Source organism: Panthera uncia (assembly GCF_023721935.1).
Source record: "Panthera uncia isolate 11264 chromosome A1 unlocalized genomic scaffold, Puncia_PCG_1.0 HiC_scaffold_17, whole genome shotgun sequence".
Classification (NCBI taxonomy): domain Eukaryota; kingdom Metazoa; phylum Chordata; class Mammalia; order Carnivora; family Felidae; genus Panthera; species Panthera uncia.
The window spans coordinates 85870360-86014538 of NW_026057577.1; the positions used below are offsets into that span (position 1 = coordinate 85870360).

General features: G+C 39.6%; 1 protein-coding gene and 2 long non-coding RNA genes across 5 annotated transcripts; 2 read left to right on the top strand and 1 right to left on the bottom strand.

The window, feature by feature from the left end:
• Positions 1–18377: 18377 nt before the first annotated feature.
• Positions 18378–58770, top strand: LOC125934369 (uncharacterized). Its single transcript, XR_007461357.1, has 5 exons — positions 18378–18476; positions 21322–21513; positions 23771–23892; positions 56647–56707; positions 58517–58770. It is a non-coding gene; the product is annotated as an uncharacterized LOC125934369 (long non-coding RNA).
• Positions 58771–60065: 1295 nt separating this feature from the next.
• Positions 60066–89103, bottom strand: NREP (neuronal regeneration related protein). Of its 3 annotated transcripts, XM_049647716.1 has the most exons (5): positions 88645–89103; positions 88183–88224; positions 86806–86869; positions 66100–66177; positions 60066–61807 (listed from the first exon to the last, which is right to left on the bottom strand). In XM_049647716.1, the coding sequence occupies exons 3-5, from the start codon at positions 86806–86808 to the stop codon at positions 61682–61684; spliced, it is 207 nt and encodes a 68-aa protein (XP_049503673.1). In that variant the 5' UTR covers positions 86809–86869; positions 88183–88224; positions 88645–89103; the 3' UTR covers positions 60066–61681. The 3 variants fall into 3 exon arrangements, with proteins under 3 accessions (XP_049503673.1, XP_049503672.1, XP_049503674.1); XM_049647715.1 differs by lacking the exon at positions 88645–89103 and having other exon boundaries at positions 88183–88603; XM_049647717.1 differs by lacking the exons at positions 88183–88224; positions 88645–89103 and adding an exon at positions 87073–88155.
• LOC125934370 (uncharacterized) lies at positions 64120–73157 on the top strand. Its single transcript, XR_007461358.1, has 3 exons — positions 64120–64874; positions 69304–69705; positions 71192–73157. It is a non-coding gene; the product is annotated as an uncharacterized LOC125934370 (long non-coding RNA).
• Positions 89104–144179: the final 55076 nt, after the last annotated feature.

A 144179-nucleotide genomic window follows, 5' to 3' on the forward strand; every position in this document is an offset into this window, starting at 1 on the left:
GGCAATTGCAGTTCTTGCATTGCACTGAGGTCTCTTCTTCAAAATTGGCTGCAAGCTAAGTGTTTCTGTCAGAATCTTCCAGCACTAGAAAAAGCTGGGAGAATGAGGAGACTACTCAGTCAATTCAATGTATTCTGGACTTATGGGTAACTAGTTTCATGCAAAGGTGTTTCTCAAAGTCTGAATCTTTGCTATGAGTCCCCAAAATTGCTGACACAGATTGCTTTACTGTAAAGGGGCTCAGAAAAATCGGAGGAAACCTATAATATATTTTGGAAGTGATCATCAACATATAGTATCTACATTTATAGAGAATGTGTTGGCAGCAAGGAAATGGGCACTGATGAGAAAATCTAGAAAAATGCAAGTTACAGACAAGCAGTTGCTAAGTTGTTTGTCTCTTATTTGTTGGTTTGGGATGTGGTAGGTCAAAGTCCTGTTCTTACACTTGTACTTCTAAATAAAAATCTTTCTGAGAGCCTTGGGAAGTGAGAGAAAGAGAGAGAGACTCTGATATGTTCTAAGATGAATCAATAAAAGAAAAGGGCAATGTCTGGAAAACAGATTGAGGTAGTTAGGATGGCTGATGCTGCTTCCCTCCATCCCAGATTTGTGGTAGCTGAAACATGAAGCAAGGTGGAATCCAAAGAACAGCACGTGAAGCCAAGACTCAGCTGGTTGAGATAAGAAGCCAGATGGGGCCTTCCATCTCCCCCTCAGCCCACCCCTCAGATTACCATTTATAAGCACTTTTGAGAAGTCTCTCTTGGGCTTCTCTGAGTAGATTTAGGGCTGGCACCCTCCTTGTAAGTTCTCTTCTTTGGTGTGCCTACATCTTCATTGCTCTGGTCCAACATCCTGGTCTCTGTGGTGTGCAGGGAGTGTTTCTGTTAAGGTTTCCTTGGAACCTGGAGTTGTTATCGATATGATCTGGAAACTCCAAGAGGTAGAGTTTGTATAGAATAGTACTGGTGTGGTGGTTTCCAGCTTACAAACTGTTTTCAAATCTGAGGTGGCAGTGGCTCTGTCTGTTTGGTCATAATTGTTTACACTCAACCACAGCCACATCCTGACACAGAATAGGTGCCAATAGTTGTTGAATCTGTGACGAACAAAGAAATCTATCATTTCACTTGACATCGTAATTATCCACTGAAGTAGCTAGGGCTGTTATCATCCATTCTCATTTCATACATGACGAAATTGAGTCTCAGCAAAACTAAATCCTTCTCCTCTGCAAGTCAGGCTGCTAGATTGCTGCACTGGAACCATAACCCAGTTATTTTTATTCCAAACCCAGTGTTTCTTCTATACCAAAGAAAGAGAAATGGAGGAGGAGACTAACGGTAATTTGAGTCAGACATCTAGGGAAGTGGATGGATTTCTAAATTTTTTTTATTGTTAGATAGGCTAGGATTTCATTTACAGCCTGAAGCCAGTACGGATCTAGAGAGGTCAGCTGGAGGATGTTAGAGACTACAAAGAGAGAGGTTTCTTAGGGCTTGACCAGAGAGCTGACTACTCGTTTAGAAGGGATGATGTTAAGAAGTAGGATAGCTGTAAAAATTGAAAACAATTTGTGAGAAAAGGACTGCCAGGGCAAGGGATGGTGGTAGAGCCTAGGGGTTATAGTATGCAAGAATAATTACTATTCTCATATAAAAAGGATAAGGAGGACTGGCCCTCCTAGGGAAGCTAGGGTGCTTTGAGAACTAGAGTTGATCTAGAACAAAGGCTGCAAATTAGAAAGTAAAATAATTGGGTCTCGCAGAGAAAAGGTAGCATTTTTTTTTCAACATTTATTTATTTTTGAGACAGAGAGAGACAGAGCATGAACAGGGGAGGGGCAGAGAGAGAGGGAGACACAGAATCTGAAACAGGTTCCAGGCTCTGAGTGGTCAGCACAGAGCCCAACGCGGGGCTCGAACTCACGGGCAGTGAGATCATGACCTGAGCCAAAGTTGGACACTTAACCGACCGAGCCACCCAGGCGCCCCGAAAAGGTAGCATTTTTAATCAATGTGTCTCTATGGTGGAGCAATGATGCATAATAACATACTCTGTATTCCACAACTCCCCCCTCCCCCCATCCTGGAAATTCTAGAGAAGATAGAACCTGCAGCTGCTTTTGGAAGAACGGTAGCAAATGCCTGTCTTAGCTCCTGAAGGTCAGCTTGAGATCCCTGAGCCAGAGCACATCACATTTTCTTATCTTGCATCTCACCTTAACGGCTCCTTGTAAATTTCCAAAGACGCCTTCTTTGTGTCCCTAAACCAATCCAGACAGACAGTGTATTGAAATGGCAAGATCATCCAAAGAAAGCTAGGAAACATAGGTTGAGTCCTGGCTTTGCCAATAACATTGTGACCTTAGACAAGTCATTCATACTTCGTGGGCTTCACTATCCCCAACTGGAAATGAAAAGATTGACATAGATTCCATGTCCTAGAAGTTTCCTGAGTCTAACAATCTATGAAGCAAGGGAGAGAATCAGATGCAACATTTGTATTTACTTTCTTCATAGATAAGATTTTTAAAGGCGTGTTAAAAGGCTGTCAGGTCAGGCTGGTTTCCAGGTTCTGGTTGATTATGCTGGTGATTTATCAGGCTTACCTAATTACTATTCTCATATAAAAACAAATGAACCTAATTTGTTAATTTAGCTTACCGAGGAAACAAAGCAAATTTTAATCACTTATAAAAATATCAGAATAAGGAGGAATAAGGGATTGACAACATCAGAGGCAAAGACTTTTTTTTTCCTTTTGAGAAATATGATTGAATACTGCCTTGAATTTTTAGTGCACAGTGTATGGGGAACACACTTGGCATGGTCATGTGGTGATACTTGGAGAGGATGAGAGCATTTTCAGAGAAAAAGCAATACTAATGTTTCTTCGAAAAAAATAATATTTCTTCAAAAGGCTGAATTTTGGTTGAAGGGGAGACTAAGAGAGATACTTTCAAATACATAACTCATATTTGCTTTCCCTAAGCAAAGTTCCTGGGTGCAATATATGGCCAAAGACGTTGTTGGTACTCCTTTTGCAAGTATCAGCTGAGGGCAGTTGTTAATCAGATACTACCACCTCTGCAGGTTGAGGAGAAACAGTCTTCATGCAAGATGAAATTGAATGTTCTCCCAATATACTTTTCTTGTTATGTTTGCTTTCCTAGAGAAACATGTGTGTTCAGTGGGTAGGATCAGGGGATCTAAAGTCAGACTACCTGTGATGTATCATTTAGTAGGTGTGATGTGTCATTAGTTGCTGGGTGGCCTTGAGCAGGCTATTTAATCTTGCCTCAGTTAACTTATCTCTAAAACAGAATTACAGTAGAATCTCAGTATAAAGAACAAATGAGCTGATGCACATACATAGCTTGAAAGAATGCCTATTGTGTGCTACTGAGTAGCACTCTGTTACCTAGGGTAATTGTTCCTGTTGCTACCTTTTATTCATATGTAATAACTTGTGTGCCCCGGTGGAGGTGAGGAGTAGGTATTTGATTAGGTGTCATGATTGGGCACTGGCTGAGTAATGACTGTTAACATTGTCTGAACTGAAAGGCCCATAGCTTGGGCAGAGAAGTCCTGCTACTCCTTAACTACAGTTAAGTCATCTCCCATAGTCGGTAGTTGACTACACCTTGGTTTTCATTCTGATTGGGAATTATCTCTGTCCCCACTTCTCCCCATAATGAGAAAGGAGAATTGACTGAGGACAACTTTATTATAATGATCAGTTAAGTAGCCTGAGATATAAAAGTGACATGTGTTCTGCCAGTTCTTCCAGAGGTATTGGAAATTGGATTAGAAATGAACGATGACGAAAGCTAACAGCTATACAGATACAGTTCACTCTAGAAGAAGGATATTCCAAGCTACTTCAACAGTTGTTTAGTTCTTCATAGATTTTTGACTCTAACAGGATAATCTTTGCCAATCATATAGCATCATCAATGCTTGAAATGAGAGAAACACTACACAGGGATAAATGGACTCAAGAGAATCAACATATTTTAATGCCTGTCAATATTGCCAAGAGGGAGTCAGACGTTCATTGCACAGTATCTTCTCTTTATACTTTTTAAATAGATCCACTGATCTATGGAATTTTTCTAATTTCAACTCTGTGTAAATAGAAAAGGATAACTGAGTTGGGCATGTTAAAGTAGCAGAGCATGCTTTATTCACCACTTTCTGAAAAGGAGAAATAGCCTCTGGTCTCTGCCTTTTCCTCTCTGACATCCTGGTAATTTTAGTATCCATAATTCAAATAATCACCACTAAGAACAAAGTTTAAGATTTGTTGTGTCTGTTTGGAAAACAATGAAGGGCTCTGATGTCATGATTAAAACAAATATTACTTTTGGCATTTTTATTTCCTGAACTGATTTCTTATTTGAACAAACACTGTTTTCTGGAACCTGGTAATTATGCACACAAACCCTAATTCATTTCTTTAGTCCTTGCTTAGGAACCAAACTTTGTTTGCAGAATTGCTCCACTCTTAACCGAGTAACAAACAATTTTATTTTGTGTTACTAAGGAGTGGGTGTGGTGGGGGGGGGTTGGAGCAAGAGGATGGAAATGCAGGATGTGGGACTACAGGCTCCATGTGGCAGTGGACATTTTTCTTGGGTAATGACTTTAATAATCCTACCCTTGACAGAAAAGACAAGAAAGGAAATAAGGTTAATGGTTCTGAAATCTCTTTTTTTCCTCCTGAATTTCAGCAATTACTTTAGCTCTTGAAATTGGAGTCATCGCACTTCCTTTTGCCATTTTATCCTTAGACGCAGAGATTGAAAACGCTTATTGTACTCAGCTGTGGATACCTGAATCAATGGTATTAAGTGGATGGTAGGTGGTTCTATGAGTTGGGATTAGGATCAGCAGCATATAACAGAAAAACCCAGAGTGGCAGTGACTTAATCAAGATAACTCTGTCTTGATTTTTGCTCACACGAAAGGAGTACAAAGGGGAACAACCCAGAGGTGGTGAGGTGGCTCCACAGAGTCATTAGGAACCCAGGAACCTTTCAGGTCTCTGTATCACCATCCCTAGGCTGTGGTCCTTGTTCTTAAAAGCCCCAAGAGGTCTTCTGATTCTATTTGTGGACCAGACAGCAAATGGAGAGACTCTTTTTTTTAAGGGCTTTCTCTTCCAGAACTGCATTTAACAGTTATATTTACATCTCCTTGATTGAAACTTAATGATAGAGCCAAAATTGGCTGCAGGAAAGGCTGAGAAATGTACCCAGGCAGGCAGTAATGTACACAGCTAAAACTTAGTTTTCCTATGGCCACAAAACAGAACATAGATAATAGGAGGCAGCTAGCATTCTGTGCAGAATACTGCAGTACATTTATTCTGGAGGCCAATGGTAGAAATTGAAAAGATTCTATGAAGAGGTGCTGGCCTGGCTCAGTTGGAAGAACATGTGACTCTTGATCTCAAGGTCATGAGTTTGAGCCCCACATTGGGTATGAAGACTACAAAAATAAAATAAACTTTAAAAAGAAATTTATTCTTGTGAAGAACACTATAACATGTGACTGAGTACATGTTATACTCTGACCGAGTACATAGGAAACACCTAATGGAAAGATATACCACCTTAGTTTTTAACTAATTAACATTGAAATTAATTTAATTTAAATTAACACTTAAGGGAGGGGAGGGTGGGGGGTGGGTATTGAGGAGGGCACCTTTTGGGATGAGCACTGGGTGTTGTATGGAAACCAATTTGACAATAAATTTCATATATTGGAAAAAAATAAATTAACACTTAAAATGAAAAAAAAGAATTTGTGAAATAATGCCTGACCTTTGAGGAATCTATGTTTCTGTTCTGTAAGTTTTCTAGTTCTATGGGTAATGTATGTCATCTATGCAGGTTATCAGGTTATATTATCAAGTTCATGTATTAATAATGAAGGACCTACAAAAAAACATTAGAGAAAGTGAACAACATAAGAGAATTAAGTCAGGATGTTATACTTCCTGCTCTTCCCAGACTGCGCATCTGCTGACGCTCAGGAAGTTACATGCCATGATGTCATGAGCATTGTGCACATATAGCCAGTTTCAGATTCCTTTGTGAACAAAAGACAAGCGTAAACGTAAAGAAAAGGTCATTTTAGGTATAGGGAAGACCCATCTGCCTATCACAACCAAATAGATGGCTCTAGAACTGAGGCTCCGTTCATGAAAAAACCTTACTTCCTAGATGGCTTCAGAGAAAGCTTGTGTTGAGAATAATGCATCTGTGAAAAGCAGTTGTGCAGACCAATATGGTAAAAGTCTGTGAGTGAAGAGGCACAGGGCAAAAACAAAGATGAAGGCTGGGCTCCAGAGGAAAGGCATGTGGCGTGCCTGGTGAGGGTCTGGTTGAATGAAAGTCCCAGCCAAAATGCCAAGTGGAAGATTCCCATTGGCTGTGGAGCTACTAGTTCCTGTCTCGTAGCAAGGTTAGTTTCAAAGCACCTTTCAGGATTTAGCAGAAAAGATGTGCAATTTATTCACCTCTTGCTCCAGAAATAGTTAAAGCAAGGATCACCTGTCAGTCCTTACAAGCCAAATAATGAAATTTTAAACAGAAGGCAGAATTTTAAACAAAGGGTAGAAACACAGACTCCCACTTTGCAGATCACAGAAAGGACACCTCTCTCAGAGTCTTTTGTTCTCTGCTTCAGCTGTAAGGAATCCCAGGTCAGGTCTACACCACATGTTGGTGAGAGTGGTCCAGTGGCCCTGGATAACCTGACTCATCTCAGGCATCCCTATGAAAAACACAGCCCTATTGACTTTACAGTTTCATTTAGTCTTACTCCAGGGGATGATGGCCCAGTATCTTTCACTGACCTGAGACAACCCCTTTGCAGCTGGAGCCTTGAGAAAATCCTCCATAAGCCCGTTGGCAAGGACAGAAGTGGAATCATGAAAGAATTAGAAAAGTTCTCTTGTTTGAGATCCCAGTTTCCTCAGGTGGTTGAGTGGAAGCCAGATGGGCAGTGCTTATCCCGAGACCTGAGACACCCTAAAGTCCAACCCAACAGCATTACTCCCCACGGTACAAAGAAAATGTTCTTGAGATTTAGACTATATATATTATTAATATTATCATGGGAGGCAGACACGTCCAAGTCTACCTCTAGATCTCAAACTTTTCCAATACAGTTTTTGGTTTCCCAGCTTGTTTTACTCTAATAACATGTCCACAATTAAAGAAGCTTGGTGTACTATGTCTCTTAAACTACCTCCATGTAGCTGGCCACAGGCAGTATCTGCCCATCCTCTTATTTCCCCTTGCAGGTTCTACCATGCTGTGTTTGGAACACTTAGAAGTAGATGAGAGCCACCAGTAAGCCCCAGCAGAGAGAGATGAATGGGGATGAATGGGGATCTTCTTAGCTGTCTGAATGTATTATTGTGGCCTTCAGTGAAAAGCCATAGAGCTCCATAAAAGGGAGAGAGGCAAGGCTCTTTAAATTATTTACGGATAATCATAATATTCATTAATTACCATCTATCTCTTGATGCTTAACCAGGTACTAAACTGACAACTAATACAGTGGTAAACAAAACAGACGGCCTTTCCTGTCACAGAGCTTACATTCTCATAGGGGAAACAAATTTTGAATAACAAAATTCACAAGTAATTATTTAATTGAAGGTATTTTAAGTTGATACAAGAAAGTACCCAGTTTTACAGAGTGTATTTTAAAGGTACTGATCTAGCCTGTGGGTCAGGAAACGCTTCCCTGAGGTTGTGTGGCTGTGTAACAAGGTTTAAGTTGATATTTGAAGGTTGACTAAGAATTAAGAAAGATGATACTCCCGGCAGAGGGAAAAACATTGGTGAGGCCAAGGTAGAGGAAGAAACATGGTGATAAGAAAGAAAATGTGGTACATATATACAATGGAATATTATTCAACCATAAGGAAATCCTGCCATTTATGACAACGTGGATGGACTTTGAGGACATGATGCTAAGTGAAATAAGTCAGAGAAAGACAAATGACCTCACTTACATGTGGAATCTTAAAAACAAAAAATGAACTCATAGATATGGAGAACAGATTGGTGGCTGTCAGAGTGGGAGGTGGGAGTGAGTGAGTAGAGTAGGTGAAGGTGGTCAAAAGGTACAAACTTACAGTTATAAATAAGTCCTGGGGATGTAATATACAGCGTGGTGACTATAGTTAATAATACTGTATTGTATATTTGCATGTTGCTAAGAAAATAGATCTTAAAAGTTCTCATCACAAGAAAAAAATCATAAATTTGTGTGGTAATACATGTTAACTAAACATTGTGGCAGCCTACACATGTCAAATCATTATGTTTTGCACCTGAAACTAGTACAATGTTCTGTATCAATTATATGTCAGTTGGAAGGAAGGAAGGGAGGGAGGGAGGGAGGGAAAAAGGAAGAACGAACAGTGATTCTGTAGGACAGTGAGACTCCCTGCGTAGACCAAGGGGCCTGTCAGGCCATCTTAAGGATTTTCATATACCATGGATAAAGAAAGAGAAACTCACAGAAGCCTCCAGACAGGGAAGATAAAACCAAGTAAATTCTCCCCCTTCTTGTTTCTTACTCCTTAGCTTCTTACTTGACATCTTTAGCCAATGAACTTCAAATCTTAGGGCAAACTAGGAGAAATCAAACCAAGTCTAAACCTTTGTGCAAAACTAAACTCTTAGGTGAGATGAATACCAAGAAAATGCACAAAAATATAAAAATTAAACTAATGTTTTCATATGACTATATCTATAATTCAGTAGATTTGGCCTTGTCACTTGAACTGATTTCTCTCTAAAAACATATGCAGATATTTTAACCTTCTGAATTATACACATTCATAGCTTTCTACAGAAAGCAGCAAGTACGTGCCAATTTTGAGTACTAAAGGGAAAACCTATTTCCCTGTATCCAGAAATAACTTTATTAGGCATATAAGAATTCATTATTGGAAAATTAAAGCATCCTTCTCTGATGTCAAATTGGATACTGTTCTTTCACCCCGATGAAGGAGATGTATGGAGACATGGGATCCACCTACAGACATGAGAGTTTGGTACAAACATGTCCCCACAGAGAAAGACTTTCAACTATTAATTTACTTTAAAGTTCCTTAATTTCTCTTTCTGAAAATGTAAGCACTTGAGACATAAAGAGTTTCTACTTCTTTCTCCAACTTCCATTTATCTGGAAGGTGTAGAAGTATTTTGCTTATTGTGATGTGGACTTCTAATCTCCAAATACCGCCCTTCCTCCTCCTGGCACACAGCTAGGCTACACTTGTAGCTGCTGTCAGGTGTGTGTTCCAGGCAATATTAGTGGAAGTTGTGTGGGCCATTTCTAGGCTTATCCATAAAAATTTCCAACAGGGCGTCCTCTGTGCTCTTGTATCCTTTATCAACTTGAGGAAAATAAGCACAGTGGCCTTGAAACTTACATAATAAAGATGGTGAAGCCATACGACGGTAGAGGCCTGGCTTCCTGCATCAAGGTTTGTACAACAGCACCTTCTCAAAGCTCTGACTTTGGATTCACTTTTTATTTCTGGAATATGACTGTTTTTCTTTTCTGAGCTCTGCTATGATTTAAATTTTTATACTATATTTTGTTCACTATGTAATTGTATTAGGAGAACATTATACATCAGTTAGTTCAATCTACCATGTCACTGGAACCAGAACTATATTAGTAACATGGACATTATTGTTTCCTGAAGTAGCAAGACTGGTAATTTAGGAGGTAGTTTTGGATCTTGCAGTGCCTCTTGTCGTAGTTATAACCTATTGTGTTTCATGTGTTTATTACAAATGAATGCTCTGGTCGATTGTTGGATGACTTGGGTTTCTTATTCTCACAAATGCTGTGGGTTGGCCTCATCATAGGAAAGAGCTGACACTTTGTGTGTCCCTACCCTGGGGGGGAGGGGCATCTAGTTCTAGTTACAACGCACCAGTGATTGTCTGACCTTCCCAAGTGGGATATAATCTCCAAAAATTGTAATGAGACTTGTTAACTTGCAAGAGAGGGAAAACTGCTCAAGAAATAGTGTAGGCACATAGGGAATAGGGCGGTCTGAAGGGTGATACAGCAAGAGGGAGGTGTATCACAGCAACTAGGAGTCAGACATCATAGATTCACCACCTACTAGCAGTGTAATCTTGGGCAAGTTACTGAACCTTCTTGAATGTTAGTATTTGTATCTGTAAATAGAGAATGATAATATTAGCTATCTCATAAGTTGTTATTTGGGTAAGTGAGATAATATAGTAAATTCTTTGGAGCAAAACAAATTCTGAATATATGTTAGATATTATTATTTGAAATTATTCTAGAGGTAAAGAGTAGGAAAAATGGCAAATGTGTGCCAGAAGCACCTAAAAAGGCACCTTGCCAGCTCTCCTTGGAGCTCCAGCCTGTTATTATCCAATTGTCCACTGCCTTTCTTAGCTGACTCTGGACTTTCACGTCCAGACCCCACTGTGGAATTAAGGGCTGTGAAAATCCACAAGATCATGGTGGCAGAACTGGGCCAACTCTTCTTCTCTTAGCCTCTCCACACCACTGTTTGGCATCAGTCACGACCAGTACTTTTTTAATGACTCAAAACCTCCATGATTCCATTTCTGGTATGAGGGACAGGGCTCACAAAGAAACTATGCTTCTGTGTTTCTTAGATACCTTCCAGAAGTCACTTTGAAAAGACCCATTCTTTTGTGTTGAAGGATAAATACCTTTTATCCTTTAATAGAGGCTGTTTTAATTGGACTTGACCATTGGTACCATTAAGTTCATAGTAGGTGCTCAATAAATGACAGCTATTACTATGACTAATATCTTTAGTCACTGTGTTATCTATTTAAAGTCTTATATGCATTTCCAAAAGATTTCAAACATCCTGACAGTAGTTTTGTCTTTTGCCCAAATTTCATGAAGTTTTAAATTTTTAATACTAATGAGATTTATGAGTAACTCTCTGGCAGAATCTACAGCTTTTAACATCGCTAGTGTTAGAAAAATGACCTAATGCAAGATATAAAACTGAAAAGAAACAAGTGATCATTTTCAGAAGAAGCTACAAAAGTAGAACTAACAAAGGGGAAAAGAATTTCTGGTTATATAAGTGAGAGTATTTAGAGAAATGAGATATTGGGAATAGCATTTCTTATGTCTAAGTAGATGCATTTTTGAATACTTATCCTATGGCCCTGCCTGGCCTCTCTGTCCTCCATTAGTACACTGAGTGGTCTTGGCTTGATGGAGACATGATCTCCCATCCAAGTTTCTTTGTTCTCTTCTCTTTTGGGCAGGCCCATTACATTAGAGAATGTAGAAAAGCCAAGTCAGAAACTGATCTCTGAACTGACGAGAGGAAACTGAACCTCCTCTTCATTTTTTCATTCCTATTAACTCAGTCACAAACACAAACATTTGCCCACATTCTTTGGAGCTCAAAGACAAGGAGCCAAGCCAGAAGGAAATGAGGCCATGGCCTTAGGAAGATATTTTTGTGTGTGTCTTTTCTCATTTCTCTTCTCGGATCTCTGAGTTTTGAGTGTGAGCTATAAAGAGAGAGATGGATTGTATTTAATACCAGAAGGAAGGGCAATGGATAGGAAGGGGCAGGTGAAGCATTGGTTGGTATTTTAAGGGACTTTTTCAATAAAGTACGCTAGATAAATTCTTGTAGAGATTAATTTTAGGGTTTGTGACCAGCCCCACCCCACCCCCCATGGTGGGTAATAAGTCAGTGAGTGAACCCCAGTTACAGTGACTTGCCCAAATTTCCACTAAAAGTGGAAGATTCCTTTCTGACTGACAGTGCTGAAGAATTATTGTTCCTAAACATGTCACACTGACATCTTGATATCCCATATTGACATCATGCTATGTCTTGACATGACTTGATAGTGTAGTATTAGCCTTATATCCGTATTGCTAGTTGTGAACAACAGAAGCTTTCAAATTTATAAGATCCTAGAGATAAAGATGTTCTTCCTACTTACTAAAGCTGAACTAGGACTGACCTTTTCAGGTTGACTTCCATTCTACTCATTGCTGCTGCAATGTAGACAGAGGATAACTGGAATAAAGCCCACTGTAGCTGAATGCAAAAGGTTTTTGATCACATCTGTGGTTCCAGTGCTTTAGACAAAGATATAAAGAAGACGCTGGAACCCCATGTGGTAGGACCAGCCCTGAACATGGTTTCAGACAAGTTCTACAAGGGCCTTCCTCCCTTATTGAAAAGGTAGTTAAGCATATTTCCACAAGAGACTTTGAAATATATTGATTCTGAAACTCCTTGGGCTTTCTTCTGCAGCATCCACCCTTGGACAATGAATGACTAATTAAGATTAATTTCTAGCTTACATAATGTCCCTCGCACAAGAATATGTTTGCACTCGAGAGTATTGACACTGGCAAATGGGGCCAGACTTTTGGCAGGTTTTTCAGATAAACGATGCCAAGCTGGCTAACTTCCTATATTTCTCTAGTCTTTTTTGGAAAATACCTAGAACACTTTCCAAGAAATTAGTTTAGATCAGTTGCAGTTTATTCTGGATAATACTGTGTTTATCGTTGCATAAGAATCTAAGTCAGGATCAGCTACCCTTTCAGACACAAGTCCCTTAATGCTGACAATAACACATGGGTTTTTTCGCCAAAGGCATGAAGTCGACCAGGGGTTCTAGGAAGAAATACAAATTCTATTTCTGGATGACTCAAACAGGCCGTAATATCAGTACTAATTGTGAGGCTTTGAGGGGACTCTGGTGTTAATAAGAGAAACAGTACTATCCAAATAATTTGGAAAGCTCAGTATTTCTCTGTGTCCATCTCTTTCCTGACTGGTGGAAGCAAGTATTCTGGGATGCACAGTTACTAACTAGTTCTATTAAATTGTTCAGTAGGATGCAAAGTGCTCAGTGTTGATATCAAATCAAAGTTAAGCATTGATATCAAATTTCAATAAAGCCAGGGTCAATCTAAATTTCCATAGAATGAATTTCACAGAATGAATTTCCAGTCCAACAACAATTTAATTATTATGATAATTTTGTTATTCAAGTTTCTAGTTGACAAGTTTTAAGAAGTTGACATTATGTTACAGGAATGATAATTGCTCAGTACTGTCAGCTACTAGATTGCTTCTACTGCTACTACACTGTAAATTTGCAATACCAAATAGTCACAAACTTCCCATTTAGGTTCATTGAGGAACAACATACATTTTTTTGGACAGTCCTTCCAGTTTCAGATACTAACAGTATCTAATAGCGGCTAATAGTAATGCTGTCACCCAGATGTTAAATGTTCTTTGCGCGCTAGTAGTAATTCACTAAGGTAAGGACTTATCTTCCCTTATCACCTACCAGAAGATATAATTTTATTGAAACAGTGCCAAACTGAAGCTTTGTGCACTGCTTAAGAAAATGTTGTCTGTTTTTAGAAATCAACTTAAAATTGTACATAAAAATAACAGCTTTCAGAGCCATCGTTGAGTAACTGCAGAATTTTCTACCTGCTAGAATTTCGACATGTGAAGTATGTAAGTAAATTTTCATTTTTTAAATATTTATTTATTTTTAATTTATATCCAAGTTAGTAGCATATAGTGCAATAGTGATTTCAAGAGTAGATTCTAGTAATCCATCCCCTATGTATGTAACACCCAGTGCTCATCCCAGAAAGTGTCTTCTTTAATGCTCCTTACTCATTTAGCCCACCCCCCCACCCACAACCCCTCCAGCAAAGTAAATTTTCACTTTATGTCTAGAATGCTCCCCTATATTTGAAAGTGAATATTCAGCTTTAGTAACAAACTCAAGTCGTGTGTCCTGTTTGTTTTACTGTCATTACACTGATTATTTATACCCTGGTGGTTCCTATTATCATGGATCATATTGTCCAAAATGCTAAAAACCATGGAGGCCTTCCAAAGGCTAAGGTTGAAGTCCAAATCAAAGAGCAGGTTTTGGTCAAATCTTTAGGTTGACATTAAACTATATAAGGTTGGGTTGTTTTCTTAATTTTTTGAAGCTTTATCTTCTTCATCTGAGAAGGAGGACACCACCTCTTCTTTCCACCTCTTATTAGATTGTTGTAAAGATAAGACCTAGACCGTAAAGTCCTTGATAAATGATAAAGGTCTATATATACATACAATGTGCTGTATATACACACCATTCTTAGTTATTACAGAAATGTTAGCACATCTTCTATCGTACCAGCAAAAGGACAAAGGCAGTGTGTTTGTATAATTGGTGTTTGTAGATGGTTTATTCCTCAAAATCTTCATGCCAGGAATCCCATCATTAAGCCATACTCAGTGTGTCCCTTTATTCCCCTGACATAACCCACTTCCAGCCCTGACTGCCTCATGCTTGGTCTAGATAATTAACCTCAGTAATGCTCTCCCTGTCACCAGGCCCCTGTTCGCCATTCTGTCCAGAATGCCAGGACCATATTCATCTTCCAACACATTTTTATATGCCATCTTAAACTCAAGTGGTGCTCCCCATGGCTTACTAGATACAGTCTGAACCATCTGTAAAGTCCTTCACAATCTCAGTACAACTTAGACTCTTCCTACTCTCCCCCCCACCCCACCCCTCCCATTCCCTATGAGCCAGTCGAGTCAGGCCTCTTGTTTTCCCTCCCTGTGACTTTACACATTTCAGAGTCAGCATCTCTCTCTCTATGTGTCTTTTACATAAAATGCCCTCTTCCTCCTCTCTTGCCTGTAGAAATCTTGGCTATCATTTCAGACCCATTTCACAGTCATCACTTACAACAGACTCTATAGGCACATATGTATACAAAACATACACATGTATAAACATATTTCTAACTATGTTTCATTCTAATTACTTAAATAATACAGGCTTTTTAAAAATGAGTCAATATATAAAACTACAAGAAGGAAAATAGAAATTACTTGGACTGTCAGTCTTGAGACACAACCACCATGAACATTTTGGTGACTCTTTCTTGTTCTTCTTTGTATATGAACGTATACACATTTATCTTGTTATCTTATATGATTCAGATAAAATTTTACCTGGTTTTTAAAATCATATTCAGTTTTATGTATAAATAAAAGTTTGGTATTTGTTTTGTGTTTTACATAGCTCCCTTCTCAACCTCTCCTTCTATTTCCCCTTATAAACTCACCTTAGGTAATCCATGTTAAAAACTTGTTGCATATTTTCCCGTACCTTTTTCTTGCATGCTATTGATTTTCAAAGTAGACTCATAAATGCATGATAACATTTCTCCAAGTCACTTAATACAGAGTTAACCTATTAAAAATTAATCTATTCTCTTTGTTCACATAGCCACAAATAAATATAATTTTATATAAATTCATGCTTGTTCTCACAGTTAAACTTTTTGGTGCCACCTTTATTTGCCATTCTCCCTCTTTCTTCCTTTTCTTGGTGGGGGTGGCATGCATTCTCTTCCTCTAATTTATTCTCTTTGGTTACATAATATTATACATACACATACCACACTTTATTTTACTATTTCCCTACTGATGACTTTCCATTTTGTTTCCACTTTTTTTTTTTTAATTTTTTTTTTAACGTTTATTTATTTTTGAGACAGAGAGAGACAGAGCATGAACAGGGGAGGGGCAGAGAGAGAAGGAGACACAGAATCTGAAACAGGTTCCAGGCTCTGAGCGGTCAGCACAGAGCCCGACGCAGGGCTCAAACTCACGGACCGTGAGATCATGACCTGAGCTGAAGTCGGACGTTTAACCGACCAAGCCACCCAGGGGCCCCTGTTTCCACTTTTTTTTGCAGAGACAGTACTACCGTAAGAATGTGTGTGTGTGTGTGTGGGGGGGGGGTGAATTCTTGCTTTTAATTTGACAGGTTAGATTCTAAGTTAAAGGAAAGGTGCATTTCTAATTTTAGAAATTAGATTTCTAATTTCTAAATCTAGAAATTTAGAATTCATATTTTCATTAACAATGAATGTTTGAGAGTGCTGTCTCCTCATCTTTACAAATTAATCTGAGTCTTATCTGAGATTCAGTATGATCCTCTCTTTGCCACTTGGATTTGCACTTCCATGACTACTGTAAAGGAGGAGGAGATCTTCAAATGCAAAGTGATCATTTGTATTGCGCTTATGTGAATTGCCCATCCCTGTTTTTTGCTCACATTTGTATCAGGTTTATATTTTTCTAACCAAATTGTAAAAGCAACATGTATCTTATTGTGGTAGGTAGCCTTCTAAAGTGATTCCCAGTAAACTCCCATCCTGTTATTCATGCCCTGGTATAATCCCGTCCTATGAGTGTGGACTTTCTTCCAAAGATTAGTGTACAGCAAAAGTGATGTGATATCGCTTCTGTGATAGGTTACAAAATAACACGATTTCCATTTTGCTGGTATTCTCTCTATGGCTGTTCTCATCTGTTTGCTCTGATGGAGAAAGCTACCTGGCACAGAGCTAAAGGGCAATAGCCCTTAAGAAACAGAGGCCCTGGGGCGCCTGGGTGGCTCAGTCGGTTAAGCATCCGACTTCGGCTCAGGTCATGATCTTGCGGTCCGTGAGTTCGAGCCCTGCGTCAGGTTCTGTGCTGACAGCTCGGAGCCTGGAGCCTGTTTCAGATTCTGTGTCTCCCTCTCTCTCTGACCCTCCCCCATTCATGCTGTCTCTCCCTGTCTCAAAAATAAATAAACGTTAAAAAAAAATTAAAAAAAAAAAAAAAAAGGAAACAGAGACCCTTATTCCAAAGTCCTTAAGAAGTGAATCCTGCAAACATCCATGTAAGGTTGGAAGAAGATCCTTTCCCATTCAAGCCTTCAGATGAACCTGTAGCCTGGCTAACATCTCACCTGCAGCCTATAGAAGACCCTGAAACAGAGGACCCAGTTAATTTGTGCCTGGGTTCCTAACCCACAGAAATGGAGAGTAAGAAGTATTGCTCCAAGATGCTAAGTTTTGAGGTTATTTCTTTTGCAGAACTAGATAATGAATACAATTACATATACTACATTTTCTTCTGGATTATATATTGCAAATATTTTTTTCCTGATCATTAATTTTTTAACATTTATTCGTTTTTGAGAGACAGAGACAGAGTGCGAGCAAGGGAGGGGCAGAGAGAGAGACACACAGAATCTGAAGCAGGCTCCAGACTCCAAGCTGTCAGCACAGAGTCCAATGCGGGGCTCAAACTCACGAACCACGAGATCATGACCCTGAGCTACCCAAGCACCCCTAAAATTTTTATATACCATGTTTTCTTTGATGGCTTTTAGATTTGATGAACTATGTAAGTATCTCTCCAATACCTATGCAGTATCTAGAGTCTGTTAAACATTTTCTAATACTTTTAATATTTTATTTTTAATTTAATTTAAAATTTTTAATTCCAGCATAGTTAACATACAGTGTTATATTAGTTTCAGGCGTGTAATTTAGTGGTTCAACAATTTAATATACTACTCAGTGCTTATCATGATGACTGTACTTTTAATCCCCATCACCTATTTCACCCATCCTCCTACCCACTTCCCCTCTTTATGTAACCATCAATTTGCTCTCTGTAGTTAAGGGTCTGTTTCTTGGTTGTCTCTTTTTTTTGTTCATTTGCTTTGTTTCTTAAGTTCCACATATGAGTGAAATCATATGGTATTTGTCTTTTTCTGATTATTTCACTTAGCATTATACTCTAGCTCCATCCATGTTGTTCAAATGGCAAGATTCCCTTCTTTTTTATGGCTGAGTAGTATTCCAGTGTGTGTGTGTGTGTGTGTGTGTGTGTGTGTGTGTGTGTCCCCGTGTATCACATCTTCTTTATTCATCTATCAGTAGACACTTTCACTTGCTTTTGCATCTTGTCTATTGTAAATAATACTACAGTAAACTTAGAGGTGTATATATCATATTCTTTGGGTAAATACCCAGTACAGTGATTACTGGATGATATGGTAGTTCTATTTTTAATTTTTTGAGGACTCTTTATACTGTTGATATTTACTTTGGAGTTAAAATTTTAAAACATCATTTAGGGACAATATGTAAGAAGGTCAACTTCAAGGTCTTCTCTTCCTACATCTCCATTTTTTAAATTAGAAGTAACACTGATTTTGTTATTGAATGACTACTGAATATGTTCTCCATTCATGGCAGAGTCTGAGTCTATTAAATAGATTACACATTCTAGGACTGCAAAACATTTTTCTTCTAGAAAGATAAAGCCAACTGAAGTAAACCTGAAAGAAAGGAGTGACTGAGAATTTGAAATGTTTTATCTGTAAGATTCCAAAATAGAACCCTTATGTTATTAGATCATAATATTATTTCCTTATTTCACAAATATTTATCATGTCCATTCTACCTTCCAGGCACTGTACTCAGTCCTGGAGTTAAAGGGGTCGAGAAGACAGGCAGATATGTCTCCACCTTCATGGAATTTAGGTACATGCATTAAAGCAGTTATTACAAATGTGGTGAATGTTATAAGAGGGATGTATAGTGACAGCATGTGGCAAGGAACCCCAACAAAGACCTTGATGAAAAAGAGACATTTAGGCTGAGCGATAAAGGGTGAGTGAGTTAGTTACTTTTGAGGAGAGACCAAGCATGGCACAACTGAGGAACTGAACAGGAGAGATTGATGGGCTAGAGCCACTGGTGTAAGTGAGCAGCAAGGGCTGAGAGTGGTAAGGAGGGTGGTGAGCCCCATGTGGTAGAGAACTTTACACACAAATTAAGATGTTATCCTAGAGAAACAGAGAGCAATAGAAGGAGTTCAAGATTGAGAGTGTCATGGTACGCCTGGGTGGCTCAGTAGGTTAAGTGTCCAACTTCAGCTTAGGTCATGACCTTACAGTTCGTGGGTTTGAGCCCTGCGTTGGGCTCTGTGCTGACCGCTCAGAGCCTGGAGCCTGTTTCAGATTCTGTGTCTCCCTCTCTCTTTGCTCCTCCCCCATTCATGCTCTGTCTCTCAAGAATAAATTAAAAAGTTAAGAAAAAAAAAAGATTGAGAGTGTCATGATAAGATCTGTATTTTAGGAAAGTTATTCATGGTTTGGAGAATGGATTGGATCAGGAATTAATTAAATCAAGGAGACCACTTAGAAGGCTGAGTAGGTCAAGTTTCAAATTTACAAATAGCTTTAGCTAAGTTTGGGTGGAAAGTGATATGATGTAACACTGGGCAGAGAGAATATGGGGTCAAAGGAGATTTTTATTTGTTTTTTGATTTATTTGATTTTACCACAGGAAAGGCTTGAGTTTGATGGAAACAGATAATTCAGAATAAATGCCAGAAGATACATAAAAAAGGAGGCAAACCAAAATTGACAGAGGCTAATAATCTGAATTTTCAATAAGATGATATTATTTAAATAAGTGGCTACAATTTATTTAATGAGGACAGGGAAAAAACTGACCTTTCATGTGAAGGAAATGGCATACCTTTGAAGGAAATGGCCTACCTTATTTCCTATAAAATTCCAATTCAAAACAAGGGCTTTATTTGAGGCACTAAACATACAGCATTTAACTTACTTAGAACCGTCTTACATTTCAGTGTTTTTACTCAAAACTGGTCATTTGGTAATTCTAAGAATGGAAGTTAAGCATGTTAGCTTTAGGCTTTGTTCAAAATATGTTTTCAAGTTCTTTTTCCTGGATTTCCTGTTGGCAAAAAGGTTCCCAGTTGTTCTCTAGTTCTTGGTTTCTATCGTGATTTTTTAAATCAGATAACATGTTTAGTAGCATTTATTAGGTTTCCTAAAAGGTAGCATTACTCTGTAGTTTTAGTTGGTTGTGGCTAATGTAGACATTGGGTTGCAAAGTCCCAAGAGCAAAGTGATAATCATATTTTCTCAAGGTAATCCTTGAGAATCCTATACATCAAATGTAGAATAGTGTATGTGGTATGGTATATATGCTTCTCTATGCCAGTATGTAAATATACGTGTGTAAAATATATAGTGATATAGAGGACATATTAAAGTATACACATTAAAAACATAACTCTACCATATTTTAAATTATATGATAGCAAGATAAGGAGAACAGAAGCATTAAAAAAAAAAAAAAGGAAAACAATGATACTAAATACTCACCATGCATCCTTCATATTTTTGCCTGGCTCTGGTCGTAATAATGGTGACTCACCATGAGGACGGATACTGACGATAACAATGAGTTCAGTGTCTGTGTGATGAAGAATGAGATAATAAAGATGGGTATTGGTAATATGGTAATCCCACTAACTCTAGGGATTTGTTTTCCTCCTATCTGACAACACTGTTGTAGGTCCACATGAGCCGTGAGGAGACCAGCTGGCAGAATTGTTCATACTATTTAAATTCTTATTTGCTCAGCTCTCATTTTTGTTCTTGCTCTCCCGTTGGTGGCTCATCTTCATTGATTTCACATAAGTCAAATACGCATTTATGCTTCTCCACTTTATTGGGTTTGAGGATTTCAGCTGACTCCAAAAAAATTGTCTACTGGTCAGTTTCAGTGTGGTGGCAACACTAGGGTTGTATCCTGCGATGGGATCATAAAAACTCACTTGTAGTAGATCAGAGTTGGAGGGGAATTTTCTTGTTTGCTGTTTTGTCTGGTTTTAACTTCCATTCGGTAGGAGGGGGACCAATTTATATTTTATGGTTATATATGAAAACCTGTATTAACTGGTACTGTAATTCTATAATGATTTATCCCAGGGATTTTTTTTTTAACCTCTCACGAATTGGCATGCTAGGCTGCTGCTCAGGTGACTTAACTGGGCTTTTTAAAATTTTTTTAAATATTTATTAATTTTTGAGAGAGAGAGAGAGGCGGTGGGGGGGGGAGGGGTAGAGAGCAAGGGAGACAGAGTCTGAAGCAGGCTCCAGGCTCTGAGCTGTCAGCACAGGGCCCAAGTTAGGGCTCGAACCCACGAACCATGAGATCATGACCTGAGCCGAAGTTGGATGCTCGACCAACTGAGCCACCCAGATGCCCCTCGTGTGACTTGACTTTTAATCCAGACCTGAAGATGGGGAAATGGTCCATGGAAGTTCCCTGAGACATTGAGATATGATGTGATGGAAAACATCTGACCTCTCATAGGAGAAGGGGCTTCTTATCAAATGTAAGGAGCAAGGCAGGACAGGGACATGAAACAGATTGGTGTGGATATTTGAAGCATTCCAATTTGATGAGGTGGGTCAGAGAGCAGGAGCATGGTAAGAAGTCAAGGTGGAGATGGGAATATAAACTGACTAGGGAAATAGAAGATTACTAGGTTGTTCCATTTCAGGCACCCAGCGGAAGATAATATTTACATGGAGACAACAACCTGCCCAGTTGTGGGACTTTCTGTAGTAGAAGAGCAGCCTGGTTTAAGCGCTGAGAAAGCCTTCGTTTCAGGAAAAAAATATTTAGGAAGGACAGTATCAGAAACCCAAGGAGAGAACCAAATTACAAAACACTGAGAAGTTACAACACGAAGGTAAGTTTGACAAAAAGTGAGAAGTATACATTTCTAAGGCAGCAGGGCCAGGCCAGGTGTTGAGGGTTTGGGAGTCCCGATCATGTGGATCCCAATGACCCTGAAGCTTCAGGTATTATTGTAATCAATAGACACTTAATTTTCTGGTGAATCAGTAATTCTTACAGCATATTTCCCCAGGTTGTTCCTATTGGAAATGTTAGCTATGAATTTTATCACCCCAAATAGTGGTTTCTGTTGTACTTTTTGAACACAGGAAAGGCTAAGCCATAACAGATTTCTTGAGGAGGAGGAGTCCCATTTCCTCATGGAAGCAGAGGGACCTGTAACGGGTGTCCATTTCCACTCTGTGCAGACTTTTCAGGAGTTAGTCAAACCCCAAGGAAGTTTCCAGGAAACAGCCATAGCTGTGTGACTCACCTAGCAAAAAACTGACGCCTGAACAGGAAGTCCTACCCCACAGCCGATGGTCACTTTATTTTTAGTCAAGATTCAGGAAAGACAGGCAAAGAAGGCCCTATTCTTTCCTTGGTCACACAGCATAGAGGTCAATAAAAATCTTGACTTTTACTGAATTTTAAGGGAGACCAGGAAAGCAGGCACTACCTCAGTTCTGACACTTACCTTCTGCGGGTCTTACAGAAAATTCTTTAGCTTAGAGGCTGAATGAAGCAATGGTTCTGTTTTCAATTTTTGCAGTCCTACTCCCTGAGCCAAGCACCATCAGCTCCATTTATTATAATAGCTATGTGGCCATGAGTGAGTTATTTAAGCTCTTTGTCCTGATTTACTCATCTATAAAAAACCACAAGAAATAGTATTGGTTGTGGGCACTCAAGGAGATAATATTTGCTGAGGCACAGTGCTTGGCACATAATAAGCATTTAGTGAAAGTTGTTTCCTGTGTGGGCCTGTTTTATCTTCTGTCAAGTGACGTTCTTAGACTAAAATTCTTTCCAGCTCTGAAACTCTAAGATTCGGTGACAGAAAGGATTTTTGGTTAGTGTTATTATCCCACAGCTAGGATCAGCAAATGTCCTCTGTGAAGATCTGGGTAGTGGTGTTTTAGGCTTTGCACATCATACAGTCTTTATCGTGACTACGTGGCACTGACACCACGGTGTGAAAGAAGCCAGAGATAACACTTAAAAGAATGGGCACAACAGCTGTGTTCCAACAAAACATTATTTACAAAATGAAGTGTAGCCTAGATTTGGCCCACGGGAAGTAGTGTGCCGACCTCTGTTCTGTAGGATAAAAATATGTGGAGAAGAGAAGTGAAATGCAATTTGTGATGGAAAAAGAACACAGAAAATCGTGACCTGCAAACTCGTATAACCTTCTGCATATTTGTTTAGCTCAAAAACTTTTTTTTTTGTATTGAGCATATGAAACAAAGCAGATGTTCTACAACAAAGGTAGATAATGGAAATATACTAAACAGCTTTCACAAGCTAAAATATTTATAAATATTGAACAGATATAAGTATGTAAAATGAGTGAAATGGAAAACAGTGAGTGGCCCAGAAATTCATATTTGCTACAATTTGAAAGAAAGCAAGAAGAAGGCAATCATGCAAAAAAGCATGAGAAGCCCAGGTTGCAGCAAAAAGCTAATGTTGCTTCATGAAGGAGACAGTTATGGATTAAACTGGCTTAAACGCTTGCAGGGTGATTGCTCAACCTTCAAATCACATTCGATCTTATCTGGGTATCTGAATGTTACCAAGGCTGGGTTGTGGGCTATTTTCTTTATTAAGCTGACCCAGTGACTAGCCACTCAGCATTAGGCCTTGGTGGTATTGGGGTACTTTGACAAAGTGTAGGCAACTCTGTACCAGTCATGTAGTACCTGGGAACACAACTTGAAATTATGCTGAGGAAAGACAAAGAAGAATGCAATGAATAAGAAAGAGGACATGAAAGGAGCAAATGAAGAACTGCTCATGGAGCAATATAGATTTAGAGGCCACATCCCCACCCCTAGTTCCCCATCCCGCCCCGCCCCAGCATTCTCTGAGGGACAACACAGGAGATCACTACAGGGGCAGCGACTACCTGCCTGGGCACCTCTGAAGATGCCGCTGTGTCACAGCGACCTTTCTTCTTCCTTCCAGATCTCCCCCGATGGTTCTCTTAACTAGCGTTTACTAGTTGAAAAAAGAGCAAACAGGATGGTAATATTTGAGCAAAAACTTTACTGTCTGTATTTTTCCATCCTCTCATTTCAAGCATCCTAATACTTTGCTTGCATCAGGGATTTTGCACAACAGAAGACTTGATGTCAGTGGCCTTTCCTGTCTTTTGTGAAAGCTTAAACCCTCTGAAGAAATTATGCCAGGTGTTCCGGAGAGGGAAGAGAGAGAAGTGACTTGCAAGGTGGGTGAGATCTCCTGAGACAGTGGAAGAAGGTGAAGGTCAGAGGGTCCCTCTAACATTAGGGATCACACACTGCTCCTTGACAGAAGTCTGAGGGAGGGATGAGACCCCTGGGACAGCTGTCGAGGACATGTAGGAAAGCTGGCTCTAGATTCAGGGGGCCCTGGCCTCGCCTAAGCTTTCAGCACCCTGAGGGTGGCTGCTGGGGCTGGTGGCCCCCTTGGGACTGTGACAACAAGCATCTCAGCAGTAAGCAGCAAGGACAGTGGCCTGGGATCAGAGGGGCCACCCTGTTAATCGGGCAATGTATAAGTTCCTGCACAGGCCTTGAAGGTGGGGAGTCCCAGTAATGACTGGAATTTACGTTTCCCTACATCCTTGAGGGAGGGAGACCCAGAACAGATTTAAACCGATTTAAAGATATGAAGAAACATAACGATTCTTGCAAAATAGCTTCTGTGGGCTGATATTCATCTACTAACAAATGTTTGGGAGTACGGGGTGGGAAGGAAGAGGGACTCTCATATTCTACTTGGCACCGTCCCTGGCTCAGAACTAGCAAGCTCCCCAAGGAGCAGATTAGGTGTGTGGAGGCAGCGTGACCGCAGAGGCTGAGAAAGAGCAGAGGGCTGCCTTATAAATCCTTCAGCGGGTAAATGAGTGCCCAGAAAAACAGAGAGAGTGGGTGGAGTAACATAATTGAAAACAGCTGATCTGCAAAGCAGGCCTAATTTTTTCTGAACTAAGAATGAGTAAAATGTCTTTTCAAGAACTGGGTGTAAAAATGGAACCAGGAGATAAAGAAAACCCACTATATTTAGTTGTTCACACACACGCACACACAGCTAATATAGTAGCCATGGATGCATTAAGAGAATCTTCTCTTGTACTTTTCATAACTTGTCTGTTTGACGACCCAGTATTTGAAAACTGGGGAACATAAGGTTTCCTGACCCATGGATAAGCTTTAAAAGCCAATGGGCCCAATCTCATTGGGAAGCATAACCACTCAGGAGGCTCAGCGTGGACTTCTAGCTGCAAAGGCTGTGCTTTCCTGAGAAAAGTACAAGAGAATGGAGAGGAGAGTGGGGACGCCACCCAACAGGCCAGGTTAGCTGGGTCAGCCCTGGCCATCTAGGTAGCTAGTGCCCTATGCTAACCTAACCTCACATCCACTTTCTCCCCAGCTCTTGTTTCAATGAGATCAAAGGGATCCAGGTAGCAAGTCACTGGCTTAATCGATAGATGTGGTGTAACCTTCATTGTTACTGTAAAATATTCCAGTCATATTCTGAGTACTAAATAATTCCCTCAGAGCGAGTTGCACGGCAGTAATTCAAACCTTATTCTCTGCCCTGGAACTCATTCATTTACCTCCTCTTTGTCATGCTGCCTCCAGGAGCCCAGCAATTCCTTTTACCTGCATTCCATAGATGCAGCACCAGCTGTGGGCACCCATCCACTGAAGTCTGTTAATAACCACACAAGGTCAATAGTTTATTTTGAAATGTCACATAAAGGAGAGCAGAAATCACACAAAAGAAAAAGATTCCTTTTAGAAACAAACAATGAAGAGGCTCTAATAGTTAGCACCTGGGAAATATGATTTTACTTTTTTGTTTTGTTAGTATACTCATTATTAAGGTCCAGTCTGGGGTGGGGAGCCCAATAAGCTGGACAGACTTTGAGAAAAAGGATCCGGACAAAACCACTCATTTATTTTTATAAAATTGCATTCATTAAATGATAATGAGAGAAAACATCCATAAAGGTGAGAAGACAATAAAACACATCCTTTCTCTTTGAAGAATTATGCATCCCCAGTGCACAGGAATTAACCACTATCTGCAAATGTTTTATTGAATTTGCCTTTCTTTTTTTCCCCTGTACAAAAATTGATCACCACAGATGTGGTCTTGAAATCCCTGTGGTTTCTGAAATCCTATTCAAAAGGAGCATATATTTTCCTATTCCTGCAGTTTGAGCCACTCAACAACAGAGGAACTAAGTCAAATTATTTTATTTCTTTTTTTACAAAATTAGCATACTGGTAGATTAGCAAAATGCCATTGACATGGTCTGTCTTTGTCCATTGGCTTAGTCATCAATCATTAAGCATTTAATGACCGACCATCTAATGTGTCTGAAGCACTGGGAAAACAGACTTCAAGCAAACATTGGTCCCTGCCCACATGGAGCTGAATTTAGTAGAGTAGGGGGACAGATTAACAAAGCATCAGGGTAATATTTTGAAATATTATGAGAACTCTTTTCCTTTCTCAGAAAATCTTGTTTTACCTTGTGGCCCTTTCGCCATTTGACCAGACCAAGAGACTAAAGCTGATTGCCCCAAAGAAGAAAAGACACACAAGAATCCAGCCAGAACAGAGTCCAATATCTGGCTGAGAATATAAAAAGAAAGCCTTTTAAAAGCTTTCACTTCTAAGAGCCTGGTGATTGGGGGAGGGATGAAGCTGGGGGTTCACTCTTGTTGTATTTATTCATTTATTCATTTATTTTTGAATTCTAAAACCTTGCCTCTGACTCAGTAAAGCAAATCCTGAAAAAGGAGCCAGTTTCTCCCTGGGAGGGGGGCAGACTGCACGTTGACCCAAGCAGCAGCTTCCCAGCCTTGGAGGGGAATGAGACCTTTTCTGAGTTGAGGAAGGAGTTTTGAGAGGACAGAGAAAGGAGAGCTAGAGTGTTGAGATGCAAATGTGGGATTTGCCCAAACTGAGGGATGGAGGTGGAGGGTGCAGGAGTGTGCCTCCTAGAAACATTAGGGTCTAAGAATAGAAGGTACCCTGTTCCCATTTGGAGTAGCCATGCTGGTCTTCTCTTTGGCCATTGCCCATGCTCAACAATGTGTTAGATATTTTTATCATTCTTACTCTGGAGGGCTTCAGTGAGTTTTATTCAGGAGTGTCCCGTGATATGACCTGTAGTTCTGAAAGAACTTTAGTGAGGATGAAGTGCATACACTGAAGGAGAAAGTTCCAGAGACATGAAGAGCAGCTTAGAGGCAGTTGCCCTGGCATAAGGGGCGAGTGGAGGAGACAGTCCAGTTCAGTAGTGGCAACACTTCACTGCTTTATACCAGTCTAATCTTCATACCAGTTTGCTTCTGAGGAAAGTGTGGGAGAGAGAGGGTCTGGGATTGCCCCAGTTTTCCAGCATAGCGGGCTAGATGGTGGTGCCATCAACCAATTGGCTCCTGAGCAGTAGGAGTGGCTGAGGAAGGCAGATGGTGAGTTTAGTTTTCATCCAGGCATGTTATGAGGTCTTAGGAAATCCTTGAGAAATTGGAGAAATGCCAACTGGTTGATACTGTGGTAAGTAGTATCTGAAGCTAGTGGAACAGGGGAGCCTGGGCAGCTCAGTGGGTTAAGTGTCCCACTCTTAATCTTGGCTCAGGTCATGATTTCACAGTTTGTGAGACTGAGTCCCACGTAGAGCTCCATGCTGGGTGTGGAGCCTGCTTAAGATTCTCCCTCTCTCTCTCCTTCTGCTCTTTCCTCTCTCTCTGTCTCTCTGTCTCTGTCTCTCTCTCTCTCAAAAAAAAAAAAAAAGAAAAGAAAAGAAAAATGAAACTGGGTGTAACAAATGAACCCACTGTGCTTATTAATGGATCGTGATGATGTCTCTCAGGAGAGGTCTCTGGTGTTCTACCGGGGGGCTCTGCCCCTGGCATATTGTTTTTAAGAACTTGCATTTGGACACACAAGACCTACTCATCAAATTGGTATAGGATGCAAATTCTGAAGAAGCAGCTATTACAATACATGACAGAATAAAAACTTCAGAGGGCTGAAGCAAGTGTCTGAAAATAACAGGATGACACTTAACAGAGTAAATATAAAGTCCTGCATTTAGGCTTAAAGCAAAGTGAACAGCACAATTAGAGGATGTTAAGGCCTGGCTTGGCAGCAGTTTCTCTAAACAATTGTGTGAGGGTTTTCGTTGGCTTAAAGTTATCGTGAATCAACAGTGTGATGTGGCCACTTAAAGGCAACCTTCTCTCGAGATGGGATGAAATAGAGCTATGAAGCCCTGCTTCCTAGCAAGTTGCCTCAATTTTCCCAAGCTGAAACAATTTTTTGACAAGAAAAAGAAATAGTTTAAAGAAGCCACAGATTAAAAAAACCAAGGCTTTTTGGTCACCCACTCCAAACATGCTCAGACAGGGAACAGCTCCTAACTTGGTGACTTTATGTCCCTGATTGCGTCGTCACTTCATCCAGAGGCAGCGAGGCACTCGCCGAAGATCCACGTGCTCTCCTCCACTTCCCAGGGTCCTTTCGGTTCAGTTAGATCCACGTGACGGAGTTCTGGCAGGTAGGAATGCAAGGAGAAGTGATATGGTACCTTTGGTTCTTAACTGTTGGTGTGCCTTCTCTGTCCGTGTCTATCACCCCTTGAAGGATGAACTTGGAATCTTGTGTTGAGATGCTGGCAGTACAACATGGAGAGAGCCCAGACCCCTGAGTCACTGAATGTCAGCTCTGCTGACCCATGTGACTTCATATGAGTGAGAAATAAACTTTGATGGCTACCGAGCCCCTGAGATTTAGGGTTGTGTCTGTTGCTGCCTCTGCCATAACCTAACCCTAATAGTATTTATCCTTGAGCATCCCTGGTGTCCGCTGAGGTGTGTCAATGGTCTGTAGCCATTATATTCCTCTGCAGAGAGCTTTAGGGAAACTCAGCCTGTGGCTGGTTCAGAGCCCTTTGATGGATTAATGCTGTAGTCACACACGGAAGGGATAGGTAATATGAATTTTAGGCATAGCTGGAAGAAACCACTGTTTTGATTTAGATAATATCAAGGTAATTACCAATTTATACTAAAGCATAAAGGCATCCATTCATAAAATCCAATACATTTCTTGGGCTGTCTCATAGAATATTCTTATATACAATGGGGATTTTAACTGATGCTAGCCAAGGCCCCTTTCGGTTCTAAGAAGTAAAGCAGAAATCATAAGTACTGGAAATCTTAGAGACCATCTATTGCTACCAAATGCCAGACTTTATGGATGAGGAAACCGAGCCCAAAAGAGGTTTTCATATTTGTTCCCAATTACAGGTCTCCTGAATTCTCTTTTCAATGCTTTTTTCCAGTATATTGCTTTAAAAATATTTTAAAACAAACAAACAAACCAACAACAATAACAAAAAACCCTCCTGATTTTGCTTTTACCTTGTAGGTGAGCTAATTCCTTTCTCTTGGACCCATTCAATCTTTATGACTTCATGGAAGAGGAAGGGAAATGTTTCATCAGTAGCAAAGAGGGGGAACAAAGAATGTAGCAGAGGGGAAGAAGGGAGATTTGTGCAAGCATAATGCCTGCCTTATTCTCACAACTACCCGTGCCTTTCTTGGCCCCAGACCCCTGGCTCATTTTCCTTCAGGCCCTCCTCCTAACCACACACAGACACACACTACAGAATCTGCCCAGAACAGGTTTCTTATCTTTATTTCATTCTAGTTTAAACTTAGTTTACTTAAAAATAAGTAAACTTACTTTTTTTTTTTACTCCCAAATACTTAGAAAAATTCTAGTTTATAATTTCAACCCCAGAATACTCTTATCTCCAGGATCTTTCCCTAGTCTTCACCCCCTAGTTTTAACCCTTTGCTGCAAATCTGGGGGAAAAAAGGAATCTGCCAGCTGATTCAAATGATGATCTTCTTAGAACCAGGGCAGCCAGCATGTCACGTCAACACTTGTTAGGCTGTGTATCTATGATAGCCACTGACCAGCGCCATTGTGGGCCCAGCTTGTCCTTTGTTGAGAATTCCACTCATCACTGCCATTTTCTCTCTCTCACCCTCCTACCTATTTGTTAACTTCAGTTGGAAATCCCACAGAGTAACCAGCAGGTCCCCCTGGCCCCCTTCTTCTGTAGTCGACCCAGGTTTATGAGAAACCTAAGAATTTCTTGATTCACCTTTTACTTGATTCCGTAGGAAACCAAGGGAATGAGGAGTGACCATTGCCCTTTTGCCATTCACTACCCTTCTGTGCACCTCACCTAAGACCCATTCCAGTACTCCAGGAACACCACCTGCCACCATCCCGAAGCAGGGAGACACCAGCCTCCACTTTATGTCATCTGCCCACATTTCACTAGGGAAGTCTTGGAAGAGCTCTGCCTTTGGGAAAGCAGATGTGCATTGAATTGGACCTCCTTCCGCACAGGGAGGTGAGGTAGAGAGGGGTACTTACTGCGTCAATAATAACATCATCTACGTGTCCCCTATCACATGCCAACTGTTTTTCAAACACTCTGCATACTCCCTCATTAATGCCTCATAAGGAATCCAAAGAAATGGGAAGTTTACAGAAGGTGACTTTTGGTGGCTGTTGTTTTACGGACACTAAGGTGGGAATATGGTGACGGCTGCTTCATGGGTTCTGCTGAAATGCCTGGTCTTCACATCCCTGGCAGAGGGTGTCCAGCTCCTTTTGTTTTCAGTTTAGAGCTGTCTCCAAAATTATCCATTTCTGCCAGTCAAGAATCTTGAAGGAGCAAGAAAGGGGGTGCTAGGGTGGCTCAGTGGGTTGAGCATCGGGCTCTTGATTGCAGCTCAGGTCACGATCTTGTGGTTCGGGAGACTGAGCGCCACATTGGACTCTGTGCTGACAGTGTGGAACCTGCTTGGTCTTCTCTCTCCCTCCCTCCCTCTGCCCTTCCCTGGCTGTCCCTCTCTCAAAAAAATAAAAACATTGAAGGAGCAAGAAAGGATCTTGCTGTGTACACCATACTCTTCTGCTACAATTACCTTGGTGTTTACCATAGGAGGGTAACATGAATGCATGTGTGCATCTGTTTACATCTGTTGATCATGCTTTTTAACTATAAAAATAGTAGATAATATAGCAGCAAATTCAAACAACACAGGAATAGAACAAATAAAAACCAATCTTCTGCTGGTTAATTGCCTCACCCCTGCTTACATTTAATGACTCTTATCAGTTTAGAATGTGTGTATGTGTTCTCTGTATATGGTGGGTTTTTTTTTAGTGTGTGTACACACATAGAGCTGTATTTGCTTTCATTTTTATAGAAATGAGATTATACAATACATGTCTCTATATATATGCACACATATGCTATATATGTGTGTGTATTTTTCTGAGTCTTTATTTCTCATTTAATGTATTTTACTATGTCAGGACATTTAGATCTGCCACATCATTTTGGTGGCTCCATAATATTCCTGGGTATGAGTGTTCTATGATTCGTCTCTTTTCTCATCGATGGTATTTGGGTTGCTTGTAATTTGTTGCTGTTACAATAACATCACAATGTGCATGGGTGCGCGCATACACACACACACACACACACACACACACACACACACACACACACATCTTTCCCTCTAGACTCAAAACGTTTCTGAAATAGAATCTTGTAAGTGGGACTGCTTGGTTGGAAAATGTTTGTTTTAAATTTGCTAAATTCTGCCAAATTGTCTTTCAAAAATGTCATACCAATTAACACACCCATTAATAGAATATAAAGGGGCTTATCTTCTTATCCTCTTAGAAACACTATATGTCATCAAAATATTTTTAAATTTTGCCAACTTAACCAAAAAAAAAAAAAGAGAGAACTCCTTTGTTTCAATTTAAATTACTGTAACTGTTAGTTTGAGTATTTTTCAAAGGTTATTGGCCGTTTGTAATTTTCTGCCCTAAAATGCCTCTTTTTATCGTTTGCCCATTTCCCCCTCCCCTTTGGTTTTTTTATACTGCTTTGTAGGAGCATTTTAGCCATGATGGACGTTAACTCTCTGCCTTTTATATGTGTTGCAAATATTTTCCCACAGTCCTCATTTGACTTTTAAATGCGTTCATGTGAACTGATTTTGCCAAGTAGAGGTTTTGGCTTCTTAATCATTCCAATCTGTCAGCCTTTTCCTTTATGGTTTCTGGGCCTCCTGTTAGCCATAGACGGTTCTCCCACTCCAGGTTTGTGAAGATAGGGAGAGTGTGCTTACTTAGAGCCTGAGATGATTAAATTCAAAGAGGCAACAGTAACATAATTGATGGGATGCCAAGGAAAATCGCCCTGAGCCCAGGGAGGAATTCGCCTGGCCCACATTTCCCCTCCACTGTACTTTTCCAGCCTGTGGTTATTTGTTATGCCTCCAGGCAGCCCTGACTTTCCACTAAGTTCGCCTCCTTCCTCTCTCATTCCTGTGCAGAGAGCTGTTGGTTTTCTGTTTTTGCTTTTGGTTTCCTAGTCTGTTCTTGGCAATAGGGGGGCTCCATTTACCTGTAGGTCTCCCATCCTGAGACTGCATGCAACATGACTGGTTACATTTTCATCTTCCTGCACCCCTTTCTACCCACCCCCCCACTACTTCCTGGAGTGAGCGAGCAAGGCAGACAAAAGCAGCTATTTGACACATCTGCCCTGGGTTGGCTCCATTCCAATGGGAAAGTTTGATGTTGCAAGCTTTTAAAAGTCACTCGCATTTCCCTGATTTACAATCATACAGGCTTCCTTGACTTCCTTCTAATTCAATAAGGACAAAGAAAGCAAGCTGAGTTTGCTGCTGCTTAGGTCCTGGGGGAACCAGCCCCAGGCAGGGAGATGACATAAGAGTCATTGTCTTGGGCCCCTTTCCTTCCTCCAGGGCTGCCCTTTTTCTCTTGGCTCAGGGCTCTCTTTCTGGGCATAGTCGGCTGTAAAGTTTCTCTCCCTAGTGAGGTCAACCACAAGCCAATGAAAAGCACTATCTTAGGATTTTTGCCCCACCATAGTCTTTGTCGATGTCCTGACATCAGTTATGTACATTCCTAAAACATACTGAGTAAAAGCAGCGTGTCTGCTATGCAAATGTGGCTCCACCACAGCCACATTTCATCTGCCATGTTGAAATCCTCCTGTGCAGACATCTTGGACCCACCCCCTCTCTCCACAGTTTTCCAGGTATTTCTGGGGACAGGAGGAATGCAGGAGATGGGGGACGAAGCCCAAGGGCTAGGATTTCAGTGAGCAAGCCTGAGAGGCATCTGGCCAGGACCTCTGGACTCCCAGCCGGGGGGAGGGCCTGCCTCCTCACTCCTGCCTTGGGGGAACACTACTTCTCATCTAGCCTTTGCTGGCACAGAGCAAGAGATTGTGGACACTGCCAGCGTCTCCTTTTGCCTCGGTTACCCATGCTTTTGGATTGTTTTCTCCTGTAATCCTAAGCATTGCTTTTAAGAATAAAGCAAGGTTTTAGTCTACACATTTGAAAACATTATCCTCCTGGAAACTCTCAAAACTCCCAGAAAGAATGAAAAGGAAGCTATGTGGATATTTAAGTGAATTAATAAGTTCCCAGCACTTAGGAAGCCCTGGCTATATGTCAGCTTTTCTCATTCTCATTATCAGGACTGCTTTCACTATGCAGAAGGAGGCCATCTGCAGGTAGAGTCAGCGATGAGTGAGGGGCAGACAGCTGATTCTGCAGTCCACGTCTCACGGACTATGGAGTCTTCTCCTATCAGCCACATTTATGTTTAGGAAGCATATGAGGTTTTCAACTAGTGAGGTTCCCAGCAGCTTGAAGGATGCTAATATCTTGATGTTTCCCCCTGGGGCCTGGATGATGGTCAAATAATTCAGGGGGGAGAAAACTTTTATCAACATGAAATACTGAAGAGAGATTAGAAAAATTGAGAGAGTCGAAGGGAAAGATGGGAGGGACTGACTTCTTAGCTGATCCTGGAGCGAAGAAAGGTCATTGGTCTAGAAACTCCTGAGAGGCGTGTTTATCATTCGCACAGAGGCTTTTCTGAGATTGTCCTGATTTGGGATATTCTGTCCCTTCAACAAATACAGACAAGGGTTCTGATATTTAAATTAGAAAGCACGACCACCATATGTCTCCTTAGGCACAGAAAAAAAAATGTCTAAATGATGCATGATTCCCTCTGTTCAACATGCATTGTAAATCTCATATGCTCAAAATATTTTGAAGTTTCCCTTCACCAAAAGAAGTAGAAAAGCAGCAGCTCGGTGGTGCACAAGTTGTTGAGAACGTATTTCAACCAGAGGGTGCTGTCGCCTCTGTGGCTTCGTGCCTCGTGCTCACACACAGGGCTTCCTCTGTTTGGGGCGCCAGGAACCCTGCTAGGGATCCAAGTTTTCAAGGCTAATGAAGATGATTTAGATGTGACGTCTGAAAGGGCTGCGTGGCATAAGGCCTTCCCTGTATGAAATCCTGGCACAGCTGCGTGGAGAAATGCGAGTGGGCGGGGCCGACGGGGATGTGAGAAGGCTCTGGTGCCATCCTCAGCCAGGCTGGCCCTGAAGAAGAGTTAGAGAACATAACTACTTTTTTGTCTTAACTCTATCAATTTAATCTTTTCTTTTCTTTTTTTTTTTTTAAACGCTCCATTTTAAATAGTTGGCAAGTCAGCCAATAAAACGTGTCTCTCTGCCTAAGTAGTGAGATTTACTTTTTAAGATGCAGAATTTATGATCACAGGGTTAGCAAGAGATGGCACAATTACTGGAACAAATGGCCGCTGATCCCGTAGTGAATCAAATAAACTTGAGCCTTAGGACAGTAGGTGGACTGTGATCTAATCACTCTTCATGAACCATCAGGAACACCTGAATCATTCCAGGTGGAACACTCTAGAACATATATTCATTGGCCATGCCTTTAGTATAAATACTCACCAGCCACTGAGGAACCTTCCAACACAGTAAGAGCAACACAATAGGCTGTTCTTATCCAATGGAGGCAAAAATAAAAAGATGTGTGGCCTTTCATCTTGTGTCTTTGCTCTCAAGCCTGACCTTTAACCCTCTTCAGAGATGGACGAGCCCAGTACAGTCCCTCATGCCCCCTGAGCTCAGCTTAGAGGTCTGAGATCCTGACCTAACAGTTGAACTTCTCATTCTTAATGATTTCCTTAGGTTTCTTTCTGTAGAAGAAGCACACGAAAGGCTCTGCAGTAATGAGGAGCAATGACTGCATAGCTACTATTATAGCCTCACCAAGCTGATTCCTAAGATCAAGGTGGCAATTTTAAACCTTGCTGTATTTTTCCTGATGATGATGTTAATGCTCTTTACAGAGTTAAGAATGATCTGAACTGATTTAAACCTTTTGAGGCTTGCTGCGTTTGCACGAAAGCCTGTAATGACATGTTCAGAGTACATAAAGAGTCACCATTCTTGGTATTTTAGAGGAATCCCAGCAGGAAGAGCCTCACTCATGTGTCTGCTCATTCCTTCAACACCATGGCCTAAGGACCTGATGGCACAGGAGGAAAACGTTCTCTATTTTAACAGATGCTCAGAGGAGTGTACCCTTGGAGTTAAGCCCTTAATTTCCTACTATGTTACATTAGTGATTTTCTAGAAAGGCACCCTTTCTAGATTTTGAATAAATTAGGACAGTTAAGAAGTGCTTTATTATACACTAAGCACCATGTATTCATGTTCTCTTTTACTTCTCACAGAAATCTTATGAGGTTGCTTTTATTTTTCTCCCCATATCATGGTTGAGAAAATGAGGTATAGAGAGGTTAAGTAGCTTTTCCAAAGCACAGAGCAATAAGTCGCAACATTGGGACTCTGTCAGAGATATGTCCAACAATAAAGTTCATGCTCCACTGAATCTCTTTTTAGGGGATTTATTTACAAAGAACTTTCTCACATGTACTTCAAAACAGCCCCATCCACAAGATATTATTACCTTCATCTTACAGACAAAACTAAGGTCAAGACATCCACTTAAGTCCATTAGTTTTTTAAGTAAATCATTTTTAAATGCCAAACAATCATATGAACCATTAGAAACTCTTAAATATGATATTTTTCACATGGCATATAATTTAAATATTCATCCCCTAAGAAAATGTTAGTGTTTAATTTTAACATAAAAGTTTGCCAGCTGCCTTTCTGGATAGAGATGCCAGGTTTAACAAATAAAAATACAGAACGCCTAGTTAAATTTGAATTTCAGATAAACAGTAAATGATTTTCATGGGGCACTTATGCTAAAAAAGTATTCATTGTTTATCTGAAATTCAAATTTAACTGGGCACCCTGAATTTTATCTGGCAGCCCTATTTCTGGAGATCTGTTGAATGTGCAATAAATAAGGGTACTTAAAGCCAGTTGGAAAAGATTAGAAAACGATTCCTTTATCATCAGCTGTGTTTGTACCAGGCACATAACTGTGGAAGGTGGCTACCTAGCAGCTATGCAGCTTTGTGGTCTGGTTTCTGCCCTCCAGGAGTTTATGGTGCCAGTCATTGTCAGTGTAAAAAGAGTAATAAGTTGGGGCACCTGGGTGGCTCTGTTGGTTGAGCATCTGACTCTTGATTTTGGCTCAGGTCTCACAGTTTGTGGGTTCGAGCCCCACATCAGGCTCTGCGCTGACATTTTCGAACCTGCTTGGGATTCTCATTCTCATTCTCTCTCTCTCTCTCTCTCTCTCTTTCTCTCTTTCTCTCTTTCTCTCTTTCTCTCTTTCTCTCTTTCTCTCTCTCTCTCTCTCTCTCTCTCTCTCTCTGTCCCTCCCCCACTTTTGCGTGTACTTTCTTCTCTCTCTCTCTCAAATAAACAAACGTTAAAAAAATTTTTTTAAATATTTAAAAAAGGGTGATATGTTGATGATTCTGTTATATGTTTTTAGTTCTTACTACTAAAATTTAATCATAGGAATTGCCACTTGTGTAGCATTTGATGATTTGTGCTAATTTAAGATTCACAAAATCTTATGATGAGTATTCCCAATTCACAGATGGAGAAAAAGACTAAAATGTCATGTTTCTCAACAGCAGGTTGGTCGCAGAGGTGGACCACAGGGAGGGTGCTGCCAGATAGAAATAAATGTGCTGCCTTTTGGGCCACTTTTATGATGACACCAGATACTGGAGCCCCAGATGACATAGAAGGTGATGACACTTCAAGGAAGTGTCTTCAGGTTGGCCTTGGGCCCCTCAGATTCTGTTAATGTAGCAGTCAGGATTGTCTCAGGTGAACAACCTGGAAGACAAGTTTGTTGTAAGCAAAAAGTAATCCAGGAAAAGCTCAGACCCTATAGGGGTGGTCTGGCCCCCACCTAGGTCACATTTCTCTAAGTGGATATGATTGTTAATTTCATGAGTCATCTTGACCAGGCTGCAGGTTCTCAGATATTTGGTCAAACATTATTCTGGGTGTTTCTGTGAGGGTGTCTCTGGGTGAGTTTAATATTTAAGTCAATAGACTGATAAAACAGATTGCCTTCCCTAAGGCTGGTGGACCGCATCCAATCAGATGAAGGCTTGAATAGAATCTACAACCAAACTGCTGACATTTCCCCAAATGAGAGAAAATTCCTCCTGCCTGATGGTCTTTGAGCTAGAGAATCATTTCCACTGCCTCCCACCTTTGGACCTGAAGTGAAACATCTACTCTTCTTGGATCTCAAGTCTGTTGGCCTTTGAACTGGAGCTATACCGTGAGCTCTCCTCAGTCTCCAGCTTTGTCTACCACAGACCGTGGGACTTGTCAGCCCCCATAATCACATGAGCCAGTTCCTCATAATAAATCTCTCTTTCTGTCTGTCTCTGTCTCTCCCTCTCCCTCCCTCCCTCCTTCCCTGCCCCCCCCTCCCTATATATATATATATATATATATATACATATATATATATACACACACACATATACACATATATATATACACACACACATATACACATATATACATCTTACTCTGTTTCTCTGGAGAATTTTTAGAATTCCAGTGGAGACCCATATCACTACCTCTAGATCTGACAGGGAAAGCAGATGGGTGTTCCTTCTTAAAAAACCCAACGTTGGCTTATTCCACAGTAGCTCGCCTTGTCCTGCCCTTATTACTGCAGTCAAGAAAAGTGACATTTCAGGATAGTTCAGGGAGCCATCTATCCACGTCAAAGGTTTTCAGACATTATTTTTATCAAGTCTTTTTTCTAAGCTTACCGAGAATCTCAATATATAAAGTAGATTAAAAGGGGGATCAACTTTGATGAAATTAACAGCCCTGGGGCAAGGTAGTATGGCATTGAGCTCCACTCCTGTACTGGTAACTCCTTGCTCAAAACCTCTTCACCTTTTGTTTTCATGGAATAGAACTTCATTCTGTTTATCTTTCAACATCTTTTTCTTCTTGAAAAAAAAATTTATTATACAAGTTACAAATACTTACTGTAGAAACTATAGTTGTGCTCGAATAAAAGCAAGAATTACCTATTATCTAAAATGCTACCAACAAGCAAAAACTACTGTTTTCATATTTCTGAATTGTTAACACACATGCACAAATAAATACCTGCATATTCACATTTATATTTGCACAGTATACATAGACCAAAGCCCTTCTGAAACAATTCCTTTCAGAACAATTAGCCATAGAGAATTAGAATGCATCCTTTCATCAGGAAGTGCTAGAGTAAAATTTATATGGACTAATGACACTTTGACCTCTTTAAGCTGACTTTTGATTACACACACCAGAGCCTTTATATACAGATGAGTGCTATCCTTTTCCTAACAGTTACCTAGTGAGACTCAAAATTCCCGTAAAGATGAAAAAAAAAATATTTTAGAATGTCTAGAGTCCTCAGTACATTTTTCTGGGTATTTGTAGTTGCAGCAAATCTGTATTCTTTAGGAGTGAATAGAATGTCTGAAATACGATGGGCAGATCATCTTCAAGGGACGTTTTGGAAGAGTACTGAGGGCCGTCCCTTCGCTGTCCAGAGAACCTCTCCAGTTTTTGCTCCTGCTTCTTGCCTCCACATGCCATCCCTCTTGTCTGGTTCCCTAACAGCTATCTGAGGTTTCCTCAGTCTGTGCTCTTAACATACTTTTCTTCCTCATCTGTGGAAAACATACTCCTGTTTTGAGCCAGTGGTTCTCAAACATCAGTATGCGTCAGAATCACCCAGATTCTGATTCATTAAACCGTAGGTGGGCAGGGCTGCACTCCTGGAGTTTCTGATGCAGTAGGTCTTCAGGAGGGATGAAAAATTTGCATTTCTAACACATTCCCAGGAGATGCTGATCCAGGGATCACGCCTGGAAGCACTGCTCTGCAGGGCTTCTCCAGTGTTGTGTCTGTAATCATCAAGTGTCTTGTTAAGTTCAGGGCCTAGTTCAGGAGGCCTGGGGTGAATCCTGAGGTTCTGCTTTTATAACAAGCTCCCAGGGTCCCCACTTTGAGCATCATGATTGTGAGGCTCAGCTCAGATTAGCCCTAGTTGTTTTGGGAGACAGAGGGCCCACTTTCCTTCTCCATGTCGGTGGTTCCCAAACTTGTCTGCACACTGAACTCAGACAACTTGGGAGAACTCCGGTGCTTCCTGGTGCCTGTATCCCATTGCAGAGATTGCGGTTGATCTGATGTATGGCCTGGGCTTTGGGATTTTTAAAGATCCCCAAGTGGCTCTCATATGTAAACAAGCTGAGGAGCCACTGCTCTAAACACTCAAGGTACCTCCCATGCCTCCATGATATTTTCATTATAGGTCCTCTCTGTTTGCTTATTTTTGTCTTTGCTTTTGTCTAATCTGCCCTGCCAGCTCATTAACCCCCCGAAGGGAGGGATGGAGTCTTTGTTTCCCTCACAGTGTTTTACATGCACTAGTGATCAGTGTTTGTTGAATAAACAAACAAATGACAAAAATCAAAATCAAAATGAATATGTCTAAGACATTACCCAGGCCACCGACCCTCAGTAGAGTAGGATCTCTCAAAAAGCCCTTTATCTAAAGTAATTTGTCTGATTTTTCTCAGAATAGGCTTATAGGAACTGCTTCTCTTTACATGTTCAACTTTCTGACCTTTTGCCTTATGAATTCCATCAAGAAACTTCTCTGATACAGGTTTTATTTTACAGTTGATTTTTTTCACTTGCTACCATGGGCAAGGAATCTTGCCCAATGACTTTGTTCACTTGCACAATGCCGGATCCAGGGACATATGCCTGCCAGCTCTTGGGGCTCTAAAAGCGGGTGCAGGGACCACCCCTAACGTGTGCTGAACCTTTCCCACAGGGGAGCTCCTTTCTTCATATGCACGGGACCTGGAGCATTAGGGTGTGGCCTTCCCCCCCTTGCTGAGGGAGCTCCTCCAGGGGCTAGAAAAGATGGGCTCAGTTTTCTTTGCTATTGCATTCTTCCCTTCCAGACCTCTCAGCAGCTGCAAATGTAGCTGAGTCAGCCAAGTGTAGGCAGCTGAAACCCACGTCTCAAGGTCCTGTGTCTTGTGATAGAGTGACCACTTCTGTGGGTTTGTGACAACAAGCATGGTTTCTTACAATCCAGTGGCTCTATAGTCCCATCTGGAAAGGGCAGAGTTTCTTCACACTGCATTTATTCTCAGAGAGCTAGTAAGTCTTATACTCACCCTCTGTGCTCATGGCGACTGCAGTGAGTTCCAGGTCCTCAGGCTGCTTCCTAATGTTCCGAACAGATTTGTTGGAAGTCCCATCGCTGTACCTAACCCAAGAACGGTGCTGAGGCCCTGCGGCAATGCATGAGTTAGGAGAGAAGTTAGCTGCTCATAACAGAAAACCAAATTCCCCCTTAAACAAGTAGGATTTATCTTGTTTTTCCTCATCTAACAAGACTTTGCTAATGCTGCAACTCAAAATACCATTAGGAGCAAGTCCCCTTCTATTTTCTGCTCTACTCTCCTTAATAAGAAGACATTATGGTTTCCTGGGTCCAGAATGAATGCTACAGCTGTGTGGTTCATGTCCTTAATTCTAGACAGAAAGAATAAGGAAGAGGGAGGCATCATTCCTTTCCATAATTTGCAAGAAACTGAGCTGATGTTACAAGGCTCCCCAGGGCTGCAAGAGAGTCACATAAAGAGTATTTTTAGTTGGGCATGGGGCCAATATACCCCTTTGGCATGGTACCTTGAGCCCACCATATTTTTAGGAGCCTAAAAAATCTTAGTTTCACTTCCTTTTAGAATCAGAAGTAAAAAAGAATGTAATAAATATGAATAATAATAAATCCAGTCTGGATTGTATTTGTCTCCATACCACTGCAGTTGTAAGAGAGTTTTAGTTTTAGTTTTTAAGTGGAGAAGGGGGCCACAAAGGCAAAAGCCCCTAAGGACTGTGACAGTTGTATATGGCTCAGATTGGGATAATCACGTTGTATTCCAGACTGGAATGATGCCGCCCCAGCACTGGAATGTCTTTGTTCCCTCACCTTGAAACCAGGCCTCTTAAGATTATGAGCATTAAAAAACCAATACACATAAATGATAAAAATAATTACGCTGTGTCTACCAGATAGATATCAGCCACTAGAAATATCCTTTAGTGTTGGTGAGTTTTTCTGAATGGCCTATGAGAACATTTTTTTCTTTGAAATAGGATGCTGTTGTGCAACATGAAATTTCTTGACATCATTTTCCGACCCAAGAATCTTAGTAGCTTCAACCTTTGGTTGCCTGTTGTTTATCATTGCCCGATCTGCAAATTCCTTTTCTTAATGTTTTGCCAGTCAGCTGGGTATTGCTTAGACCAGCGACTGCCACAGGGTATATGCTTCCCAATTACCTGTGTACCTGCACAGTCTGCCACCCTGGCCCTTCCCCGAAAGAACATTTAAGGAGGAGTCAGGCTAGTGATTCCTGTATTTTCATTTGTGGTTACAAAAGAATGGGTTTTTCTTCTCCGCAAACATTTGGCTGCCAGCTGCCAGAAGTACCACTTATGAGCCGTTTGGAAGAGCTGCCGGTCCTTAATGGTTTCCAAACGATATTTAAAATGGATCGTGTGGTTGAATGTCATTTCTGTTCTCTTAGCACCTCAAAGTTCCGTGCCCGAAACATTGTACAGAGAGCACCTACCATGTAACCTGTCCCCAAAGAGGAGGCTTTAGTTAACAATACTAACGCAGAACCCTGGAAGCAGAGACAGTATCTTATTCTACTTGGTATCTCCACAGCACAATGTACAGAGTGGCCTCTCTAGTCTCTCACCGAATCCCGGTCCAAATGAATTAAATTACCGACCTAAGAGAAGTTGACCCTAAAACCATTTTACATTTCCAAAACCGATGGAGGATATTAGGTTTTCCTGGGAAAAACAAACTGTCAGTACTTACGATCTTGGCTAAGAGCAATGCCAATAACCAACTAAATATCATTAGCATCATGGTCTCCTAGACAAAAGGGTATCCGTAGAATCAGCTTAAAGTGAAAAAAGTAAAAAGAGTAAATGTTCAGAAGAAAAAAAAAAGCTTTCTGAGAAGCGAGATTAACGGGCAAAACGCTTCACTGTCTAAACCTAGTTTCTTCATCTAGAAAATGGGGTAATATTACCTACTTCAGAGTAGGTTGTGATGAAGATACTCAAGATAATGTTTGTTGGGGCGCCTGGGTGGCTCGGTCGGTTAAGCGTCCGACTATGGCTCAGGTCATGATCTCATGGTTTGTGAGTTGGAGCCCTGCATCGGGCTCTGTGCTGACCGCTCAGAGCCTGGAGGCTGTTTCGGATTCTGTGTCTCCCTCTCTCTCTGACCCTCCCCCGTTCATGCTCTGTCTCTCTCTGTCTCAAAAATAAATAAACGTTAAAAAAAAATGTTTGTAAAGCAGTAATGCCATGTCTGTCACATCGTGAGACCCAGATAGGTGGCGCCTCTATTGTTACTGTTGCTGTTGTTCTTACGGTGCAGCGCAGTTACCAGTCTGGGTCCGGAAATTTATCTATGGTTGTCACCACTGTGGTAGGGGTATTGGGAGATGATAGTTGGGAAAGAAGAATATTAGAAAAGCACGTACTCTTGAGTGAAGCCTCTCCTTACCCTAAATGTTCTTCTTTCATGCAGAAAGATTTTTTCTTATTAGTTCACAACTACCAACCACCGTGAAGAAAGTGTTTGAGAAAGCAATAACCAGAGGCATGATTCTCTAGCTCTCTACCAAATCAAGGAATGGAGTCTCTTGCATACCAAAGACGTTTTGTGATCTTTTAAAAGCTAATTTTAAATGAATTAATTTAACGAACCATCTCCTGTGTAACTGCTCCTTTTAGTTACACAACTGTTTACCAGATTTTGAAAAATGAAACACAAGGACTGTGAGGTTGTCTTATTGTGGGTGAGCCCACACTCTGTCCGTGGCAACGGGTGTGTACTCTGGAGGGTGGAGATTTCCCCCTGCCAGCCATCCAGGGCATATTAAAAGTCATTCCTTTATCCTGTCTCCAAGGCGATTCCCTTTTCTTAGGAATGAGATGACGTTGGAGGCCTCAGTGCTGGCTGAAGGAGAGCAAGGTCAGTCTTCTTGTGCATAGAGGTACGGTGGTCCCTTCATGGCAGCTCAGGGCCAAGATAACCTATGGAAGAGCCCAGTTGGAAGTCCCTAGGATGGGAGTCTAATAGATATTCTGTCTAGAAGCTAGTTTTGAATCTTTGTGCTTTTTGCATGATTATTGCCTAACAGCTTATACTTTGATAATCCTTTGTTAAACATTGCTACACAGTCTTAGCTGGTACTTGGAGGAATAGCCAGTATCCATGTGGGAGGATCCAATGTTCCTACTTAGGGAGGAAGCAAGTTAGGAGATGGTAAAAGATGAATGGCTAATAAACAAGGAATGTCATTCAGAGCAAGAAAACTGGCTGAGGGGTACAGGGATCACCAAATTGTTTAATGAAACATGAAAACATTCCTAAGTGAATTCTCAAAAATTTAGTAGGGGCGGTAGGGTGGATAAGAATCTGGTAATACCAGACTTCCACATAACACAGAATGGGATTCTAGACTATCGATGTGTTTGTTTATGGTCATTATTTTTTTTAAATGAAAGAATTGCCCAAAAAGCTAGAGAATTTGCCAACATTGGAGTTACATTAGTTTGCTAGGGCTGCCATAACAAAACACTACAGACTGGGTGGCCTAAAGGACAGTTAATTTGCTCACAATTTTGGATGCTAGAAGTCTGAGATCAAGGTGTGGGCAGGACTCGTTTCTCCTGAGGCCTCTCTCCTTGGCTTGCAGATGTCTGCCTTCTCCCTGTGTTCTCACATGGCCTTTTTTCTGCACACCAACATATGTGGCGTCTCCTGCTTTTCTTGTAAATACGTCAGTCCTGTTGAATTAGGGCCCAGCCTAACGGCCTCATAATCACTCTCTAAGACCTTGTCTCCAAACGCAGTCCTATTCTGCTGGTGTGCTGGGGGCTAAGGCCTCAATATAGGAATTTGGGAGGGACACAATTCAGGGGTTAATACGTATGTCAAAATGCAATAACATCTAGGTCCTACAGTCTAGAAAAATAAAACAAGGAGATGCAGTTGACATCAGTGTCAGGGTAATAGCCTTCCTCCTCTACTCTGATCCCCTCTCTTGTCTGCAAAGCATGGCATCATTTTTAACTGGTGGTTTTTCTGAGAACCCTAGGCTGTGTCCTAAATGCTAACTTTCTAGAAGGTTTTAACAGACAGCTCTCCATCAGGGATCAGTGAAATGGTGTGGTGGAAAGGACCACAGGGCTAAACTCATGAAATGAACAAAGCCTCCAGTCTCCAGGCCCAGCAGTAAGACCTTGGCTAACAGACAAGCTGTGGTGTGCAAATCTGCTTTCTGCATTTGACTTCCCAGCCACCTCTGGGGTGTCCAGTACTTGATTCAAACACACTCAAGACGAAGCACTCAAATGCTTGCTGAGCATTTCTCTGGCAGGTTTCCAGAGCTTCATTCTTCTTGTTAATGGTGACAGAAAATTACACAAGGTATCCATGATGTTTGATTTGCTACTTACCTCACAGTTTACTTCAAGGTTCCCTCAGAGTTTTCTGAATTTTACTTTCTAGAACAAATATTACTGGCATAGACATCAAGCATGCCCATGCAATTATTCTTAATGGTTGTGGTAAGCAAGTTCTGGATTTTCAGGTCAGGAGCAATCTGTGTTTTAGCAGTTAGCAACTAATGGCCATGTAGTAATAAGTTTAGTTGGCACAGGCTTATTTCTCCAATTCCCTGAGTCAACAATGACAATAGCAACAATGAAGTGCAAATATGAGCATGTTCCTGTTGAGTTCCCTCCCTTAGCTCTCATCCTTACCTGGTAATATGACGTGGCATTGCCCCAGGTTCTCCTTTGGTTTCCATGACTGAAGATGACATCTAAGGAGACTTATCTGATTAATCAAATCATAAAGTTAGACAGGAGCCCAAGAAACTGTTCAGTTAAATCTTCCAAGAAAGCTTCAATGCAACCAAACCATCAGAGTTTTCCAGGGCAGAAAGGCAGTGTTTCCTGTATATTTTGCTGTCAGAAAGGTTTCCTGTGTCAGTCACTCCCTTGCCAGTGTCCGAACTTGAATTAACTGTAACTCTCACTATGTCTCCTGACTGATATCCAGTCTCAGAAAAAGGCCTGGTGTTCCAACATTTTGCCAGAAAATACACAAACTGAACTCTGAACGGTGACCCTGGGTTACCCTTGAAATCTTGATTTCCAGCATTAGTCATGGCCATGTTAGAAGGGCATTTAGCCTATGGCTGATCTAAAAGTTCTTGCTTAATCAATGACTCATATGGTCAATCCCTTGAAATCTGGAGATTAATGCTGGTGGTCATAAGTGTGAATTTCCAGGGAAACCCTTTGCGATTTTTTTGAAGCCCAGTTGTTTTTCTTTCGTGTTAGAAATTTGGCTGTTGCTTATTTTGGGCTATTTGCTTATCACTTTGTTATGTCTTTGTGTTGATGATCAAACCATACTTTGTCATGTTCCCTTCTTTCTGTGGTCTCCCATTTTGCTTCCTTTACATCTTCGACAAAGACCAATAGTTTTAAGGATTCCACCAGCCCAAGTGGCAGCTTAGCAATGGTATCAGCCAGTTCTGGTCCTGCAACCCAGCCTGTGCTTTTGGCCAAATAGGAAGTGCAGTTTGTTCCGTGATCTGCTGTTTGCAAAAAAGAAACCACGGCATAGTGACAAGTGGCCAAGGAAGGACTTGGGCTATACAATATTACATGTTAAAACCCTGGGTTTCTGGGCATAGAAAGTAGAAATGCTTTCAGAGCCATTGGCATAGTTAAACTGTATCCCCCACCACTGCCACACCTAGCCCAGCTCAGACCCTTATTGTGTACGTGAGGAAACCGAGTCCCAGAGACATGTGGTCATTTGCCAGAGTTCATGTAGGTCACTGTTGGAAAGTTGTGTCTATAACTTGGGTCCTCTGACTTCCAGCTTATTGTTTATGACATTATACTGTGCGGCTGTCAAGGGCTTTTTCACCATCCTTCACCTACAGTGCCACCCTAAACCTCAAAACTGTCCAAGTCAGCTTGCTGCATGCAAAATAAAATAACATGTCTGAGTACATGAGCTGTGCAGCCAAAAAACCTGAGTATAATCTCCTCTCCACTCAAGAATCATCCATTTCCTCACCAGCCAGCACTGGTGACTTTGCACCCTCATTCTACAGAGAACAAAAGAATATAAAAATCAAACCATATTACTGGTCTCGTCAAATTCCTTCAGTGTTTCCCTACAGGAGTTCAAATCCCTTGCCTCAGTACTAGAGGCGGCCCTTAGCCTGCCCTAAACCTCCCTACTTCCTTTCTGCTCACTCGCTCCTCACCCTGTTTGTCCCTGTCATTGCTGTATTCTTGCCCTCCCCCCACCCCCCCCACTATCCTTTTCCCCTTGACCAAAGTGCCCATCCTATGCTATTCTTCACTGAATTCTAGCTGAACCTCAAAGACCCAAATTCTTTTTCCCAGGTTTTGCTCAAGAGGGATCCCTTCCACATCCTCTCTGACATCGTGTAAGCACTCCCTGAACCCAGAGTATATAAGGTCTGGCATTGTCTTTTGTATGCACATCACCCAGGTTTCTCCTTTCTTAAAGGCTCTCATGCTTTTTCATGCCTACTGAACACACCTTGCCTCGCCCTTCTTACCTCTGCACCTTTGCCCACACTGTTCTCTTGCTTGGAATTCTATTTCTCATTTTTGCCTACTAGAATCTTATGTGCATATCAAAGTTGAGCTGAAATACTAACCTCCATTAAACGTTCTCTAATATTTTGTATTCTAAGGCTGCTGTAACAAATTACCACACACTTAGTGGCTTAAAACAACACAAATTTATAATTCTGGAAGTCAAGAGTCTGAAATGGCTTTCACAATCAAAGTATCAGGTCTGTGTGTTTTCCAGAGGCTCTAGAGGAGAATCCATTTCTTTGCCTTTTTCATCTTCTAGAAACTCGTGGCATCCCTTGCCTTGTGGCCCCCTTTTCCATCTTCAAAGCCAGCAGGGTAGCATCTTGAAATACCTCTCTGCTTCTGGAATGACACTGCATTCCCTGTCTGAACGTCCTGCTTCCCTCTTCTGAGTACCCTTGTGATGACATTGGGACCACCTGGATATTCCAAGAAACCTCCCACCACAATATCCCTAAATTAATCACATCTTCAAGGTCCCTTTTACCATGTAAAGTAATCCTATTTAGGTTAGGATAAACTCTTTGAGAACAAAGACTGTGTCTTGTCTTTATATTCTGAATCAGAGCCCCAAGCTCAGCCAGTAAAGCTCTACTACTGAGAAGTGCTTCTTTGGCTTGAAAGCCAGGCCATAGAGATATTTGCCTTCTTTGCAGCTGACTGACTCGTGTTCCAGAACAGTTGGACTGTACATGAGGCCCTGTGAACTCTGGGCCCTGTGAATTCCAGGCTTACAGCTCCACATGGTGTGATGTACCCATGAGGTGTGATGTAGCATCTCAGCACATAGAGTGGCTTAGCATGATGTATCTACACAGAGAAAACCTACTAAAATACACCTGAATTCTCATATTTTCTGTTGGTAGCTATATAAATTATTGCAGTTTTTCTAGGGAATGGTTTGGCAACAGATTTGAACATTTTAATTGTGCATATCCTTTTTCCTTATGATTTCATTTCAAGAAACATTCCAACCTTTCTCTCCCACGGTGATGCCCACACATGGGCACAAAGATTATTTACACAATTATGTTCATTGTAGAAGTATCTATAGCAATGGATAATTGGAAACAATGTAAAAGTCTATCAGTATGGTACTAGTTATTAAATTATGGTATAGTAACAAAAAGGGGGTAGTAAGCAGACATTCAGACAAGAGGGAGGTTCATAAACTAGCATGGAAAATGTTCACAACATGTTGTTAAATTAAAAAAAAACAAGTTGCATACAGTACATCTATAACTGTTTGGCTTTTGAAAACAAAATCATAATATACATACAATAATATATATATAATAGAAATATCTGGAAGATAAAGACGTTATCTCTTGGGTCTGTGATTTTGGAACGTTTTCACCTTCTCTGAATATTTGAACATGATTTTACAGTTACGGTTTGCTTCTATTGTTGGAAAAAGGGAAAGAAACCTATTTCTGAAAAATACAGCAACAGATGCTACGTGAATCCTGCAAATGAGAGAGGTCAGTAATGGGCAGTTGGTTAGAGACCAAGGCATCTTTTTTTTCCAGAGGAAATGGAAAGCCAAGAAGGAGATGGTACCCCTTGTTAAATTTCCTGAAATCAACTGCTTTACATTTTCTCTCTCCTCCACAATGTGACAGTAGTCACATAAAAATGTTTCTTAGTGACATTAGGATGTCACAATTCTACTACTGTCTACATCTGACCCTTTTCAGTGTTTCTGCAGCTCGACAATAAGCTTAAGGAGATCTTCCAGAATTCCCAGGATGAGGAGGGAGAAAACATTCCTTATTGTTACTGAATTGCTAACTGTCCTATACCAGTTCGATCATTCACTGAATCTGAGGTTTTTCTTAGTATGTTTGTTTATTTATTTGCTTTGTGAATAATGATAGATAATTTTGGTAGGTAATATTTAGAAGTGGGTGAGATTAGTTACCTCCTGACAAAGTCACTGCCAACAGTTCATACAATCTGAAATGCCAGCTCTCTGTCTTTCGTGTAATCTGACCATACTTTTCGTGGAGAAATCTCTAGATAGGACGATATTTTAGTGGCAGAAATCTGTAGCTCTGAAGGAAGAGCTGGCTCCCAAGACTTACAGGACTGTCACAAGGGCAAAGGCTTAGAGTTTCAAAGCCCCTTAGCAGAACCTAACAAAACACTGAAGAGAAAAAAGCTAGAGACACAGACATGCCTGGGTTCAAATATTGGCTGTCTCCATATACTAACTTTGGTATGTTACATATTCACTTTTGCTTCCATTTATTTATCTGTAAGGCAAGGGTAATAAAAAAAAACATGCTATTGGAATTAAAGGAAATAATGCATATACTGTACACAGTAGCCAATAGACAACATTCATTAAATATAAACTATTGTTGTCATTGTTTTGTGTGGTTCCAGGGGGAGAACTAGAATTTATCGGTAAGAATCAGAAATAGGCAAATAGTGAGTCAACTCAAAAAAAGTTTTCTGGCAATTATAAGTATTATAAAAATAGATTAAGCTATCTTTTGCAGAAATAAATTCCCATCAAGGGCAGTATCCAAGAAGAAACTATCTAAGGTCTTATCAGAGATTTATTTATCTAAGGCTTTGGGAGCATTTCCTGCTCACGATCGAAGACTGGATGTAGGGAGTTCTCTTCACTTCTCTGCAATACACAGATCCTATAATATTGGCCCATTTTCTTTCCTCGTAGGTATGGTTTAGATGTGATTATCCATGTGTAGTCACAGGAGGGTTCTCTTGTCTTTTACAGATTGAGAAGGCTGGTCTGTAGCAACCACTTTTTCTTCATTTCTAACTCTGTGCCCTTGTCCTGAAAACCAGTCAGGAGCCCTTCACAGCATCTGTATTCGTTACAAGTAGCATAAATCATTTTCTGCTTTCACATTTCTTCAGGCTCATACACATTTCACCAGTCGGACATTTCCCATTTCTTGATTTACGTCCATAGTCATAAACATCTTCAAACAACCCTAGCCCCATATTTGTTCTAAAAGATAGGTCTCTGTTGAAACAATAGGACCTTGGTTCTGGAATTAAAATTGCACCCTGGGCTATCTCTCTAGCTCTAGCTTTCTGTCATTTGTTTTTTTATGCCATTTGATTCTTACATAATTTTTGTGTATTTATCGGCCCCCCTGGCTCCTTTTTTCCACCAGGAAAGGCTACATGCAGCTCTTTATTCTTGAGCCCCTCCACGTCCACCTCCACCCCCATCCCTGTACTATTGCTTTCTGTACAGAAATTGTTTGCTGACTTCACCCAGACTTAAATTCTGCCTTGTCTGGGCCTTACCTCTGACCTCTAGCTGTGCCTGCTCATCCTGTCCATTCCTTGGTTGTATTTCACCTCAGGATTCCCCTAACACCCAAAGCTGTCTGTCACTTTTACTGTAACTTTTAAAAAATTAGAATCAATTTTTAACCAGTTCATAATGTTTCCTGTGCCCATTGCTTCATGCATGAAGAGTCAGAGACATCCCTTGGTCCTTGATGAATAGACTAATCATAAAATGATATAAATAATTTATAAACATTAAAAATGTTCACCCTCACTAGACACTTGTTGGGACAAGCACTGGGTGGTGTTATATGTAAGTGATGAATCACTAAATTCTCCTGAAATCATTATTACACTATATGTTAACTGGGATTTAAATAATTTAAAAAATGTTCACCCACACTATTGTAAAATAGAAAATAGAGGCAATGAGGTACTACTTCTCACCTATGAAATCAGAGGAGATTGCAAACTAGGTATGCGCTGCAAGCCTGATGGGGGTGTCCTAGGGCAGACAGACTACCCTATTGATCAAGGGTGATTTGGTACAGACTCTTGGGAAAGCACTTTGCAAAATATAAAAGGAAACACGACAGATACATACAGAGCTTTTGGAGCATAAAGGTTCGTCACAGCATTATTTAGAGTGTGAAAAATAGGAAACAATATTAATGTCCAATGTAGGTAATAGGTAAGGTTTGTCACAACTGTTTTGCAGACATTCAATTCTGAAATCATGGTAGATTCACACGCAGTTGTCAGAAATAAAATAGAGAGTTCCCATTTACACTTAGTTTACCCAGTTTTTCCAGTGATATCTTGTAAAACTCTAGCACAATATCACAGTCAGGATATTGGCATTGATACAGTCAAGATGCAGAATATCTCTGTCACTGCAAGGATCATTCATGTGGAGTTTTCATACCCTCCCTCCTGCCCACACCCCCTCTTCAGCCCCTAGCAACCACTAATCTGTCCTGTTTGTATATGTTTGGCATTTTTGCACTGAGCAGAGTTCTCTGGAGATTCATCTGGGTTGTTGCATGCATCGATAATGCATGTCTTTTTATTGCTGAGTAGTATTCCATGATAGGGATATACACAGTCTGGTTAGCTAAGCCATCGAAAGACATCTGGGGTGTTTGTAGTTTGGGGCTGTTATAAGTCAAGCTGCTGTAAACATTCACACGTAGGCTTTCACATGAACATAACTTTTTGTTTCTCTGGGGTAAATACCCAGGAATGCAATTGCTAGGTCCTATGTCAGTTGCGTGTTTAGTTTTTTAAGAAACTGCCAAACTGTTTTTCGGAGGAGTGTACATTTTTGCGTTCCTGCCAATGAAGTATGAGTGAGCCAGTTCTTCCTCATCTTCGTCAGCCGTCGTGTGACTATTTTTTAGTTTATATTCTGATAGTGTCTAGTGAAGTCTCACTGTGGTTTTCATGTGCATTTCCCTAATGGCTAATGATGTCGAGTACCTTTGTGTCTTATTTGCTGTCTCTATGTTTTCCACATTGAAATGTCTCTTTGTGCCTTGTGCCATTTTCTAATTGGATTGTTTTTTTACCATTAAATTTTTTTAAACTTGAGATATAATTAATGAATGAAACTCATCTCTTTAAGGTGTATAACTTAAACTTGAGATATAATTAATGAATGAAACTCATCTCTTTAAGGTGTATAATTTAGTGTGTTCAAAAGATTGTGTAACCATCACATTTTATGTTAATCACCCTAAAAAGAAAGCCCATATCTGTTAGCAATCAATCTCCATTCTCTCCTTCCTTGGTTCCTGACAACTTCTAATCTACTTTCTATTTCTATAGATTTGTCCACTCCGGACATTTAATAACAAACAGAATCATACAATATGTGGCCTTTTGTGACTGGCTTCTTTTACTTGACATATTGTTTTATTTTTTTAGCATTTTTTAAATATTTGTTTATTTTTGAGAGAGAGAGAGAGAGAGACAGAGTGTGAGTGGGGGAGGGGCAGAGAGAGAGGGAGACACAGAATCCAAAGCAGGCCCCAGGGTCTGGGCTGTCAGCACGGGACCGACATGAGGCTTGAACTTGTGAACCAGGAGGTCATGACCTGAGCCGAAGTTGGATGCTTACCGGACTGAGCCACCCAGGCACCCCTACTGGACATAATGTTTTCAAGGTTCAACCTTATTGTAGCATGTATCAGTGCTTCATTCCTTTTTATGGCTGCATAATATTACACTGTGTGGATAAACCACATTTTTTTTAGCTATTTATCAGTTGAGGGACATTTAAGTTGCTTCCACTTTGGGGCTAATATGAATAGTGCTGCTATGTATGTTTGTATTCAAGTTTTTATGCGCACCTATTTTCAATTCTTTGGGCATATTTCTAGGAGTGGAATTGCTGAGTCATATGCTAAATCCATGTTTTAACTTTTTAAAGAAACTGCCAAACTGTTTTCCAAAGCTGCTGCCCCACTTGACGTTCCCCCAACAGTGTATGAGTGTGTAGGAAATGTAACGATTTCAGGAAAAGGCTCTGCCATCTTAGATAAAACATTTCTTTCTGGGCAGTGAATTATCCCTCAGCTGAACTACTGATCTTGACCACGCAGTGCTGCAGAGGGTCCATATGTTTAGTGATATAAATGATAGCCCCTCAGGCATCCTACGCACACAATGAGCAAGGACTCTTTCATACCCTTTCCCAGGGCCTGCCACCACAATTTTCACATGACCCTCTGAGCTAATCATCCTCCTTCAGGAGAACTCCCATCAAATACTCCCTCATTATCACATCTGACAAAGCAGATCCTAGCTGTTAATGACAAATTAAAGAGTTCTAGTCACCCCTCTCTCCTAGAAAGCAGTGCCCCTCAGTTCTGTAGGGAACATCTGCTTTTCAGAAACTAGTGTTGGCATTTTAAGGCGTGAGCCAGCAGGGAGATCGCCCCTGCAGGGGCCTGAGGAGGCACTCTGGCTTGCTACCCTCTCCCAGAAAGCCAGCCCCTTAGGCACAAACAGCTCAAGCAAAGAGCAGGAGGTGGTCTAGGGCCTCTGAAAAAGAAGGGGCTGACTCCCTCCTTCTCAGGGGCGATGGGAACAGCACTGTGGTGAGGAGCATAGTGGAAACTCTGTGCAGGACTGGGTGGCTCCCTACAGCTGTTAGGCAGAAACCAGGACTCCCACTTTCTCAGCTTAGCTGTGTCATAGGGGAAGTCTCTGCCACGGACCCTATCATTTCTGAAAAGAAGCTGGGTCAGCTATGAACAAGCGTTCTTGGCCAGAGGGCATTAAGGGTGGTGAGAGATCCAGAAAATGGATCACAGGGATGCTGGCTGAAGGAACTGAGGCGGTTTGGCCTGGAGGAGAAACAGGCAAGGGGAGCAGGACGTGAGAGGCTGCTGTGCTGAAGGAGGAGCCCGCTTAGTCTGTGCAGCTCTGAGAGCCCAGCTAGGACCAAAGGGTGGGTGGAAAGTAATGGAAGGCGTTGGGCTCAGAAAGGTTCCAACTAATAATTAAAGCTGCCCAACTTGAAGGAATCAGCAAATTAATGCATTCTTAAAATTCTCTATTCCATGAGGCTTTCACGTAGCCACATGGGTCTCTCGGTGACATAGCTAAGCTGTGCATTAATGGGACTGTGCATTGTGTGAGGGAAGAGATTAATTTCGTACTGCTTCCAGTAGCTATGCTCAAGGGTGAGCCTAATGGACACACGCAATAAAATAAACGGTGACCCCCTTTTTCTGCCCTGATTCCAGAGCTGCTTGCTGCTCTTTGGGCTTTCCCCCAGGAGTGCTGGGGTCTCCGGGACTAAAAGGCTGGGAGTCTGCTCTACAAGCCCACTTCTCTTACCATCCCACCCCCTCCTCCTGTGACCGTTAACCCAGCTCTTTTGGATATCCTGGATAGAGATAGAATGACATGTTTGGACGAATCTGGGGGAAAAGGATTTTACCACTAAAGAGATTTGACCTTGTGACGGAATTAAAGGCTCTAAGAAGAATTGCCAATCTCTACAGACTCATGGAATTTGCAGCTCAGGAAGGTTGATGTCTAGGCTCTCCCCCATGTGGTTGGTTAGTGCCTCAGTAGACCATCCATCGATAGGCAATCTGAATCTTTTGCTTCCCCATCAAAAATTTTTGGTGCTATGTCTTATCAGGGTTTTACCCTCTGCAGTGCCTTAAGTTCATGGCCAGCTACTTTAAAGGCTTCCATCAGAACAATGGGGGAATTCAGGCATTGTGGTGGGGTGGGAAGAATTTCTGGCCAAGAGTGAGTTCCTCAAAATAACAGTGAATAGGTAGTTTTCTAGCTCAGAGGTTTTCAAACGTTTTGGTTCTTATACTAAGAGAATCTTAGTAAAGTCTGTATCATCATGCAATTTTAAGTTAATAAAGTTTTTCTTCACAAGTTTATTTTCAAAGGGTATAATTGGGAGCATATTATAAATGTTAACATTTTAAAATAAAAGTTGTATTTTTTTTTGGTAAGTGTATATAATCAAATCTAAACAAGGCAATTGATAATCTATCATTCTATTTTTAAAAACAAACTTATTTAACTTGCAGAAATTTGACTTTCTTTTCTCCTTGAACTCAAATTTTCATTCCATTTGTCCTCCAAAATTTTACTTTAATTTTTGTTTAAAAGATTTTATTAATTACACATTTATCTTTAATAAAAATGTATCTAAATTAAAAATTTTAACTTTTATGTTCTGTGACCATAAAACTCTAAGCATTAAAAAAAAATCTGTGTGACTGGGGTACCTGGGTGGCTCAGTCAGTTAAGTGTCTGACTTTGGCTCCGGTCATGATCTTACGGTTCGTGAGTTCAAGCCCCACATAGGGCTCTGTGCTGACAGCTCAGAGCCTGGATCCAGCTTCAAATTCTGTGTGTCCCTCTCTCTCTGCCCCTCCCCTGATCATGCTCTGTCTCTCTCTTTCAAAAATAGACATTAAAAAAAAAAAATCTGTGTGATTGAATTATCACGATTAGCAATACACTACTGATTAAAACAACATGAATACATTATACTAATTAATAAATACAAAAAAAGCAAATGCATCTCTTGATCTATTGCAAATGCATCACTTGATGAGATGAACTTTCTTCAGTTAGTTCATGTATCTGTAGAGGAATAGTATTTATTGCTAGAAGGAGATGGGTCAACTTCAATTCTGTTTCAATTTTTTGTGTTTATAGATGTAAACTGCAGGAATTTAAAGTATATTATAGCAATGCAATTCAATAATTTTAATTTCTGTGTTAGATGCCAAAATTCATCTACTGCAAAACATATTTTTAATCTTCTGTCACCTGACAACTTGATTAGGTTCTTCTTCGTTTTTCTTACAAGCGGTGAATTGGAAAGCACGTGACTTGCAAAGAGCTTTGTTCTTGTCATTAGCATAATTCACTTTCTTAATTTATGGGAAGTACACCAAAAGAGCTCTGCTAAGACTTATCACTGTTTTTATGCTGTTAACATTTTCACTTAGACTCACCTTTTAAAATTCCGTGTCTTCAGAAAAGATAGGAAAAACAGGTACATTATTCATTTCATTACACTTTTGCCAAAATAATGCCTTTTGATAAAATGCTTCGACCTATTTTTTGCTTTAAGCATGTTACTATTACTCGAGGGCTGCAAATTCAGCTCCTTCACAGAAAATGTCTGTCACAAACCTTATTGGCAGAACGAGGCTTTGTTGCCAAACCAAGTAGCCAACTCAGATGTGCTGTCAGAAAAAACTTTGACTTCGCTTTTCAATTCACATGGCTATTTTGAAGATTATTATACAGATCAGTGAAGATTAAAAGCATATCTTGTGAAACTGATCACTGAAGATAAATATTAAAATTATAAAGATCTAATATAATTATTCCATGTTTAAGTTATTAAAATAAGACAATCAAAAGACTCTTTTTCATAGAAAGTAAGAACAGTGATAAAAGGCATGGTAGATCTCTGGTAAAACCGTATATTAAACACTGCTGACTGGCTTTGGAGAAGAACTAGTATAAAAATCAGAACTACCACAATGATGTAGAAAGGTCCTAGGCTACTAATCAGTCTGGCAGCACATAATTTTTTTATTATGAAAAAAATATTAAACATTTAATAAGATAGAATCTGATGAGAATGGACTATAACTGAAATGAGTACTTTATGTTGTGGTTTGATGCAACAGGTTTTGACAACTGTATTAACTAACACGCATCAAACCTGAAAACGCACAGGAAAGTTTATCCTTGGTTTTATCCACTTTATCTTGTAAAAACCAATGGTATTCCCTAAAGCCTCTCTAGTTACATTGAAAATAGTCAGCATTGCAAACCTATGTTGCTTTAGCTGCCCTAAGTTGCTTTTCTTCCCAGTTAAGATATATCCTAGGGATGAGGAAGGAGAACGGTGGAAAATAATTGTTTACGAGTACGTGAAGAGGCCATTTTTGGTATTCCAGGTCTCTGACTGATTTTCTCCATGCTTCGTTCTCTCAGGGCTCTCCCTCAAAAGCAAGGGGTTCTTTGACAAGAGAGTAAGGATGTGGAAGAGGAAATGGTATGATATAAAAGTTGTTACTATTTCTATCACTCCACTTTACCATATGTGTCTGAATTCTAAAAAACCATATAAGCATCCAAACACCTTATTTCTGTTTTTCTAATGTATCACTTTTAACATGTGTTTAAGAAGGGGAAGCCAAAAGTTCTATGGATTTGTGATTAAAGGAACCTTTAAAGGACCACAAAGGTTCCATTAAAGGAAATTTTCTCTTTGCCACATCTGGAGATTTGTGGTCATATTAAGGGCAATGTGTCATATTAAGATTTGGAATAGGTGAAACTTATATCTTCATTTTTAGAATGTGGGGAAAGGGCTAATATAAATACAGACTGATTCTCAGTAGATCAATTTTAGTAAAAAGTCTGATAGGTTTAGGGGATTTGGAAATTAATTCCCTTAGAACTCTCCATGAGCATATACTCCTTGGAAACACTTCACATGCCCTGAAGCACACATACCCTAGTTTAAAAATCATGAACTTATCAGACCCCTGTGTAGCCTAACCTGACCCAGTCCAAGATTTTTTTTTTTTTTTTTTTTTTTTTTTTACCATGGTCTTCTCAGTCACTGAGGCAGGGTCATCAGAAGTTTAAAAGAGGACCTGGGAGTGCAGATGGGACGGCAGCAGCCCCTGTTCTGGGAACAGTAAAGGGAAGCCTGTTCCCAGTCTGGTGTTCATATAGAACTGCATGTTCCCCAGCTACCAAACTAAAAGGTCTCAGAAGGTTCCCTGGCCCTTTGTTGGTGAATAAGCACATCACCGTTCCCTGAAACGAGGGATTTGTGTTGCAAACCCACAAGCCAACGGTGGCAGGCACGTAGTATAAGAAAAGAAGAGGTTATGAGCACTGGATCTTGGAGGGGTAGTGGCCAAGAGGGCCAGAGGTGGCCCTCCAACCCCTCTGTTGCCAGATCTTCCAGTTTTCAAGGGAAGACAAAAAGCTGCATTTTCACATAAAATTTTCCAATTTGTAAATGCTGGCAATTTAACGTTTTTATAAAACACCCAGCAGGCAAAACAAGTCTACAGGTCCTATCTGATCCATGGCTGTTGGTTAGCTATCTCTGCCCAAAGGTGACATGGTTGTTTGCCTCCAAAGAGAGAACAGAGTGGTTCCTAATCAGAGTTTGTGTTTCCCGCGTGGACTCCAGCTAGCGCACTAGTTTTTTACCTCTGCCTCAGCAGTTATTAACCCTTAGCTTAGCAAGTCATAGCTGGGTCCCGAAGGTTTCAAGTGAAGGGAATCTTTCAAGCTTCATGGAGGCTGAGGGAGTTGTCATCAGCAAACTGAAGTCCACTGAGTTGAATAGAACTTTAGACGTCATTTATTCTAGCTTTCCTGTTTTTACAGTTTCCAATACATTCTCCAAATCTTCCCTTCGGGGGTGACAATACTAGTCTTAATAAATGGAGGCTACGCAACCCCAATATTACAGTTCTTGGATGCTATCCTTAGACACCTTCAATCTGGAAAGTTGAAACTTCTCTCTGGATCTCTAAAGACTGTAAAAACCTCTTCAGTGAAAGTAGCTATGATTCTATTTCAACCTTCTCACTTGCAGCCCCTGGCTTACAATTACCCTGAGTGCTTTAACTTCAGATGGTATGCTGCTTTTAAAATGTGGCCATAAACTCTTCAATATTTTTCTCCTTAGGAGGTAGAGCATAATTTCCTCCCTGTGATTGTGGGCTATATTTAGTGACTTGCTTCTAATGAATAGAATATGATAGATGATAGTGACTTCTGAGAATAGGTCACAGGCATTGTGGCTCGCTCCCAGCTCTCGAATTACTTGCTCTAGGGGAAGCCAGAGGTCATGAGGACACTTAAGTAGCCTTGTGTGGAGGCCCGTGAGTGGAGGAATAGAGTTCTCCTGCCAACAGAGGATTCTCCAGCCCTAGTCAAGCCTTCAGATGACTGCAGCTTGGTAACATCTTGACAGCAAGCTCGTGAGATCCTGAGCCGGAAGCACTGGCTAAATTGTTCCTGACTAGACTAGAATCTGTGAGGTGAGAAAAGTTTGTTGTTCCAGGATGCAGGGTGTGGATGTCATGTGTTACGTGGCAATAGATAACTAATAGAGATGGGCATAAAGCAGCCTGGGCCGTACCCCCTCCATGGCCTGGCCTCATCACTTCTGTTTCCCCTTTAGCAAGGGCAGGGAGACAAGATGGATCCCCTCCCAGCTGTGATAACATACAGGTGATGGGAAGCTGTTGGGCAAGGAAAATGGCAGTTGTTTATAAGGTGGAAGGTAATTAAGTTTAAGGAGGACTTCTCTTATGTTCAGAAATAGGAACCTCTGGACGGAATTACCAAAAAAGGTAGTGGTAGCTCCGTTTTAAGACTTTTCTTTCAGATTGGACAAATTCTGAGTACATGGAAGGCAGCTGGGATTTAGTTCTGCCCTAAGGCTCCTTTATCTTAATAAAAGTTGAGGGTAAATAGGACACTTCACCAAAATCTGAGATGTGCATTAATTTCAAAAGTAACTCCCCAGTGTAAAAGTCCTTCCTGACACACACACGTCAAGACTCGAGATTTCTCAGAGAGCATCGGATTGCCTCTCCAGAAACTGATCACCCAGTTTGGGGCAAGGTCACCTTCTGCCCCTCTCCCTTCTCTCTGGCCTTTATCTCAGAGGCCTGTTCCTTAGCCTCTGTTCAGGTGAAACTCAAGTGTCTGAACCCAGCCAGCCACTTTCGCACCTTGTGGTAAGGCAATGAAGTTTCACTGTCATTGGAAGGAGAAGAGAGCAGCTGTGTTTCTCATACAGGGAGAGGATGAACCCCCTGAATTTCTGGGTTTCAGGGTCACAGGAGACCTCCAGGAGTTGTGGTGATGCCCTTTTACCATGTGCTAGATTCCAGGTAGCTGGACCCCTATGAATTAGTGACTTAAAATCGTGTCTCAAATTTGTATCTTCTTCCAAGCATAAGCCTTTTATCTGTGTATTAAGTGCAAATATGCCATGAAGACGTGAGGGCTGGTATCTTTGGGATAAAGAATGCCATAAGGTAGGTCTTAATGGCAAGGAGTAAGAAAGAGTAAGTTTTGAGGTGTGTGGGAGTACCCTGAAAGGGGAAAGAAAAAGTGTAGAAATAAAAAGGGTCTTGGTTTAATTCTTCTTTGTATCCAGAGGCAGCTCTCCAAAACCATCCCGACAAGCCACTGCCTCACCCCTCATCTCGTAAAACCTTCAGAAGGGAACACACATGAAAGGCAGAGCAGATTCTATCTCTTTCCAGATTTGCCCTTCGGTCTACTTTTGGGGCTCTGAGAACACATGAATTAACATGAACCAGGGAAAGCATTCAAAAGTAGGCCTCTCCAATGATGAGCCAAGCCAGTTACCTTACAGCTTGCATATTTATTGAACAAAGACTACTAAAATAGCTAAAATACACTGGGTACTTGTGAGTGCATCAGTAAAGATCACATTGTTACAAAAGCCTGCATTTTCAGCAGCGCACAACTGCAACTCTACATAAATGCCACAGATGCAGAATACTGTTTTCTTGCTCTATTTACACAGCTGATATACCTATTCTAACAAAGGAGGGAGGAAGAAAATGCACAAGAAACTCAGGCCAGTGGGGGAGCAAGAAGAGAAAGAAGAAGTTACATGCATCATCTGTGTTAACAGTCAGAAGCATGACAGGGCGGGACAGAGCCTGCCTTGTCAAAGGAAGAGCTACAAGACGGTTATATAAAAATTAAGGTGGGCTTTCAGACTGGCTAACACAACAACAATCCATGAGAAGATGGTATTGTCTGATTTTATTTTTGTTTATCCATTTCATTGGGAGCAAGGACAAAAATGTAAAATCTACACCTTGCTTCTCAAAACTGCCGGAAAAGGGTGCTCTGCCTTTTTAAAAAAAATTTTTTTATAGATAGGTTTTCCAACTTGACTTTTGGGAACGGTGTAATTTGCATATACCTACTCAGATGTCAGTGTTTTGGATTTTTTTCTGGAGGGCATGTATTTTAAAAGTTTGCCCTTCCCCACCCCCCCCCCCATATCCTTTCAAACAAAAAGAACCAAAAGAGACACCTAAAAATGCCTGTCAAATTATTGCTTGTCTTTCTCTAAGCTAGGCAGGCGAGGCTACCGGAAAGAAGAGATTTGGTAAGTAAGTTACAGTTTTGTGATTGCTCCCGCTCCACTGACTGCATGTCCATGAGCGCCAGCCAATGAGACGTGAGTCTCTTACTCTCTCTGGTAGCATTCGCCAACCTACCACGCTGAAGAAGAAAGCCACACTGAAGACACGAGGAAAACAAGTCAATCCGGTCTAGAGAACAACATTCAGGGAAACAGAGTACCAACACCTTCTTAGAACATGGAAATAAAATATAACTCCGTCAGAGCTACCTCGCCAAGGAGCATGTTGAAAGTCCAAAATAGCACCATTCATCAGTGTCTCAGGTCCTGTGGCAGCATCTCGGTCACTTACCACAAGGAAACAATGAGTTTCAAACTACTTCTATACATCAAAAGAGTACATGGATAAAATATAGAGATATACAGACAATTGATGAACATAAACTACTAGGCTTGTTACATCTAAATGAAAAAAAAAAATGGGGACTCTCAGCCTCTGCAAGAAGCAGTAGGGAGCTGTGTGAGTGAAAAGGCAGGAGTGGACCGGTTGTGTGACAGCAGAGGGAGTCTGAGTTGTGGAAGACATCGTCATCGAGAACCAGGCCTGAAGGCCCACCTGTAAGGGTTGTAAACGTGGATTCACAGTGTGAAATTCTGAGCGTTTTCACTTGAGTCAGAATGATTAAAAACTGGTTTGATGATACCTATTTGTCCACTGTAAATTCTCTAAAGCAAGGCTCAGAGTCCCATAGTTTCTTCTTATACTTGATGATTTACACAGAAAAAAATCCCATATATGATACCATGACCTCATCAATACCCATACACCATATGTAATACAAATGGAGGTGTTAACGATTAAAAAGAGTGGAGGTAACTGATGCCTGGGGAGTGGAGTTCACTGCTGCCAAGTGGAGTCAGGGAGGCAGCCTCAATCTTGTCATCCTTCTTGCGGTTCACCTCCTTGGGGACAGGAAGGCTTCCCTGAAAAGCAGGTGGACCCACACACAAACAGATGGACACACACACACACACAAAAGGCACTTAGTCATGCTTGTGAAACCATTTGAAATTTTTTGCCTCTCCCTCCCGCCTTTTATCCTTGAACTCCCCATGTTTTGCAGAGTTTACATATTAAACACAGTTCGCCTGAATGTAAATATTAGGTCTGTGGGGGCATGAAGTAATTAAACACTAGCTGCCTTGGCTTCAGTAGAATCAAGTGCTTCTCTGATGGCTGTGCCCAGCCATGTGGGAGGCAGCATTCCCCAGAGTCAGGTTTCTGAGGACAGTTTCTAGTATCAGACAGGGCCCAACATGAGGTTGGGTAAGAGGTGCTCATGAGCGTTAATATATTTTGCTTAAAGCATTCAATGGCTGTGGAGGTGGGTAATTGCCTGTTTGACAACATATAATAAAAAAATGTTTAAAAGAATATCACAGCTTGTACAGATGTAATTTATGTATGGTTCATTCTCTGAACACCTGGCCCAGTCCATGTGGGTCTGATAATCAGAATCACAAGCGGTACCAAAGGTGGGAGTGGGAAAGAGGAAGACAGTGTGAAACGCAGGCCAGGAGAGAGTGAGATCAGCGAGTTTGGCTTGGGGCTATTCTAAATCTGTCCTCACAAGCCTGATAAGTGAGGTGTTTGTGCTTCTTTCTAGAATAATCCAACTGCAATGTGACTGATGCTCCATCAAGCACCCGTGAGGAGAAGCTCTCCATCATAACCAAACAGCAAGAGGGCAGGTCAAGGAAGCCCATTTGCCCAAGGTGTAATTGAAAAATATAGGGCTAACCCTGTATGCCCCAATCAGATACGAAAATAGTGATTTGACAACAGTCTGTCTGTCAGCCAAACCATTAATTGCTGTAGTTGTCTCAGGTACATTATCCAATATGGTTTTAAGAGATTTTTTTTTTCCCTTTTTGCTCAGGTGACATATTCCAATAGGACATTTATAACAAGCTATTTTGACTGGATATGAGTAAAGTAATAATCTTGCTCTGAGGTCTGTAAATTATGGCATTTGAATTTCTTTTTAAGAAGAATTCAGAAGTCAGGGACTTTAAAACAACTTGAAATTGAATAAATGTTTTCAGCAGCCCCAGGATGAACTAAATGTAATAGATAATTTAGCTTTAATAAGTCTTATTTACTGTATAGATTTTTCATGTTAAACATCTGGTATGCCTAAATTTGGGTTTAAAAATTTCAGACTCTGTGAGCATACTACATTTCCGGATGTATAGAAAATCTACTCAGTATGTACTTCAGTGTTCCAGTCTTAGACTGTGATTTAGAAGTTGTTTTGGCACAACTAAATAGCAATAGGACAAAATCAGAAAATTGAATTAAAATATAATTACCACTCACACACAATTAAGGATCTAGGTAAGTTTCCAAAATCATTATATTGGGGAGTCTTTTACAGTTGTGAAAATAAATTTAATCATGACGTTTTGGCATATAACCCCAAGATTTTTTTAAAAATCCACTATAATCCTGGTGCTTTTAAAATGTGTGTTCTTGCTCCTCTATCAGCCATCAGCACGTTTCAAGATATGGAAGACTTAGGCTTTGAATAAATGAAGAATTCAATGGCTGCCAATTATCACAGGCCAGGAAAGGAAATCAAAAGTTCTTAAGTGTTATTTCACTCAACTGCACTCTATACGTGACCGGTCTTAAAGTTGCTTACTTTAGTTCATACTTTGTTCGTTAATATAGAGTGAATATATAGAACATTTGTCTCTACATAAGTCTCTGTCTTAATGATCTTTTACCTCCGTGGAAAATACACAGCAAAACCAAATGAAGAGTTGGGTGGGATTCTGGGTAATTTGGGGAGAGGTCTTTCCAGACCAAAAAATACGAAGGAGATTATTTCAGATTTGAAAGTACCATTTTTACTGTTTTTTTCTCTTCTGAGCCCCCCCAAACATTTATGTCTTCTTTAATTTTTCATGTTCTGAGTGCCTACTGTGGCTTGAGTACTCAGATTTTAAGGCTACCAAGATTAAAACAGAGGCAGAAACAGTCCCTGTCCATCCTGCCCTTCGGCAACTTGCTGTATAGGAGATACCCAAGTGACTGGACACTGCAAGGAAGTGGCGGTAAGCCATGCAGGCAGGTGTGCTAGCAAAGCACCCTGAGGGACCACAACCCAACAAGCCTAGGGGGAGAGGAGCTCCTGGGGAGAAAAAGTAATGCACATCCTCCCTCTGGAGGCTGGAATTTACTAGATTTTAGCCCTTAATCCCTGTCCCTCATTTTTTGAAAAAAAGAATAAAGTCTGCACCCACTGAAGCAACTGTAGGCTTCTGCAGCAAGGGGAAGACTACAATGTAGTCTTATTTCTCCAGAAGTTAGGCCTTTTAAGAATTCAGGCAAAACTAATCCTATCTTCCTCCATTATCCAGCACATAATGGCTCCCAAGGACTGAGGATCTTCAGCAACCTAGAAGGCTGGAGAAGCAGGAACAGACGTGTCCAGTGACTTCCACAGACCGATGCTCCTGTGGCTCATCTACCTCAAGCTGGGTGGCCCCTCTCTGCTGAGGACTGTTAGTGTATGAATTCCCCAATTACTCAGTAATGTGGCTCAGATCAAGTAAGTCAAAATTATTTTTCTCTATTATGCAAAGATATGCTTTTCTACAAAGAAAGTGCTTGGGAAGGACAAATATGCTTAAAGTACTCTTCACATATGAAGAGAGGAAAGAGATCAACAGAAGACCTGAATCTCAGGATTCATTGTGCCAACCTCCTGGAGGATGCCTCAGTGGAGGCAAGGCCAATGACCTGGATGGGCCTTCTAAGAAAAAGGGAGGCATTGTTGACCTCATTGAAGAACTTGCCTAGTCTTGTCACTCTGGTTGATGTCACCAGTATCAAGGACTTCCAGATGGCTGAATGGGACAGAAATAATGAAAACACTATACTCTCTTTACCCCTTCCATTATCATGTCTTACCCTCAGCTGCTCGGACAAATTATGCCCTGAGCTTCTCAGTAAAGGATGTCGAGAGTTACACTACTGCTGTTGGTAAGGTGACGGTGTGGCAGTGTGGTAGGGTTGCGTTGAGGCGGTATGGTGCAGGGGCTGTGCTAGGGGGGTGGTTGAGTGGTAGGTGGTGGTGGGGAGGTAGTCTGGTGAGATGGGGTGTGTGTGTGTGTCGTAAGTAAAGCTCCAGTACACTAGCTCACCTCCATCCCAGCTCTATAAGACAGCACAAGTGTAGCTAGAGCATGGCCAGAATCATTTTGTTCACCCACTTTCCTACTAGTGGTTTCACTCTGCACCGGCAGAAGTTCTCTGAAAGACTAAAAGTGATTTAGAACTGTTTTCTCTTAATGCAAACTGCCAGTTGACACAATCTCTTCAAGTTCTGCCTGTCAGTAAAAGGGAACTGCTGAAACCATTTAGTGTAAGTAAGAATTTCTCAAACATTAAAAAGTCAATAAGATCTGGGAAGGCCTCACCATTTGTCAATTACACTTATGAAACTTTTAAATGGAAATTTTATTTTCAGTGCACTTTTTCTTTCTTAATTGCAAAATCAACAGGTCAGTGGTAAAAAGTACAGTCCTCCTCCTTAAGGTCAAATTGATATTTACCTTAACAGCAAAGTCCAAAGGTATCTACCCTAAAAACTGTTGCTGTTGGAAATGGTGCTAAAATCCAAAATGTAAATTTGACAGATTTTCTTAAGGCAGAAAATTGTCATACCTAAGATGTCAGAACAATGAAAGCATGTTTGTAGAAAATACTTTTAGGCCTAAAAATTAGAAGAAAGAAAAATAATAGTTTTTTACGTTCCTTCTGTTTTGTTTCCTGGGGAATTTCATCAGACATTTGGGCACTATTACCAGACAAAAGTGTCATCATCTTCTACCTTTAAGATATTTTTCAGTTTAATCACCATACAGGAATTTATCTACCCAAGTATGGAACAAATTGAAAACCTGTAAAATGTACATTGGATAAATTGATTCCACGATTCTTAAATATATAAGAACCTTGTATATATATATATATATATATATATATATATATATATATACATATATATGTACATATATATATATACACACACACACATATATATACATATACACACATATTAGTATATTTTATTTCCAAAGTTATAACAGTATCATGTCAATGGATTATTATTGTAGACTAGATGGATATTAAAAAAGACACTGATTTTTTTTAATTGCCTTGAAATTGAAAAAAAAATTAACAAAATGGTAGGTAGGGATCTTACCTTAGGAAGCCTTCCCTCCATTTCCTTATTTGGAAATGGTTCTTGACTGACCCAGACAGAGAGCTCTGGGTAATAAACCTACAGAGACATAAAAGCACACACATTCAAATTAAAAACAGCATCCACTCTGAAACCACACAGGATCAACTTCATGAGCTCAGTCTCCCTCAGTGTCACTTATTTCCTGATGGCAACTTGGAGCACTGGGGAAGCCCATTCACCTCTTTCAGACTGTTGTGTGCTTCCAAATGTATACCGCACTCAGGAGAGTTCTGGCTCAGTGTCTCCCAGGACTAAGTCCCAACAGAACAAAGATGTCAATCAGTGTTACCTTTAGCATGCTAAATGGCAGCCTTATGACATGACTGGCTGAGCAAACTAAGTACTGGGGAGGCCTAACTTTCAAAGCAACCTATGATAAATATGCTTGCAAAACTCCGTGAGATAAATGTGCCACACACCCATAAAACACTGTTAGGGGTTATTCTGATAATTGATTATAAAGTTCAACATTATGCACAAAGCATGAGGGCAGGAACAAGCGGCCTGCATTCTCCCCAGGTCCATGTGGCCCCTGGCAACACTGTCCCGTGCCTGAAAGTAGCAAAGTGTCCAAGAGAGAGGCAGGGAGATGGGCAGCATCGCCATGAATGACTCAGAGAATATAGCAGCTGATGAATCTGGGGGTGGGGGCAGAGCTGGGACAAGGTGGAGAGCGTGAGTCAAACTGAGTAATTCTTCTCTAAATATACAGAGGGTATTATCATAAGAAGGTTGCTGACCAGCTGTTCTCCATCTCTGGGAAAGACAGGAGTAGGGGGTTAGGAATTAAATTACAACATGGATTTAGGTCAGCTATAAGGAAGGACTTGGCATAAGAATTGTTAAATTACTGAAAGAATTTAAAGAAGAAAAACTGTGAAATTTCCTTCAAGAAATTTAGAAACAGAATCTAACAGCCATCTGCCAGAGTTAATTCACATTTGATATAGCCTGGCTTGAAGGGAGGGGAGAGGACGGGAGAAAATTAGATAAGATTCCCTCCAGATCTGATTCACTAAATGCTCTAAATAAGCCTCACATTTAATAAATAATATTGAGAAGCACATCTCACTACTAGGTTAACACGCAGAGGTAACATCTTTGGTTTTGGAAGCAGAGATGTGGTAGCCTAGTCACTGGGCTAAGTGTAATGTTTTCAGTGTCCCAGGTAATCCGCTTGGTCAGGGGGCCTGAGGTAGGAGCAGTGGATGGCTGTGTTGATTCTTTGGGGGTAGTTTAACAGCACCCATCTTTGCCATACTCCAGGAACGTTTATGGCACATCCCAGTTAGTTTAGCATATATCACCCTAATATATCCTGACAATAAACCTGTAAATAGGTCTTCTCATTTCAGAGATGAGAAAACAAAAACTCAAAAAGGTCACCCACTTGCCCAAAGCCACAAGTGAGTGGAGAATAGGACATGAACTAAAACTAGATTTCCAGATTCTAAACATCAGTTCTTCCCACTACCCCGATGCCCTCAAATCACCCCAGAATGCAAATTGCCTATCACCTCTCTTGTATCTTAAATATTTGAGAGCTCATCCTGCAAGAACTGGACCTATTTTCGTACTCTGGACAGGTCTGCTTTCTGGGCCACGTGGTTCCCCCAACCTGAACCTCCTTTCTTTTGTTCAGCTTTCCCCTCCTGTGCTCAGATCCTTCTGGGAGAATTCTACCACCTGCCTCATTTGGGACAGACAAGTCACCCCTGACACTCCCTCTAACCGGGAATGGGGGAAGACCACAAAATTGCAATCTAAAATATATAAGCTTTTTTTAGGGCTTAAAACAATGTCACAGCATACAAAGTACCAATTAGTGCTTAATTTAAGGAGGTTCCCAACTGGAACCAACTGTAGATTCACTTAATATAAATATAAAATGATTACATTTTTACATTACTACCTTTAAAAACAGGCTTTAAGTACAATTTCAAATATTACACATATAGCGAGAAATGAAGTGCCATTGCAAACCAAAAATGTTGACACAAATACATGTAAAAACTTAGGCACACGGACACGATGAGAAGTAACATCAAGTAAATGTTATATCTCTTTTCTTGAGCTTTTCTGTGACACTCCATTTTAACAAAATGACACTGCTTCAGCATTTAACTTCCCAGGTTCAAAGCATCACTATGAAAGCCGCTCAAGTCCAATCTGCAGGGATAAATAGCTTGCCTCATAAATCATTTTGCTTGTTACTTTTACAATTTGTTTTTTCTATGAACTTTCCTTTTTTTTTTTTAAATAAAAACAATGATTTTTTTTTTTTTTTTTTTTTTTTGCCAAAGAACTCAGGAACATGAGTATCTGATAGTAAAACCCACAACTAAGGAAACTTCCTCCCCTAACCCAAATTTGTCCTTTTGAAACATATTTAATTTAGCCATGAATTGACCAAGGGCATTTTTTAGTGTTTGAATCATAAAGTAATCATTGTGTTCTTTAGGAAAAAGAAATGTCACTTTGGCCTTGTGGTAAATTCTTCCAGTCTCCTTGAGACTCAGAACTTTAAGCCAAAAATGGCAGGGATAGAGAAATCTTAGTTACATTCTTAAAACTTGCTTGGTTGGTCTCTAAGAACTCAGCATACCCTTGGCTATAGCATCTAAAGTGGATGTTTAACCTTTTTTGGATTTGGAGAAAGTTGGTAGATTACTGGAAATATACTACCTACATTACAGCTTGGTTCTTTTTCATACTAGTGGTGTTTTGAGACTCTAAAACAAAGGACTTAAGGGAAAAGATCTAGGACAACCATTACCCTTGCTTTCAAATACCTCAGAATGCCTTTGCCTATGCATGCATTCACTTCAAGTATGGGAAGCACCTGCAGTGTGCCAGGACACTGCTAGATTCTAGAGACTGCAAGAAGAGAAATACAGTTCCTGCCTCTTAGGAGCGCAAATCTAGTTGTGCCGGCGGTGGGGGGTGGGCGGGCTTGATGACAGACCTTCTAAAAAGATCATTTTATAGAAGGGTGTTCTACAGGCCGAATTGTGCATCTCTCACATACAAAATTCCTGTCAGAAACCTACCCCCCAGTTGGAATGTGGGTATGTTTGGAGATAGGGTTTTTAAAGAGGCAGTTAAGTTAAAATGAGTTCATCAGGGTGGGTCCTAACCCAATAAAACTGGTGTCTTTATCAGGAGGAAATGAGGACACGGACACACATAGAGGAAAGACCACGTGAGGACACAGGGAGATGATGACCATCGACAAGCCAAGGAAACAGCCTCAGAATAAACCAGCCTTGCCGACAGGTTGACCTCAGAGTTCCAGACTCCAGAACTGTGGGAAAACAAACGTACTCTGTCTTGACAGCCCTAGCAAATTAATAGTGTGCTTTAAGTGCAATTAACAAAAACGTATAGGTTATGTCAAATACAATAGTTGTTGGAACCGGTCTCCACAGTCTAAAGAAACAAAACCAACACTCAGCAAACCATCCAGTTGTGCTGTCATCAGAGGAAATGGGGATGGCAGTGAGCAGATCTGGGAGGGCATCCAACGGTTACCAGACGCAAGCCAAGGAAGATAGTGGGTTCAGGGTAAGGATGTAATGAGGTCCATGTGGGAAAGCACCCAATGGCCAGGAGGTCTCACTGCAGCTCTCAGTGGCCATAATAGCAATAGCACAAATGCAACCCCACAGGCTGCTGTACCCAGTCTTTTACCTGGTTCTGAATATCAGGTGCTGGTAATATATAGGTCAGAAAACAGGTAAGTTGATCTGTCTTCCTGAAGTCCATCTGTTCCTGCTGGACCCTAACCCTGTTCATTCTTTTTGGTCCTGGTCAACTGATGCTCCAAAGGTGGACACATGGCTTCAACTCATTCTATTCATTCAGTTTTCTGAATTCAAGTTCATGTTTTTCATGAAGGCCAATTAATCGAATTTTTTCTTTTTTAAACTTCATTGAGTTCTCTGTTGTTGGTAGTGGTTTACATCTCAGAAATGTAAGCGTTCTGAGTAATACACATGGCAGTACAAAACTATTGTTTTATTAAACAAGTAAACCAAAGTTTGCCATAATCTTCCCAATAGAAGACTGCATTCTTTTATCAAGAAGATACATATTCTTTTAAATTATTCTATATATTCCATATATAAAATAGTTGTTTGCTCTTGCTCAAGCAAAATCCTCAAAACCCTCTGGAATACTATTCTTCCAGAAGTCAGGAATCAGAGAAGCAAACCATATCCTCAACAATTAAGAAAACCTGAGAGTTTGAGAAAATACAGAGGCAAGGAAAATTTTACTGTTAAAAGTTTTGCTTGAATTCTGGGAAAGGCTGAGTGTTCATGCTTGTCACTGAATATATTAATTATTACTTGGTATCCAGATTAGAAAAATAAAATGTGGGGGGAGTCAGAGACAACTCCTGCAAGGTCCTAAAACCACACAAACTAGATTATCATTTAAATTCTTTAAACCTCTCCTAAGCTTTTCATTTAAAATCTTGCAGCATGTTTTCCAATAGTATGGTCCACACACAGAATCAAACAAATTGACATGTTTCCTGGTTCTAAATTTGTATTTTCCTCTCTTCACTTCTCTCTTTAGCAGTAGCTCTTTGAAGAAAATGACCCTCAAAGGAAGGTTCATGGCCATTTCAGAGCCAGAACATCACATATGTATATGGAGCTTACTTATTAATTGGTTAACATACCTTCTTAGCAACCTGCTATGAAGATGTTGCATGGCTTGGTTGTTAATGACCACAATTATTCTATCCTTGGTGGAGTTCTGTGTGCTTAAGGAATGCACACACATGGCCATTTTATGACTTAACAAGGACAGGTGCCCACCCCCTGCAATTAGGAAAACAGACCAGGGCAGCAGGTGTCCAACCTGCATAATTAATTCTTCAAACGGCAAAGTAGCATATTTCGTAATCTCTGCCAACTAAACAGTATGTGTGTGTGTCTGCGTGTGTACATGTTGTTCCAACTAATTGGCTGGGAGGTCATGAAAGCGGGTACTGTATTACAAGGAGAATTTATATGCATATACATGTACTTCATTTCTGCAGATACCTTTTGAAGTGGTGCTGTTAAGAATCTCCCTCAAAAGCTAGTCTGCTCCCAGGTGTTGCTGGCCATGTGAGAGGGCAGGATGTAAACTGAAACCATAAATGAGTTACAAGGATCATTTTCTCTGAACAGCATTACATCAAAGATCAGATGGTGCCAAAAGATGATGCACTCAGCTCCCTCTCTCTAGAGACCTAGTCTTAGCGATCCGCCTAACCCTGCGAGTGCTGTCTGGAGATGGAGCACACCATGGAGGAAATGCCCTGCAACCAGAAGACAGATAAAAAGACAGAACACTGGGCCATTCAGATAACATACGTCACCTGTGCGCACTCTGGAAAGCAGAGCAAGTGTTAGTTGGTGCCCAAGTTGGCAAACATTCTTGTTTGGGAACTAAATGAAACATGCAGCCACCTAAATGCCACACACACACAGAAGCTGGCTGCGGTAACAATGGGTAATTACAGAGAAAGCATTGCAAACACCTGACTATTGCACTCAGCCATAAGTGCCGTCCTGCTAGAAAGGAAACCAGGACCTTTTAGGGCACTGCTGTATTACAGCACCTGCTGACACTCTCAGCTCTTCTGTGGCCCAACAAGTTCTCAACCTGTAGAAACAGGGGTAGAGGAGACAACGGGCTCTCAAGAAGATGATGAGAGCTCACACTGGCTAAGCCCACTGGCATGAGCTTTGCTTTGGGTGCGTGTGTCCACTATGGGCACGGAAAACGTCCACGTTTTATTCCCATGCAGCGTGTTACTACCTGTTACAGGCAGGCGAGAGATTTAGAATTCTTTACTTTGTGAGTTGGGGTGTCTGAGACAAGCTGTGTAGACTTTCATAGTAGAATTCTTTAAATTCACTCTGCTCGTCATGAAGCCATCTTGAGAGGCCGCTGATGAATATGTGGGAACCTGACAGCTGTGGAATTTTATTTCTAGATTTCAAGGAGGCAGAGAAAGGAAAAGGAAATCTCCTCGCTGGCAACAAAACGAAAGTGTTTACATGTGAAATTAATCGTCAGCGCAAAGAGCTTTCCCAGTCACTCTGTTCCACAATATAATATGCTGCTTGTTTAGCTGCTGAGTCTTTAAAATTTTGATTTCTAAGAATAATAGCAAAGACTTTTGAGAGGAGCCACGAATCAAGTCGGGAGCAAGCCACAAAAGGTTAACACAATGATCCAACTTTGCTTTGCCACCACTATCTGAGACTGTTGTGTGATTTTTCAGGCTTTGATGGTGCCTGGTTTAAGGCAGGCTGCAGCGACAGCTGGCTAATTTGAGCGTGGTGAACACCGAGGTCAGCTGCAAACGTGTGTTGCGCAAACTCCTCCTCTCACCCCTGCCTCATTCCTTTCCAACAGGAACATGCTCAGCACAAAGCAATCCACCTAAAGACTCCATAAATCCAAAAAAGGGAGTTACTGATCGAGGAATTCTCAGATTTCTGCCAAGGCACCCTCCCCTGGGCTGGAGGTCAGCCTGGTACAGTAATCCGAGCCAAACTGTGGACTGGACTCAAGGAATTAAGTTGAATGCTTCAAATCTTGACTTTTAATGGACGATTTTTCTTTTCGGTGATGAAGACAAAACAAAGTACAAACAGCTGATAACAGCCCAAAGTAAACCAGAAGAATAAGTACGAGAACAAAGCTTGGACACAAATCTCATAAGGGATATCTAAGGAGAGATTTTTCCAAACAAAGGGAAAAAATAAAGCAGCTTTTTAAAGCTCTGGTTTGAGATTAAGCAGTTTGTGAATGAACAATAAGAAAGTAAAGGCCACAAAACAAGATATTTGCTCTTTTCAGCAGAAAAAAAAAAAATACTGGCCTTTGTTAACTAGCAGCAAAACAAAAAAAAAAAAAGGGGGCCCCTCAGGCATTTAAGCACAGAATAAGTTTTTCCTTGACCCCATGACCTCAACAAATATGTTAATAAAATCTTTTACCTCCCTGGAGTGGAACCAGACTAAATATTTACTTAACACATTGGGTTTCTAAGTCTGGACCACCTTATTCCTTCATACAAATTGGGATTTACTTGTAATTAAGAAATTAGAAACACTATATTTTGCAATGTTTCTCCTACTTTTAAGATGAAAGATGAGAAGGGAGGGGAAGAAGAAAAAGAAGGAAGGCCCTGGGGGTGGGGGGAGAAAGGGACAAAAAGAAGAAAACTATACTGCGCTCACTATGACAAAGGGCACTTGTGAATTTCTGCATGGTATTTTCTGTCACAAACGAGGGTAATGCTGCTGATATGCTTTCCAATATCAGACATCTGGAGCTAGCAGGACTTTTTCCAAGCACATTCCAAGGTTAATAGGAAACATCTCGTCTTGCTTTTATTAGCTGGTTTAAGTAATGTTAGGTATGCTGAGTTTCACCTTCAAATAACTATAAGAAGTCTGATTTCTACACACCAAGAATGCCATTTTTTCTTTCCTCTTGTCCCAAAGTATGTGCTACTCACGAAAACCTTATGAAAATTTTCACCAACATAAAAGTCCTCCAAAATCAGTTTCTTTCGTTAAAGGCTTCAAAGACTAGTATTTTTTTTTTTAATTTTTTTTTCAACGTTTTTTATTTATTTTTGGGACAGAGAGAGACAGAGCATGAACGGGGGAGGGGCAGAGAGAGAGGGAGACACAGAATCGGAAACAGGCTCCAGGCTCCGAGCCATCAGCCCAGAGCCTGACGCGGGGCTCGAACTCACGGACTGCGAGATCGTGACCTGGCTGAAGTCGGACGCTTAACCAACTGCGCCACCCAGGCGCCCCTAGTATTTTTTTTTTTTTATCTAGACCTAAGAATTTTGGACTTTTCTTGCTCTAGGTGGATGATGAGATAGCCAGTTGCTTTTGAGGAGTTTGTGGAAATATCAAAGCATTCCTTTTGCTGACAAGTTCAAGACTGAATTTTCCAGAAAGTGTGCATTTTGTCCCCAAGTGCTCATTCCCAAAGAAATCACTCACTCTTCCCATCGGTGTGCCCTCTTCTACTGGCAGCTGCAAATCCCCCAGCCCAAGCCACTCTGCAGCTCCATGCTTGCCCCACACTGCCTTGGTCATTTAAAGACTGCTACCTCTTCAACAGTATCATAACAGATCACCAAATTTGGAGGGAAAAAGTCATTTCTATTGCAAGAGGCTATAATTAAAAGTAGTTTAAATCAGATGCTAGCTGACTGTCTTATAAGTTTGGCTTTTAAAAAAGGAAAAATACAGTCAGATCTGTACCCACATGCTGTAAGTGCTCAGGTCATAGAGAGGCCACTAAGAAGTTTCCATCACCTGTCCTCTGCGAAAACTGGCAAAAAACTAAAAGTACCAGAGGATAAGAGTAAGATTAGGATGGATGTGCCCCCGTGCACCACCTGGATTTTCAACCTCACTGGCAGGAGAAATGGTCTGATTTAGGAGGGATGAGGGCTCAGTCAGGCAGTACTGTGGGAAGCAAACAAGACCCAAAGGGGCAGCCACCCACCCAAATTGATGTAGGGTTTCAGGGCTGGGAGTCACCAAAGACACACATACATCAAGAGTGTGAAGGTAACTGCAAAAGGAAGAGGAATGCCAACTTGGGAGGCAAAATTACCTCACTTATATTCTAACGGACATGAAAAAGGTAGTATTAGAAACTCAAGGGGTGCCTGGGTGGCTCAGTAGGTTGAGCGTCCAACTTCAGCCCAGGTCATGATCTCAAGGTTTGTGAGTTCGAGTCCTGCATCGGTCTCTGTGCTAACAGCTTAGAGCCTGCAGCCTGTTTCGGATTCTGTGTCGTCTTCTCTCTCGGCCCCTCCCCAACTCATGCTCTGTCTCTGTCTCTCTCTCTCTCTCTCTCTCTCTCTCTCAAAAATAAACATTACCAAAAAAATTAAAGAAACTCAGGCGTTGATTCTAAGTCCTGACTACATTCTCCAACAACACAATACTCTGACCTCATGTTTTTGTTTTTTTTTCCCCCCCCTCAGTCTCTCTTCCCTTGTAAACCAATCATTAAAACTTGACTTCTCCAAAGGAAGAGAACTATGAACAATACACAGGAGTTGCTGGAACCCACACAGGGAGAGTATGTAAATCTGGAGACCCCAGTTTTCTGTGGAAATGCACACGCGGGTTCACTATAATGTCTTTAGGCATGTTTCCCAGGTGTGCTTATTTAATCCTCGGTGTGGTTCCAAGGATGAAATTCACCAATACATCACAGTGCCGCAACAGGTTGAAGCACACGCGTAAGGGGATCTGGACTGGCTGCCATTTCCATCATCCTCATCATTTTACAGATGAGAATACTGAGGGAGACACATCAGGGAGCCTGCCCACAGAACCCAGCAGTAGAGAAGGCAGGATGCAAACCCAGCCTCTCCTCTCATAGAATACTGTCTGTCGACAGACATGGACCTCCTCTGCCAGTTCCCCAGGGCCACCTCGAGTGCCGACATAAGCTCCCCCGAGTGCCGGGGCCGGTTTTCAATACCCCAAGTACAGGAGGCGCTGAGCATCTCTGCTTAGTGCCCTAATGCTGAATTTCTGACACCTACTATCAAGAGGCATTTTCTCAAAAATATTTGTTGCTCTGCTGCCTGTGTTGCCCTTCAAAAATAACTTACCTAAAAACCAATTAGCACTGTCTGAGGGCAGAGAGGGTTTGCTCTCCAGTATCCATGTGTTGCCACAGTCCTTGAGGAAAGACTGCTTTTAGACCAGCAACTCTGGCTTGGTTATGTTAAGACTTTGGATCTAATTAAACCCAAGCTACACTGGTCATCATACTTTTGTCTTTTTTCAATTTTCCGTGGAAGGAAATGTTTAGAACAAAACAAGTATCTAGCAATGGCTGCAGCTAATTACAAAGGGCATTTACTGAGAAACCAAATTGTTTTAATATGACCCCCAAATGAACTCTCAACCAACTTCCCAGAGGGCCTAGCAATGCACAGTCTAATTCAGAAGATCTTTCTTTCATCAAATGTATTTGAAATCATGTTCACCGTAACTTTGCTTTCCAATATTTCAATTTAAAAACAAACTGCTTAAAGGAGAATTAGAACCTTATCTTTATCAATGATCTTCAAATATACAAACCATATATAGTTGACCTTTTAACAACATGGGATTCAGAGGCACCAACGGCTTGTGCAAAAATCTGTGTGCAATTTTTAACCCCCCCCAAACTTAACAGCCATAATTAACACATTTCATATGTCATATGTACTATATGCTGTATTCTCGCAATAAAGGAAGCTAGAGAAAAGGAAATGTTATTAAGAAAATCACAAGGAAAATACATTTACTGTCCTGTATCTATAAAAAAATCTGCATGTAAGTGGACCAGCACAGTTCAAACCTGTGTTGTTCAAGGGTCAACTCTACTACATAAAAATATGAAATCATCCTAGTGGAGGAAGAAAAGAAACACTCATTAGCCCAGAGAGACAGTGTATAAACTACTAAGAATGGTAATTCAAGAAAGAGAAACAAATTTAACCTGACTCCGTTTGGAAACATTTAATTAATGCAGAAGAAATGCAGATATTCCTAAAGTCAGAAAAATGGAAAAACAGAGACGGGGTAACAAGCCAATTAGCTATTATCATCATGAAGGCACTAAATAGCAAATAACAAAGCAGGTGATCCTCAGATTACACTGATGCAATGTATTCCATCCCACTCAAAAATACAGCGTCCCTCTGGCTTTGTCCAAACAGTGTAAGAACAGCTGATAAAAATTCACAATAATCAGATGAATTGCTCTAGGATGCCAAAGAACAAATTTAATTGAATCCCTGATTGAATTGATTGTGACAGTGTAGACAGTTAAGCTTCATATAATAAAATTAAAACTTTAAAAGCAGTCATCATGAAAAAAAAAAAAGGAAAAAGAATATGCTTAATAAAGATGAAAAGATGTGGAGACTTGGCTCCCGGACCTTGATAACAAGATCAGAACAATTTAAGATTCTATTATCAAGAAGTGAGCAAAATATGCAAGGGCCTGGGGCATTTCATGATGTATGATTAGACCCAAGTCTCCACAGGGCAGCATGAAATGGACACTCAGTTATGGTCCAGAGCATCCAGGCTTCAGAAACAGTCAAATCCACTTAAGGAAGGATCAAAATTATGAACATGAGGAGGACTCAGAGAAGATGTGGGCAGAATTTCTGATGCTGTATTAACTGAATTGGTTGGGTATATAATCTCAATTATCCAACCAATTAATCAAAAAATATTTGCTGTGTTCTTAATTTTGGTGAGGTAGTCACTATTTGGTAGGTAGCTTTCAATCCTATAGAATGAACATCTTGCCAAGAGTACATCCCATTACTTTGGGCTGGAAGTGCCAAAGCAGCAAGCACATTTCTTCAAGAGTTTTTTTTTTTTTTTTCCCTTGGAACTAAGCCATCAAATCCTGGGGTGTCTGTGCAGGAAAGGACTGGACTTGTAATTAAGTCATGTTTTCAAAACTGAATTCTCTGAACCATACAACAACTGGAAGTCCCTGATAGTGCATGTTTCAAAGAGTGGTTCCTTTCCCTGCCCACTCTTCATTCCTTCAGCCAGCATTCACCGAGTCCCCCACAATGCAGCAGGCACTGGGCTAAGTGTTCAACCATGTGCTGCCAAACCCACACAGCACACTGACAGGCTAAGATTCAGCAAATGCCTGGCAAAACAAGAACAGACTTTCAGATCATGATCCCAGTAAGCCTTCTGGGTAACTTTCACTACCATCATTTAATGAAGGGCATGAAACAGTACTTCTTGGAAAAGTACTTAGTAGCAATCCCTCACTTGGGTCATGTTTATTACTATCTTAGTAAATTTTATCCATCTGACTACCAACTCTAGCTTTTCCTTGACAGTTCTGAATGTCGGTTGCCTAAGATGCAGTATCTTCTCCTAATTTCTCTTCTTTCCTGTCCAAGAACAGGTTTTCCATCCGACACTGACTTTATCCAACAAAAGCGTCCTCAAAATGCCTGGACCCACTTTAAACACAACAACTTTTGTAGATTTCTCCCTGTTCAGCCACCAGACTGCAGTACTTTTCCCCCGCTGGAATTGTATCAAACGCAGTTCAGACAGGAAGGCTGTTACCTGCCCCAGTAATCAAAGGACAGTGGCGTGTGATGGTGATCTGAGTACCGGTTGGAGTGGAGAAGGGAGAGGAGCTAGAACTGGACAACCACACCAGAACTTCTGTGCACATTATGAATCTCCCTCTTGTTTTAATTACTTTTTGGTAGGAGTCTTTGGCTCATATTATTACTGGCAATGACTGCTGAGCTATTCTCCCTTTCTTTCCAATCAATGGCTCTGGTTCCCGATTTCAGCTTAAAAGGGGCAAACAGACCTTCCTTTCATTGGCCACGTTCTCTTATGTATCTTCTCTTTCTCCTTTTCAAACACGAGTCCCATTTGTATTTTTGTCTATGAAAGTAAGGATGAATGCTGAACAAGCACAGCCTAAAGTCAAGGGCTTCAAAACATCTCCAGCTAGATAATCCTAACACTTTTAAGGCACAACGTTAAAATGGGAGCCACTCGAAGGTAATAATAGGCCATGATTATATTTATGAAGATTTCATTACCTTGTGAAACCAAAGCTGATTATGCTTTACCATCATGACCGCCTCAGTCAGGTTGCTGAGACACAGACTGTGGACCCACTAGAAAAACAGCATTAATAACCCAGCACATAATGGCTCTCCACAGCAATGTTGCAGATGAGACGGGTGACTCTACCCTGAGAGGAGATTCCTCTTTCAGCAGGCCATTCCAAGTGAACCTTTTGGACTCTTTTAGGACCTCTAAAAGAAGGTCAAAAGAAGTATAAAAGAAAGGAGCACCAAATGTAGGAGTTGTTCCTGTACTGTGTGTAGGTTTCACTTAGCTATCCCCCTACCTCCCTACCACCGAGCTACCTTTAATGATTATTACGAGGGGCTTTTCAGTAGTAAATTCAAAATCTACCTGTGCTCATCTCATTTCCTGGGCCATAAATTTTATAACCTGAGCTGTCACAATTCTGCAGAGTATTCGGCTGTTACTAGCTATAAATCTCAAGGTGAGTCGCCTGGTTCTGCCCAGAAATAACAGATCTCCATGTTTCCCCAACTACTGACTCATTCATTTATTCCACAGACATTTATTGATCACTAAGGATGTGCCAGATCCTGGATAGGTACTGAAGCAACAATCACACTGGTTCAGAGACATGGGATCTGTTCCAACGTCCCATTAGGACATGTCAATGAAAGTTAGGGTTTCCTTCCACTGTGCAGAAAGAGAATGCCAGTCAACTTCACTAGCTGTTCTAGAGTTCCCTCTCAGTGATGAAACTTTTCCACATCTGAATTCACCATCATGACTAGAGAGGAAAAGGAAACAAAACAAAACAAAACAAAACACAAGGCATCACAGTCTCAACTACCAAAGAGAGAGGTGATGATGCCCATGTACTAGTGGCCAATGTTCTTGTTTCAAGTTTACAGACTTGGAGGATAGAAAAACAGATGGGCAGAAATAACCCAGCCAATAAGTAGAATGTTGTGTGATGACTGTACAGAGAAAGCATGAGATTATTCCTACTGGATATGCAGGGGTGAATTTTGTAGAGGAGCTGTTATTTAAACTCAGTCTTGAAGAATGGCTTTATTCTGTCAGAAGGAGCCTTCTTTCTAGGATTGAGTAAGCAAAGGCACAGAGGGACTCCTGGGGTATGTTTAGAGTCACAAGTGCCTGGTTCCTCTAGGAAAATATATTCCATTGTGGCCAGAAATAAGATTCGTTTACATGGTTCCTGACATGACTGCCCACTGACAGAAACTAAATTTATGAAGGTCTAAACACAGAAATTAAAAAATAAATTATTTAAAAGTATGAGGTGAGAGTAGGCATAAAGAATTCAAGGAATGACATTTACCTATGTTATTTTTACCAAGAGAATCAGGTAAGTCCAGCCTCATCTGAAGGGACTAAAAGAGTTAGTGAAGTCATTTCACATTGAGAATCTTGAAGCTGATGTATTCTAAGCTATGAGTCTAGGCTGTAACCAGAAGAAATTCAAGGAAAATCCTTCTCAGTCTTGGCTTTCCCCAACTTCTGTGTGTCATGTGATGAGATTCCCTTCAAATGGTCACTAGACTATTGACCAACTTAGTAACAGCCTGTAGGCCTCAAACTGTAAACAATTTTATGATGATGATGTCAGTGTTGGCTTGAATTTTGAGTAAGTATGTCTGACTAATCAGGAAGAAGTGGAAAGAGGGAACCAACCGGGTACATGTGGTTACAACTGATTAGCACGTGGCTCCACCCAGTTAGCCTCATGAAGGGAAGTGTGGTGCCTCCTCTCAGGCAGCAGCAACACCCTCTCCGGCCACATGGGCGCTAATGAACCTGCTGTAATTGGCCAGTGGAAGTGGTGCTACCTTCTCAATAGAAACAGGTTAACAGTGCTCCCTTCTTCTTTCCCAATTCCTTGTAGCTAGGGGCCAGCCTTCTCTCCACCACTCCACCCCAGCCTGAGGACAGGGAGATGCAACAACAAAATAAGCTACCATCTAGCCAGGAGTATATAGAAGTGTGTGTTCTTTTCTGTTGGGCACAATCAAAAGGCAAAGAAGCGGACAGGTTGGAACCCGAGTGATGGCCTGGGGCCAACTCTAAGATGCTGGCTTGGTGGCTTCCTATAGCTTAGCACATCAAGTCCTTGGCTTCTAGATCTAGTTTGTGAGGTCTGTGCTTGATGGCACAGAGGCCCTAAACAGGACAGTCTCTACTGTGTACAAATGCATCGTGCTTACTCTTGCAAGCATATGTTTCTAATGTATTCCCTTCATCTGGAATACGCTTCTCTCCCATCTAAATCTATCCAAATAGTCTTAGTTCTTCATTCACTTAATAATTATTAAGGACTAGTGTTAAGCCCTAGGGATAAAAGCTTAAGAAGGCATGACACCTGCTGTCAAGGAGCAAATAGTCCACTCCTAGGTTTTCAGTTGAGTGCCAACTCCAACCAATTATTAACGGAACTCTATACTGAGGATTCTGAAATCCGATTCAGGCTGAATAATAATAATGGGTATATCAAGCTTGATTAGCAATGTCTGCCACATGGGTAGCAGGAGTTCGTGATGGCATGCATGCCATATACTTGCCATCTCTGGGTCTGGCTTAATTTCTACCTCCTTAAAAAAAAATTTCCCCTACAATCCCCATTCCCCAGTGTTCAATAGTATCATTCTTCTGCATCTTACAATTTAGAACTAGATTCTATTGCATTACATTAAATTTGTCACACATGTTAGCCTTCTTTCCACAACTAAAATCTAAGCTGACTGAGGGCACAGGTCAAGTGTGCATCTTCTGTAATGCAAAGAACCAAGCACAAATAAAATGCTCAAAAAATACTTGTTCAGTTGACAAGGGAATAGGTGCACAATCTCACCAAGAACTTTTCTCATTTTCTTCAGTACTCTCTAGTCACGGCACCTTTGTGTTCTCGAGGTCATTTTCATAATATCACAGAATCTGATTATAAAGTGGGGGATTTAAAGTTCCAGTACTGGGATCAAAGCTCCTCCTGGATCCTGGAGGGGATTTTTATGGCTACAGGAAAAGTTACTATTAGCTCTAAGTTACCACAGCTGGATCAAACCTAGCGTATCACCAGGTTGATCAGAGTGTGGCTCCAAAGCTGGTAAATGTGAGCAATTGCAAGCCACTCTCTTTTGGCAAGTGGCTTTCTGGACTAACCACAATTTTTTTCTCTTGTTAGTAAATAATAGAAAATGATTGACTGTGAAAACTAAAATTACATTCACTTCAACTTCCTAGCTCTTAAGAAGAAGGTAAGGGTACAAGTTACTTCCAGATCACCAAAACTAAACACGATTAAGTCTTAAGGATGAATTTTTAAAAGTCCAACCCAATATTTATTGAACTTCTAACATATATTTAAAACTTTATTAAGCGCTCTATGTGAAATTTATAAACCCTCTGGGAGCCTGCAATTTATTTGGTTAATGAAAGAAATGAGTATGATCCAACCAACCAATAACGCAGGAGAGTATAATCTAGTGTTACACCCAGGTTAACACCATGTCATGGCTACTAATAACTGAATTGATATTTAGAATTTAGTTGAGAGCCATGTTAATGCTTAAATCCCAAACCATTAGAGCTGCTAAACCATTAGCTGCTGCTAATCATGCCCTCACAGATCAATTTCAGGGTCACTGATATTTTTTAAACCAGTAAGATAGAAATCTTTGAAGCTGTCCCTACCTGCAAAATATGTCTAGAAATACCCATTTCAGATAAATTTAGACCCAATAAATGGTATTTTTAGCAACCATGATTTCTACAGATGTGGGCTGAGATTTATGGTTAATCTGTTTTCCAGTTCAAAGCAAAGGAGCAGTTTAAAATTGGAATCTTTTAATATATCGTGATCAACCAAGATGACATAGTCCAAGTACATTCAATACATTTTCCTCTGGTATATTCAAATTGGATTTGCGGATATGATTTCCTTATCCCTAGTCTTTTCCCGTAGAACAAAGGAATTACACAGATAATTCAGGCAAATCCTTCCCACTCCTACATCACTCCAGGAACATTCTGAATAACCAAGATGAATCAGATGAAATCAAGCTTTTTGTTTTGTTTTAAGCGTAATTATTCTGATAACTATGTCAGTGCTCCATTTCACTTTGGCTGTGAGGATAAGACCTTAGGAGACTTTTCAGCCAGGAACAGCACTAAGGAAAAACATGTGGAAGACCAAGGGAGCCGGTATTTCACCCCAGGGCTCCCCGTCCCCGGTGTGGATGAATACTTAACATATAACGCTTGTAATCTAGAGGTTCCTCATTTAATTTAGTGAAGTATTCACATTTTAGAAGTTTATTTTTCTACTTCAGAAGTACTCTTTTCAGGATTTCAAATAAAATGAATGTCTTTAGTATTTTATGATGATCTGCTTTACATACAAGTTTTTAAGAATTCCATCAGGTTAAAATAGAGTGAGACTCTAAATAACTCTTTATTCAAAGATTTCTGCTCAAATGCCTTCTACCTGAATTATCTATATAACTCAAGATGAAGCTGGGCTGGGGTTAAAGCCGGATAGATCATCCCTACTGTCCTAATTCCCCAAACAATCCCCAATTTCCCCCTTACAGTGCGCTGGAAGGCCTTGTGTAAAATAGCACCAGATAAAATTACCCTCCTAGGTACTCTTCAGCAACTCCACAATCAACTGAGCAACCTATAAATTTACATTCCAAAGCCCAATGGCACAGCGACCAATAGTACCTCCTCATTCCTCCTCAATCTTTGTCTTTCTCTTTTAAATAAGAAAACCTTATGTTAATGGGGAGATTATTGAAAGAGTCTCCTTGTAAGCCATGAATGCCACTTCACAGACTGTACAAAAAGCAGAGCTCTATGAACAGTACAATAGAGTCAACTCATCTTTGTGAAAAGCTCAGCATCAGCCTTACAGAGAACTTAAATAGTTCCAATTCCTAGATCTCTATTAAAACATAATGAGTCCATGCTTATGCCACTGTGAGTCCATGCACACACATACGCAAAGGCAAGTTTACTGCACAGAGGGTAGTCATTGTAAATCAGGACTTAACCTTGACATTGGATTACATTATTTTTTCAAGCTATTCAAGATCATCTGCTCATTCTGAAGTATTTTCTTCTCATTGATGTATCTGAAGCAAGTACTTTTAAAATAAAACACCTAAATACCAAAAACCCATACAAAATATATCTTAGATATTCAAATTTAGCAAAAAGCCAAATATAAATTAAATACTGAAAATCTCTGCAGACTTGCAATATTTTGTTAATTGCAATAATAAATAAAAAAATAAAATAAAATAAAATAAAATAAAACAGGCAACTGGAAAAAAATGCACATATACCAGATAACCTAAAAAGTTTGGGAAGGAGTTATTGAAAAGAACACTCTGGTCAACTAAGACACAGCAAAGTAAACTCAAAATTGCACCTTTGACAGTACTCCTGAGTTGTGTAACAATATATTTTAACTATGTAAACGGTGCCCCCAGAATTGCCCTCAGAGAGTCCCCTACACAGAATACACTGTGATCAGTGCCTGGGAGAGTTAACAAAGTGGTTGTATTCTTCTGGTAATGCAAAGACACTCTAGGAGTCTTGAGTGTCTTGAAATTATTGTTGTGAAACATCATCATTTTAGGGTATATGTAAAATGTCTAGATACTGAATTGTTCTGTTTTGAATTCTGAAGTCTACCTGTAATTTTGTACCCTGGAATGAGCTGATTATAAATTTGTATTTGGCATAAGCCCTTAACTAAACCAGATAAATACACTGAAATTAGATCCTCTTTAGTGTTTTAAATTATGTAAATGGAAATACACGTTTAACAGAAAAGGCATGTTCATATATTTTGCAGAGGTGGCCAGGTATTAAATCTGCTGCTTCCCTAGAAGAAGTTTCCATTGTACGCAGGCTAAGTCTTCATGTAAGCTAGTTACAGAGATCAGCAAAGTAATTCCAGTTCTAATCAAGGAAAGAAAATAACTCCATTTTGCCAAAAAGGATAAAAGGAGGTATAAGATGCCTCTAATAAGTTTTTTAAAGAATATAATGAAACTTTTTTTTTTAACATTAATAGGTGCAGAAACTTTGAAGGGCTCAGGCTTCCCAGAATAAGCAAATTGTTAGAAAGTTACTTGGAATCACCCACAGACAATAACTGTCGGTGGTTTCATTTCAGGCAATGGGCTTGTGCCAAAAGGGACTGACATCTTGATGAAAGGGTCACCAAAAAGTTGTGAGAATTTTTCCATGAGTAAAAATCCTTCCAAGAGCAACACACTGTGATTTCTCATTCTGCCACCATACATAAAGGACAACTGTAAGAAATTAACAACATGTAATAATAATTCAGATTTACTCTTCTGCACTCAAATTGTTCCAACTTTCATTCTCGGCTTTGGCACACACGCTTGCCTTTCACGAAGCTCATTCCACTCACTAATACAGAAACACGGTATTTACTCTTTGAGCCTGACCTATAGTCAGTTTTTGACCTACAGTCAGGTCTGCTAGTTTTGACAGAGTCAGTGGTCAAATTTATGTTTAACCAAACTGGTCACCTGACATATTACAGCATATGTGAACCTTCGTGGTCTGTCCACCTATGGTGGCACAGAAGGTAAGACTCTGGATAAAAAGCGACAAGACAAAGTGATGCAGCCAGTCTCAGTAAAAGAAAAATAAACAAAAATACTGTGCAGCGGTTCATTTTATTACCATCCTAGCACTCTAGGACAGTGGCTAATTGGAACTTAATAGGAAGTTGGGAACCATTTGCACAAAACCTGCTGATCAGTTTACTTTTCTGTTCATCCCTTTTGCCCGTCCACCTCAAGTTCCTTAATTTGGTCACTATCTGCTAAGTCTGAGCAAGAGCTACTTTCCACAAGGCTTTGCCACCCACCTGTTGAACGGACAGGTGAGGCACACACAAAAAATAGAGAGCTTACTTGCTAATAGGATTCAAACTGAACTCATTTAATTGCTCTGATTCATTCTTCTCCCTGGAAGCTTATACTTGGGTTGTTCTCAAAGAAAACACCAAGTATATCAGATTTAATTTTGATTCATTAAATTCCACCCTCGATTAAAAAAAAAAATAAAACCTAAAACTAAATTTGGAAATCACACATTCTGAGTGGCAGAAAGGTGTTTTAAACAGTGTAGACATCTGCAGTAGGACATGTACTTAAAAGTTGCCTGACATTTCGATTATTTTCTTCGCAGTCCAATCTTATTTCCAAGGAGGAAATTTTTCATAGGAGATCAGTATACTTATTCAGCTGTTTTTAATGTGTATTTCATCTGTTTCGCTCTTTCCACAGTTATCCAAAATGAAACTGCCTTCTGTATCACAATGCTTGTCACAAATAGTCACCCTTTCATTCAGAGGTAATGTGCTTGACTTCTGAAACGGAGCAGATGCCTCTGAGAAGTGAAGTTATACATCAACAAAAAGTATCAACACTAATTACATCTGAGATACAATAGGCAGGGTATATGAAGGTAAAAAAAAGTCCAAGCTCTTCACATATATTGCTCTTAAGGAGAGCAGACTGTCCAGGTGTTTGATGAGCGGGACATGGACCCCTACTCTGAGGGTGACTTCTGGCGAGCTCTAAAATAGGACCCATTGCTTTGTTTGAGCCCTACGACTGCCACCTCCCTCCATGCATGTCACAACACACCGCTCTTCTTAAAGAACAGAACCATTTCTGTTGTTCAAGTTAAATAAATCTTTGCTTCTGAAAGAGGAATTTCAGTTTCTGTTCAAAATGACTGCAAATCAAAAAGATCTAATTCACCACATCCAATTCATATCAATTGCTGCACTGCAAAGCTCCCACATGCCGGACGGAGAAAGACCCCTTTAAAGGTCAAATGGGGTAGGAACAATAAGGGGTTGAGGCGGGATGAAGGCGTGTGGTTGATATTTATATGAAATCAAGACACGAGAACCTACTGAGAATTGCCTCTGATGACCCATTCTTACCATTTTGAGAATCGTAACAGTCTTGGCCTTGCACCCTCCCTCTCTTCAGTCCAGGGAGATCAACCTGCAAAATATGTTTAAATACAGAAGACAAATCGCCTCACCGCAGGTCAGGAAATGAAAAATGCCGGTTTAGAGGTTACAGACAAATAACCATTTTCTGTGGTTAAGATAAGTTACATGCAAATTATTGTAACCACTGGGGCTTCTCAGAGAGCTTTCCAAGGGTCTATAGGCTTAAATAGGGGACAAAGAAATTCCTGGTACCTGGCTCTGCAGAGTCCTGGGCTATTCTTAGTGTTTGGTTCCTCTTTAAATTGCGGGAGTTCAAAAGGTTTAGTAACTTAAAAGTAGAACCAAGCGATAAAAATAGATTGTTTTCTGGCTGCTCTTTGTTCCCAGACATACTACTGGCAGTATATTTGCAATCAAGACAGCAGAATAGGAATCAGCCTTCCACCGTGTAGTGTAATGCCTCAGAGTGGGTATTTTTGGAAATGGCACTGCATTACATAACCTTCCGTGTCTTAAAAAAAAAAAAAAAAAAAAAAAAAAAAAACACCGGGGGGGGGGGGAGTCAGGAATACACACCATTATGCCCTTCTCTTTATACCAAATAAACATTAATGTACATGCTGCAGTGATTTTCCTCTCCACCTTTATGTCGTCAGAACACGGTTCTTTTGTTAACATAAGTTATGGCAAAAATTAAGATGAATGGAAAAACTAAAAGTTCTCCAACAGGGTATCATAAGCTCTTAGAGTTTTCCTATAATGTTATTATAGATACACATAAATGCAAATCAGATTGTTATCATCATCATCCAGCAAAAAGCAGTCATGTATTTTTAAACCCTCCCTCCCCCAAAGTTCAACTGCTTTATAAGAAAATGCAGAAAAAGTGTTGCAAGATCGAATGCCTGAGAAGACCCTTGGCGGCGGCAGCAGCGCTGAGAGAGTAATAAAGTGTATGGATGGAGGGATACAAATTCATTTAATAAAGGGGGTGGGGGTGCATGCACCAAAGTGCATCTAATGCAAAGAAACAAACCAGTCCCTAAGAATGCTATATGAGCAAGAAGAACAAAAATTAACCATACCAACAAGCAAAAAACCCCACCCCTTCCCAAAAGAATTCTCCCTCTTAACTTGTGCATTAAAAAAAAAAAAAAAAAAGCTCAAGTTAAATTCCAGCCTTAATGCACCAGGACCAAAATGCCAGAATTTCTTCAAGGTACACGCTTCAGCTCTTTAAAATTTAGAGGGAAGAAGCATGAACTCTGCAGGGTTGAAGGGTCCAGCTAAGAGCAATGGCAAGAAACCGACACAAAAGAGAAAGCAGCGCTCCCGGCCGGGGATGGGAAGGCATATACTTACAGACAAAAGCCCCGCTCCCTGTTCACTCTCTCCTCTCTACACCTGAAACACAAATGTGGATGAAAAAGGGCATCATGCTAGAAAGACAGCTGGGAGGGGGAGGGGGAGGGGAGGGGGAGGGGACAGGGGTGGAGGAAGAGGAGAGAGGAGGGGGAAGGGAAACAAAACCCAGACCGGCTTCACTTCCAAGAAGTACAGCCGTGGAAAAAGGAGGGGAAGGTCTCCCTGCCTCGCGCGCTCTCTCTCCAAGAGTGTGTGTGTGTGTGTGTGTGTGTGTGTGTGTGTGTGTGTGTCTTTCTCTAAGAGTCTCAGTCTCTCTCTCTCCTCTCTCTCTCTCTCTCTCTCCCGCTCTCCGCTGCCAGTGTGCTAGTGAACAATGAGCTAATTCTGATGGGGCTGGCGCTGCGCCAGCGCCCCAGCCTTGCTGCCACTGTGCGGCCGCAGCGGAGCCAGACTGCTTACTCTGCAGGAATCGGCGACTCGGGGCCCCGTCGGCGAGCGGCCAGCAAGCGCGCCCCGGCACCCCGCACCCGAGCACCCCGCCGCCCCTACTGCTCCTGCCGGGCCCCTGGGGGACAAAAGGGCCCGCAGACCGGCGCGCCGCCCCGGCCCCGCCCTGGAGCACGGCGCACACACACCCCGGCCCAGCCTCTCCCGCCCCCGCGGAGGGCTTCTCCGCCTCGACGTGCGGTTGCTTTTCAGACAAATAAGGAGGCGGAGGAGGCGGTTTGGGGGCGCGCCAGGCGTGAAGGCGGCCAGGGCGCTGCACAGCCCGGCAGGCCGCCAGGCCGCGGGGAGAGGCGGCGCGGCCCGTACTGTAATAATAAACCTGCAGCAGAGGGCATCTGAGGGAAAGAGGACGGCGACGGGGCGGCAGCCGCCTTCCCTTTTATGTGCCTGTCCCGAGCGAAGCAGAAAATGGTGCCCGCGGAGGCGCGCGCGTGCGCGCGCGCGCGCACACACACACACACACACACACACACACACACACACAGTGGCGCCGCAAGCGTTTGTGCACGCCCCCCAGGTCTGCCCCGCAGCCCCGCCAGGGCCGCGTGCCCGCCCCAGCCCGCAGGAAGCCCGGGGTCGGAAGCACCCCCAAGGCCCGGCCCAGAGGCCCCAGTGGCTGCGCGCGCACACTCGGGCACACACACGTGTGCACACGGCCATAGGTGCGCGGACAGCCGTGAGCCGCGACCTGGTGTGATCGGCCCGAGACACACTCCCCTCTTGCTCCCTTTTCCTTGCAGGATTTAGCCTATTCCCGCTGCTCCTCGCCCTAAAATTATACTTTTTAAAATTGGAGATTGCTTTTTTAAAAAGTGCTTTGTGTTTCTGATTTTTTTTTTAAATATTGGTTTATTTAAAATCTGTCTTCATAGTAGTGTAACAGCTCAAAATTTTGCTACAACTTGGTTTTGTTGCCAACAAAACAGGATATCATTTTATGGTAAATGTCAGATGTTAGAGGGAAAGATTATTTCCTAATTAAATTGCTTTGCCAAGAAAAAAAGATATAAAAGATCATAACGTCTTCTAAATTTACCATCCACATTTTACTTCTAATCACTGAAAGCAGTGTTTTCCCATCATAGCAGTCAGGAAAGATGAGGGGGGAAGGGGAGAGGGAGAATTTACAAAAACATGTTTATAGATTGTCTTAAATCAAAAAAATAAGTTTTTTGGGGGGTACAGAAATAGCATACCTTAAAAAGCAATATTTTACACTGTTAATTCTAAAGAAAAAATTATCTATAAGCTTGTTGCCAGCACTATAGATCTCCTTTCACACTACAAAAACCACTGCAGCAACAAATACTTCTTGATCTGACAGTGGGTGTAACATTTAAGGGGCCAGATAGGAGTTTTCCTGAATTAATCTAAAACATCACATTTTTCCTGCAAAAAAAACTTACCTTGGAGCCATTGCTAGGAACAAAGGCAAGACACAAAACTCAACACACTTCCCTAAATGCCTTCAGGGCCAGTGTTCACCAGGGAAATGGTCTGAAGAGTAAGTGGGGAGGTGAGAGTGGGCAGAAACCTGGGGGCTGCTTCTGTAGGTCCGAGTCCCAAGAGGCTAGTCAAGGGCACCTCAACATTGAGATCTTTGACCTCAGAGTCAGGTTCAAAAAGAAATCCAAGAAGACCCTGCCACATCAACCAAAAATCTATCCCAGAGAGATATGTTCAGAAGTTATTTCTACATGAAAACATATACACACACACATACACACTGACTTTTGTATTTATACAAAGCTTCCCTAAGATGTCTTTTAAAAACACAGGGAAATTTGGGATTTATTATGTGTTAATTTTTCTTCATTGTAGCCACAAATATTTGGGTGACATAGTTTTGTGTGTGTGTTTGTTTTTTTGTTTTTTTAAGAAATAAGAACACTGGGTCAGAATCATAGTCTATTTACTGTGTTCCAGAAAATGGTTATAATCCAACTATCCAAGAAACATTCTTGAGTCCTTCTGGGTAGAGGAGACTACTAACCACTAGGGACATAAAGGAACTCACAGCATGCCACCTCATTCAGGCAATGTAGCATTCAGGAAATGTCTTAGTGCTCCAGGGGAGCACCCTCTGCCCTGCTCCCATCTGCCCTACAGGTTGTAGGGTAGACCCACTCTCCTGAAATATCTTTCTAATCATCGTACCCCCTTGCTCCATTGTAGGATAAAGACCACACTTTAGCCTTCTACTCAACTCTCACCACAGTGTGACCACAATCCAACTTTCTAGATTTATCATCCTCATCTGTCTCTTTCCCAGTTATAGGAGTCCTTTGATTCAGTCTGATTACTTAGGGCATTTATTTATCCCTAGATCATTCAGGAAGCAAAGTCACACAAAGACTGACTTAAACCAGGGTGTCTCCACCTCAGTGCTATTGACTTCTGGTGCCGCATAATTTTTTGATGGGACCAAGGTGCAAGGTGGAGGAAGTAGGGATATCCTGTTCCTTGTAGGATGTTCAGTGGCATCTCTGGCCTCCACCAATTGGATGCCAGTAGTGTGACAACCAAACTTGTGTCCAGACATTGTCAAATGTTCCTTGAAGGGGCAAAGTTCCCCTCGTTGAGAACCACTGTCTCAAACGATCAGATCCATGGGTTGAGATGGGAGAGGTGGCCTCCCCTGAGTCACGTGGACTACATGCAAAAGAGACAGAGACCTGAACAAAAGCAAGGTTCTCTTAGGAAAGAGGAAAAAGAAGTAGGCAATGTCCTTATCTTCATGGAATCTATGGTCTGGGGTGAGGGGTGGAGACACAACCACAGCCAAACTTACAGTGCAGTGTAATAAGGACAATTGCAGAGCTCTGCACCAGGGTACACTGTGAGAATAAAGCCTCCTTTCTCAATCAGACTGGGGTTTAAAAGAAAGTTTTGTAACGGAGGTGATGCTTAAACTGAACTTGTAAAGAATGAATAAAAGCCAGCAAACTCAAGAAGGGGGAAAGGGACATTTGGGGTAGAGGCAGGGGCACATCGTGAGCTAAGGAATTTGATCAGTGCCTGGTGACAGCCAGGTGATACCAGAAAATAAGAATCCCGGGTCCGAAGCTGACCCTTGTGTTCTGTCCCTTACATGAATGTGAATGCCAAAGAAGAGGCCATCCATCAGAGGATTTGGTCAAAAGGAGAAGGTACTTTAGATACAGGGTCTTTCTTCCACCTCCCTTAGATAGACAAAATATATCTTCATATTTTCAAATGTATCTCAAATATATATTCTGGCAATTTTATTTTCAGTCTGTGTCATTCACTGCTTCTGGTAACAAGTTCCATGAATCTGAGCTCTGTGCAAAAGGCTGCATGTAAAAGCGGTTAGAAAAACAAGTGGTTAGAACCAGCTCTATGTGACCCTGAAGAAGGTATTTAACCTTTTAGTCTCTGTTTCTTCATTCTTCAACTGCAATTTATATGGTAGTACCAGAGCGCCACGTTATGTGAAACTGCATACTGTACTAGGTAGCCTTACACACATGGAAGTAATGGGTATTATAGGTAACTTTCTAGAATAAAACTTATGCACCATATCTTCTCTGAGCTTCACCTCCAGAGTCACTCTGCTCAGCCTCAATGATGTGTGGCTCCCCAGTGAGTGATTCTGCAGCATGACTCTTGGACTATTTCACTTGCTGTTCTGCCACCACAATGCCTCTTTCCCTTTCTTCAACGTTTCCTGCTCCTTCTTCATAAATGTAGGTTATGTATCACTTCTTTTAGGAAACTTGCTTGGAACCACTGGCCCAATTTAGAAAGGAGTCTTTGTGCTCAGAGCTCGCCACGGCCTTTATCACACTGCTGTAACTTTGGCTTTATTTTCCTGTCTTCACCACCAGACTGTAAATTCCATGAAGGAACAGACTGTAGTAGACGTTTTTGGTTACTTGCCTAACATGCATTGTCTCTTTCCTTCTCCTTTTTTTTTTTTTTTTCAAGTTTTTATTTAAATTCTAGTTACTTGACATATAGCATAATGTTGGTTTTAGGAATAGAATTTAGTGATTCATCACTTACATAGGACACCCAGTGCTCATCACAACAAGTGCCTTCCTTAATGCTCATCACCCATTTAACCCATCCCCCACCCATCTCCCTTCATCAACCCTCTGTTTGTTTTCTATAGTTAAGAATCTCTTATGGTTTGCTTCCTTCTTTTTTCTTCCTTCCCCATCTCTATCTATTTTGTTTCTTAAATCCCACATGTGAGTGAAATCATATGGTATTTATCTTTCTCTTTATTCTAGCTTACCATAATATACTTTAGCTCCATCTATATCATTGCAAATGGCAAGATTTCATTCTTTTTGATGGCTGAGTAATATTCCTTTAGGTGTATATATGTGTGTGTGTGTGTGTGTGTGTGTGTGTGTGTGTGTGTGTGTACTACATACTACATCTTCTTTATGTGCATCAGTTGATGGACAGTTGGATTCTCTCCATAGTTTGGCTATTGTTGATAATGCTGCTATAAACATTGGGGTGCATGTGTCCCTTCCAATCAGTATTTTTGTATCCTTTGGGTAAATACCTAGTAGTGCAATTGCTGGGTTGTAGGGTAGTTCTATTTTTAACTTTTTGAGGAACCTCCATACTGTTTTCCAGAGTAACTGTACCAGTTTGCATTCCCAACAACAGTGTTAGAAGTTTCCTCTTCACAACCTCACCAACATCTGCTGCTTCCTGTGTTAATTTTAGCCATTCTGACAGGTGTGAGGTGCTATCTCATTGTAATCTTGATTTGTATGTCCCTGATGATGAGTGATGTTGAATATCTTTTCAAGTGTTTGTTAGCCATGCAGGTGCCTTCTTTGGAAAAATGTCTATTCATATCTTCTGTCCATTTATTAACTAGAATATTTGTTCTTTGGGTCCTCTTCCTCTTTGTTAATGAAATCCTGTCTTGTCCTAGTCTCCATCCTTTCTACCTTAGAGCCCTCAAGTTCCAGGGAAGGTGATCCGGAGGAGTACATCCTAATTATTTTAGCCCATTACTGAAGTTGTTTGGCTCTGATAATGGGCTAGAGATGAGCATGTGACCTAAGTTCAACCAATCATACTGAAAGGAAAGAATTATAGTACATGCTTGAACTAAGAAATTTGAATCCTATGCTTAAAGCAATATACAACTATTGAACACATTTAATCTGAACATGATGTGAACAGGTATTTTTTTTTCCTAGAAAGATTATTCTTAGAGCAATTCAGAGGATGTATTTGGGTATGAAGAAGGTAAAGAATTGAAGTGAGATCAATTAGGAGACTATTATAGTAATCTAGGTGAGTAATCATGAATGGCTCATGGGAAAGAAGAAGAGAGAAGGAGTCAAGTTACATTATGGAGGTAGGGTTACATTATGAATTGCAGGGGTCCTTGGGGGCTTGATGGAGTACTACAGATTAACTGGAGAAAAGAGTCTAAGGTGATCCCAGACTTCTGACTCTGTGATTGCTTGGATGATCGTGCTTCTTCCTAAAACAGAAAATACTAGAAGAAGAGTGGATTTGGGAGGAGAAGGGGGTGATAATGAGCTCAGTTTTATATCTGCTGAATGTAGAACCCACATAGTCAATTTTCCAACAACAAGCCTTGAGTAATTTTCTTATCATTTCCCTTTTCTTCGTGCTTCCTTCCTAGGACGGGTTGAATTGTGTCCCCTCTATGTTGAAGTCATAATGCCCAGCACCACAGAATGTGACTGTATTTGGGGATAGGGTCTTGAAATAGGTAGTTAGGGTAAAATGAAGTCATAAGGGGAGCCCTAATCCAATGTGACTTGTGTCCTGTAAGAAGAGGAGATGAGGACATAGACATACATGGGGAAGACCCTGCGAAAACATAGGGAGAAGACAGCCATCTGCCAGCCAGGGAGAGAGGCCTCAAAAGAAACCAGCCTTGCTGACACCCTAATCTCTAGAACTGTGAGAAAATAAATTTCTGTTGTTTCAGCCACCCACTCTGTAGTACTTTGCTATGGCAGCCCTAGCAAACTAATACACCTTCCCTGCACTGAACATTCAGAAGGGTAGAGGATTCATAATATTTCTATTCGTTATGAGATTTAGGGTATTGTAGGATGTAAAGTCCAAGAAATATGTTGAAGCTGAAGAAGTAATATGTCTCCAAGGGCAAGGCTGTGTCTAAATCTAGAAAGTCACATTAAATAGGTATCTGAAAGTTGCCATTGTGGAGGCTCCTCTGAAATTCAGGGTCCGTGGTTCTCAGATCAGCATTCCAAAACGCATAAGGAAACCTATTTACAATTTCAACCCTGTCTGCTTGCAAGTTTCCAGCTGTATTTACACAGCTGCTGAAGGCAGTGCAGATGAGAAGGATTCTCCACTTCACCACTTAGAAACCCACACTGAGAATAGTTCAGAAAACGCCTTCATATTTGAGAATTCACTAAGTCTCAGGAAGGAACACAAAACATCAAGAATTAAGCCACTGACATGGGGACTTTGGCAATGAAAGGAGGAAAAATAGTGTAAATTTAGCAAAGTATGAAATACGAACTTAAAAGTGAATACAGGATGACTTATAACCTATGTCACTCTATAAAACATAACAATGAACATAGTATTCAAAAGATAAAGGACAAGGACACCTGGGTGGCTGAGTTAGTTAAGCATCTGACTCTTGATTTCAGCACAGGTCATGATCTCATAGTCGTGGGATCAACCCCCGCATTGGGCTCTGCACTGGGCATGGAGGCTGCTTAAGAGACTCTCTCTCCCTCTCTCTCTGCCCCTCTCCCCAGCTCACTCTCTCTCTCTCTCTCTCTCTCTCTCTATCAAAAAATAAAAAAATAAAGGACAAAAATAGGAGGTGAGGATCTTCTGAAAACCATGGCACCCTCAATCTTGTATTTTGTCCAACATCTGGAAATAATTGGAAATCCCTGGAAAAGTCAAGTGAGCCCTCCTGGAGGTGAGGAACAAGCTAGCTGTTGCAGAAACAAAGAGATAAATGGAAGGAATGTCTCAAAGGAAGATTTATCCAGATTATCCTACCAGGCAAAACAGACCATATGAAACACATTTTAAAAATTAGCCTTCTGCTTGCCTTAAAAGTTATCTGAATGGTGATGCAAAACTTTAAAAATAATACCGGTGGTGAATGCTGTTCCAAAACAAGTAAAAGGAAACTATTTTAAAATCCCAATGTGTGTGCACCCGTGTGTGTGTGTGTGTGTGTGTGTGTGTGTGTGTGTGTGTTAGCTAATTACCCTTAACAAAGAAGAATGTTTTTTTTCCGTGGGAAATACTGAATTTTAAAACTGATTAAAGTAATCAACGAGTATTCTCCACAGCACTAGGGAAGTACAGAATTGTGCTCTAAGAAACTGACAAACTATATACTATTACATGATATGAAGGTGGTGTTTATCATTCAAGAGGTAGAGTAACAAAATGTCCCTAGATGTAAATATCCCTTGATCTTGTGCTGTGTTTACAACATTCTGTACATACTAGCTCTCATTTTGAAATTAACTCAAGCACCTTGTGAGCTGAGCAAAATTCTGTCCCATTCTCCAGACTTTAATAGAGCCTGAGATACCCAGGATTAGAGTTTAGGGCACTGTCACTGAGGCACCTTCCTCACCTGACCACTCACTAGAGACGAAAGGAGGAGACTGACCAAAGAGAGAAACAGCTGATTGGAAGACAGAAGATTCTTTGCCTTTAGAATGAACTTCTGCTTTTCAAATTTGGGGTAATGTACCTCTTCTCCTTGTGGATGTAGTCAAGAAGGTAAGCCCTTGTCAGAAGCTTCAGATACAGATTCCCCTGGAATTCATAGAAATACACATGCAAAGAATAATGAAGGTGCTTAGGCTTAACTAATAATATCACATATATTTGTTGTACTTTTAAAACATATACAATAGGTAGCAAAAACAAAGGGAGTCACTTAGGATCACAGCTCAGTTAGCAACATTGATTAGCCTGTCTAAATCATGACTAGATTGCATTACTTTTCGCTGAAAGCCCACCGTTTTACAGAACATAGCATTTGAAACAAGCATAGCTCATGTGCAGGCAGTTGGCTTATGTAGTCCTTATATCGATTCTGTGACATTCTCATCTCACAGATGAAAAACTGAGGTAGAGAGAGGGTAAGCCCTCCGCTCAGCACAGTGTAAATAGTACAGCTGGGACTTGAACCCAGATCCGATGGACACTGGTTAGTCCTTCACTCTTCGGCTTCCCCTAATTTCTTGGCCATACTCTCTGGCTTCCTCTCTCATGTTTTCACAGACACGTCTTCCTTCTTCTGCCCCATACATTTTTGTGATTTACAGAAAGAGATGGTTCTTCAGGCAGAACAGTTTGTTGAAATGGCACCTAAACTGTCCCTAAAACAGCTTGTGATCCTCTGAGGTGATCAATTTATTTCAAAAATGGTTTTGAATGACACCATGTGCTAGTTACTCCACTCCATACTGGTAATGACAAACTGTCAGGAAACACCCCTGAAAAACCAAGATTCTCTTCCCGCCTTCCACACACATGTATTCATTTACATACACACCTATTATTATAGCTCCTTTAAAAGTGCACACATATCATGACTTCATGTTCACCTTGGCTTTGGCCTTGTATGTAGCCCTTTCGTTCTAAATTCAACACCTTACTGGAGTTAGAAAAGGTGTCCTAATCATTTCTTTTAAACTGTGTAAAGTTTTATTTTTGTAGATCCTCAAAGGCATTATAATAAAATAGTGAGAATTTGACTCTGTGATTAGGAGAGCCCATGAGACTTCCCTGAGAATTCTGAGAATGTGCACTTGAGAAGCTGAAATCAGGACAGTTCCAGGACAAATTGCCAGGTTTTCTTTTGCATGGACTTGCCTAAGTTTGCACCAAAAGGTCAGCGCCTTAAAGCACTGTAATCTCTCAACTGTACCCTGAAGAACTGAAAGGGTAAGACACCTCAGCTCCTCACTAAAGAGAGAAATCTTCAGGCAATCGAGAACACAAGTGTAGAAGGGCGTGCAAGGTGGTGCTCTGTTATCCTCCCCAACACTGAATCCGCCCAGGACAGACATCTGAAAACTTCTCTTCTTGGGTCTGCCTCCCTCATTGTCTACTGGGTATTTTCAGCCTTGTCTCTCCCCCTGGAGTTCTGTTGCTTCTTCCCCAAAACCTCAAGTTCAAATGAGCAGTTCATTGATTTCTCCTCCATGGAGTTGGGTACTTTTCTAGTTTGAATGGGAGACAAGAGCCAAAGGCCCAGGAAAGGGGTGAATAAGTGCCTTTTCCTGGAAGAGTCTGATGAGGGGCAGGGGTTACATTTCTTTCTGTCATAAATCCTTTGGGTGGTAATTCTTCACTGGTTGTTAAGTTCAGAAACTTTTTCATTCCTCTGTCAACAAATTTACAGTTTTGCAGTTTTAAATGTCCTGAATTCTTTCTGTCCACTTTCCACAAATTGCAATTTACTTTAACATCTACCCTACTCCAGGGATTTAAGGATACACAGGAACAGAGCCTCAGTTGGTGATATACCATCACATCCTTGCGAATCTAAGCAGTCAACAATTTTGATGCTTCAACTTGAGTTAGGCTACACAGAGATTAGACAGAACTGTATTTTTGTAACATATATGAAAGGAAGATTTTATGAGACAAATTAATGAGATAAAGATTGAACCTTCCAAAAGCCTAGCTCGCTGTTTTAAAGACTAGCTTCAGCACATTTTCCATAATTTTCATAAAATGTGCTGTAGATTACAAAAAAAGAACTTATTTATTAAAGTAGTCCCTGAAGGATCTATGCTTAGGAGTAGTTAGCACACTGGCAACTCTCTTGGTGGCCTCACAAGGTAAAAAGTAGCAGAAATCTCCATCTCCTATACAGACCTAGCTCTTTTGACTAAGTGTCCCTGACGCATCCCTACCTGAATGTCCCATGGGCATCGTACACTCACCTTATCCCAACCTGAAATTATCATTTTCTTCAAAGTCTTTGAATAGCTTCAGTTCTCTGTTTATACAAATGGTCACAGTTCCATGCATTCACTCACTCTAGGTGGAAACCTTCTTCAACTCACTGTTCTGATCAGTCTCTGGTTGGTGTTAATCCTTTATCTTAAACAGCACCCTTCAAGCCTCAAGTAAAACATGACCTCCTGTGTGGAGCTTCCCCGATGGTGCCTGTGATACCTCATGGCACTGTTCATTTGACTAAGTATTTGTTGAGCACCTTCTTATTGGGCACAAAGGAAAGTGCTAAGCACTGGAGCTAGAACAGTGAACAAGACAGACTCTGGCACTGTCCTAATGGAACTTAATTCTATAATCACAATCACAATTCATGATGCAAATCAACAAATTATAAGATGAAAAAAATGTTTTAAATGATGTGCCAAAGAATGGCTGGGGGCAGGGTGGGGGAAAGGATATTTAGGAAAGGTGTCTTGGAGCTGGCACTTGAGCTCTAAGACCTGCAAAATGAGATGGAGCCAGTAACTGAAAGATATAGATGGTGAGCATTCTATCAGAGGGGAGGAAGGCAAGTGCAAAGGTACTGTGGCATCAATCTATGGGGTATTTAAGGCATAAGAAGAGTGTGATTGAGATCATATGGCTGGAGTGTAATGAGTAAGAGAAAAGAGTAGTGAAGATGAGATCAGAAAGGCAGGCATTCTTCTAGTTTAGCACATATCACATTGTATTGCCCCTCCCCCACTCACGCTCTGTCTCTGTCTCAGAAATCAATAAACATTAAAAAAAATTTTTTTTTAAATAGTTTCAAGAGTCTAATAAGTTCAGGGGCGCCTGGGTGGCTCAGTTGGTTGAGCGTCCGACTTCAGCTCAGGTCATGATCTCACACTCTGAGTTCGAGCCCCGTGTCGGGCTCTGTGCTGACAGCTCAGAGCCTGGAGCCCGCTTCCGATTCTGTGTCTCCCTCTCTCTCTGCCCCTCCCCTGCTCATGCTCTGTCTCTCTCTGTCTCAAAAATAAATAAACATTAAAAAAAATTTAAAAAAAAGAGTCTAATAAGTTCACAATAACGAAGTTTTACTAAATGTTTGTTCCATCATCAATATTCAACTTCAAAGATGCACAGTATTTGTGGAGAATTATACAAATGGTTTCCCTCCTTAGGTTATCAAGACATATCTTAACTTTAAAATTTTTTAATGTTTTACTTATTTTTGAGAGAGAGAGAGACAGACAGGCCATGAGTGAGGGAGGGGCAGAGAGAGAGGGAGACAGAGAATCCGAAGCAGGCTCCAGGCTCCGAGCTGTCAGCACAGAGCCCGACATGGGACTTGAATTCACAAACTGTGAAGATCATGATCTGAGCCAAACGTGGGTGCCCAACCAACTGAGCCACCCAGTCACCCCAAGGCATGCTTAACTTTAGAATTTATTTGAGGCATTATAATTATTTTTTTAATCCTTAGCCATACCTCAAGTATGATTTAGTGCCAAAGTTGAAGTTGAGTTGATGCTAATCTGACTGGATGTCAGGAAGAAAAGATAATGAATTATTCCCAATCCCCTCTCCCTGGGCAAGCAAGAGAAAAAAGTGGGACAGCTTGACTTGAATGACTTCTTTCAAAATATTTTCCAAAGCTCATGCACAGAACCATTTTTCTCCCAGGAAAGAAACATTCAATACGGAAAATTTTGGTTTCGCTTGAAGAACAAAAAAAGTCTTCAAACTTCTATCTCTCATCCATGTTAATGCCTTGTTTTCTTTTCCTCTAGCTGTTAGGGGAATAGCACCGATGCTTCATTTAGAAAGAATGAAATGATGCAGACTGCATGTAAGCAGTAGGTAAAGACACATGAGGGGGGACATAAGTCATAAGAGGGGCAGCTACTAATGTATATGTTTTTAGAGGTTCTGTGTTAGCACATTCACCTGCATAATCTCCCTTAAACTTCCACAAATTCTTTGAGTTAGACATTCTTTAACTCATTGTAACAGATTTTAATACATTTTAACAGATACGGGATTACTGAGTAAACAATTTGCCTGAGAGCACACACAGTTACTAAATGACAAGAGACAGGATTTGAAAGCAGGACTGACTGGCCAGAAGCTTCATTCTCTTTTACACACAACTTTTATACACACAAACATGCATACATATGCATGCACAAGTGAATATATATTCCTTACATAGCTATATCTGCCAATGGAAAATTTAGAAGCAGGGTTTTATCGTGCCATCAAAATTTAGTATTTCCCCATCCTTCTAATGTAAACCAAAAATTACACCCCAGTCCCTAAGAACATGCTGCACGACTTCAGTTTTAGCTCAACAATTGAAGCAAATGAACCAGGATTGCAGAATGATTTAAAAATATCTATCTGTTGTTACAATAGCTTAGTTATGAAGGCCACTGTAAAATGTCACCATTAAAGGATAGGTTTTAGAGGAAATGGAATTATTAGGAATTCCATGGTCTGTAAGACAAGGAGTTTGGACTAGAAGTGTCTCCAAATCCCTTCTGGTTCTAACATTGTAAAAATCCTATGACTTTAAAGCTTGGAATGGAATGTTTGTGTGAAAATTTACAAATGGGATCTCCTGCTTGAATGCATTTCTTTAGTTGCCCTCCAACTGTGCTGACTTGTAAAATTATCATATCACTTGCACTCTACTTGGTCAAGGGTCTCTCTTTTGCACTCCTGATAAACAGTCAGAGGTGATGGATGGGGATTGAGCCTACTTGGTCTGGCTCCACATGTAGGAAAAGATGAAAAGCCTCAGTGTTAGCAACCAAGTCATCTCTTCTAGCTTCTCACTGAACACGGGGACAAGGATGCCTCTGGGTCTTTATGGGAACCGTAAATGCAGCTTTGACCGTGGGGCAGTATGTTTTCCATAAAGAACATACCTGGAATCACCTTAGATTCAGCACCTGAAAGATGTTATTTTCCTGAAATGTTCCTTTTCATGAATCCTCTTTACTACGTATTATTAATCAGCTTAGCATAAATGATGCTGAATTTCACAGCATGAAGGTTTAGATGAGGTAATGTTACCTTGTTACGAATGGTTACTGCTGCTTAGTTTCTCTTAAATAGCAGAATGTTGATATTCAAATGATTTATTTTAGATTCTATGTTCATCTGTATTCAACTAGAGTCAACATAGTATTGATAATTCCAGAATTTTCCTCTATATAAACACACTTTCTGTCAACTATTAAGCAGGTTCATACATTATCTATATGTCCTCAGTTGCAGGTTACAACAGACAGTAAAGCGGGCAAATTATAGTGCGTATAATTTTCATTTGATTCTATGAGTATTTATTTAAAAACAATTTAGGAAGCTACCATACGCCCAGCACTGTACCATGTTCTTAGATTCAAGATGAATCCTCTGCTCAAGAAAGGTGCAGCCTAGTTGGGTGGACAGAATTGTAAACATACATAAAGACACTAGTCAGTATCTACTTCTCTAAAACAAGTGTAACAAATGGTATTTGGAGGTTACTCTTTAGTCCTTGACCGCACAAAAAACGGTAATGATGTATTATTTTTATTTCATTCAGATCAAGAAGTGGGAGCTGAAGTATTAGTCAAAAGCTCTTTGCTCAAGATGTTTGGGAATAACTATTTATTCCACTGAGAATATCTAACATAATATCTTCAGTGAATTTATTCGGAAAGGGTGAGAATCTGTCCTTTTCAGTTTTCCAACAAAGATCAATAAGAATTTGCCTCTGGGTAAATTGTGATCAAAATTATCATGCCAAGATGTCTCTTTGCTCTTTACCAAGAAGACCCATAACCAAAGATAAGGTTAGAAATGATCTAAAGTTCTTCCCCTATCACAAGAGGATATCTCTTTGTTCAAAAATATGTTGCCTTCTACAGAGTGTTTAATATTCTTTTCTGTTTTTCTAAAAACCCTGGTGAGTCCAAATTTGGCTTGTGTCATCACGGAGCCCTGCACGGCACAGCAACCCCGAAGTGCTTGGGGCAACCCCAAAGGTGAGCTTAGACCAAAAGACATAGAACCACCACACTCCTGAACCAGGCAGGCCCTTCACCTCTAGGCCATAGGGAAAAGGTGATGAAGAGCCCCTTGTGTTTTTTTCTACTCTGTTCTTCTAGGAAACAAGTTCTTGATTCAGTATATATTCCTGGAATTTACTCTGAAGCCTCAAAGATGAAGAGCTCTAAAAACATCATTCAACTAACCAGTATTCAGTTAGTTCTCCTTGCACTGCGTGCCTAGAATTGTGCTACATGCTATGGATGAGAGGGAGAGAGAGAGGGAGGAGGAGGAGGAGGAGGAGGAGGAGGAGGAGGAGGAGGAGGAGGAAGTACAGAGGAAAAGAATAAACCAGAGGGTAGATTAATGGTCCCCCAAAGATGTCTATGTCCTATCCCCACAACCTCTGAATATATGACCTTACATGGTAAAGGGGACTCTGCAGATGTAATTAAAGTTATAGACCCTAAAAGAGGAAGATTATCCTAGATTATTCAGTTGTGCCCACCTAATCACATGTGCCTATAAAAGCAAAGAAAGTCCTCCAGGTGCAGCAAAAAGAGATGCCACAGAAGGGGGCATTCTGAGAGACTGAAAATGTGACAAGTCAATGCACTGTGGTGGGCTTGAAGGAGGAGGGGCAATAATGAGGGAGTGCAGGTGGCCTCAAGATGCTGAGAGACGCTTCCGGCTGACAGCCAACATGGAAACAAGGGCCTCAGTTCTATGAACTCAAAGAAGTGAATCTGCCAACAACCTGGAAAGCCTGGAGATGGATTCACCCACAGAGCCTTCAGAAAGGAACACAGCCTACTGACACCCTGGTTTCTGTCTTACAAGAATCCAATCAGAGGATTCAGCTGAGCTGTGATGATCTGGACTTCTAACCCATAGAACTTTGAGATAAAAGAATGAGTCTCCTTATAACTGCTAAATTTGTGATAATTTGTAATGGCACCAATGGAAAACTGATACAAATAATAAATGGTTCCCAGCTGCAAAGAATCTGATGGGGGAGAAAGTGAGTAAATGTCAAGCTTATAATACTATGATTTTAATGGAAGGGGTCAGTGGATAAGGCAAAATCATCCTTATGAATGAGATCAATAGTTTTGAGCATCTCTGTAATATCACCTTAGGTCTCTATCTATATACCAGTCCTCATTTTGAGGGCATTGTATGAGATCCTCTAAGCAGATCAAGTCTTTGGGCATAGTAGTTAGTGCCTACCAATCTCTCTGTGACGTATAGGCTGTGCTAGGGTTGTGTGAGCAATCTGATCATCACATATAAAACATTTCAGGGGCGCCTGGGTGGCTCAGTAGGTTCAGCATCTGACTTCGGATCAGGTCACGATGGATGTCATGGTTCATGAGTTCGAGCCCTGCATCAGGCCCTGTGCTGACAGCTCAGAGCCTAGAGCCTGCTTCAGATTCTGTTTCCCTCTCTCTCTGTCCCCTCCCCCGCCCACACTCTCCCTCCCTCCCTCCCTCTCTCTCTCTCTCTCTCTCTCTCTCTCTCTCTCACAAAAATCAATAAACATTAAAAATTTTTTTGAACACATCAAAGTTGAACAAATGACTCTAACATAGAATATTACTAAGAATGTAACTTGCCTTTTGCTTTCTTGAAAAAACTAAGATAGCAACCATACTTATGTTTTATATGCAGGCTTCCTTTTAATTCTCTAGAGTGTGCATTGGGGCAAGATTATTTTTAATAATCCAGAGAGTGAATTTACAGCATAAATTATTGACTAATAATGATCAAGACACATCTTGTGGGTGGTGAAAGAAAAAGTAGACAAGGGCTTTGTAAAATATGCTTTGGAAACCTGGTGTAAAGAAAACATCCCAAATTATTCTCTCAATTATTAATAGAGATAGAAGACAAGCAACAATCTGGGGGAAATATTCTCATATCACAGAGAAAGGTCTCATTTTTTTTTATTATCCAAAGAGCTCCCATAAATCAACAAAGGACCAACAATTCTATAAAATAATAGATTAGGCATATTAAAAGAGAAATTCTGGAAAAGGAAATACAAATGCTTTTAAACTTTTGAGAAGAGACTCAAAGACTCTCAAATTAAAACTACAAAGAAACATGATTTATACATATTGGACAGACATGTTCAAACATTTGCTGATTTACTGTGGCCATGTGTATGAGGTGAAACAGTGTCAGATTTTGCCAGAGGTGCACATGCTAGTTGAAAACACTTTGGAGACAAATCACTTCTGGACCTTTTGGCTATGATCAAGTGGAGACAATTTATTCATATCTACTAGAGATTTCTCTAATGTTTACTTATTTGAGAGAGAGAGAGACAGACAGAGAGAGAGAGAGAGAGAGAGAGAACGCATGCATGTGCACAAGTGGGGGAGGGACAGATAGAGGGAGACAGAGGATCCCAAGTGGGCTTTGTGCTGACAGCAGCGAGCCCAATGCAAGGCTCAAACTCATGAACCTTGAGATCATGACCTGAGCCAAAGCTGGACACTTAACCAACTGAGCCACCTAGGCACCCCTATTCATATTTACCAACGTTAATAATGCACATATCCCTCTGTCCAGCAACTTTACTTCTTAGACTTCTTACACTTGTATACGTGAAAAGTGATCTATGCACAAGGATAATATTTGGGACACACTTTATAAAAGTGAATGTTTGGAAACAACTTACATTTCTGTTATCAGTGGGCTAGTTTAAATAAATCATGGAAAATCCACCGAATACTGTACAGCAGTTAAAGAGAATGAACAAACTTGGAATAACCATTTTGCAAAACTGTTTGGCTATGTTTCCTAAAGCTAATGAAAGGGCAACCTCATAACCCAGTCTGCACTTAAATAAATACCCAAGATAAATGAATACCTGTATCCACTAAAAGATAGGCATAAGTCTGTCTGTAGCAGCTTTAATCAAAATAATCCCAAACTAAAAACAATCCAGGTGTCCATCAACAGGAGAATGAGTAAATAAATAGTGATCTATTCATATAATGGTATAATACTCAGCAATAAAAATATATTGATACATGTGATAACATGGAAAATCTTTCCAACATGTTGAGGGAAAGAAGGAAAATACAGATATGGTTTCATGTACATGAAGTTTCAAAACAGGCAAAACTAATTGTAATGATAGAAGTTAGAGTAGAGGTTGCCTCTGGTGGCATGGGGGAGCATTCTAAAATGATGGGAATGTTCTGTATCATGATCTGAATTGTGGTTGCATGAATGTATACATATATAAAATTCCTCCTGATGCACACTTAAGACTGATGCACCTTATACACTTTCTGATTTATGTTTCACTTCAATAAAAACCTAAAAGAGGGAGAATAGGGAAAAACATGAGGAGGAGTAAGAGGACAGCATACTTATACATATCTGTGTATTTAATTTATACGCTAGATTATTAAGTGAAAGCATTTCTCAACTAGAGTTCCTCATCTGAACCACAACACATAGATGAGTCTTTATAACTTTTTCCTCAAATCTCCCAAGTATGGTACATAATACTGTTCCTGAGGCCTAGGAGAAATGTTAATTTATTACATGCCATGGATACCTTCATGTGCCAGAACTTAACTTTCTCAAGGAATCCTAGCTGAGAATGTTTACATATGCTACATTTTGTGTTGTTTTTTTAAAAATATATGTTTATCACAAAAAACAAATAGTGATTGTCTGGGGCAGGAACTAGGTAGGTCATTTCTAGCTATTATGACCAATTGTACAATTTGAATTGTGTACTATGTGCATGTAAACACAGATTTCTAGATGGGGCCGTTGGAGTGTAAGAGAGCTGGGATACTTAGGAATAAATGTATGGTTGTATGTTAAGAAATATATGCTAGCCACATTTTGCAGCAAAAAATGTTTTAGGCTCAAGTTTTAAATCCAAAATGCTCTTTTTATTACTTTGAATAATCTAAGAAAGAAAAAATAAGAATTTTGATGGCAAAGTATATGATTTAATTATGATTTATGATTTCCAAACTTCCAGAAATTGTAGATGTAGAGGAAAAAAAGAAATTTTTCGGGGGCATAATTAAAGTATGGCAAGGTTCCAGTAATATTCTACTAGCAGTTTGGGTCTCTTTTTCCCACCTAGCCCAACTGTCATCGGATGGCCTGTGTGATGGCTTATGTGAAATAGTTGATGATTGAGATAAATAGGGGAGGGGAAGCTCAGCAATTTAACTGTTTTCCTGGTAATTTTAAAGGCTAGACAGCAAAATATCAAAATAGCTCCTGGTTTGCTGGTGGATCAAGGTAAGTAAAGCCAAAGAAAGACAAAGAAACTGAAGCCTGATGGCAGACAGTATTGGATTTTCTAGAGACCATTTTAACACGCATGTGTGCGCACATACATTCACATACACCAGAAATGGGAGTGGTCTTGGTGAGCAGAAGCGAGTCATGTTCCAGTCTCCAGCCAACACATCAGGCTCTTGATATACCAGGAAAGTCGCACCAGAATTCCCAGATACATTTGTAATAATGGAGATAACAGTAACTACTATAGAATAAGAACTATGAGATTTATTGAGCACATCAAGGCATGTGCCAAGTGCATCAGGTACACTATATTGTTAAACCCTCAGAGCATCCCATTGCAGTAATGATGCTGTTACCCTCATACTACAAATGAGGAAACAGGCTCAATGAGTTTAAGTAGCTTGCTTAATAGTTGAGTGTGGAACCTACTTCCTTTCCCCTGAGCCATATCCTGTTTGTGTATTACATGGCTCAGCATCAGTCAGTTCTCTGAGTTCCTTATGTCAAGAATTACGCATGCAGCTTTACACAGAGCCCAACTCCTTATTTATTTCACCATGATGTAGGTTTTTTCCACAATCCATTACATTTCTTAATTTGCTAATGCATTTGACCCCATTTCTCGAAATGGGCACTAATTTCTTAGAAATACTTTACAAATTTGTTTTTATTTGTTTTTATTTGTTTGCCTGTTTGTTTTGCTGTGACACTCATCCTCAGGAACAGGTAGAGATTTCTTGAAAAAGGCTGACAAGTAGCATATTCTTTAGCATCTTGCAAAGCCCTGTGATGGAGCCCTCTCAAATAAAGTTTGTTGTTCGAGTGTTAATAAATGCAAAATACCTTCAGAGCTACTTCAATAGCGTATTGTTTCTGGAGAAAGCTCTTTGATTATCTAGGGTAAGTTCACAATGGCAATATCTCCTTCAGTATTAAAATATGTTTTTTTTTCCTTTTAATGGTCCTAGACTATCAGGGAGGAACATCATTTACACTATATGGAAACTGCTTGATTTAAAATCCTTCACTGCTTACAGCATATATGTCCAGAAAATATTAGATAAGTAAATTAATGAAAAGAGGAATATCTTTCCATTTTCTTTCTCAGATTCTGTGTAGAATAATCTGTGTTCTCTTGGTTGCAAAGTGGTTGAATAGGGTCAGTTTATTGTTTCGTTGTGGTATCTCTCAGCCAGCCCAGGGGCAAGAGGAGTAATCATACTTCTCAAGGACCTGGAAGCAGGAACTAGACGGCTTTGGGGAACCAGATTTCTTTCTCTAGTTCTGGAAGCTAAATAGATTGCATCCGCGTCAAATCTTTTAGCATCTACTTTGGGCTTCTGCCTCAGCTGACAGGTTTGCTCTGCCTTGCTCAGATTTTTTGAGCTATTATCTTTTAGTCCTGTCCCATTGTTCTGCAGAAACCATCTGATTGCATTAGTCCAAGCCAGTGGGCACCATGATCCATTCAGCTGCAGGCAGGTGTGTGGGATGACAGGGTACCCACCCTCTCAGCAGGGCTGTGGGAGTGGAGAGGAGTGAGCCCAGGGAGACTTGCTAAGAGGATCAGGGGAGCAGTGAGGACCTGACTGTGGTGAAAAGAGTTACAATTTGTAATATAGCTGCCATGTGGGAAGCAATATTCTTCCAGAATCTGCCTATTTAGGGACGATGCAGAGAGCATCTTTATCATATTTAGATGTTTCCATAAAGGCCTCTCTTGAGTCAATCTATTTCTGAAAGTTCACAGGATTTAAGGATAGGCTTTGGAACTGGGCTATAGGAGAGAGGACAAAAGTGGGATTTACCTATTTGATTTAGATTTTAATGGAGACTTGAAGGCTTCTAGATTGTAGCATGATTTTTGCCTCAGAAGCTCTGTGCTTAGGCATATTTATAATGTCTGAGGCTGGAGCTCTCCCTGAATGTTTTGGAAATCAGAAATGGAAAACTTAAGTGGATAGTGCTGGCTGCAATTCAATGCATGCTAGTGCAATGCAGAGGGGGGAATGTTATTTGAAACCACAACTGAATGTAGCAACTTCTGCCTTTTCCATGGAGAAGACAGGGGTGGGAATAGGGAATAATTCATACAGCTGAAGGATTGAATCTCTTCACTGCTCCTTCCCCTCACACAGGAGGTGGAGGAGAGAGAAAAGGTGAGGCTGAGATTTAGATGGCCTGTGTGGTTTAGCAGAATACATTAGTGGGTCTTTGCACAGACAAAGAGAGTCTATCTCCTGAGTGCAGGGTATGGAGATTCAGTGCAGCCAAGGTGAAATACTACTTTTTATGAGAAAATGGAAGGTATTTTAAAGTTTTTACTCCTGAGAGGGAAGAGGCAGACAAAGAAACAGGGAAATAGGGAGAGAGGAAAGCCCTGGAACACAGCAAAGGGTCCATAGAGCTTTTCAAATTAGGGGTTTCCAATGTTCTATTTTGAGCGATTTGTTTGGCTGCAGTGAAAATCCCATCCATTACTGCAAGTGTCAGTCAAGTCAGCTACATGGAGAAGACTATGAGTGTTTTTATTTGTGAGAGTTTGGTGGGGTGTATTTCTTTGTGTGTGTATATCATGGAAGGAGGCTGGATTTCAAGTCTTCTAAGTGGTAGAGAATAGGAGAGAGCGTATAAAACAGACTATTCATGAATGGAACTAACTCAGTAAAAGCAAGAGCTAACGGTCATCGGTGATGGAAAGCTTTTCAATACCTCGCTATTGCTTCCTGTAGGAACCTTTACTTTGCAAAGAAGGCCACACCAGTGTATCACCTTTTTTTTTTTTTTTTTTTTTTTTTACAATGTGACACTGACACATCGCCATGAAGGATGGAGCCTATGATTCTTCTCCCTGAATCTGCTGGATCCTCATGAGTACCTCAATCAATAAATAAGGTGGAAGTGATGCTGAATGACTTCTGAGGCTATAGATCAAAGAAGGCAATGCAGCTTCCACCTGTCTCTTGCTTCCTCTCAGGATGCCTGCCCTTGGAACCACACCTCCATATGTGAGGAAGCCCATGCATTATAGAAAGACCATGTGTGTATATTCTAACCAGCAGCTCAGCTATGCACCCAACCAACTTCAACTCCTAAAAATGTAGGCAAACAAGCCTCTGATGATTCCTGTTCTCAGTCTTCAAGTTTTCCAGCTTTAAAGCCCATACATTGGGCAGCAGTGGTAAGCCATCTCTGTTATATCCTACTCAGGAGCTACAAGAAATAATCAATAATTATTGTTTTAAGCCACTAAGTTTTAGGGAAATTTGTTATGCTATATTAGATAAATAATATATCCTCACTCCCAGAATCCCCAGAAGAAAACTTACAAGTTTGTGATGAAATTTGGACTAATTCTACTTGAAGCTTAAAGAATTGGGTCATATCTGTTTTCATAGCACTTGCTAGATCTCAAGTACTATTCTTTGCACTTCAAGAGTCCTGTACCCTGAAATAAAAAGGATATCAGGGCATAAAAGGGATGATCTGAATGTTTGACTCCCCACAAACTTCATTTTTTGAAATCCTAACCTCTAAAGTTAATGGTATTAGGAGGTGGGGCCTTTGGGAAGTACTTAAGTCATGAGGGTGGAGCCATCACAAATGGGATTAGTGTCTCATACAAGAGGCTTTGGAGAGATCCCTGGCGCCTTCTACCACACTGCAACAAGAAGTCTGCAAACCAGAAGAGAGCTCTCACCCAACCATGCTGGCGTCCTGATCTCAGACTTTCAACCCCCAGGACCGTGAGAAATAAATTCCTGTTGTGTATAAGCCACCCTGTCTGTGGTATTTTGTTATAGCAGCCTGAACATACTAAGACAGGAGGGGAGTTATTTCATCTTTTAGGAATAAAAAGGCACACTCCAAAAATTGTCAAGGAGAAAACAAATGGCTCAATACACTAAAGAATTAATTCCTCCAGTTTCAGCTACTTACTAACCATGTTACTGGAAAACTACTTTGGTTTTTGTCTCATTTTCTTCGCCTGTAAATCCAGCTAATCCATGTTTATAATTATAAGGATTAATAGAGAGTATGCATACAGTGTTTAGCATAGCATCTGATACAGAATAAGCAATCTATAAATACTAGCTATTGTTATTAATAATATGCTTAGCATAGTACCTAACACTAGGTAATGGCTTAATAAATGGTAGATGCAAGTATTGTAGTACTCCAAATACTTGGAGCTAATGCTACTCCATATCACTAAATTCTGCCTTCTTATTTCCATGGCTATATCCCTGGAATTTCCATATGAAGAGGACAGAAAGTTCCATAGTATATTGAATGAACTATACCAGTATGATTAGTAAGCACACAATAAAATTGAACTCATTCAAAGTGTCCTAACCTAAAGCAATTTGTTTGTTAACTACCAGCCTAAAAAGGCATTGAGTCATCTCTACATGTGTTGGAGTGTAAATGGCAATCCTTAGAGATGTGATCATATATTGTGCCAACCTTGGAACATATTCATAACTTGGAGAATCTGTGTTTCAAATTAGACTCTTACATTTTGAGTAGTTAATTCCATTTACGCTTAACTATATGAAACTTTTGACTCTTCTGCAAAATAGAGCTGAAAATAGCTTCTCTGGGCATCTGATAGTTCTAAATTAACTCTATAAATAACATTTTGATGAGTAAAGCAGAGAAAAGCCAGAAATTTTCCATAATATACACAACAAGTGGAAAATTCAACTAAGTGGGTGTAGGAAAACAAAGAACCACATGGTATTTTTTTAATAGAGACCTTTTTTCAGACTTTGGGTGAACTCACAGTAGGAAGGCCTCATTGTTCTACAGTATCAGCAGGAAACAACCCCCAAACTGTAGGTGACAGACACTTCAACACACTTACCAACTACATAACTGGTCATAATTTCTCCACCTAAAATCTTCATGTTAATTGTTCCCCCTTGAGATGGAGCAAAGAAGATGCACTGACTCCCTGAGGCAACTCAGCTATATTGTGTCAATTCTTATTTTATTTTGCAATCTGGAATTTCAATTTTCTTAAGAGGTTAAAAATCTTTCCAAGATAACTTTATATATTCTTCAAGTTGGGGAAAAATATACATTAGGAGATGACTTAGCTCAAATATTCAAACCAATTTGTTGTTGTTTACCTTAACTTTACCAGCCAGGCGGCTACAACAAAATTAAAGAATTAGCTAAGATGTCTGTTGGAGGTGCAATCAGTTTTGCCAAAAAAAATGTCTCAATGTGTACAAATTCGTACAGATTTTCACAAAGCCTAACAAATCAGTTTTGAAACGCATGAGGTTGACTAAGGTAGAAAATTGTCAAGCTAAACTTTTTCATTTTTAAAATTGTTTCAACTTACCTAGTATAATTGAAGTACATTAAAGTGCACATATGTAAAGTGTACAATTTGAATAATCTTAGCATATGTATGTACCTATGAAATCATCACCAGAATCAGGATAATCATCATCTCCATCACCCCTAAAAGTTAACCTGTGACCCTTTGTAAAGCTTCCCTCCTTCTACACCTATCCACAAACAACCACAGATCTCCTTTCTGTCACTACGGATTATTTTGCATTGTTTAGAATTCTATTTAAATGGAATCCTAGGGTATGTGCTCTTTTCTCCCTGCCTTCTTTCACTCAGCATGATTTTGAGATTCATCCATATTGTTAGATACATCAACAGTTCTTTCCTTTTTATTACTGAGTAATAAATATTACATTATGTAAATAAAACACAATTAGATTATTCATTTACCTATTGGTAGACATTAGGGTTGCTTCCGGTTTGGGGCAATTACAAATTGAGCTGCTTTGAATATCTGTGTACAAGTCTTTGTGTAGACATAGGTTTTGTTTTTCCTGGGTAAATACTAAGGATTAGAAGTGCTGGATCATAGGGTAGATGGAAGTTTAACAAACTGAGGGTTGATGGAGGGAGGTGGATATGGGATGGGCTAAATGGGTGATGGGCATTGAGAGTACTTGTTGTGAGGAACACTGGGTGTTATATGTAAGTGATGAATCAATAAATTCAGTTCCTGAAACCAATATTACATTATATGTTAACTAACTAGAATTTAAATAAGAATTTGGAAGAAAAAGAAAAAAACTAAACCTGGAGTACTGGAAAACTCCAGCTGCTCCACATCTTTGTCAACACTTGGTATGATCAAAGTTTTAAAAATTTTACCCGTTCTAACGGGTGTGTAGTGGTACCCATTGTATTTGCATTTCATTGATGGCTAATAATGTTCAGCATCTTTTCATATGCTTATTGGTCATTCCTATATCTTCTTTTGTGATCAAATCTTTCGATCCATTTTCTTACTAGGTTGTTTGTTTTCTTGTTTCAGGCTTAATATTCTTTAGATATATAGAGCAAGTCCCTTGTCTGATATATCTGTGGCAAACGTTTTCTCTCAGTCTTTTCCTTTTCAACTTAAGAAGATCAAAAATGTTTTTTATTTTGGTGAAGTCCAATATTTATTTTTTCATTTATGGTTTGTAATTTTTGGATTCAATCTAAGAAAACTTTGCCTACTCCAAGGTCACAAAGATTTTCTTCTAGAAGTTTTATAGTTTGAGGTTTTACATATTGGTCTATGATATATTTTGATTTAATTTTTGTGTATAGAATAAGGTAAAGATCAATGCTCATTCTGCCCCTCCACACCCACTGCCCAAACGTTAATAAGCACAATTTCTTGAATGGACATTTGTTTCTTCATCAAACTGCCTTGGTTTCTTTGTCAAATATCAATGACCATATATATATAAGTCTACTCTGGACCCTTTCTATTTATCTCTATTGTCAGTACTTTCACCAATACAAAAATGTCTTTATTACTACAGCTTTAGAATGAGTCCTTAAATCTGGTAGGATAAGTCTTCCAACTTTACCTTTATTATTTTTTTAATGCTTTATTTATTTTTGAGAGAGAGAGGAAGAGAGAGAGAGAGCATGAGTCGGGGAGGGTCAGAGAAAGAGGAACAGAGTATCTAAAGCAGGCTCTGGGCTGAGAGCAGGGAGCCCGATGTGGAGTTTGAACTCATGAACCAACCATGAGATCATAACCTGGGCTGAGATCAGATGCTCAACCAACTGAACCACCCAGGCGCCCTATCAAATTTACCTTTAAAAAAATTTGAAGGGGCACCTGGGTGGCTCAGTTGGTTAAGCATCAAATTTACCTTTAAAAAAATTTACATTTGTTATTCTGGTCTTTTGCATTTCCACATGAATTTTAGAATCAGTTTGTCTATCTCTACAAAATTAAACTGCTGGAATTTTCACTTGACTACATTAAATCTATACATTAATTTGGTTAAAATTGCAAATTGAGTCTTTTGATGCATGAACGTGGTATATCTTTCCATTCATTTATGTTGTCTTTAATTTCTCTCAGTGACATTTTCTAGTTTTCAGTGTTTAAATATTAGACTTTTTTTGTTCAGTTTATTCCTAAAAATAAATTTCTGCTGAAAAGTTTGGTTTTCCTATTGTTTGCAGATGGCACATAAGAATACAATTCATGTTTTTTTGTATATTTACCTTGCATCCTGGGATCTTGATGAATTAATTAGTTCTAATTCTAGCCAGTTTTCAGGTTCCCTAGGGTTTTTTGTAGCAATCATTTCTACCGATAGGGATACTTTTAAATCTTCCTTTCTGACCTTTATGCATTTTGTGTATTTTTCTTGCCTTGATTCACTGGATAAGACATCCAGAACTGTGCTTTACAGAAATGATGAAAAGTGGGCACTCTTGCATTGTTTCTGATGTCAAGGGGGAAACAATCAGTTCTTCAACATTTAAGTATGACATTAGCTGTAATTTGTTTGTTTTTTTCATGGATATTCTTTATCCATTTGAGGAAATTCCTTACTATTCCTAGTTTGCTGAACATTTTTTATGCTGACTGGGTGTTGAATTTTGCCAAGCATACAAACATCTATTAAATTGATATATGGGTTTCCTCCTTCATTCTAGTAATATAACCACTTGGAGGAATTTCCAAATTTTGTGATTTCATTTGTATAAATATCTGTTTACCTTTAGATGGAGGCTGTAATTTAGTCATATTTATATTCTTAAACTTAGCATCTTGTGCATGACCAATAAATTGTTTGTTGAATGGCTGAGTAAATGAATTAATGACACTAGACATATCAAGTAGGTGTTGGCTTATATTTCTGTTTAGCAATGATAAAATCTTCCTATCCAAGTAGCGGTGAACTCAGTAATCTTCCTGGCCAACATAAATTTAAGATAAGGCACTATTTTTTTTTTCTCATGTAAAATCCAATTGATATGTATGTGCGATGGGGGGTAGATGACAGAAGGGAGGGCTCTGCTCCACAAAAAATTCAGGAACTCAAACTGATAGAGGGTTTGCCATCTTCAACATGTGGCTCTCAATGCTCTCCTGAGCAATACACCCAGCCGGTAGGCTGGGGAAGTAGGAAAGAATGTCACATTGGGTGTGTGTGTGTTTGTTTGTTTTTTACAAGCTATGCCTATAAGTGCTATGTTTAATTTTTATTCATATTTCACTGGTCAGAACTCTGTATATGAGCTCACGTAGGTGCAAGGGAGGTTGGGAATGTAGTTTGTTTCCCTGCAAAATTACAGTAAAGAAGAGCAGCATGAATTTTTGGTGGACAGTTAGTTACTCCTGCCTTGAGAAACAAACAAAAAAAAAAAGTTGTATTTATTAAGCACCCATTTAAGGTCAGGTAGCAGGCTACATACCTGTACACTACACTACCTTTGGTTTACTATAATGTAGCATTCCTCAGACTGTGTCCAACAGGGCAGTGAAGCCTTGCTCCACTGATGTTCTTTGAAAGAAAGGTTCTTCGTGGTCGAGTAAGTTGAGGAAATGTTAAGTCAAACGTGTCTAAACAAGTTCTTTCCTGCAGGACTTCTCAGAACCTTCAATATACTGATATACATTTTGTCTCTCCAAGAATGCACAGAATGTGAAGCATTTCCAAACCTTATTTGGTTGTAAATTACCTATGAAGACAATGGGACTTGGTTTGAGAAATATTAAGGCAATGGTATATAATAATAAAAAAATAAATGATAATAATAAAATAAAAAGTTATATTTTTCAGCATTCCTAGATGTCACTCATTCCACTCATTTTTATAAAGAATGTACAATGATATCTGGCACAAAATTACTTTCCACAAAGTCAGGCTGGGTGTGCCTGGGAAAAGGAGAAACTGTTCCATCCAAGAGAAGGCTTGTATACACGGGGCTCCTCTGGTGCCATCATCGGGTTTGGAGTTACAAAGTCACTGAGTGCCTTGCCTAGAGAGGACATCAGATCTGTATATGAACTACAACGAGAATCTGTGTTCCATTTTCCTGGAGGGAAAGAAGAGGACGTGTTCTCAGCTAGTAATCCATCACTGGGACCTTGTTTCATTTCTTCCTTTAATATAGATTCTTTGGACCACAAAATATCCATTATGATTTTCTTCATTAACAAGAAACATGGCATTGTTAAACAGAGAGACGTTGATCTCAGACATGACTCATTTCTATCTTAAAGTGAATAATCATTACTCCAAGTTTTGCAAGCTACTGTTGGTAAAAAACACATGCATGCCATGGTAACTTCACAATTTATACGTAAGAAGTGGCTTGGAGTAGTGAGTTGGTGGGAGAAGAAAGAGGTCTTGAAGCTGTGTTTGTCTAGCACATTTTATCAGATAGGGGAAAATATCAATTATCAACAGCAGTGAATGGGAGGTGAGGGGGATGAGAGAGGCAACTCTGGGGCAGGAGTGAGGTTTGAAGCATTCCTACATCTTCCTGAGTCCTTATAGTTTATAAATAAGCTATTAGAAGGAGATAGATAGTTAGAGGGAAGAAGATGCAGAGAGAGGGTGAGGGCAGGGCAAAAGCTAGAGAGAAAAATGAAGGAAGATCACTATTTTTCATCAAGTTGTCTAGGAGCCAGAAAAGGCCACCTTGTCCAATTTCCTCTAAAAGAGCCCCATCTTTCATTAATGTTCATTCAGCTTCTGATTGTTTACTTCTAACAACAAGGTGCTTATGTTAACTGTTCTCAAAGCAGCTCATTTGATTTTAAACAATTCTAATCCTTAGAGGGTCCTTTCTTATTTGCTAAATTATCTGTCCTCTGTGCTTACTTTCATTTATTGGTTCTAGCTCTGCTCCCCTCCTGGCCTCCTAAATGTATGGAAACCAATTTGACAATAAATTTCATATATTGAAAAAATAAATAAATAAAATAACTTTTTAAGAAACGTCTTTAACATGATTGCCTTAAACATTTAAAGATCCTTGGTACCAACTTACTGTTGTCCTCAAATACCAAGTCTGTCACATGTTCCTCAGGTACAATGATTTGGGAAACCTTCTTTGTTCTTGTCACTTCCCTCTGCATACATGTCAAGTTTCAATGCCTTTCTTAAAATTCAGTATGAAGTAAAGAAAATCAATGTACAATGCAGAACTAATGCCATTGCATCTAAAGGTGGCACTTTCAGGGAACTAGGATTTTTAAAGACTTGACAAACGTTAATCTCCCTAGCAGGGGGAAATGATCAGAATTTTGCATATCAGAGTGGACTACATGGAGCCAGCAGCAGCCGTTAGACCTGTCAGTTTAGGAAATGTCTCTGTCTTATATTCTCAGCCCTTCTGGATATGTCCTCACTGGGCTTACTCCCAAGTCCCAGCCAGTAGTATCCTCTGCTCTAGGTCCCCACGACCACTCCTCACCTGACACTGGTATTCCTCAGTGGTCTTAGTAAAAAACATTCTGAAGCCACACGTATACTTCAGCTCCAATGCCCAATAGCGTGTGTGTGTGTGTGTGTGTGTGTGTGACAAAGAGACAGAGAGCACGAATTATTATTACTACACAAATAATTTGCTTTAGACCAAGGTGTGAAGAAACTACTTGTTTCTCTGGACAAATATATTAATTTTTAATTGACAATAAGAAATTCACATTTAATTGATTGCTTAGAGCCCAATCTATGACCCAGGTTTTGTAATTATATAAGCTCTTACGGCCAGCATGAATGCATCCTTACCTGCCTCCTGATAGTCTCATTCTCCTAGTCAAACTTTTTATTTTTTAATTTCTATTGTCTTGTTTAGAGTCTGATATACTGCCCTAGCTATCCTGTTAGAATGAGATAGACCATAATTAAATAACCAACTAACCCAGTTGTTTAATATTTTTGGAAAAAGTTTAACATATATGTTGTTACCAACATCTTAGAATTAAAAGAAAACTATTATAAAGATTGTGTAAATTAAACTTGGGTATACAATAAAAAAATAAATGGCCTGATTTCCCACAAAAGGTCTTCACAGGCCAGATAACAATTGGATTCTACTCTTACAGCACCCACATGGAAAAAGGGCAAAGCAGTTTTCTCTGAGATACTTCACTTATATAAATACTGTCTATCATATTCTGAAGAGAGATGACTAGATGTGACAGAACCAGTAGAAAACACATTCTGGCAATCTTTCAGCATGTGAGTAAGAGAAAGAAGAGAGGAGAAAAGACCAAAGAAAGGAGAAAATAGGAAGAAATTATTTGAATGCAATGAATATACAAAATTCAGTTCTACTGGTGATTCAACCATAACTTAGTTTTCTGTGTGTTATTTATACAGTGGATGGCAATTGACTCAATTGGCATATATTAAAGCCACATCAGAATGTGAACATTCCTTTGTGATAATGTTTCTTGTTATATCTAGTTTTTCTAGCTCTTCCAAGTTGAACATTACCATACAAAGAATACAAACAGGTCTTTGGAAAGGAAAGGGGCCATGTTGTACTGATTAACAATTATAACCAGGCATGTGAAATGACAGAGCTCTCCCCAAGCCACTCACTCAAGTTGAGTGCTATGAATTCAAATAAAATATGGGCGGTTCCCAAATGAATTCTCTTTTTCCTTAATTTGAGAAGTGTCAGGTTTTAGGAACTCTCCTCATTCTTTTGTGTAATGCTTTATACTTAATGAATGCTAAGGAAAGTTGGTGAGTCAATGTCTACTGTAAAAAGCTTCTAAGATCTAAGTGTAATCTATAGCCTCTTTAATAAACAGAAAAGAATTAATGTTTTCATTAGCCAGCTTAAGTATCTTTGATTAAAGTAGTATAATAATGACTTCTATAAGGAGACACTGATATTCTACTGTGTTGTGTCTCTATTTTGCTCTTCTTAAATCTTTCTACTTTGTATAAGTAGATGGGGAAGTACAGATGGATGATTACTAAATGAATACACAAAAATAAATAAAATGAAGATGTCAGTGGCCAGGGAGTGGACTGGCTACCTCATGGTTATATTCTATTCATGACTGCTGATTCCTGTAAGAAACTTCAAGGTGATTTTGCTGACACTGCTTCACAAGGAAGCCTTGCACGGCAGAATGTAGTGGAAACTTGGCCTTCATTTGGCAAATTCAAGCTGTGTGGACAATCAATCTGAATTATTCTGAACCATTTCCCTTGACACAAAATTTTTCCACGGTTGCTTGAATCACCCTTTTGATTAGATTTTGCCTCTTTTTTATAGTCTGTGAATTTTTTAAAAAATGTATTTGTCCAAATTACATAGGAAGTAAAATTTCTATTACTATTAATAATCAAATCAGAGAATTTATATCCTTTAACCCTGAAATCTAGCCACTTATGTATTTAAGAAACTATTCATGCATTAAAATATACTAAGTACTTTGAGAATACATTGCTTTCGTAAAATTTAGCTAATTCGTCCGGGAATAACTAATTAAATAGGTAAACAATATACAAATAACAGTCATAACAGGTATTTTAAAATCAACTGAAAACATGTAGAACATATGGAATAAATGGATATTTATTAATCTTCAAGCATAGCTTAGCAAACAACTTATGAGGAATATGCTTTCATTGTTCCCATGTTGGAGGTAGAACTACTGAAGCAAAGCCAGGTGTTTAAACAGGAAAGCCTGAATTAACCACCATGTTAGTTTCCTATTGCAGCTGTAATAAATTACCACAAACTTAAAACCATACAAATATATTATCTCACAGTTCTGGAAATCAGAAGCCCAACAAGACTTTCACTGGGCTAAGATGAAGGCTTGCATTCCTTTTGGAGGCTGTAAGGGAGAGTGTGTTTTCCTGCCATTTCTAGCTTTTAATTTTTTTTAAGTTTATTTATTTACTGAGTGAGTGAGAGACAGAGAGAGAGAGAGAGGGAGAGAGAGAGAGAATGAGCAGGGGAAGGGCAGAGAAGACAGAGAGAGAGAGAGAGAGAGAGAGAGAGAGAGAGAGAGAGAGAGGATCCCAATTAGGCTCCAAGCTGTCAACACAGAGCCTGACGCAGGGCTCCAACTCAAGAACTGTGAGATCATGACCTGAGGTGAAATCAAGAGTCGGCCACTTAATCAACTGAGCCACCGAGGTGCCCCTGCCCTTTCTAGCTCTTAGAAGTCTGCGTTCCTTGGGTCACGGCCTCTTCCTCTATCTTCAAAGCCTCAGCATAGTATCTTCAAGTTTTTCTTTCTCTCTCCCTCCTTCTCTCTCACCTCTAGCTTTTGTCCTCACATCTCTTTTCTCGGATTCTTCTGCCTCCTTCTTTCATCTTCTGGGGACTCATGTGATTATTATGAGTCCACATGATAACCCAGAATCATCTCCCTATCTTAAAATCCTTAAGTCCTACTTTTCATGTAAAGTGACATATTCACAGGTTCTGGGACTTAGGATATGGACATCTTTGAGGGACATTTATTCTACAAGTGCTGTATTGGTTGGCATCCCAAAGTCACTGAACCAAGAAGGAAGAGCCAAGACTCAGGTCTTCTGCTTCTTTACATAATTCTTATTTTTCACCAAATTGTGAAACAGACATTACAAGGACAGTCATGACAAAGGGAAAATATTTTTAAAGAAACGTCCGCTTGAAGCTTTCACTGGTGTCACAGTCTGGCTCAGTAAATATTTAGTGAATGAATGAATAACTGCTAAGAGCTGACTCACTTGACTTAGTCAATCAAACAGTCAGGATATAATGACCACTTATTAATCACCTAATATTTGTATATAACCTGTAGGTAACACAAAGAGACTTGTGGCATTTTTCCTGCTCTCAAGAAGCTTAAAATCACATTGTGGAGACACTTTTACCTTGCACAAAACCATTAAACAACTACCAAGCCAGTAAATGAGAACTAAATTGTATTTAGGGTTGCTGTTCCTGCTGTAAAAATGGGTAATAGAAGGCAAATGTGAAGAATTCATAGTACCCATACTGCTAAGAGGAATAGTAGAGTCTTGGGAATGAAAATAAAACATGACTGTAGTGTACACAAATACAAACAAATAAAAGTAAACAACTTACTAGTGGAAAATACATGTGGCCTGTGGGACAAATTAGAGAAGAAAATTGAGATTCAACAATTCATCCATTCAACAAATACTTATTTATTGAGTAACTATTATGTGCCAGGAACTATGCAAATGCTGGAGGAAAAAACACTGAAAACTTACAGCTTGTATTTACCCTGTGGCATTTCCTTTTCTTGCAGTTGCCTTTTCTGCTTATGCCTTAAAATTGATGGAGGAATACTGGCCCCATCACTAGCCTATAAGAAATATGAACACTTTTAGGATCAGGCTTAGATATACCAGAATTTAGAGAAGAAAAGACAATTTGAACAACAGACCAGACCTTACAGGTATCATGTTCTGCATGGGCTGTCTTCCCTTGAATTTATGGAGTTCATCATTTAAATATGCACTTTCTGATACTAAATATAAAGCTGATAATCTTGCTGGAGCTTGTAGAGTCTCTGGAGCTAAACTGGGAAGGCCAGCAGACAGGGTTGCTGGGTTGCAGGGTCTCACATGTCAAATGAGTTCAAAAGTGTGCCAGTTTTATCTTCAAATGAAATGAGTCCACTAAATGAGATAATTGAAATGTGAGAACTGCGAGCAGCCTCAAAGAATCAGAAAAGCCTTCCAACTGCAAAGGCCCTGAGGAGGATGGTGTTTTTATCCTCTATAGAAAAATTGGTTTTCTTTGAAAACTGAGTGTACCAGCATGAAGTAAGTTTTAGACAATTCAATAGAACACATTTATGGAAGAAGGAGAGTAGACTTTAAGTAAGAGGAAAACAAAGAAATGTGTAGAAAGTACCGAATGTAAAAACTGTTAGGAAAGACCACCAAGTCTACAAGAACCAAGAACTCATTCATATTTCAGCCCTCACACATTGTTATTATTTGGGACTTTATACTAAGCACAGATTACTGGGAATTAATTAGATAATTATACCATTTCCCACCTTAAATTTAGTGACCTAACCTGGATATTTTGACCTAAAAATTATCATTATAATGGTTATTGGAAAAGGATACTATACTTCCTTTGGTAGAGCTGGAGTTTGAGCGACAGGTCAAATTTAATTTTAACAAACATGATTAAAGTAAACTCCTGCTTTTTTAAGACCATAGAGAAATGGGCAATTAAATTGTTTAAGCCATAGACTTTCTAGAAATGAAATAAAAAATCTTTGAAAATGGATTATATAATTCCATACCTTGGTCAATATAGAGTTCTATAGCTATTTTAACATTTCCTGGGAGATTTGGCATTATCATTGTTAAATTCCATGTGGGATTGATGGGTGTTAAAGAAGACTTTTTGCCCTGAGATGGTTGATTCTATTATACAATCCCTTTAACATCTTTCTTCGTTTCCTCCCTCTGTTGTAGTCTTGCTGTTTATACGGCCTACATTTCTCATATGCTCCTAATCTACTCTTGTAATGTATATACAAATGTTTGCAACAAAGTCTGAGATTGGTTCCATTTCCCCCTTAATTAAGGAACAAAATACTTGGATTTAATACCAGTTATTTCTGACTTAAGGTTGTCCAAGACTATAGTCACATATCTCTGGTTATATAAACTCTGAACCAGGTAAAGGATGATGTTATTTACTTGGAAAATTATTTGTAAATAAAATGTTTCTAAGACTTAGCCAGAAGTCCACTTCTCTAGGGTAAAGGTAGATATGATGAAATTTAGAAGAATTTTGTCTTTTTCTTAGAACTTGTTGGTAATGGAATTTTGTATTTAATGAAATATAATTTAAAAAGTAATAAGCATGCAGAAAAATTACTGGCATTTTCATTGTTTAAGGCATTTTATTAGAACTGAAGATCAATGGTTTGGATAGTATTTGCTGTAAGCCAGTGATTGTTAATTAGGGGTCCATATGAGAATCACCAACAGGGCAGGCTTCCTAGACATACCACATCTACAGACACACAGGATCACCTGAATTTAAAAGGGCCCCACACTTGGTTTAATGTTCTACTGATGCCGTCTTGAAATTTTTTTTTAATTTATTCATTTTGAGAGAGAAAGAGAGAGAGAGAGAGAGAGAGAGAGAGAGAGAATCCCAAGTAGGCTCTGCAATGTCAATGCAGAGCTTGCCACGGGGCTAGATCTCATCAACCATGAGATCATGACCTGAGCTGAAACCAAGAGTCGGACGCTTAACTGACTGAACCACCCCAAGCGCCCCACCATCTTGAAATTCTTAATAATTTCATCTTACAACCTGTGTTTTGTAAATGAAGTCCTATGGAACAACAGAGCATGTGCATGACATGTATATCTACAGTCATCCCTTGCTTCCCCTTTCACCTACAACGTTCATGGTGGCCCAAGAGCATAGAATTCTGGAGTTCATGGGAGTTCAGAAGGCTCAAAGTAGATATTACTGGGGAGATATATTTAGACAAAATCTCCTTCCAACCCAGGCAACCTTTCCACAAAGGTAGATGAGGAAAAAAACATTTTCATTATTGAATAAGCATTCAACCATAATGTGATCTGTATCACAGGCAATCTACTGAAGAGATTGTGAAGACAGAAATTTCGATCTTTTATAGAGCCAAGCAGAGATAACTCATTATCACACATGTTCTCAAGATAAACGATAACTAGTCCTCAAGTAAGAGGACTTCACAGTACCATTTGTCACACATGGCTCATCCTAAATGCACCTGGAAATTGGGGTGACCATTTTGCTAGCTAAATGGCTTTATCCAAAGGAAAAATAAACTTCTCATATCCTTACCAAAGGAGGTAGTTTGTGATTGATTCCGGGTTCCTACCCTCCCATAGAAACTGGGATATACGGGCATTACCTTCCCTGATGACTACATTGCAACTGACGGTTCTCAGGTCTGTGAGAAAGACATTCCTGGGGTCCTTAAGCTAGCAAAAGAATTACTTAGTTTTTAAAGATTTACATACATTTGAGACAGAAAGTACTCTCAATTATAATATTTTTAAAGTAAATGCTCTAAGAAAAGAGGGGAGAGGAGACTCTCTTTCCATATTTTCAACAGGGAAATTCAAGCCTCCTATTTTTAAATGTGCATTTGCCTTCACACTATGACTGAGGTGCGGGTGCTGGGGTGATGAAAGCCCCAAGAGACTACTTTTGTGTTCATCCCCACACTTGCTTTTAATGCAGAAAGAAGGCCATGGTGACCAAGAAATCATACCATTTCCTCTCTTATTTGTGTTACTTCCCTGAACTCACCAAACACTTATTCAAAATAATGACAGAAAAGGAAAAAGAGAAGGCTTCTCCTAAGTGCTTTTCCTTCTGACTTTTCTTTACTCTTGAATAAGTGGAAGGTAGAGAGAGTTGGTAGAATGTGGGCATACCAGAACTGAAACAAAAACAGTTCAGTTAGCCTGTGAGTTTTCCACTGTTCTGATAAGAAAAGAACATATGCATGCATGAACTACGGAGTATGAATTGCATAATTTCAGTGGTATCACATAGCACTTAAATCATCTTATATATACATTTAAAACCGGCACTGTACAATATAAAGATGAACAATAAAATTCATCCTAGAAACTCAAAATTTTACTCTTTTAAAAATAACAACATTAAATGGCAAGTACAAAATATCATGACAAGTTGAATGGGATATAATGGAAGGAGAGGGAAAAGGCTTTTTTCCCCATTGCTTTTTGAGCAAGGGGCCCTGCATTTCTCTTTTGCATGGGATCCCGCCAATCATGAAGCTAGCTCTGATCACTGGTGGAGCTTGAAAAAATAAAGTTCTCTGATTATGTATTCAGACCTATGGAATCAAAATCTCCAGGCAGAGGGCCCAGACATTTGTGTTTTTTAATTTAAATGTAAAATAGAGGATTCTGGTGAGTATCTCTGATTAAGAACCACTACTATAGGCTTTAAGGAGAAGACGGTGCTGCCTGGAGTAGTCAGAAAAGGCTTAATGAAGAATAATTTGAAAAGAACCTTGAAGGAAAAATAAGATTTAGTTGAGTGTAAGTTTAAGTAGGATGCTATTAAGGCTAAGAACACAATGAACAAAAAACATTAAAGATGTGTCAAATAGAGTGTTAGAAAGGACAGGGAGAAAATCTGTCTTGGGCAAAAGAAATAGGTGAATGATCAAGCATGTGACCCCCAAGATTGTTAAAGCCTTTTTGTTGGAAATATTGAAGAGCATGGTATGTTCCTAAGGAATGGACTTGGTGCCTTATGCAGGAAAGAGTATTGAAATGAGAGATGAGAAGCAGGAAAGAGAGTGAGCATGACATTGCAGAGCTCTCTACAAGAGAGATGACAGGGTCTACAACAGCATAGTACTTTCTAAAATACAGTTTAGCAAATGTACAAAATAACAAACTAATAATGTGAAAATGTCAACTCAAATGCACCCCATTTCCTGGAAATTATCCAAAGCAAACTGGCATGTCCTTCAGCACAAGTAAAAGGACCAAGATTATTAAAAAATATATCATGTATTTTTTAAGTTAGAATTTTACATCCAAACTTACTTAATGTGTATGGAAACATAATTTCATCATTCTGTTTTCTGAAAATGCAAAACATCCTGCAGAATATTTAGTGGATTGCAAGGGACTTTAGGCTCCATAGGTGGCCCTTCCAGCAGACTGTGACAATGACCTTAAGAATGAAGTTGAAATAACAGGAGCAAGAAATAAGAAGGGGAAAAAAAATCACAGAATTTGTTGACTGAGCATAAAGGACTAAGGAACACTGGAGTCAAAACTGGGGAGCATGGTGTTGCCAAAGACACAAACTGGGATCTCAGATTGGTTCTGCTTTTGGATAGGTGAGTTCAATATAGCTGTGGAGCAAGTTAACAGATATGAACAAGTGCCACTGATACCAACCACAGAGTCACGTTCAGAGGTAAAAATATTACTTGGGTAAAGTCTAATGATAGGGATTTTATTTTATCTGGATGGGAAATGGTAAAGTCTAATGATAGGGATTTTATTTTATCTGGACGGGAAATGAAGTTGTGATAGTGGATGAACCCTCCCGAGGAGAAGCTTTAGATGGAGCACATCTTGATAAAAACTGACAGAGGTGATTATCAAAGGTAGAGAAAACTAATTCAGAGAGGTTTCAAAAAAGTCTAGATTGATGTAGTCACAGGAACCAATGGAATATTTTGTCTAAAATGCACATCATACTAAACAGTAAATTGCTGTCTCTGAATTCTGTACACATCTTTGCAATGATCTCCTTTCCTGATCCTCTTTATCTGCTTCCTTTTAATTACATGCTCGTTTTGATAATATTCTAATGTTTGGGGTTCTCCCTTTGTAAGCAATATTAAGTTTATCTTCTGTTGCTCAAAGCATTTATGTTGATGCAAGTACAAAGACAAGGTTGCATTTTAAATGCCTATTAATATTTATTATTGTCACAAAGAAAGAATATTCAACATTATTAATAGACCTATCATCTAAAAATCCCCTGATGTATTATCAGTTATATTTCCTGATAGAATTTTTCAATGTCATTTTATGTTGTGTCCCTCACAGAGACTAGTGTTAAAATTTGGAAGGGGGAAGATACAAAATCATGCATAGACACAAAAGATAAAATATATAGGAATAAACTTAAGATATGTGCAAGGCTTCCTCAGTAACACAAAAATATATTTGAATAAGTAGAAAGATATTTCTTTTTCTTGAATAAGATGAATAAATATCATAAAGATATGAGTTCTCCATGGATTAATTTATAATGTAATGTAACCCCAATAAAACTAGTAAACTCCCCCCATCCTTGAACTAACAAACTGATTCCAAACTTGCTTTCTGGAGTAGCCAGGATAGGCTTAATGAAGGATTTGAGATGAGATAAGAGAAAAATAAGAGAAATGAAGGAAGGACTAGTCCATTAGAAATGTTAACAGACATCTCCAGAATTAAAGCAGCGTGGTACTACCCATGAATGCTTAGTTAGAACCACAGATCAGAAAAAAAAAAAAAATCCAGAAAGAGATGGCATATGGAAATGTAGTATATGGTGAAGGTGGCATCTTAAAACATTGGGAACAGAGAGACTTTTTAACAAATGATTTGGAATAACTGGATAACAAGCTGGAAAAAGACACTATACCTCACCTACACAAGAATAAACTGATAATTAAATGTCAAAATAAAATGAAATGAAACCATAAAGGACTAGAAGAAAACACAGGCAAATTCTTTTACGACCTAAGTGGCAGGAAAACTGTCTATTACTTAAAATCCAGATGTAATAAAAGAAACAAGTGACACTTTTGGACTACACTAAACAACAATACAATCCTTTTCTATGGCAGAAAAACACCATAAGCAAAATCAAGGATAAATACAAATTGCTAACCAACATTTGCATCAGGTAGTACAGGTAAAAAGTTACTTTCCCTAATATGGAACCGAATTCTAAAAGGTAGAGGAGAAAAAGAGCAAAGATAGATAGGTGATAGATAGATAGATAGATAGATAATTTCTACAAATTTGTGTGTGTATATATATATATATATATATATGCTTAACATATATATGCTTATACATGTTTATTATTTATACATGTTTATATATATTAGAAAATAGGGCACACAAAATGAGCAGACATGAAAGTCATATAGAAAGAGCTCATGAACATAAGAAAAATGTTCAACTTCACTTGTAATAAGATAAATGCAGTTTAAACGGAGAAACCATTTTTCACCTATCAAGTTGGCAAAACTTTAGAAGCTTAACAATACAGATGCAGTGGCCCTCCCACTCATCACTGGTGGGAATGCAAAATTGTACAACTGCTCTGGAGGGAAAAAAGCTCTATAGAAATTTATTCTTCAAACTAGCAATCCCACACCTAGAATTTCCCCCTAAATTTACACCTACAACAATACAGAAAAAAAATATGCATGAGGTTATTCATCCCATGTTTGTAATAGCTAGATACTGAAAACAAACTAAATGCCCATACACTGGAGACAGCTGGATAAACTACAATACAGCCACATGATGAAGTATTATGTAGTGTTTAAAAATAGTGAGGAAGATCTATATTAACTTGTATGAAGTAAGTTTTAGAACATATGGTTAACTGAATAAAGTAAGGTGCAACATAGAATATGTGATATATATGAGAGAAAGAATATGTGTGTGTGTATGTCTGTGTGGGAAGAATAATCAATCTAATGAAATCTGTTAAGTCTAAAAAGAAATCTATTATATATAGGGAATCTGTAAGGAACAGACTGGAAGCTATAGCAAGTGGGATAGGATTTCACTAATCATCTCATTTTATATAATTTTAATTTTTGGACCATGTTAATATTTTATATATTAATTTTGTAACATTTATTCATTTTCCAGAGACAGAGAGAAACCGAGTGCAAGCGGGGGAGGAGCAGAGAGAAACGGAGACACAGAATCTGAAGCAAGCTCCAGGCTCTGAGCTGTCAGCACAGAGCCCGATGCGGGGCTTGAACCCACAGACCGCGAGATCATGACCCGAGCTGAAGTCGGCCACTTAACCGAATGAACCACCCAGGCGTCCCAATATTTTATATATTAAATAATAAGGTTAAATAAATTATGGGGATTCAAAATTTAATGCAAACAGAATCAAATGAACCTAACTATGTATCAAATAGATAACATAACCACACAGAAGGAAATAAAAAAGAATCAAGTAACTTCTGAAGTATGGGCTCCCTGACTGATAGATGTACTGGTGAGGCCACAGCATCATTCATGTAGTATTCCTGAGAAGAACTATGTGCCCTGAAAGCAATCATGAAGAAACAATCTGACAAATCAAAATTGAAGAACAATTGCAAAACAACTGGTATGGGATCTTCAAAAAGTGTAAAAGGCAGGAGAGTTGATCTAGATAAAAAGGAGACTGAAGTGACATGACAATGAAATCTAATACATGCTCTTAAGTGGATGCCAGATTAAAAAAAAAAAAGTATAAAGTTCCTTATTGGGACAGTTGATGAAATCAAAATTAGAACTGTGTATTAGATAGTGGTATTGTATAAATACCAAATATCTTGGTATTTGTTTTTATAGGATTTGTCCTTTTTTTTTTTTTTAACAGATACACATTCATCTATTTGGTATGAACTGTTACAAGGCCTATAATGAGTTCTCAAATGCTTTAGCAAATAAACAAATTAATGATCAAATGGAAAATGCATGTTTGTTACAGAGGTAGAGAAGAGAAGGAGAGACTGAGCAAATGTGACAAATGTTAACAATTGGTGATTCTAGGAGAAGGTGTATGAGCATTACTGTATTATGCTTTTTTCATTCTGTAGGTTTGAAACTTTCCAAAATAAATAGCTGGGAGTAGGGGAAGAAGAACATGCATAGGCCTATTCATTAGGGACAGGAATAGCCATGTAAATCTACTCGTATCCCACCCCTTGCTCCCTTGGGTCAAAGAATACACATATCCAACTATCACTATGGATGGGTACTGCTACCTCTGTTGACATAGCCTTGAAGACATAGTTACATTCTGTGTTGTCCCAGAGTATTTCCATACAGGGAGAGAGAGGGAGATTCATGTGCTAAGCTTTGTCAAGAAGGATGATCAGCCTACTGCAGAGAAGGCATAGACCTCCAGGGCTCTTCAATGAGGGATAACAGATTTACAATCATAATGTCCATATTCTACTATAGCAAAGCATGAGGAGTGAGAAAGGAAAAAATACTTTCTCACCAAGTGTTATTGGTGGGGGGTGGAGGTGTAAATTACCCAGCATATTTGTTATAACCACCAGCCGTGGAGATCAATTCAGCCTTGAATTCTTGGTCCAACATGGGAAGGACACTGAGTATCTAATTCAGGCCTTCTAGCCCTGACTATTTGGATTCTGGTGCCAATCCAAAAGTTTGTCCTTTTTATTTTATGTTTTTTAATTTTTTAAAAAAAATTTTTAAGGGAGTAACCAGTTCTTCTCTATTGTAAGTTTGAATAGGTCCTTTCGATCCTGCCCCTAGAAATGGACCAAACTGTGGATTGTGTCACAGACCTGACATAAACCTAAATGCATGAGGAGGTTGGTGTGTTTTAGTAACATGTGTCTGGTGTGGGAACAAGACCCCCAGAGAATCATGCTTCCTGAAACAGAGACCTGCCTGCCTTGGTCCTTCCTAGACCTCCAGGGAGAGCCAGATTTGATGTGGCTTTTGGCTAGAGGAGAGGGAACAGACTGTGCTGGGGAATTGGCTACTTGGAAAGTCTATTTTAAAAAAAAATGTGGGCTGGCAAATTTTGATGTCTTTACAAGGCTGCATGTAAGACAATTAAACCTAATTTATCTTAAAAAATAACTTCATGTATCTGACTATAGATGTCAGCTAAAATAAAATAAAATAAAGACATAAAATCCTAAACAAAATCTCATACCTCTTCGTTGTTGACTCAATGTTAACAACTGGAAAGTCAGAGATGCTTTATTTCAGGCCCAATTTTAGTACAGACTCTCTTATAAGATGGGGAAAAAATCACTAACTTTATTACATCCCATCAGGTTATTCAATCATTGGAGAATAACAATCCTAACCTTTCTTTCAGATGACTCTTAGGAATGACTAATAAACATGAAGGAATCTTGCCTGGAAGTTACCAAATATTATGTAAAATGTGTATTGATTAAAACAATTCAACCAATTTTGTCATTATACGGGTTTAAACTCTATGCAACTTATTTTCTTTTAAAAATCTCTGATTTTTTTTAAACAAGGAAATTATCACTTTTAAGACAGCAATTTTTAAAGATGATTTTTAGAAAAATAATAGCAGGTGGAAATAAATTTTATTAGAGAGGACTGAAATAACTGAGTGAAGGTTATTTGTATGACTAGAAGCCCCAAAGAAAAATGAAAGAGTTCTTAAAAAAAAAAAAAAAAAAGATTTGAAGGACAATTTGAAAACATTTGCAACATTCCTTACAACATACATTTTATAAGTTAAAAAAATTTTTTCCCACAGAAAAAGCAGTTCCATGAGTGAAGTTAATCCACTGAGATAATGCTTAAAAGAGGAACATCTTGTATTTATAACAAAACAAAACTCTTTCTTCCCAAGTATTCAATTAAATAAGGTGTAAATGCGGTTTTCCCTCTTGGAGCAAAGAGAGACTTTTTCTCCTGTTTCACCACTTCTCAATAGTTCTGTATTCACTCTTGCCTCTGGACATATGCACCCGGTCTTCCTGCTGCCTGGAGCAAGAATCATCTCTCTTTTCTTTACCTGGCTAGCCTTTAGTTATATAGAAGAATGCCACTAAAATTTTACGCCTCTGACACTCAAGATCCTGTTAGCCTCCCCTCCCATGAGCCACCATTATCTCAGCTCCTCTCTCATTCAGAGTATTTCCTGTACTTATTATAATTGCTCCTCTGCCCTCCCGAGGGTGCTGTCATTCTCCACTAGGGAGGGGCATGTCTGTCATTCAGAGTCATATCTCCAGCTCCCAGCACAGATCAGAACACGTGGTGTTTAAAACCAAACCAAAAACAGTCTTCTCAAACACTCGGGTTCATCAGGCAGAACTGCTTCGCCCTGTTCTTTTTTGTTCAGCGGTTAAGTCTTTGTGCCGAAACTGAATGCCCACCTTTTTCCTCCCAAACTCATCCTTTGCTTGGATAATTTCCATTTAGCCCACAGGCCTCAATTTTGATAATATTCCCCTTTAGGAAACGAAACCTTCCTTGAACTTCTGGTCAGGGTTTCATACCTTCTTATGGGCTACCCTAACATGCTACGCTTTTCCTGTGATAGTGTTACTATTCAGATTTTAATCGCCACATTGCTTTTCTGTGTCTTGCATCAGAATGTAAGCACCGTGATGGCGGGGACCATACCACGTTATTAGCCTTTATATTTCTAGAATGTACACGTAGTATGCACTTACGAAATATTTATTAAGTAGTATTATATTATTATGATTATTTTGTAATTACAGTTACAAATGACTCCCTTTTCCTCAGCTTCTCTTTCCCTGCGCTTTGTACCACTGCCAGGATGGCCTTTGTTAAATTCTGCCCTCATCAATGTACTGTTTGAAATCTGTTAATGCCACTTAGTCTACTACATAACGAAACTTGTACTTGCATGTCTAGATGTTAAGGCACTTAAAAAAATTTTTTTTAAGTTTTAATTTCAGTATAGTTAATGTAATGAGATATCACCTCACACCTGGCAGAATGGCTAAAATCAAAAACATAAGAAATAACAAGTGTTGGTAAGGATGTGGAGAAAAGGGAACCCTTATACACTGCCAGTGGCATTGCAAACCGGTCTAGGTACTGTGGAAAACAGTATGGAGGTTCCTCAAAAGGTTAAAGTACTTTTTAATATGGTTTCTTCCTACCATTCTCCCTTTGGGTCCCTCCACTCCTTTTCTTTGTGTGTTTTTACTGTTTTATTTATTTTTGAGAGAAAGCACGAGTGGGAAAGGGGCAGGGAGAGCAGAACAGATGATCCGAAGCAGGCTCTGCTGACAGTAGTAAGCCTGATGCAGGGCTCAAACTCACGAACCGTGAGATCATGACCTGAGCTGAAGTCGGATGCTCAACCAACTGAGCCACCCAAGCGCCCCTAGGTCCCTCCACTTCTATCTTCTACTTGAGTTAGGCCAATCACCTTAGTCTAGGATTTATAGGATTCTGGACAAAACTGTACATTCATTTGTGATTCTGTGATTTACTTTTAGTCCAACCCTAAAAATGCCTCCTACATCCACAGTTCCCACTCTATGTGGTGTTTTTACCATAGCCCCTCCTCCAAGGAGTCTTATTTATAAGAGTCACAACATTGATATGCATAAATTTTGCCACCTTGCTGACTGGCCCAAGTGTGTGTATGTGTGTGTGTGCACGTGTGCACGCTTGTGACTGTGTGTGTGTTCATGGTGGGGTGTGTGGTCATGTGTTCATGCATGTGTGTTCATGACTGATACAATAACAGCCAGCCTCTAGATGAGCTAGAATCTATGAATCTAACTGTGGGCAACTTCTGAATAATATGGACAGTAGTGATCTAGGAACCAATCAGACCAATCTCCTAGCAAAATCTGAATGAGGTATTAGTTATCCAGGTAAACATCCAGACATAGATATAAGCAGATTAAGAGAGAAAGAGACTCAGCGAGGGAATAGTAGGTCCATAGGAGAAAAGCAGGCAATAAGCCATGTATGCAGAGCCTCTGAGGCAATAGAAGCTGTGAATAACAAGAAGCAAAGAACTATACAGAATAGAATGTGAGGTGGTTGGTAGCAGTTGAAAATCAGGAATTAACGACCCTTTGCTGGTGTAGAGCAACAGCATAACCAGATCACAAGTGCTGTACTGGACTGTGAGTCACCTTTCAGTTCCTGACCCATAAGCCAGTCTCCACAAAATCAAACTGTACAACTCATTTCATTTCCATAATGCCCAATATGTAGCCAGCATGTCCTGTTCTAACAATCATGCACTTGATTTAATATAGCCTGAGTGAATCTCTGTTATTGAAAAACTCTGGAAAACTTTGCAGTTTCATTTTTGCCTTTATAAAACAGTTAAATTCAATTTCTTTTGGAGGAATTCCATAAGAAAGAATTAATGTTGAACATGTAGACCACAGTATAGCCCCTGTGTTGTTTAGTTTCTGGTACTGAAATTTTGTGAGCTGCACCATCACTGCAAAGAATGAATGAGCATCTTGCTTTGCTAAAAATGGTTTCTTCTTAACAAGTTTCATGCATATTGAGTCTTTTATTTATTTTTTGTACAAAATTGTTACTGAATTGTGTGAGCACTATAATTATGTTTCAACGTTGACAGGTAAGATTGAATGTTAACTGAAGTGATTCTTTCAAGTGCGTTACAAGTACTGCATACTTATTGAAAATTACTTGGCTTATCTGGTCAATACTCTGTAAATTAATTGAGGGAATTGATTCTTGGTGTTCATTGGGGAAAGAAAGCCAAGCAGCCTTAACATGAAATAATTGTAGAGTAGCAAACCATACATTGTTGAGAAAAACATTACAATAGTGTGAAATGAACACTGGACCTGTGCCCCTTAACCTTTGCTTCTTTTTTCTCCCCTAACTTCAGATCCCTCTAAGTACCATTTCCCTCTCTATCCATTATGCATTCAAAATGCCTCACTTCAACTGCTCGCCCTAAGTTCTCTGTTCCCCCGAACTTTTGCTTACTATTCTGCAAGACCCAGACTCAAAATAACTCTTCTAGATTTTGCCTCACCTATTACTGGAATTTTGAACACCACTAAGAAAATAAAACAACTGTGACGATACGTGCCATTGCACATGTATTGTTTATAACCTCAGCTTAGAAATATCTTTACGGGCTCGATCAGTTGTCACTCTTACTCCCCTCACAGAGAAGTCAAGATTGAATTCTTTTTTTTGAGTCTTCCATCTCAGACCTCATCTCTTTCAACAAGGACGTTGCTATCCCTTTCATACACGTATATTCAAAATAGAAAGCTTTAGGCGCGCAATTCTTCCTGCAAGTTACCTACAGCGGCACCTGTCTCAGCTTTCTGTTCCATCTCAAAGGCTGGGAAGTATCAAAGTACAAGTTCATCCAGAAGGGAAGGGCTTCCAAACAAAGGGGTTTAAGAGTAGGACAAATATCTACAGGGATATTTATTCTTCTGTTGACATTAGTGAAGATTTTGTTCCGAGTTACCAGTGCTAAACTGAGGCTCTGACCTGCTTGTGATTTTTATTAGTTCCAAATCACTGGGATTATCATAAAGGGTTTTGTTTTCTATACAATGATGAATAACTAGAATGAGAGTCAGTAATCTGATCCTTTTTTTAGTCTTATCCTCCCTGATGCCTGGTCCCAGAGTAGAAATGATGAGTTCACAAAAGGTAAATATAATTAAAAAAAAAAAAAAAGAAAGACTAATATTCTTCAATTAGATTAAATTGGGTTCAGCTTATTTCATCACAGTTTGATCCCTGAAATTTTTCTGCAAAATCCTACAGTAAAGTACGATACTATGGCTTAGTTATTTTTAATATTTACTTTGACCTAAGCAAAGGCCATGAAATATTATCTTTGAAAATCAAAATGCTTTAAAATAATAGGTATTCATTAACTTATTCATTTAATATAGCTAAAAAGGGAAAATGAAGGAAAATTCCTTTGGTATTACTGTTAACACAAACCAAGATTCAATTCTACATTATAATCAACGTATTCAATTCATTTAAGCCAATGACTTAAAAATGATAGATTTTTTTTCGTTTTGTAAAATGAATCTTTCGGGGCGCCCACGTGGCTCAGTCAGTTAAGCATCTGACTTCGGCTCAGGTCATGATCTCACGGTCCATGAGTTCGAGCCCCGCATCAGGCTCTGTGCTGACAGCTCAGAGCCTGGAGCCTGCTTCGGATTCTGTGACTCCTTCTCTCTCTGACCCTCCCCCGTTTACGCTCTGTCTCTCTCTGTCTCAAAAATAAACACTAAAAAACAAAAACAAAAACAAATCTTTCATCTTTACCTCCCTCCTCTAAGAAGTCATATCCATGCCAAGCACTTTGGATCCTTAACATTCTCGAGGGCCTTATTTCTAGATTGTATAACTCAAAGCTACCATTTCTATATAATGTAAGCGGTAGCTCTAATACAGGAATGATGGTCACTGCATTGTCATCATTACTATATGCATATGTACTTATGTACTAGATGTTGAGTAATTACCACACTTACAGTATTAGTAATACAATAGCTTATCTTGAACTTGGCATGTTAATCGATTTCTTGAGAGAGTATGATTCATCTTCATTTTGTGGGTGAGAACCTGAAGATTTGACCCATTAAGTAATTTGGCAGCAGTTAATAGCTAACACACTGTTGAGTCAGATTTTAACCTAGGCCAGCCTAGCCCTAAAAACTAGCTTTTAGTTACTACACTGTCTTTCATCTCATAGGGACTTTACTATTTGTGTTCACATGCAGAATGCATATCATTAGACCTTGATAGTCAACATTATGAACTAGGTATTATCATCTTCATTTCAAAAAGTAAAATCCTGAGGCCCAGGGAGGTTAAGTGACTTTCCCAAAATATTTAGCTGGTAGGATTAGCCTCCTGATGGCCATTCCACCTATAGACTTCTCTATCAAACATTCTTCAAGGCACATAGCATGTATGGCTACAGGCATAAAGAAGTTTCTTATTGTAAATTTCAATAAATAATCTTGATAACATTTAAAATATTTTTTTTCCAAAATTAGCCATCCTCACAGTTTTGTTTGAGGATAAATTATGCATCAAACTCTGATGGTTAGTAATAACAGTTTAAAAATTAGAACTGATCATTTATGTTCTCATGTGTCATCTCCATTTGATTTTCTAGATACTCCCATGTATTTTTCTTCCTTTATTTTAACCTCCAGTTTTAGAACATATCCATAGCCTTAAAACCAATTTCTGTAAAAAATGAGCATTGTCCAAAGTGTACTTTATAGATGATCATATTATGTGATATATGGATCATATTCTTTTTAGTAATTGACCTCTCTGAAAGGAGCTGGTTGTTATGGTTACCACAGGGAGAAAGTAAGAGAGAAGGAGAGAGAGGAAGCGAGAGAGAGAGAGGGAGAGAGGTCACTTTGCAACAATGTATTGCAGAGTTTTGTTTTGAGTGATCATGTTAACAATTTCCTGGCTGACTTACCTCACCATCCTCTCAGGAAACAGAGAACTGATATGCATAAGCATGGGAAATTGGAAATACTATTTCTTAATTCTTTTGGTATCTGATATATTCCAGGTTCCATAGATGTGGAATCTGCCTTTCCTGCGCTTTTGTGTGTATACCCTTAAATAACTTTTATAAGAGTTCTGAACACACATTAACAATTATAGTACTAAATTGTAAATGTTGGATAAAGAAGGGAGAATCTTAACACCTTCAGTCAGTTTTTCTTTGTTACAGTGAGTGGTTTTTCTCTGGTTAGAATTCTGTGGAAGGCTGATAGTCATGTGCAAATCAAAAAGCATGAGTTTCAGTTATGCAAATATAATGCCCTTACGCTATTTGATGTTTACTTGGAACATTGAACACCTGCAGATATGATCAGTAAAAGAAAAGAAAAATTATTCAAAGGCAATTAATTCTCTGACTTATCTCTTTATACAAATTTTCAAATGTTTAATCAAGACACAAGGAACAGACAAACATTCAAATAAGGTTTCTTATTCTTCCTTGTATCAGGATATATTATGGGATATAATAAAGTAAAAATGATTACTATTCCAAGAGCTTAATACTAAACAAAAGGCAAAGACAGAAAAATACTTTTCCTCTCCACTGCCTTCTGTAACTTTATTTTTAATTGATTTGTGCTCATCTTTTGAGAAATATTGGGATTAAAGTGCTCCTCTGGCTTAGAAATTTACTGTCTGCCATTCATTGACTTGCCACAGAACAGATATTTGTTGAGTAGCTACTATGTACCAGACAGTACTAGCTACTTTGCAGGAATTTTTTAGGTATTGGTGTTCAACCACCACTTCATTATCTGCTGGAAAGGACTGAGATTAATGGCCAAAGAGATTTGGAAAGACTAAAGGAAGTGGTGGTACGTATAAAGAATTGGAAGGGCATATTCCTCTAGGGGTTAATGAGAGGAAATGGGTTGGACTGTGGGCCCTACGATGCTGGTAAGTATGTGGTAGGAACTTGGGAATATTGAGTATAAAAGGAGTAATAAAGAGGCTTTGAAGTCAGTATAGGGAGTATGGAGATTATTGAAAGGAATGGAAATAATGTGGTAAACTAGTGAGAAAAAAAATGGAGTGCAGAATACAAAAGGAACTAAAGCTACAGGAAGGGATTTGGACCTATCAAGGAAACTTAAAGAAGTCAATCCAATAATCAGTTTAGTTTTGCCCTTGAGCATTTGCCAAATACTAAACTGGAAGGGTTGGGGCAGTGAGCAAACTTGGAAAGAAACCAAACAGAAACCTGTTACATCATAGATTATAGGCTACAGAGATAAGAATTTCACCCCAGGATCTATCAAGGAAGATATGGCTGGTTAGAAATCCAGGCTTTCAGTTGACAGTTGAGAATCCAGTTAAGTCTGTAATCTAGTAGTAAAAGAAACTTGGAAATTGATGAGTCTAAAACTTAGGTCATCTGCATATTTTATTGGATTGAAATAATCATTTTACTCTAATTTTCCTCCAGAAGAAAAGTAAATCTTCTCTGTAGAGAGATAAAACTATATACAATCTATGTAATTTTACCAAAAGCCTTGGTTGTTACTCAAAGAAATTTACAAGGCATGCAAGGATTATTGTATGATGTTTTTCAAACTATTATAAGTATGTTGAAGAAAATTGAAAAGAAAATTAATTTTTCACCAGAGAAAGTATGAAAAACCAAATGGAAATTCTAAAAGTGAAAAATACAATCACTGAAATAAGGGAGGCAAAGGCTGGGTTTGGGAGAAGTTTAGACAGAACATAGTAACATAGAAGATGGATCAGTTAGGGACTCCTGAATGACTCAGTTGGTTGAGTGTCTGACTCTTGATTTTGGCTTAATTCATGATCCCAGGGTCCTGGGTATGAGCCCCACGTTAGGCTCTGCACTGAGCATGGAGCCTGCTTAAGATGAATTCTCTCTCTCTCTCTCTCTCTGTCTCTGTCTCTGTCTCTCTCTCACACACACATGTACACACACACACACACACACACACACACACACACATGCACACACACAAGATGGATCAGTTAAAAGAGATCCAAACTGAAGCACACACAGAAAAAGGAACAAAAAATATGCATCAGGCCACAGATCCAAGATTTATAAACCCCAAGCAAGATAAGGTCCAAGAAAACCACATCTTCTCACTATGGAGTGAAACTGCTGAAGATTAAAGACAAAGAAAATAATCTTGAAAGCAGCTAGAGGGAAAAAAGACACACGGTCTTCAAAGGGGCAATAGTAAGACAAACAACATTATTTACAACAGCCAAGACATAGAAACAGCCTAAGTGCCCACTGATAAATGAATGGATAAAGAAATTATGATTTATACATATGCAATGGAATACAACTCAGCAGTAAAAAAAGAAGGAAATCCTGCCATTTGCAACAACATGGAAGGACCATGAGGGTATTATGCTAATTGACATAAGTCAGAGAAAGACAAATGTTGTATGAATCTCACTAATACGTGAAATCTAGAAACAAACAGAAGAGATCTAATTTGTGGTTTCCAGAAGTGGCAGAGAGCAGGCGGGTGGGGAACTAGATGAAGGTGACAAAAAGGTATCAACTTCCAATTAGAAGATAAATAATAATAATAAATAAATTATAGGGATGTCATGTACAATGTGATAACTACAGTTAACACTGCTGTATGATATATTTGAAAACTTCTAACAGAGTAAATCCTGAAAGTTTTTATCACAAGGAAAAAACTTTTTTTGTATTTATATGAGGTGGTGGATATCACTTATTGTGGTCATTATTTCATGGTATAAGTCATTATGCTGTACACCTTAAATTTATACAGTGCTCAATTATAATTATGTCAATTATATCTCATTACAATTGAAAGAAAGAGGAATCCTATAATCAGTAAAAAGATTCACCAAAAAGATTATTTTTTAAATCTCTTAAAAATATTTCTTTCAAAAAGAATTTTAGAATAAAAAATAGAGACTTTTCAAAAAAATATAAACTGAAAGAATTCATTGCCAACAGGCCCACATAGAAAGAAAGAAATACCAAAATATTTCTTTAGGCAACAGGAAAATAATCCTGGATGGAGGCAGAGTATTGCATGAAAGAATGAAGAGCTCCAGAAAGAGTAAAGAAGATTGATTAAATGAATATACAAGTTTACCAATGTTAGTAATGTCTAGTGACATTAAAATTATATACACTATAAATACATAGCAATAATAGTAAAAAGGTGAAAGTTTGGAAAATGGATTTGAAGTACTATTAGGTCCTTTTATTGTCTGAGAGGTGCTAAAATTACTAACTTATAATAGACTCTATTAAGTCAAAATGTCTTTCATAATATATACAGTACACTAAAGTAATAAAAAATGTACAGTCTGTAAACTAACAAAAGGAAAGCGGAGAAAAAAATAGTTGACTAATCCAAAAGAAAGCAAGAAAGAAGAAAAAACTGATAATACTCAAGAATAGTAAGGTGATAGATTTAAAGTGAAGGTGTTATAATTCCATTAAATGTAAATGGTCTAAATATTTCCAATTAAACATCTAAGATTCTCAGACTTTATAAAAATAAAATATTACCATAACAATCAGAAAATTTGAAAATAAAAGGATGGAAAGAGATATACCATGAAAACACTAAAAATAGTTGAAGTAGTTATATTAATATCAAGTACAGATTTAAGATAGTATTACTAGAAATAAAAGGGACAAAATTTATTCTTTAGAAAGATCAATTAAGCTTGAAAATATTACACTTCTAGATCTTTACATAATTAAAAGACTACCCACAAACTATTAAAAAACATGACCAGAAATAAAAGAATAGGTAAATATATCATAATGGATGGAAATTTTATACACATGTGATCTTCCACATACTTAAAATATTTCCTATTTAAAAATAAATTACAGAGCGTGATCAGTCTTCCTTCATTGTTTTATTAAAAGATTATAGGAAAGCTTAATTTTCAGCTGAATGTTATTAGATAAGCTGTAAAAACTTTTTATGATAAAAGTTGTCAAGGATTAAAATGGATTATTGAGAAAAGATGAAAAAAATAGTCATTTGAAGGTGACATCTGAGGACAAGAGAAGTCTAAATCTATAACAGCATTCTAGAAATAGATGTAGGAATGAATTTGACCACAAGTTTCCAAACTTGGCCATGCTGCAAAAACAACTGGGTAACTTTAAAAAATATGTATAGACATATATTTGGGTCCCAACCTTTCAGATCCCGATTAGTAGGTCTGGAGTCCATGTTTTTGAAAGCTCTCTAGAGGATCCTGATATACAGTTAGGACTGAGAACCAAGAGATCAGATGTTAGCCTTAGACACAGGACTTCTGCCCTGCAATACTTCAGAAAACACCATGCACACAGCCCATGACTGGCACCTCCTGGAGTTATGCAGTGTGGCAGTCCTGTTAGACTCGCATGCGTTCTCTGTTATGTTATCTTTATATTCCTGATTAGGACACTGAGAAATTATGAGATCTAATGACTCATTCAAGACTGAAATATGAAGTGTAGCTTCAGTTACATTTTTAGTTCCATTTTGTCATATCCCCTTCTTTTAAAAAAGTCATCTCCTTTCTTTGGCTTAAATGAGTTACTTAAATCATGCATGTGTATAGGAAAAAAGAAAAACTTACAAATGTATTCTAAAACAGATTTAATGTAATCCTAGTTAAAGTCACTAATGTAATCATATTTAGGGATACACTTATACTTCTAAATCTGAATCCAAATATGTGAAACAAATCAAGAACAAGTATTTAAGAATGGAAAACATCAAAGAAATTTCTTGACAAAAACAAATGCCAACAGTTACTCTATTTAAATGTCTGTTATTGGTATTTCTTAGCTGAGCCTTTTTTTTTTAAACATATCAAAACAGGAAGCAAGTAGGGCAGAAATGTAACTCTAGTTCCATGTTTCCTTTTATCCCTTTCTCTCCTCATCTAATTTATTCATCATCATAGTGCTAGCTCTGGTACTGGAAGCTGCTTCTTTAGCTACATTTTGCCTTCACTACTTGTCTGGCTATGGCTTAGGACTCAGAAGACGCTGTTTACAGGAGAAAGGTTGTTGAGATCATTTTTGGAGGGTGCAGAATGATCCCACATTGCAGCAATATTATGTAGATTATGATGCTTTCTAAATGGCACCAACAGCCTCTTCTACTATGAAAACACTTGAAATATTTTCTGTATATATTTTTTAAATGCACCTTTATTTTTTAAAACTCAATTAATTTGAAAATTGGTTAATCAAATTTTGTATTAGCAAGAGTTGTCTATGTATCAATCAACACATATAGAAGCACAGGCAAATTCCAGTTAGGATGGATTAGCTTGTTTCAGACCAACTTCCCCATTGAAAATAACCAGAAAATCTGGAAAAAATGGACATGAGCTCTTTGAAGGCAACAGAGAACTATTAATGTAGTAAAGACTTGAGAGTCCAAGATTTTGGGGGGAGGGGATGGGTAGAATAGTAAGCCCAACATTTGGTGTTACTTTTCCCTTAACATATTCACAAACTTACAGTGGACAGCTGAGAGGCTGGGAAACTGGAAGGAGTAACAGACACAGAGAGGAACTGAGATTGAGGAGCAGAGCAGTTGAGACTGTAGAGCTTAGGAGTTTCACAGAAGTGGGGAGACAAAAACTAGAGTAAGGCTTACAAAAGAGGAAAGGCCATAGCAAACACCCCCAGACTATCAGTCAAGATCCCTGAAAGGCTACATGCTAGAAGCAAGACTCAATGGAAATAACCAGTCCTTACAAAGACTGAAACACAGCTTCCTGTCTGTTTCCTATCAGACTGGATTAAGGTGATCTGCCCTTACTCTGACTGCCTGCCAAAATCTAAAGTAAATACTCTCCATGGGAACATAAAATCATACAGAGCCTGAAATTCTCTCTACAACTTTCATAGACATTGTCTACCATGTAATAATGATGATTAAAAAAAAAAAACAAAACAAAACATGCCAGGCATACCAAATGACAAGATCAAATAATCAAAATCAAAAGGAAAAATATTGATGATGGAAACTTATCCATAGGACATCCAGAAATTATAGTTATGAAACAGGCTTTAAAATACTTGCCATTAAGATGCACAAAAAATAGATGACAAGATGGACATCACGGATAGAGAAAAACAAATTAAGTAAAAATTATAAAACTGAAAATTGTGTGTTCACATATATCCCCATCTTTCTATCTACTACTCAATCTAGCTCTGTCCCCTCATGATTATAGTTAGCCTAAATTCTGACTTCAATTAAAGCACTCATGTATATGTTTCTTTTATTTTTCTCTAACATATTTTTTCTCTAAGGAAGAAGAATATTTAATTGTCAAAATAGAATGCTAGAAACAGTTCAATAAAAGCATTATGTATACCATGTATGTTTAATGTGTCATGTTATTAAACTGATAATCAGACATATATAAAACTATTTATTAACCAGGATCATTTATAATTCCATTATTAATGAAAAATGTTATTTATTTGAGCTGAGCTCTCTTTACAAGATTGTAGTCTAATTTGTCTATCAGTCACAGATAAAGTTTTTGAGTTTCAAAATATCACTTAATTTTATGGTTTTAAATTTCCTAGGAGGAGTCCAGAGTAATTCAATATGTTCTCTGAGTAAAAAATCTCAGGTTGTTATTTAATCTAATAAAATCATTACTCTGTGAAGTCAGATGACAAACAGGAACAAAATCAATAATGTCCTTAATAGATGTTTTCTAGTTACAAATGTATTTTTAAGTATTTTATGAGTTTATTTTTAGGGTGTCATGTATCTATACATATAAATAAACACATACATACATATAAATATTTACTTTTTAAAATTGGCTAATAGATTAGTGAAGTGAATGCTCATTTTCTAGAAATTCTGAGGGGCCACAGGTGGAGGTAGCAATTAGGGGAAAAGAAATAATAATTAATATCTAGACCCTGTAAAGTAGGTATTATTTCTTCCATTATGCAACGATGTGAAGAGAAATTAAGTAACATGATCAGAGCCACAGAGCTAGTAAATGGCAGCACTAGAATGCAAA

Coding starts and splice junctions, on each gene's coding strand:
- NREP (XM_049647716.1), bottom strand. Junction 61,808..66,099: donor TGGAGGGAAGGCTTCCTAAG/GTAAGATCCCTA, acceptor CCTGCTTTTCAG/GGAAGCCTTCCTGTCCCCAA.